At 41.6% G+C, this 134,232-nt stretch overlaps 14 protein-coding genes across 14 annotated transcripts; all 14 read left to right on the forward strand.

Annotated features, from left to right (window-relative positions):
* Positions 1 to 17,090: 17,090 nt before the first annotated feature.
* On the forward strand, positions 17,091 to 17,585 carry LOC107191533 (zinc finger protein 10-like). Its single transcript, XM_015580596.1, has one exon. The coding sequence runs from the start codon at positions 17,091 to 17,093 to the stop codon at positions 17,583 to 17,585; it is 495 nt and encodes a 164-aa protein (XP_015436082.1).
* Positions 17,586 to 23,388: 5,803 nt separating this feature from the next.
* LOC107191534 (zinc finger protein 548-like) lies at positions 23,389 to 24,319 on the forward strand. The gene is made up of 2 exons (XM_015580597.1): positions 23,389 to 23,392; positions 23,928 to 24,319. Exons 1-2 carry the CDS (start codon positions 23,389 to 23,391, stop codon positions 24,317 to 24,319), a joined length of 396 nt encoding a protein of 131 aa, XP_015436083.1.
* A 712-nt stretch (positions 24,320 to 25,031) lies between these two features.
* On the forward strand, positions 25,032 to 26,150 carry LOC107191536 (zinc finger protein 771-like). Its single transcript, XM_015580598.1, has 2 exons — positions 25,032 to 25,050; positions 25,774 to 26,150. The coding sequence occupies exons 1-2, from the start codon at positions 25,032 to 25,034 to the stop codon at positions 26,148 to 26,150; spliced, it is 396 nt and encodes a 131-aa protein (XP_015436084.1).
* A 21,282-nt stretch (positions 26,151 to 47,432) lies between these two features.
* On the forward strand, positions 47,433 to 57,125 carry LOC107191537 (zinc finger protein 2-like). Its single transcript, XM_015580599.1, has 5 exons — positions 47,433 to 47,472; positions 54,913 to 55,152; positions 56,296 to 56,566; positions 56,756 to 56,760; positions 56,917 to 57,125. The coding sequence occupies exons 1-5, from the start codon at positions 47,433 to 47,435 to the stop codon at positions 57,123 to 57,125; spliced, it is 765 nt and encodes a 254-aa protein (XP_015436085.1).
* A 4,417-nt stretch (positions 57,126 to 61,542) lies between these two features.
* On the forward strand, positions 61,543 to 65,107 carry LOC107191538 (zinc finger protein 595-like). Its single transcript, XM_015580600.1, has 4 exons — positions 61,543 to 61,579; positions 63,099 to 63,257; positions 64,105 to 64,347; positions 64,896 to 65,107. Exons 1-4 carry the CDS (start codon positions 61,543 to 61,545, stop codon positions 65,105 to 65,107), a joined length of 651 nt encoding a protein of 216 aa, XP_015436086.1.
* Positions 65,108 to 67,032: 1,925 nt separating this feature from the next.
* LOC107191539 (zinc finger protein CKR1-like) lies at positions 67,033 to 70,168 on the forward strand. The gene is made up of 4 exons (XM_015580602.1): positions 67,033 to 67,189; positions 68,384 to 68,624; positions 68,988 to 69,184; positions 69,897 to 70,168. Exons 1-4 carry the CDS (start codon positions 67,033 to 67,035, stop codon positions 70,166 to 70,168), a joined length of 867 nt encoding a protein of 288 aa, XP_015436088.1.
* Positions 70,169 to 75,164: 4,996 nt separating this feature from the next.
* Positions 75,165 to 77,502, forward strand: LOC107191540 (zinc finger protein 254-like). Its single transcript, XM_015580603.1, has 2 exons — positions 75,165 to 75,392; positions 77,128 to 77,502. The coding sequence occupies exons 1-2, from the start codon at positions 75,165 to 75,167 to the stop codon at positions 77,500 to 77,502; spliced, it is 603 nt and encodes a 200-aa protein (XP_015436089.1).
* A 1,285-nt stretch (positions 77,503 to 78,787) lies between these two features.
* Positions 78,788 to 80,335, forward strand: LOC107191541 (zinc finger protein 283-like). Its single transcript, XM_015580604.1, has 2 exons — positions 78,788 to 79,115; positions 80,001 to 80,335. Exons 1-2 carry the CDS (start codon positions 78,788 to 78,790, stop codon positions 80,333 to 80,335), a joined length of 663 nt encoding a protein of 220 aa, XP_015436090.1.
* A 1,109-nt stretch (positions 80,336 to 81,444) lies between these two features.
* LOC107191542 (zinc finger protein 227-like) lies at positions 81,445 to 81,917 on the forward strand. Its single transcript, XM_015580605.1, has 2 exons — positions 81,445 to 81,466; positions 81,535 to 81,917. Exons 1-2 carry the CDS (start codon positions 81,445 to 81,447, stop codon positions 81,915 to 81,917), a joined length of 405 nt encoding a protein of 134 aa, XP_015436091.1.
* A 701-nt stretch (positions 81,918 to 82,618) lies between these two features.
* On the forward strand, positions 82,619 to 84,374 carry LOC107191543 (zinc finger protein 227-like). Its single transcript, XM_015580606.1, has 3 exons — positions 82,619 to 82,634; positions 83,076 to 83,436; positions 83,942 to 84,374. Exons 1-3 carry the CDS (start codon positions 82,619 to 82,621, stop codon positions 84,372 to 84,374), a joined length of 810 nt encoding a protein of 269 aa, XP_015436092.1.
* Positions 84,375 to 84,924: 550 nt separating this feature from the next.
* On the forward strand, positions 84,925 to 85,372 carry LOC107191544 (zinc finger protein 155-like). Its single transcript, XM_015580607.1, has 2 exons — positions 84,925 to 84,937; positions 85,008 to 85,372. Exons 1-2 carry the CDS (start codon positions 84,925 to 84,927, stop codon positions 85,370 to 85,372), a joined length of 378 nt encoding a protein of 125 aa, XP_015436093.1.
* Positions 85,373 to 86,356: 984 nt separating this feature from the next.
* LOC107191545 (zinc finger protein 79-like) lies at positions 86,357 to 87,952 on the forward strand. The gene is made up of 3 exons (XM_015580608.1): positions 86,357 to 86,369; positions 86,779 to 86,964; positions 87,645 to 87,952. The coding sequence occupies exons 1-3, from the start codon at positions 86,357 to 86,359 to the stop codon at positions 87,950 to 87,952; spliced, it is 507 nt and encodes a 168-aa protein (XP_015436094.1).
* Positions 87,953 to 89,614: 1,662 nt separating this feature from the next.
* Positions 89,615 to 90,016, forward strand: LOC107191547 (longitudinals lacking protein, isoforms A/B/D/L-like). The gene has a single exon (XM_015580609.1). The coding sequence runs from the start codon at positions 89,615 to 89,617 to the stop codon at positions 90,014 to 90,016; it is 402 nt and encodes a 133-aa protein (XP_015436095.1).
* A 6,120-nt stretch (positions 90,017 to 96,136) lies between these two features.
* On the forward strand, positions 96,137 to 103,284 carry LOC107191614. Its single transcript, XM_015580690.1, has 2 exons — positions 96,137 to 96,965; positions 100,948 to 103,284. The coding sequence occupies exons 1-2, from the start codon at positions 96,858 to 96,860 to the stop codon at positions 101,239 to 101,241; spliced, it is 402 nt and encodes a 133-aa protein (XP_015436176.1). The 5' UTR covers positions 96,137 to 96,857; the 3' UTR covers positions 101,242 to 103,284.
* Positions 103,285 to 134,232: the final 30,948 nt, after the last annotated feature.

Raw genomic sequence — 134,232 nt, forward strand, 5'->3', positions numbered from 1 at the left:
TATAAATATATATATATACACACACTTAATATTTGTAAAAGAAACGATTACAAAATGGCACTGAAGCACTGGTGGAAGGAGCATTTTATCACGGTGTTAGCATCGGGACGGTTCTTGGGGAGTGATTATCAAAAATTTTACGGCGATTATGTGCCCTTTTCTTGGTAAAACAAAAGGAGAGAAAGTGTCTTATAGTTAGATCTCTGTACGTACGTCAACGGGACGTACACGAGTACAAGAAGAAGATACGCTTTGTTGCTCGTTTTTAACAAACAAAAAAAAAAAAGAAACTGAAAAAAGTCAGAAAGAAATGTTTTTTCACGACTCTAAGGCTGATTATTCGATATTGCGCGCGTTGGATTTTCGAAATAAGTTTTATTTCACGTTTCCTCCGCTATTTTGTAGGATTCGTTATATATATATATATATATATATATTTTTTTAGCTGTATACATTGCGTGCGTTCGCGGCATAGAAACGCGATCCCGAGCGCCTCTCTACTACGGATGAGTCTATGTTTGTAGTCCTCGGTTTTGCGTTTGCACTATTATAAAGAGTGGTTCGCGTCCCTCCACGGAATGTATTCCACGAGCTTTGGTATACTTCGATGGTGCTGAATGTTTCAAGCTATTTTCTCTCCTTGCTCCGTTTCACACGTTATCCTTCTTAATCTTTTCTTTTTTTATTATTATTATTGCTATTATTATTATTATTATTATTATTATTATTGTCGTATATAATCTGTTAAGACTGCGTTATTAAAGGGACTAGGATATAAATACTTGCAATGGTGCACTTAAGAACTTTTACAATCATCTGAACACTTGAATAGCATCGTTTCAGGGCAAGAGCGACGATCATTCAGGCCGACGTTTGTATCGCTGTAGCCGACAGATATATAATAACGGTACGCCGATTCCCCTCGTTAACTTTATTTCTCGCGGCTGGTTAGTGTTGTTTGGGCTGTGACAAAAATGAACAGAAAGAAAAGTGAAGATGAAAAAATATCAATTCGCTCTATTCGTTTCGGTTCGGTTCTGTTCTCTTTTCTCGTTCTACTCGTTGACTACGCCTCTAAAATTCGTTGTTATCGATGATATATAACGAGAGGAACGAAAAAGAAAAAAAAAAAGAAAAATGAAGAAGATGAAGGAAATTCCCCGACCAGAGAGTCGTGCGCGACGATCGATTTCCTTGCGTTTCGGTCTCTCGGTCGAGTCGCCGAGAGAGTCTGTATAATCGATCGATCGATTTTTCGTTAATCTTGGACTCGCGATACCGGCAGGATACTATCTAAAAAAGAAATCTTTGTTGTTGTGTAAGGTGTTACTTAAAAGAAAAAGAAATAATAAAATACACACGGTTTACGTATCTCGTGTGATGCTTTACCTCGATGCCACAGAATCACACACACAGGAGAGAATCATCGATAAAAAAAATCCTATTTCCCACATTCCCATTTTTTATTGCAGTGATGATTCTTCACAACGGGATCACTTATCGATCCCCCTCGTCGAACAATCCGTCTCACATTGCTGTGAATTTTATTTACTCGTTTCGAGAACACGTTTTTTCAGTGACATCGTTCGATGTCGCCCCTCTTTCCACGCATCGAAGTCACCGCGCGAAGACATCACCCCGTCTGCAGTTTCCATCGATAAAAAAGTGATCGATCGAAAATGTTAACGACAATTTATTCCAATGGTAAATATCGGTCTTCCTGTCCATAAAGGTACGATCGATGAAAGTGTCGACAGTGTGATGGTTTCGTAGCAGTGATTTCAACGACAAACCATTATCGGAGATGAACATATTATATAACACATTCCCAAATTCCTTCTGCCCCTTGATTGTTTGTTCGTTTCCTTTTCGTTCGTTCGTGTTCCGTTCACTCACGTGTTGTTCCAATCCTGTTTCAGTGAAACACCGGCTGTTTTGCGACCAGCTGCCCCGCGAGATATGGAGGCGTTGCAAGGACGAGCTGCTCTGTCTGAAGTGCGCGAAACGGTACAGCGACTGGAGGAGCCTGCGGAAGCACATGAATTTTTTCTGTCAGATGGAGCCCCTCTATCCGTGCCCGTTTTGCGCGCACAGAGCCAGGATACCGACGTTGCTGCGCTACCATGTGGCCCGTGAACACACGGCACCCGTGAAGACCGAGATCTTTTGATCCATCGTCGACCGTACATGGTGCTCGAATATCGCTTGTTAATCCACCGATCGACGACCTTCGTCGATCGTCTACCTCGCAAATGATACTATAGCGAGTGGACCAAAAAAAAAAAAACAAAAATTCAATTTTCGTGCGTTTTGTGAGTAAGTTGTAGTTGTTGGCGATGTCAGTTGCAATAAATATTGAGAGAGAAAACAAAAAGAAACTGTATTTTCCGTGGGCATTCTACGACTAAAGCCCTCTAAATATGTCCCGTAACGACCTGGTGCAGCGGAATTTTCAGATTCATTATATCGACAACCTTGGTAACTCCAGCGAATAATGATCATCCATGAATCAATAAAATATCACTCATTAGAATCGTACCGATCGTCTGTTGAATTTATTTCACGTTCAAATATCATCGGACAATGGTGTAATCATATTATATCCTTCGACGTCCAGAGTCGATTCACAGCGAGGATCGGAACTGATCTGGACTTGCGTCGGTACATTTTGAATCGAGCTTTTACATCCGTTGTGACGTTTCTTTCAGATCTGTCCGATAGGACCGTGAGAAGGGGACCGACGGTATCCTGTACTAACGAGTACGCTTTTGATTTTTAGGGGGAGACTTGAGCTATCTGTTGGAGGACCCGCCCGACCAGTCCGACAAACCGATGTTCGTGTGTCCCCGTTGCGGTAAGGGTTACACCTGGAAGGCGAGTCTTCATCGTCACCTGAGCACCGGCTGCGGTCTGCCGCCCATGTTTTCCTGCCAGATATGCGACTACAGGACCAGCCGAAAGGACATTCTGATCAGGCATATGAGACACGTGCACTCGCAGTTCCCCGTATAGCGATCACTTCGATTCAGGACCAGTCCCCGTTCGAAGCGTTCCTGTGATCGGAAAAGGACGTCGTTGAAGCTTTAACGTGATCTTCAGGAGTACAACCAGTGGACAATTCCAATAGATCCTCCCAATTTACCGCGCGCAAGATGTCCTTCTTTTGGTTCCTCGGAGTGTACCCCGTCCAAATGTCACCCTCTTTGGTGTTTCATTCCAAGACACTGTCTCTGTTGTTCACGATTAATAAAACGAAATGTTGTTTCAAGAGCACACGTCCCTCGATTTAATGGTACAGTATATAGTGAAACTTGAATTAGTATCTGGAAATTGGGACTGGAGCCCGGGTGATTAGTGAGCAGAGGAATCGATTCTGAATATGGAATCAACGCTGAACGTAGAAAAGGACAGCGAGTGGAAAAGAAAAAGCGTCGAGGCGACGATAAAGTTTACACGCTCTGCGTGTCGAGGACATAATAGTAACGCAACCATGAATTTTATATTTTTCAGTTTTCTTTCCATAAAACTTCTACTAACGTAGTTGTTAGATTTTGCTGATTAAAATGATACCAAACACGGTACAATTTGGACCGAATTTACTTATTTATGGCACTTAACAACAATAAGTAAATACACTTGAAATTGTATCGTGTTTGGTCTTGTTTTAATCAGAAAACTCTCACAAATACGTTAGTAAAAGTTTCATTTAAAAAAATAAAAATAAAAAATGTTCATCGTTGCATTAGTGTTCTCAACGATAAGGGGGGCATTTAATCTTTTTTGCGCTGTGGTGGGGACGACCACCCTTACGCTGTAGATCACGTTTCGGGTACTAATCCAAGTGTTACTGTAATCCGAAACTCCTGCCCGTCGAGCGTAGCTTTCGTTCCGTCCGTGAACGATGTCCCTCCCCGATTGGCGAACGTCGCTTCATCGGTTTCTCTTTCGATCTGTTTCAGGTATGTGGAACGTGCAACAGGGTTACGTGGACGGCTACAACCCCGTCGTCGATCTTCCACTTCCCATGGACCTCGAGAAGTTCAAGATCGGGCAGGGGGCGTCCCAGTCGATCCCTTCCAGCTATCCGATCGTTTACAAACGTCACATGTGCGGCTTCTGCAAGAAGGTGTTCCCGCTGAAGAATCTGCTCAGACGGCACGTGCAGTTCGGCTGCAAGATGAACCCCCGTAACTCGCAGTTCGCTTGCTCGTTCTGTCCGTACAAGAGCACCTACAAGGCGAACATGGAAAGGCACGTGAGGAACGTACACGAGACCGGGATGCTGAAGTTCCGTTGCGATTTGTGCAACTTCCGGAGCAATTACTCGTTCTGCGTTCGTAGACACATGAAGACGTTTCATCGCGCGGCTGACACGAACGAGACGAATCCAGGGAGCTTAGGCTAGAAGCTGTGCAAAAGACTTTCTTGCGATTCATTTTGTAACGGTGTGAATCACCGCTGAACTGTTTCGTTTCGCCCCCCGTTGTGTCATTAAGGGGTTACCCGTGTGAAAATCATTGGTACTTTCGTGAATTCTTTTTCTGGGATCAGAGTAAAGTGAATTGGAAATTAGAACATTTATCTAAAAGACAGTAAGAACTATTATCTAAAATAAGTTATCTATGGGTTGCCTCGAAAAATGTTTTAAATGCATCTAGATATTGCATTTAAAGGTACTTATCGAATGGATGCAATTTGAGCTCAGGTAACTTTGCGTTTTTTCAAGGTCAGTGAATTTTTGCCCCTAGAGTTTATTATAGGTCATTGAATTCGTTTTTTGTCGGCTACAACGGAGCTAACAGAAACATTAATTGACCTTGAAAGAATTCAAGGTTACCTTGATATCTCTGAAAATATGAGATATAAGAAAATCAAATTGTATCCGCATGATGAGTTCCTTCAAATGCAACGTCAGTTATGTGAAACGTTTTTTGATACAAGCAATAAGTAACGAGTTATTTTAGATAATAAAATACAAAAAAATATTTTTTTCGTACAAAATTTCGGCGTTGAAAATAAACAGGAATCTTTAATTTTCTAGAAGAAATTCGCTGGGGAAGTTCGTAGAATTTTGTTTAAAAATGTTTAGTTTTGTAAAAATGACGAGCAATAAAAAATAAAAAACATCGATTTTGACGGAAAAGTTTTCCAGAAAAACGTAGTTCCCGAGCAAATTTCTTTTAGAATACGAAAAATTCGTATTTTTTGTTTTAGTTTAGACCTAGCGACCGTGAACTCGACACCGCCGTGGAAACAGTCGAAAAGGTGCTCTACATAAGTGGCACTAGCACCGCCATTTTGTATAAAAAAAGTACTTTTGTATATTTGCACATATCTTTATTACAGGGTTCGCAACTAATTCCCAGTTTACTTTATTGTATTCTGAGAAAAATTCACGACAGTTCCTATGATTTTCAAGTGATCAGGGTGGACTAACCCCTTAACTCTGTATGGCTGTAAAATATGGGTATCGTGCAAATACGGAGCAAGTTATGACGCCTGGTTACCCGTAAAATGTCCTCTCGAAGAAGCTCGTATTTCAGGTTACTTGGAAAAGAAATGAAATATCGAATTAGAGTCTGTCGAAGGGGCTTTCGCGTCCTGGCGTCGTACAGTTGTTACTGTTCTGTGGTTCTTCGATGTGGGCCTTGTAATTTTCGCCAGATAGACGAACAAAGAGTCGAAGGAATAGATAGGAATTGTACATGTAAAATGTATTCGGAATTATTTGTAATTGTTCAGACCCATTAAAAGGTATACGTAGCTGAACGACTTTTGGATATCTTCTGCACGACAGGTATTATTATTTTTTAGTTTCGTGAACGCTATAATAGAGATGAGAAAGGATAAATTTTTTTTTCTTTCTCTTGTTCTCATGTTGTAACAGGAGATACTCGTGTGTCACGAGAGGGTAAACAGGGGGACGGACCGAAATGAGATTAATCGCCTAGATTAACCGTGTAGAGTGATGATTAATATCAGACCATTTGTATGTATTTTATAAGAAACTCATTCGTAGCGTATACTCGATCGTAGCAGACGATATTGTAGACACCGTGACGAATCCACGTAACTCAGGTTCGTTTCTTCTTTTTTGTAAATCGTTTGAGAAACGTAATAAAGCAAATTCGATATGTTTCACTAGGATATATCACGATCGTGTGTTTCCTTGATTTGCGATTTGGATAAACCGTAATTTACAACGTGTCGCCGTAATGGTAGCGCAACCGGATGTACGGTGACCCATGAACGAAGAAATAAATTACAAACGATTTAGCGAAATATTCGATTCGAGGCTTCGTTATCGAGAAAATACGGCTAACATTCTTCAATGACTTGGCCGGCGTGTCTGATCAGTGCTTCCTGATTCTACTTGTATTCACTACCCAAGACGGAAAAGTCGACTTTCTCTAAAACGAAATCTCGAAATACAGGAAACTACATTCTATGTTCTAAATTTATTCGAGAATCTGTCACACCGTGACAGCTTGGTACCATGATAGTTGCAAACCACGTTCTCTATACCTTGAATCCATTAAAAAGTACCAGTTCTTCCAGGTGACTTCCACTCGACAGGGATCGTGTCAACGTGGAAAAGGTAATGCCTGAATAATCCAGACTACCGTCAAAGAAAAAAAAAACCGTTGTTAGATGTGTCATTAAAGTGTGCTTTCTGTCCCATTGGAGCAAGACGTTAATCTCTGTTCTCGATACCCCCGGCTAATCCCATTCACCAATCTAAATGTTGCTGTTTCAGTGTTCTTGTGGCCTTACAAGTCGCTCTACCTGATCGCTCGAAGACACGAGCAACAACAACCGATCGAACAGCCATACGTAAGGACGGACGCGGTTCGGGAAAGGAGTTTCGTTTGCGTCGACTGCGGCAAGGCGTACGCGGTCCATAGATCGCTATGGCGGCACCGGAAGTTCGAGTGCGTCAACGCCAAGCCGAAAATCGCATGCGAGGAGTGCCCCTACAAAAGTCCGCACAAGTGGTGCATGGAGAGTCACAAAAGGAGACACCACAGATACGACTAAATTGATGTGTGAAAGTGGGGTGTGAAATGCCCTTTAAGGAGGGTATTCTGACTTGAAAAACGTGGGAGGAACTTGGTAACGAGGTGGGGTCAGGTCATCCTGTAGGTAATGCGATTTATGTATATATATTTCTAATTATTTGTTACGATGCTTGTCGAATTCGTCTCAGTATTCGCTCAAAGATGAATAAAAAAATTGTAGGTGTTTATCTATAAAAAAAAAACTGAAGGTGACCTTGAAAACTCTGGTAAAAAGAGTTAATAAAAAATGTGGTGCAATCACCTTGAAGGTCTTCTTGTATCATCATGAGCTGAACAAATTTCGTGGTCCACCCTGTATATAAAGGTAAAAGATTAATAGTTTTAATTACGGTTTTGTACTTCACTTTTTATAAACATCAAAGAAAACTCGCATTACTTATGGGATCACCTGATTGAAGCAATCGTTCCAACTATTCGATATTAGGAATATATGATGGACAATGAAATGACTTCTGATTCTTCAGGTGAGAATACCCGCTTAAGTGTTAGCGAAAGTAAATTTTGTTGGATACCAACGATTCATACGAATTTGATTTTTGTGGTGATAAGGAACGAACGAATTGAATTTATTCGGATTACGCCGTCTTCCTGTATCGATCACAAAATGTTTATTTCTTAGCGAAATACGTAAATGTGTACGGGAGCATTTTTTTGTTCCGACCACCACACAGCCATTCACACCCATTTTTCAGCTAACTCCGCGATAATTAAGTTATCGAAAGAGCAACAAGGCAGATCGCGAGTTTATCGCAAGGAAGCCGTGACATTTGTGTGAAAACCGCTAAGCTGACGTTTGAGACCACACGTTTCAAGTTGCCTTCCAAGTCTGTGACAAACACATCGATTTACTTTACCGAATTAAAGATTTTCATACTAGGTTTTTGTTTTTTAAGAAAGTAATTTTGTATCGTTCCTTTTTTTTACGAGCGATCGAGACATTCTTTCCGGAGCATTTACAGCTTCGATCCGATGAGTATTAATCCCATCTGCGGACTGACTGTTAGCATTCTCGATTATTGTATAATATACTTGTGGAAATAAAGAGCATTTACAATGGTAGTCAAATTTCTCATATCGAAATATGAACCAGCAGAGAAACCACTCAGAAGGATCTTGAGGTTCGAGAATCACCTAACGAACATAATTCCCCATTGTATCCCCCAGAAAAAGATTCCATGGAACTACTTTTTAACCCACCTTGTATCGACATTGATAAATCCTCCCCGATGTGAAACACATCGACTACACACAGTAGCGCTTTCTCTCCTCTAACCAAAAAGCGCGCCTGACCCCGAAATGTCTTTCCACTCGTGTATAGTCATCAGTCTCATCGAGTCTTCATCTCTAACTTGGTCCCTCTGTTTTCAGCCTACCGGAAGATGTACATGGGCGACCAGGTTCTCGGCTACACGTGCACAATGTGCAGCAAGTTCTACAAGATGTGGAGCAACTATCTGAAGCACAAATGCGAGCCGCCGCAGTTCAAATGCCCGTTGTGCCCGTTCGCGGCGTTCAAGGCGTTTATACTGCACGCCCATCAGGCCGAGCAACACTTCAAGGTCACCTCGCCGAACACGTGAACACCTGGTACCGCCACAGGCGAACCCACCATCGAATTGCCTTAACCCGCGTCGAAAGCACCCTCCTACCTGTGTTCTGTCTTCGGGGTCTGTTCGGAGCGACCAGACGAGGGGAACAAAACGACCCAAACGGAAAGATAGAATGTGGAATCTTTTAGACCTGCGTCCGTGATTCGCTGTTCTGTCCAAGGACACCTGAATTTTGGGGGGTCCGGTACAACACTCGCCGTTGGACAATAATCTGTATTTAGTTGTAAACGTTTTGTTTCGTATGATGAAACGCCTTATCATTTGCTAGATAGGAACGATTACAGGCGAGAGAGATCGATCCTTAACCCTTTGCACTCAGAATTTCCTAATTCCCTGTACATTTTGTCACGTGAGAGGTGATCTGAAAGTGCATGGTGTTAAATATTTCGACGAAGGTAGTCAGAGCGATACACCTCTGTGGTAGTTCGTCAGTTGGGACGGTTGACGAACGTTTTGTGAAGTGGGGTAGGGAATCCTATTGGTTTTGACTATTGTGTATTGGTCATTAAGGTCGGGATGGTCAGAGTTGATGTGCGAGTGGAGGGGAGCTGGTTTATTTAAAATTCAGTAACTACTACATATTGCACCCTTTCAACTTCCATAGTGTTCACTTTGATGCCCTGATATTGGTATTCACTGAGAAAACAAACTATAGTCTCGATAACTGCGCGGAGAAATCTCTACGCTAAATGTTTGCTGCTTCATCCCCCACTACCGGCGGATTTCTATGCTGGAGGCTCGGCCGAAATGCATTTCGTGAAGTGACAGACAATTAATGAAGTGCAGAAATCGCGTTTTTGCGTTTTCGTTTGGTTCTACTAATTCATGGAAAGGGAAGAAGGCGTGAACCAGCTGTCACCAATGGACGCCAGCAAGTAGAGGAATTTGCATATCAGCTCTCGCCGTCCCAACTATAATAGTGGAGATTAAACTTTTTATGGCGTTCATCAGTTTTTCTAATGTGACTCCAGGGTAATTGGATTATTAGGTTCTTTTTGGATTGATCCCTGTAACTGGCGCAGAGGTGTTGCTGTTCTCGAACATCGATCGGATAGATTGATTTAAGAATCTTTCTTAATTTTATGACAGGCAAGAATTTTTTTTTTTTTTAACAAACCTCGAACTTATATACTACGTTTCTCGACTGATTGAATTATCGATAACCATTACCGATCGTTAAACACTTATCACGCCATATAGGGCGACGATTACGTTGCCTAATGCTTTATTTCGTCGTTTCTATATTCAGTTTGGATGCCGGTCCCGACCAAAAGGCTACGGTTACCCTAAAATCGTGTATTCGCGTGATCGTAGAATCTTTGGTTGCTAGAATCGACTCGAATAATAATTCTCAATATACAGAGTGATCCGAGAGTCAATAATATTTTGTTCAAGCAACGAATTCTACAATTGTTACAACGACTTTAAAAAATTCATCAAGGTGAATTAATCGTAGCCTAACGAACATTGCACAATAAATGACGTCGCGTCGAACTGTGTCCGGGCGTATTGTAATCCAGCCAGAAGAATTAGTTCATCCGCCGTTTTAGAAACGCGTGACTGATTTTACCGCTTTAGTTTTTAAGAAGAGACGAGCAGAGGAAGCCGTCGACGGAAACTTAACACGTAATCCTTAGTACTCTGGTAAAATGCATGTATTTTCGTAATGCCAAAAATAAAGAAATTGTGCAAGAGCATTTGCAAACGAAACCGATGGGGACTGTCATTTTTGGGGCGAAAACGAAGAAGAGTATTCGACGATCGCCCTCAAAAATAAAAGGAAAAAAGAATACATAACTTTATCAGCTGTTCGAATACGCAGGGTGGTCTCGTCCAATTGAAGGAAGAAAGGACGGTTTATTCGACGTGATTATGAACCAACAACTAATAAATTTCACGTGTTTCAGGGAAAGTTTATTCTTCCAAAATTCAAGCAGTGGAATAATGGACAGCCCGATCCGCCATTTAAGGGACAAATACGACCAGGACTGTCGTATAGAACGCGTCCTTCCATCTGAGTCCCTAATGAAATAAAAAAAAAACGTACTGAAGAAACCTATCACAATGATTTTTCTTTATCATCATACATAAAAATGTATGAGTATCCAATAAAATCGAGGGGAATCCTCGAGCGTATACGAGGTCTTTTTAACAGATTCTCTAAATGTCTTCACGTGTCTGGTCTCGTGTATGTAAATGTTTCGTCGTGTGGAGGAAGGATTATACAGGGTGTCCCAAAATGATGGGACAATCCGCAACATGCATATTCCTCGTGTAAATACGAATCGAAAAGTCCTTTACCGTTTTGCAATCTGAAGCTCCGTTTAACAGTTAACAGTTAAACGAACTCTAATCAGCTGAGTAGTCGGCCACACGTAATCGCAGACTGCTCAACTCGGACTTTCCAATTGGACTCCCTGTATAATTCGGAACCATGGATTTTGTTATTGTATACTATTTCAGAGGATTCGGACCGATTCACGGGGACCATCGAGGTTCCCCTTTCGAAATTTCCACCTCGTGGATTCGGGGATGGAAGCGACGCATAGCGAAACGAAAGATGGCGAATAGTATGCTTTTGCTGATGCTTGTCTGGGGCGAAAGCTTCTTGTTCCGTGAATCCTCGCGATTGCGCGACGCGGAGCATTACGGTACTTATACGCCGTCTTTTCTTCCTCAAATTTCAGGTTTCCACGTGTGCTGCGAGTGCAAGAAACCGTACAGATCGAGAATGGCGCTGAACCGTCACGTACGCGAGGTGTGCGGCCGAGTCTTGTACACCTGTCCGTTCTGCCACAGTATCATGCCGATGAAGTTCAACCTGATGAACCATCTGAACAAGGAACACGGTTGCGTGACGAAGATCTAACTCGGGTCTGAAATTCGGGAAAGAAACTGTCTTTCGTTCGGACTCTAGCTTCGTCAACCCCGAGTTCCGTTCGGATTCCGAACGGTTTCACGATCGAGAACACACAGCTGGTGAACGTTTCGTCGCGTGGACGATCGGTGTGGAACGTGTGTTCGATGTGTGTACATACAACTTTAGCCAGTGATGGGACAGAGATCAGATTTTATTTTTCCAATGTCTGTCCGTAATGCCTGTTGCGTCTCTTCGACGGAATTGTCCGAAATTAATGTATATTACAGGCACGAACTTTTTTGAGGTGCCGCGATCAATAAAGTGAGATCGAAGCAACGCCTGTCAGAACCGACGTGTGTCTTCTTCCTCTCTGTTTGACGTGTCCGAGACTCGGGTAACGAAATGTGGTGTACTAATCAATATCAGTTGCTATACTGAGATACTTTTCTCTGCTTTTTTTGTTGGTAACATCATAATTCTGTCGTTCGATTGCTAGAATATTTGTCACAGAGGTATTCTATTAATCAAGCAGTCGCGACCTCGATAGTTGTTCTTGTGTGGAGACGTAGCATTAGTCGCTGTTGCATACACTGCTACAATGATTCTTACCGCTTGGAGCTAAATAACACGTATACCTCAGGCGGCAAGAATCATTATTGCGTATCCTGGTATCGTACCACCATTATATATCCATTTGTTGTCCATCTAGATTGATACACAACGGTGATACGATACGCTTCACTCTTCGTGATACGATTAAGCTTCATTTGTCATTTTTTGGTGTATCTAGTCCGTTGAACGATCTTACAAAAACAAGATATGTGATCGAAGCGGAGGAAAATTTATGTGCACATAGACAATCTTTGGTTCGTAGTATTTAAATCGATTTTTCGTTGATTTGTGTTTAATCGGACCCTTCCACGGCTAACTGAACAAAGTTAACCGTGCAACAGCGAAATGTCATAAGATCCTCTAACTGTCAATAGAGAGAGCCCTAGGCAATTCGACGAGACATTCTCCGAGACAGATCGAGGATGTTGACAGTTAGCTGGCGCCGCGATGTGTATCAGGTATTCAGCGAAGAGAAAACGTTTCGTCCAGACGCTTTCGTGATTCTACTAACCGATCCTTGTGATCTATTTTTGTTTACAGGTTGCCTGATCGGGAACCAATCGCACCATTGCAAGGCATGCGGGAACGTGTACATGTATTACAGCTCGTTGACCAGGCATATACGGGAAGAATGCGGCCAGCTACCGAAACATCAGTGCCCGTATTGCCCGAAGAGGAGCAAGTTACGGTGTAACCTATTGAAACACATCCGGAAAAAGCACGGCTGAGGTCGCGACGGGTCCACGAAGTCATGACAAACGACCGTAGCGGTCAATCACCCATCGGCGATCGACAGCCTCCTACCGTCATTGGAAAGTGTTTCACGAAACCGCCACCTGGATCGCGGATCGCCGTGAAATTTCCTTAAATCGATCGTCATCATCGATAGCCCAGAGAAAATATCGGTGTAGAGCTACTGGAAAATGGTTCCCAAGCAGAAAGAAAGAGAGAGAAAGAGATCCATACCACCCTGTTGTGTGATTTCCCTTCCATAAAACGTGAATTCTCTGTAAAATAGTGTACATTACTACCGCAAGCATGCCCAAAATATCGTCTTTGTAAATAAACCACTAAAGAAGCTACTGATCTGTCTCACGAGTGGTCCGGTCTAATACACGTGGGAGTTGGTCACTACGGAGAAACAGTTCTATTTCCAGGCTATTTCTCGAGGAAAATAACGGAGGACGGGCAAACTTCCTGTACACGAGCTCTTCTCACGGTATATTAAATGGATCGTTGTCGAGCGGGGAACCGACGTGCTTCGGAAGATTGCGAAAGATGATGGTAGTTTGTGTGTCCGTATAGTCTGAGACTGAACATGTTGATGATGGTCGAAGATATCAATAAAATAGATTGACGAAATGAATGAAAATATTTTGGGAAAACAATCTCTATATCGAGAGAGGCAGGCGTCTGATAAGAAAAAAGAAGACCATCATCTATGCAAAGCTCGAATACAGTAAATTATCGATAAGTGCTCGGAGGCTTCTCGGCACTGAGTGTCCAGACGTCATCCCCACCACTGAGCGCTTCATAGGTTCCACATATATATACCACAATTTACATTCGATTGTCGATCCCTCGGTTAAGCACCCTTTCTTGCCCGTTTTTGTTTAGAATGTACTTTTCTCGACAATCTTCCAAAGCCTTCGATCTCATCGATCATCCATCTCTTGCACTCTCGAAACATACACATATAAAACGCAGACTTTTGGCTTAGCGAATAAGATTAAAGGTTGAAAACACAGTGCACCGGCGAGAAGTAACACACATACACACACGCCCAATTCACGGCATTGCGGTCCACGATATCCAATCACTGACTAGACGAACGGGTTTCTTTTTCAGAATGGAACACCTGTTTGGCCTGCTCGAAGTCGTACAAATGGCGGAAGTCCCTCCATCGACATGTACGGGAGAGCCCGGAATGCTGGCCGATTCTGCTCACATCTGGCAACGACGAGTTCATCCGACAGATTCACTACAAAATGCTCTACAACGTGAACAATTGATACGCGGCGACGTTTTTTCTTGTTATTTAGGATACGTTTTTTATAGAAATAAACTGTTATTCTATTCTGATACAAGAGACTATTCGCAAAGAAAGAAAAGAAAAATTCGGGCCCGACAACGTCGTTTCGATCCCATTTTATCAGGCTGTGATTTTATCGAGGAACTAAAATCGCTCGATTTTCTCGTTTTATCTGCCCGAGTGAGTATGTCGTTCGAGACTCGATCGTGCAGGCGAATCATTATTTGAGTCTTGTTCATTCTACCAAAGTGGCTGACTCCACTTTTGAAATTTTTTCTAAAAATTCTTGTGCCAAAGAACTTGATCGGTGTTTAACTTTTCCTACTTGAAATGGAATTTCCTTGATCATTTTCGTGGACTTAACCACTTTGGCATACGAACGACTCAATTTTCTAACTGCATTCTTCATTTCGTTTTTTTTTTTTTTTTCGATACGCAAACGTAACCTACGACACCGCTACTACTGTGCCTCATACATTTCTCGAATTTCCCAATTTCATTCCGATCTGATTCCCATCTAACCGTTAAGTCGCAACCCTCGTTGTTCCCGTTGGTTCTCGGACACCTTCCACTGACGCCACGATTTTTCGCAGATTTCCGGCTGCACCATTTGGCCAGGATGTCAGGCAAGCCCAGGCGAATGTATCCGTGCGTCAAGTGTCAGAAGATCTACTCGAACGCGTCCTCCTTGTATCGTCACCTGAAGCTCGAGTGTGGCATGCTGCCGCAGTTCCACTGTCCCTATTGTCGCTTCAGCTCGAAGAGGAAATTCAATTTGGATTCGCACGTCGCCCACAAACACCGGAAATTTCTGCAGAGTTACATAAATAAATAGAACCGCGACACCGTGTGTCGGTTCTGATTGTCAATAAAATACGTCTTCACGATCGTGAAATCGGCCTCGGAGAGGCTGGCGATCGGATATTACGATGTGATCCCTCGTTACATGGTACGCTGGTAGGTTCCATTTTTGCTCGTGAGAGCAACAGAAAAATCGAAGACGTAGATCACAGGAACGGAAGCGATCCACGGTGGGTGACATGTATCGAGGCAGTACTGTAGTGGAGACGTACACAGACGATACAATCGTTTGTCGATCGTATTGTAAATGGCACAAGACTGTTTTAGACATTTTATAGGTGAAACTAGGGAAATGTATGTGTTCTACCAATAGGAAAGATTTTTATGCACTTCCAGGTATGGTGGATAAGTACATTTTGATCGTCAGTGAACAACGAACATGATGTGTGAATTGGGGGAACTAAAACGATCATCGATGGTCGGAAGAATCTCTCTGATTTCGAATTGGTAAAATATCAATAAGAAGTCAGAAAATGCGGTTGGAGTGACTGTGGTGGGACGAATAAATATTTTGATTGATGGTATACGGTGATATTGTAATTGATACGAATAAAGATGTATTCGAGTCTTCCCCTCCTGCTATGATCGATCCTCACGATTCTGGAACGATGAAAATAAATCACATACGATCTTTATCGCGACTGTATACTAATGAATCGTTTATTCCGCAGGAGAGAAATGGTCAAGAAGCACGTGAAATTCAGTTTGTTAAAACCACAGAATTTATCTAGATCCGTTTGTTTCAGGATTTCATTTGTCGCGGCCCGTTTCGATGGAAAACCTGTTCACTGTTACGAATTAAATTGTAATCACGAGAATGAACGTTCCCCATTCCCTGAAATGTCACGTCCAATATGTGTGTGTGTGCGTGTGTGTGTGTGAGAAAGAAAAAATAACGATCTGTCCTGTTTGCCAAAGAAGAACTCACTCGAAGATAGTTCGCACAAACACAAAAACGTGATGGAACCACACGGACACCGTGAATCGTTCGTATCACTCGACGTAAAATCGTTCCCGCGAGCATTTTTACCGTTTCTACATTTATATATATATACATGGCGACATTATCCCCACGGTTTTAGAACGAAGGAGAATACTTCGATCTGCCAACTGTGTCCATCGGGGCTAGCCTCTGAACTGTACAGAAAGTGTTACTAAAAAGAAACAAAAAATACAAACACCTGTGTATATTAAACAAACCACGTCGAATTCCACGATTTCACCGATACTTGTATACTGACGTGCAAACTCGGCTCCCACTAGGAAAAAAAGTGGTATAGAGAAGGAGCCTCCTACCACTTGGTCATTTTAATCCAAGTACTAAACTAAATTGTTAAATCGAATGGTAATTTTAATTAAAGTTCTAGTAACTCTCGACACCAACTGGTGGGTGGCCCTTCCCTTATGCCATTTTTTTCCCTAGCGAAAGCCAAGTTTGCTTATGAGGGTACATTCATTTCATTCTATCCGAATGTACCCACGGACTGAGACATCCTACGATCAATCACCGAAGCATCCTGTTTTTTTTCTTGGTTATATACTTTGTTGGAGGGGTTGGAAATTGGCATCCTTTTTTTCATTTACGACCCTGGGCAGGGAAGATGCGAAGACTAGCAGAAGATCTTACGAAAGAAAACAAAAGAACGTAAAACACTACATTCATCGAGTCACTTATGTACAATCCATATTGGTCTTTCCATCTTCCCTCGCGACCTGGTTCGGAACCTCACTGCCTCTTCACGTAAACACCGGCAAAATTTTTACCCTGGGCGCACCTATCTCTCGGGGCTATTGGCTGATTACGTTATGTGTTGGGTTGGTTACGGGTTTTTAATCTCACTGATCTCTCTCGCCAGTCGCATAACAACCATCGATCAGGATTACCACATCCACCCATCACCTTATCCACTCCCCTTCCCCAATTTTCGTTACCCACAACCCCCTTACCATTCAGTTTATTTTTCTTTTCATTTGATTAAAATAACCTATGTTGCCTCGATCTCGCGTCTCGCTTGGCGCCGGGACCTGTTGCAGGAATGGTCGCGTTGCTGTCGTTGTTGAGGTCCGACTGCAAGTACCAGCAGCAAACGGGGAAGAAGGCGGTTCGTTCATCGACATCGTCAGCCACCACGATGAGGCGCAACGTCGTGGTCGCTGGCAGACGGGCGAGCAGCAACGCAGGCGACAGCAACAGCTACGACAGCGGTATGGACAACAACAACGCGACGAGGGGCACGTCGACCCGCGAGGTGGTGTTCCCCGATTCGTTCGAGGTGTTGCCGCAGCCGCGTGATCTGAGCGTGATCTACATGGGCGTGCCGCACGAGCAACAACGGAAGTTCAGGTGTCGTTTCTGCGGCAAAGGTTACCGATGGAAAAGCACGATGCGCCGCCACGAGATGGTCGAATGTGGCGGCAAACCACCCGCGTTTCAATGCCCCGAGTGTCCGTACAAGGCGAGGCAAAGGGGCAACCTAACCGTTCATTATAAGCGACACCATCAGAAGATGGACTTCGACGAGGGCGCCTAATGATCTTTTTTTTTTCTGCTTTCGATCGATTCGCGACGCCTGGGCACGATCGTCCTGGAAATATCACGCGGATGTTTCTTCTCGAATAGTGGTCTCGTGCTGCTGCTTGGAATTTCAGGTTTTTGTCCGGTGACTTAGGTGGATTGGGAACATTTGTGGGCGCCGGTGCCAGAGGAAACTATGTGCCAGAACAGTAGCCGTTGTGACATTAATCCCGCTCTCACTGCATCTTTTTGGTATCTTGTAGAACAATTTTCTTTTTTTTTTCATAATAGAAGTTATAGTTATTTTATAGTAGTGCTCATTGACTCACCCTGTATATGCAGGAATTTTGCCACGTAATTATAAAGGTACCAGAATTAATAATAATCCCATTTTTCAACATTCTCTGGCATAGATCCCCCTTGGACTGGGCCCTAAATTTGATTGTGGGGGATGTAGGTTGTCCGGAATTCAGTTCAGTTATCTTGATTTAGAATATTGAAAAAGAACAACCGAGTTGAATCTTCGTTCTTATGGTGTATTGTAATGAAATTGGTCAGCCTTGTTTTGGACAACCTATTTCTTACGGGTTTAATTCAAGATCGAAGAATAGAATCGTTCGAGTAAGATTTTTAATGGCCACAGGTGGCCCACACAGCATGGGGACGTGTTGAATTCTTGGACCGTGGAAATGTAATATAGTTCGGGGAAGAATCGTTGTACATAAGAAAAGAAAGCACGAGAAACGTTAATTTTCCCCGATATGTGGAAAGTGTTTACAAATTTTTTTTTGTAGTTCGGGTATTCGTAGAGTTTTAGAGGAGTAAGCGTTCGTATATAAAGTCGTTGATTACGGACTATCGTGGGTGGTTTAGATTAATCTCAATTTATCTCGAGTTATTACCTCAGGCGTAAGAATTTATCGTGGTATTTCGGTTCTACGTGTACATAATCTCAATCTGTCTATTTTTATTTAAAGGTTCTTTTTTTGCTTTGTATTACCATAAGAGTTCTTTATGAGTTAATCACGATGTTACTCGTAATTTCTTATTTCTCGAATGTGGCTTCGAATCGAGCCAGATTGGAAGAGATGTTATAATTTCTATGACGATCGTACCAACGGGCAAACAAACATTCCAACGAATGATCGTTATATATTCTTTTTACTTTCGAGTCTCAGGATTTTATCGACTTAAAGCGAGTGCAAAGGAACAAATTAATAACGTACACACGTTGTAGGATCAGGGCAGTCCGGCTCTCTTCTTAATTGTATTAACGTCGGCACAAAATTGACGATCGTGTTACCACTGTTGCAAATTTTTTACCGTACAGTTCTCCCCCCTACCCCTATATTTTCTAGTACTTTTACACTTAAGGTATTTTTCTATCGTTAGATATTACGCAACTTTTGATCTTGCAAGACACGTTATGAGTTTTAAGGTGAAATGGAACTGAGATGGTAGTTGTACAAAAATTACCGATCATACTCCGAGCGTAAGAAAGATAAGGGTTTCAAAAAACGAAAAGTGCCTTGGCTCTGGAAACAGAACACGCGTAGGTAAATCTAATTACGTACATATATATATATATATATATATATATTGCTGGTGATTTCCGCGAAAGTATAATCTCCAGAGAATCGGTTACCTGAGAACACCTTATAGACTTATTACACATAGACAATAAATAATTGATGCGATCTTCCAATGATGTCGAACGGAAACACGGGGACCAACGATTCCTTCTCGTGCCGTTTCACGAGGAACCGTTCAATCTGTACTTCAATTATGCATTTAACGAGGGACCATTCGATATTCGCAGTTTTTTTTTTCAGTGACACTGGACGATTCGAATGCCTTATCGTATTTCTTAAACTATTTATCGCGATCGTATTTATGGTGTATGGTATTTTCAATCATCGTAGTCGCCCAGTATCGGAAACACTTAAACGATATATAGCATCGAGATCCCTTAATATAGCCGTGTAACGTTATCGTCAGGTAACGGGAGTGGGGCCGATCTTAGACAAACAAATCGGTCGTAATTAACCGCACACTCGGACAATCGACGCTACAAAAGGAAAGGTTAGAACTTGTTAAGGACCATTTTGTATTTTTAAGCGAACTTAACCAATCGCGGAGAAACTTATTCCCAATTTTATTATTCCAACAATGAAGGATCTAGTATATATGTTTGCTTGAGCGAACAAAAAAGCCGGTATATCTGATTTCGTCGGGTACGGAATATATTCGTTAGAACTTCGGGTGAAAATTACAATTAGGGGATGCAGCTCCGATAACCTTGACATATGTTAAGGATACTCTTTTAAATAATCCCCAAGTTCTACCCATAGCTCGTTTTTTATTAAAATGTTATTAGCAACAGAATTTAGTATCGTGCTTTAGTAGTATTGATAAGTAATGAAACTTTAGAAAGTTTCAGTTATCAAATTTTTATTAAAAAGTTATTAAGAGAACAATGATACCCTTTTTTTGAACTATCATCAACCAACTCTAAATGACCTTTTTTTTTCTTGACCTGTGTCTAATTGACTTTGAAGTATTATACTCATCGGAGTTGGTTAGAATAACTAGTATATGTTGTGAATTTTTTTACTAATAACTTTGTAATAAAAACCTAACTACGGCTATAACTTCTTGGATGTTCCTCAGAATAGAGTCCTTAACAATATACGTCAAGGTCAAAGTCATCGGAGTCGCACCCCCTAAAGGTAACTTTTACTAAATATCGAATTGAATCGCGCGTGTCTTCAATATTCAAGATTATCGGCCCTAGCAACAAATACTACGTCGCGAAACATACTCGAACATTCCAGATATTTCAGAATCATTCTCGTAGACTGTTAAGAAAACAAACAAACGGTTATCCATTTTTGTATGAACATTTACACGCGCGCACAAAGAGAGAGAGAGAGAGAGAGAGAGAGAGAGAGAGAGAAAGAGAGAGAGAGAGAGAAAATGTATATGTAAAGAAAGAGAAGAGAAAGGGACCCCGTCGAGGGACATTTGTCGCCCTCGATCGGCGCGTCTGGTATTTTTGATATCAGTATTTGCGGATACTCGCGTCGACCTGCCTGCGGTAAACGCAGGATATACTCGTTACACCGTTTCCCTGGTACCTCACTGGTTGTCAATCTCGTGTTACCGAACCATTAATCGTTTAATATTTAAGAAGATTTTCGAATTTCTTGTCGCCTTATATCGTCTCCCTCGTTTCGTCTTCGTTAAAAACGAAATCGATCGAGCGTTATTGGCGAGGAGAGATCGGAAATCGATCCATCTCCCCACCCCCTCCCCGCCCTTCCACCCCCTCCCTCGAATACTCGTTCCGGTATTTAGCACTTCGAACTCTCTTTTTTGGAAAGGTTTACCAAGCGAACTATGGAATATCTATCACGATTATTATTAGCGATTAATATTATTATTAACATTATTATTATTAATATTATTATTAATAAAAAGACAATCTTTGTTGCGGGTTATTTTCTAAAGACGGTGCGTGTCATTTTCTATTATCCCGACATTTCCTTCACCCCCCTCCCCTCCCACGTTCGTACGAAAATTACGTTTGACTAACATAGAAATCGAACGATTTGAAACAACAGGCCTGGACAGGTACACAAGGACGATACAAAAGTGTATGTGGTATTACATCCGTTTGTGAAAAACGATTTATCTGCGTATGGGGCGGTCGAAAGTGTAATTCTGCTAACCGTGAATTTTTGTTTTCAGCGTACTGGTGCCGGATGCCCATCAATTTCGAGACGTATCCGTGCGATACCTGCGGCAGACAGTACAGACGGATCATATCGTTGCAGCGTCACAAGAGGCTCGAGTGCGGGAAAGAGGCGCAGTTCGAGTGTGTACTGTGCCACGCGAAATTCAAGCACAAACACAGCCTGCTCAGGCATTATAATGTTCACGCGACCGATGTGAAAACGGCTATGTTCGAGAAGGAGGAGAGATCCGCCTGACAGGCGGACCACGTGACTTCGACGCCCAATAAGAAGATCTGTCGTTCGTGTAAAAATGAATCGGTTTGGGGACTTGATTTTCGTCCAGCGTTCGCGCACGCGACGGACTCAACGTCCACACGGGGGAAGCTACAGTAGACATTTGTTTATTGCAACTTTCGGGGCTGTGTAGAGGACCGAATTCCCAGGAACGATGCAATAAATGAGGGCCAATCACACACGTGCCGGGGTGAACCACGGTTGAAAAACGTTTATTCACTAAACACTTTCTCCCATATATATTTTCTTTAAAAACAACGGAGATATTTCAGGTGGAAATCCTCGGTGACTCACCCTGTATATAAAGCACACTTTCTGTGAAGAAAAATATGCGACTGAAACGCGACACCGCGTATGTATTCCGTATCTTCTAGGCGACAGAGTGGGGTGCGCGCACGTGTTTGGAGAAATAGAAGGGGCGTTCCTAAGGTGCGATAAACTAGCCTACATTAAACGAATGTCTGCTGTATCGTGTGCGTACGTTCGCGACACCGACAAGAGAAGGACCCAAACTGTCGACTTCGATTTTAACAGAGTTTTGTAATACGGTACATGTTCCTAGTAATGTGTGTGAAATGTTAGGTGTAGACACTCAATAATTTTAAAGATACAAATAATTAAAGTTACGTACGTTTTAGGTGTACTATGAATATAAGTCAAACTTATCTGATGTTCAAGGTTGTTTGCTTGGTACATCGGAGATCCTGAGTTCGATTCCTATTCACTGAAATATTTCTGTTTCACTTTGCCTACGCAACTTTGACAACTTTGATTTATATTCATGGTACATCTTGGAGGTCTTTAACTTTAATAGTTTATATCTTAAATATTATCTAGTAGTGTCTACACCTAATATTTTTATATATATCATTAGGAACTTGTATTCTATCAACTTACAAAACCCCGTTAAAATCGAAGTCTGACCAGTTGGGGGTCCTTTCCTTTTAAGGACCTCGTTGTCTTTCCTTGGAAAAGAAAGCTACTGCGTGTGCGCAACCACGGAGACTTCAACGCCAGAGCAGGAAGGTGCTTCCCGTAAATTATATGGACTATGCTGGAGATTTCAACGCCAGGAGAGCCAGTTTGCTTGCGCTCGCGCGCACCTTACGGAAACTTCAACGCCAAAAGGGTGATGAGCGTTTAATATGGGCTGCGTTGGAGACTTCAACGCTGCAAAAGGAAAGTTGCGCGTTAGCTTGGCCTTATGTTTTTAACGTTTCGCGGAGCAGTGAGTATGAAAGTTCTGTTCATGTTTAGTGGTACATCGTGGCAACTGTAATTGATGTTTCTCTATATTATTTGTGTATCCCCTGTTTCAAGTTGTAAGTGCCAATCGATTCTCCAACGTATACAGAAAAATGATTGTATATTACGCGTGAATTCCTGGTTTCAGAAGTCACTCGTTATTTTTGTAGGTACTGATCAGAGTACACAGAACTTTCGTACTTATTTAATAGAAAAATATTCGAATCCTGAAATTTCAGATGAAATTTTTTTTTCTTATGATATATATATTGTTATGAAATTTGCGTCTACTGCGTTTCTAAAATATTTTTTGGTTCGAAGCGATTTGGTCTTATTGATTTAACATATCGAATGTTATTTACATCAGAAATTTATTCCTTTAAGTTTGTATGAAAATTGAGGTTTGTCATCAGTGATTTTATGACATGATAAAAGTCGACACTTTTGAATCATTCGAAAAAATTTTTTTTTTTGGTCCGTATTATCGCCCGGCAAATATTGTATGGTACAGCGTGTCTTGTACGTACACTTTATCACGTTGATATGGGTAATGTCCTACACTGTAAGACCTACAGAGTAACCGTATCGTCCTATGACTTTCCCATTTGAATTAGTATTTCGAATTCTTGATATCTATTGTTACGAAAAAATAAAGGTTATATTTCCCAAATTATTTCCCATTTATTGCATGTCGCATACACATATACAGGTAACCGTATGTATTTCAGTCTGAAGTGTTACTAAATCCTTTCTATCCGTCATTAAATACCCTTACCATCCATCGTAGTAGCTTTTCAGTTAAGTAATTCCTAACAGAAACATTGTATATCGCATCGAACAAACGCAAATTCACTTGTAACTGTACCAATTAACTAACAAACTCTTTCGCCTACAGTTCTCAGCAACGAAGAAACAAGCGAATGTTTAAGACAGACCAGGTAATGGACGAGTGTTCGATGTGTGATTAATTAATCCGACATTCTCGAATATTTGGAAAAAAAAAATATTAACCTGTAAACGTGGTGGTTAACGGAGCATCCCGTCAATTGGAACGTTCTCTTCATCGTTTCTTTTCGTTTCAGGTTACTGGATACAGCTGCAACCGCAGCCGAGGAACACGATCAACGTTCAGCGAACGGAAATGACGTCGATCGAGTCGAGAAATCGGAATCTATTCGAACCAATTCACACGCCACTCGGCCCGTCGACCTACAAGTGTCCGAATTGCAGTCGTTTCTACTTGCGGATGTCGTGCTTGAAGCGTCATATGCGGGTCGAATGCGGCAAGGCGCCTAAGTATCAGTGCAGGATATGCCAGGGTTGGTTCAAGTACAAGCACAACATGACGGCGCATATGAAGCTTCACTTCGAGGAGCCCAAGTACCATTGCGATGTGTGCTTGAAGAAATTCTACAGGCGTGACCGTTTAGTGGAACATCAGAAGAGGTTACATAAGATATTCCCTGTCACATGACCGATAAATCACGATTTTCCAACGATTGCCAGAGCTTAGGTGCTCTGCTAACGTTAACGAGACTGATATCGAACTGTTGATTTGACTTACGTTCGGCAATGTGTGTCGAAAAGAACACGAAAAAAACATATGTATACCGTTCCCAGAATTTATTACAGTTTATACACGTACTCTTTTTTGATAATTAGCCCTACCGTACTGTGTTCCATTTTTAGAATAAACGATCATTTTTATGAATTCTCCGTAATGTTGATATTCTATCTTGTATAATAATTTCTATCTATTAAACGATACTTCGTTGCAGAAATTGTTTAAAGTCTCTTAAACAATGCATCTGATTACTTCACTCGTGCTACATTGTTAAATGAGGAAGGATATTCGAGCAGTAGTACATCCATGTCTGATTTTTTCAGGTGGTATCTCCGAAATCATGATGGGTCCATCGTAAAATGCAAAGTATAGACAAGAAGTTTCTGTCTTTGCAGTATCTATGGGAGAGTCGTCGAATCTGAAGCCGATCCGAGGACAAGTCTTATTCAACGGAAGCTGTTCGAAGCGAACAAACCTCGAAAGTTTCACGTTCCAATACAAAGTGACACAACGAGCGAAGAGTAAATCCAAAAAATCTGCCAAAAGACGCAGTGACAAGCGCGCCAGTGTTATTTTTATTTACCCCAAACGTTTTTCATTTAATTTCATTAAATTATCCCAAATGGTTGTGAAGCGTAGACGTAAGTACTCACCGAACAGGTACGTTTCCTTCGAAAACCGAGGACACACCGTACCGACAGAATTTCATCGAAATAAAATTATCATCCGTACCCTTATTCCACGTACAAAAAGAAAAACGAATTCCTAGTATACTTTACCACCCGAAACCCAAAATTCATGAGTGAGCAATATGGAAGTCCTTATTCGTGATAGTATCAAACCTCTAAAATCAACTTCCTCTATCATCGATTGGCAAATCGCGACCTATGCCAACACACATATCCCTACACACTGACTATTGTAAAACTTCTCCACCCCGCCAACGATACGCGAAGTGCGCCCCTGTTCTTCGTTAGAATCGACGAACTACAAAATCAACCAGATTTATCGTGTCAACCGGACCAGGTTGGGACGCCCTCGGATAAATTCTGCCCAGATAGCACATGTCGCCTAATGACGTCTTGAGGACGGCTTAAAAACGCCTTAAACGTAAAATAGCCATAAAATCGACGTCTTTAAGGCGTCATGTGGTATCTGGGCAACGGCGGGTTGGTCAGGTATTATATTCGTCCGTGTGTATATATACATATAATATATATATATATATATATATATATATATATATATACACAAGTATACAAGTAAACGAAGTGTGTGTGTGTGCTCAGTGAAAGTGCAAACAGAGAGGCGTCGATCGTCATCCGTGGACAAGCCTAAAGCTGTTCTTTTTTCGGGATTTCCAGATGACCCGACGGAGTACAAGACGACGACGGGACCGATGGAGAACGCGGATCTTCCGGTACAAGCGTGGAAGATACAGGAACAGGGGTTGCCGTTCGCGGAGCTGAAGATACCGAAGGCGTACAACTACGTCGGGAAGAAGCCGCCTGGACAGTTCGGTTGCAGCAGATGCGGAAGATCGTACATGAGGAAGGACTCGTTGCAACGGCACGTGCACTGGGAGTGCGGCAAGGAACCGCAGTTTCAGTGCCCGTTCTGTCCGCAGCGTTGCAAACGGAAGGCCCATTGGCTGAGGCACATACGCCGTCAGCACATCGACAAGATAGGGGACGTCGAGTCCTATCTGCTTGCCTACACGCCGAAACTTGAGATTCTCTGAGCGGAACACTTCGTTCCAGTAATATTTTCATTCGTTCGCAGAGTTGTCAGGGGTAGCTCGTTGAACTCTATACTATACTTGGAACGATAACTGTGAGTATTGGGGGTGGAGCTGGCCTGCTAGACAGAGAATAAAGTGAGGTATCCTTATTTCATTCTTACACACATCACTTATGAACGTACAATCGCATATACAGACTCGTCTTGATTATTGTCTGGCTTGTTCTACACGATTGTTGTCCACATATATGGGGGAGGGGGCGTGGAACCTGTCGGACTTTGTTGCCGAGGCTCGAGCTTCTGGCAATAAACGAATTTACGAGGGTCTGAAACATTTCTCCCTATGTGATTATTGTCCCAGCGCGGACCCGAGTTTGGGACGATAATCGAGAGGAGTCTGGGTTAGCTATCTAATAGTGTATATCTGTCTATACCCGAATTTGATACAGGATAGTAAGTAAATTTACTACAGGATAGTGTAATAAAGAATAGAGGTATCTACTGTACAATTGTCTCCCGTGGCTCGGCTCATCCAGGGTTCTCCGTACTCTGTTATCGTTCCAGGTATAGTATAGAGTTCAGTGGGACAGCTACTTTTGAACATGAAATTTTCGAAGTTTCGAAACGGTCAATAAATTTCAAATTGTTAATCGGTCCATTTGTCGATGAATTATAACGGAACATTCATGTTCGATCAAACTGTAACGTTTGTGATCGCAGAGTCAAGGGGGGTGGTGAGAGTTGTTATTGCGAGTTCCTGAAGCGGATTGCTCGAGTCTACCCCCGACATGATCTATTTTTTATAATTATACTAAAACATCACTCGAGTCTTCTGACGAAAAATCGTTACAGCGAAAGGAACATTGATTCGATCGAAGTATCTACGTATCTAAATCGATCATGGATATTATTTACAAAACGTCGAGTCGCTGAATATATCAGTCTTTTTCTTTTTATGTGCTTCAATCATGCGACTCCGTTCTACGTATATATTTTTTTATGTTTTTTTTTCTTTGATTATGTATATAATGCGATATTTATGGAAAGAAAACGATCGTGCGTGAGAAATACTCATTCCAAGTTAGCCGAACGTACAAAAAAGAGAAAAGAAACAACGAGTGTCATATATATCGTTTATTATAGAGGCGTGTATCGATTAATCGTAAGTCTTGTTTCGTTGATACAAGAAGCATCGACTGATATATATATATTTATTTACTGTACATCGAATTTACCATTAGTTTCTTGTAATCACGTTTGCGTTTTTCTCGTTTTGACTAGATAAGTTTTACTATACCGATTTTTTTTTTTCATTTTTTTTCCTTATGTATGATTCGAATACAATTATTTTTTGTCTTTTTTCTTTGATTGTTTAGAACACGTTACTAATCAAGTGCCTTAACGTAGATGGTAATCGATCGCCCAAGACAATAAGTGCGATTCTCCTAAAAGCTGGACGATCTGGCCTTAAACCAAGAAAAAAAAAAAGAAAACAAATTATAGCGTAGGAATAATACGAGCGTTTATTTTCTATTAAACCTGAAGAAGCACAGGTTCCATTGCGAGCTCTCGTTAAGACTGATCATGTCCGAACGCAAAATCCTTGCGACTAGTATTAACGAAAAAAAAAAAAAAAACAATATCTGCGACTCCTATCGTGTTTCGTACGTTTTCAATTGAATAAATGTGTCAAAAGACGAATACTCTGTACCAGAAATGCAAACCAGAAAAAGAAACATTCCACCTCACCGTCACGCGCCAATCACGTATTATTTCTATTAATTTTTTTTTTTATTTGATTTTCGCGTTGAATCAAGCGAAACTCTTTCCAGATAAAATCATTTTTTTTTGTTTGAAATTTCCTCCCCACCCAGCGACGAGAATTCATCTCGATGATCTTGCCGAGAGTGTTCTTCGCCTTCAGCATTTTTGATCTCTATCTCTCTGTCTTTATTTTTTTTATCTTTCTCTCTATCCCCACATTTCTGACAAAAAACAGGAACAACACTTTGTACATTGTCGCCGGAATTGTCGATGATCGCCCTCGGTGACACTCGCGTTTTCGCCGAATCGCGGTGGATACAGTCGGAAACGATAAGAAAGCATAAAACTGAAGATTCAAAATTGTCGGGCGATTTTTCGTTCACGAGTGTTCCCGTCTGTATTTCCCGTTGCTCGACGAACGACGATTTGGCCATCGATCGCGATCCTCCGCTGGATCGGTTGCGCTCTTTTCCGATTGCATTCTTTCTCTTTTGAATTATTACTTTTTTTTCATTATTATTTCTCTTTCTTCTCGTCGACATTTAGGGGAAGTAGCATGCGCACTAACTCTTCTCGAAACTTGTACATAGAAACACGACTTTTATCGCTTGTGCCGTCGAGGGAAACGGGGATCGTTCGAGTCGATGGAAGAATTCGAAAAAAAAACTTACGGTTGTGAAATGAGAATCGAAAGAATTTCAAAAACAATTTCACCATCGGCAAAGACGGTCCCCCGTTTCCGTCGCCACGCCACAGATACCGCTCCTTCTTCGTATGCGAAATTCATAGCTAGCTGCTTGGGGCTCAACAGTAGGGATTACAGAGAACGTGCATTATTCTTTCCTTCCTTGATAATAATCCATTTTGTACGCGTCGGTGTGTCCCGAGACGGAATCGAGATCATCGTATTCTTTTTCACTCGGTCGTGAAAATCGATTCCTTCTCGGTTACCCCGTTACAAGACGCCTATTTCCAGGATCATCGGCGAAAGGTGCCTTTTCACTTCGCCTACGTTAAATCTTACAAACCATATTGAATAGAAAATCGTCTACCATCATAGCGAGTCGAAAAGGGTACCTTTCGTTCCATTCAGGCGACTGTACAAACCCCACGGTGCCGAAAGTCGCCCAACGAAAATCACGCAGCAACGAAAACAAAATCTTTTAGCGTGTAAGCCTGTAAAACCATAAGTAATCTGGCCTCCTGTAGAACGAACACACACCCGGGGATCGGTACTGTCGACACCCGTGTTCTCCAACCAAAAAAAAAAGAAAGAAAGAAAGAAAGAAAAAGAAAACAGAAACCAAAAAACAAAAACCAAATGTACGAACAATACGAAACGAACACACACTCACACACACACACACGCATACGCGTGGAAACTAAAAAGACCGTCCGATCCTCTCTGTCTGGTAGCGTAGAGACCACCAAGTACTAATAAAGCCGTGAAATCCTCTGTTCCAGCCGAGGACTTGAGCATCACCGGGCTGAAATGGGCAGCCGCCTGGCAGAGATGGAGCGTGCCATCGATCATGTGGCGGTCCGGAGGGGGTCTTGGCAAGGGTATCGGTTCCGGCTCCTCGAATCCGGAAGGGTTCAACTGTCCCGCGTGCGGTAGGGTCTACAAGCTGAAGAGCAGCCTGAGGAATCATCAGAAATGGGAGTGCGGCAAGGAGCCACAGTTCCAGTGTCCCCATTGCGTCTACAGGGCGAAGCAGAAAATGCACATCGCGCGGCACATGGAACGGATGCACAAAGAGAAGATCTACAAACAGGAGCTCGTCTAGAATGGGGGGTGGTGGTGGCCGCGTGTGCGCAAAAAGCGGTGTGAGACTCGAGGGGGGACCGTCGACGTCGTCGTCCGGGCGCGAAAATGGTCACAATGGAATGGCGAAAGAGGAGAAGGAGGAGGAAGATCGTATGGGCGTCGTCGTCATCATCATTATCATCATCATCATCATCATCATCATCATTATCATCATCGACCTGTTTCGTGCTCCGATTAACGTTCCTCGAAACCGATCAATGGAACGAGGAGCGGAGTAAGAAACAGGAAATTGCAGAATCGGCGCGCAGAAGAGAAAGGGTTGGGGGGACAGGGGGAACAGTGACGATGAAGAGATCGAAGGTAACGGTAACGAAATGTAACGATCGATCAGGAACCGATCGGCTAACGGTGAGACGCAATGACGACGGGGGGAACGGGGCTGTATGGGAGCCGGGGGACGGCGAAACTGCCAATCCTCCTTACTCGATTTTGGATTCTATTTTTTTAACGTTTTTTTTAAGGTTTATTATTATTATTAATTAATTAATTGATTATTTTTATTTTTTTTTTTTCTCCGCGTAAACGAGATGTACCGCGTAAATGAACGAGGGAACGCGTCGATCTCCCGCTCGGGGCGCGAATTGTCTAGTTTTTCGGTGTAACCGAAACTAGCGTTCTACTCGAGATTCGCTTGTGTGTACAAGCGCCGCGAATCGCTTTCGTCTTAATGTTTTTCGTTTTTTTTTTTTTTTTTTTTGTTTTTTTTTTTTTGTCTTGTGCTTTCGTTCCTTTACAAACGACCATCCTCCGTGGACTCCGTTTTTAACGGGATCAGTTCCAAGAGCTTTGATAGTGTAATACACGAGGGATAGAGAGGGAAAATCAAAAAAGGATTTTTAATCAGCGTTCAGAAGGATCGTCGGCTATCGTTCGCGCGCAGGGGGGAGGACAGAGTCCACGATGCGAGGATGGTTCGCGCGGTCAAACAGAAACTTTGTTCCAATTGTGTTCGACGGATCCTTAGAGAAGCTATATTATTATTAAAGCCCGAAGCGCGGTTCCAAGCGCGGGAAACCGCGGAACGTGGCCCGATAAAACCCGAACAAGCAGCACCGTGTTGTATGATCACTCTTTAATAAAGAGTCGATTTTTCATTTCCAGCGCGGCCCGCCCCGAGTCGGATTAAGACCGTCCGGTAAACCGGAGCTCTTCCATAGCAACCATTCTGGTCACACTGGTTCCATATTTTTAAACGGGCCTGGCCGTGCGCGTGTGGCTCACTGGGGACATCAAAATCGCGAAGTGGGGGAGAGAAACTAATAAAATTTCCAGAGAGAGAGAACACTGGCTCTTTTATACGCGGCTGAGAATAACGTTCCTCGGCCCGGTTACACGTGCTTCCATGTCGCTAAGAGAGACACGAATATACACAAACACCTGTAACACGTACACACACATCCCTACCAAACTCGTCAAGTCGACACACGGGTGTCGGGAGGAGACAGTTCGTGACCTTGTTGAAAACAATTACACCAAGTGGATTATTGGTGAACTGTTGATAACCTGGTTCGAAAGCAATACACCAAAAGGATCTATCGGTGATCTGTGGATAACCTGGTTCTCGATCGTCTCCCACCCCCGCAGACCGTTTTCATCCCCCTTCACTTCTTTTTTTTTTTTTTGTTCGGCCTTCTCGATGAAAGGCAGCCATTTATTATTATTCCTTGCCGCTGACGTCAAGCGGCGAAAACCAGAGATAGAGAGAAAGAGAAAGAGTTAGAAAGAAAGAGAGAGAGGGTACAGTATTAAAAGCGGACACTGGCTCAGAAACTCGAGTCGCGCGTCTTTTGCTTCTCGCCTAAGAAATGCTTCCTTCCATTTCGCCGGACAACACCGAACGAACGGACAATTGACCGCGTCACAACAAGTCAGATATACGTACATATTTATACAATTACGGATACATTTAATACGTACTACCAACGGCTACCAACCACCTACTCTTAAATACCGATCGGGGTATTCCTATAGCATTGTGATCGTCAGACTGCCAGATACACGGACCTAGTAGATTCCTATATCGATGCATTTAAGTATATATATTTATATTATGTAATACGTATGATTAATGCTTTTTTTTTTTCGTTTGTAATTAAGCGTCCTCGATTTAAGATCCCTCGCGTTTCTCTTCACACGATGATATTATTATTCCCTCCTTCACTGCCGATATAATTATTGTCCACGGAAGCACGTGAAACGAAGCCGGATCGATGGAACCGATCGCAGCCGGAAAATATCGTGTGCCGAGCGCGGGCGTTGACACACACACACACACACACACACACACACACACATACACACAGTTTTTACGCACACATTTTTTCACCCAGCTCAAGATAACCCAGGATATGTTTCTCAAAGGACCGAATTTTTAGAGTGTACATTCTACTTGTCACGGTGATAGAAAAATTTTCTACGAACGATAGATCTACAAATTGATTTTTATACCAGAATCGTGTAGATTCTCAAGAGAGTTTCGAGGCAGCTGAAAATTCTACAAATGGCTTCCATATGCAGTTCAACTGTACCCAGGGATTACAGTAGTATCCTTATTGCAACGTTTAACCGCTATATTAGTCTTATTTATACACGCAACAAGCTTTAGAAGTATAAATAGTAGAATGTATCGCGTCAGTTTGGTCCTTGTTACGGGAACAGTTTTTCTCCATAGAATTCTTCCAGTATAGGAAACTGCAGTGTATGATCTCTTCTCTATAGGAAAGAAACTTTAGAGATTATTTCAGAGCAAAACCTATTCTCCAGCGTCAGAAAGTCCTCAAGGACTATTATTCCAATTTTCATTTCGTTATACAGTAGATCATCGATGAGTGTTCGGAGCCTCCTCTCGGCGGTGAGTGTTCAGGCGTCATCCCCACCACTGGTTGCCTGGTCCTCGCGAGGGACCGCCAGTGGTGGGGATGACGTCTGAACATTCATTGCCAAGAAGACCTCGAACACTCATCGATGATTTACTGCATTCGTCTAAACGTTTAGTATACTACAATTATACTAGAGACCATACACCTGCAGCGACCGTTTCCTACCAAGTTGAATAGAAACTGTCGGAAGAAACGACTAGAAGCTAAGATCGAAATAAAAACGCCCGTGCTCGGCTAGTACCTGGCACCAGGTCCCGTATTCCTACGCCAAATACGCGCGCCACGGCCGCCCGACTTTCCATACTGTAGACAATATTTATGAGACAAGCTAAACTAAACTAAACTACTCGTAATTCATATTATACAGTGTAAGTATGCGCAACGTCTGACGCAAAACGAAGCGGGGGTAGATTTATAATTTTCCTTTCATTCTCGTTGAGCGCGCCAAAGGCTCGCTCGCAACGCGTGCGCGTCCGAACACACGAGCGAGTTCTCGATCGACCACGAATCAATTCATCGTACAACCACCTGGAAAGGATCCGTGTGGATCTCCGTAGGAGGTCGCGGATTCTTCGTTAAAAAGAAAAAAAGTAAAGAAAAATATATTTATATATATCTATATATACATAGAACAGTCTCGACAGCAGCGATAAACACGCTTTAAGCGGAGAGGTCTCGATTATCCAAGCTGGACAACCTTTACGATCGTTGACTATACAGTAAATCTTCGATGAGTGTTCGAAGGGTCATTGAACATTATATATTTCATAAACTGATGGTCACATGCGGCTGAAACAAATATTATTGCCTTCAAAATTCCAAGCTTTGTGCTAAATTTCATTAACACTAGAACTACCGAAGCAGTCAAAAAGATGTCATAGTAATGTTTTTTCTCGGATCTTTTCCAACTTTTATTCCACTATGAAACTGAAGAAATTAGTTGATTTATAAATGTCTATATTATCAAAAAATCTACGTTACACCTGGGAACTTCTTGTCAGTTCCGAGGAGTTTTCGACCACTCATCGAGGATTCACTGTACATCGAACGACCACCAAATTCAAATTCGCGTACAATTCAGTCGAGATCGCGAAAGGTTGACAGCAGAGGAATAAAAAAAATGAAACAATTAATTCGTCGGATGATGTGATCGCCGAACGGAACAAAGTATTACGATCGACGCTTATCGATAAGCAGGCCAGGATCGATTCTCCTCCGTACGAGTGCAATAACCCAGTATACATCCGCCTCTTTACAGGCGTCCAACGTTTTTTCGATTCCGTTTTGTCAATTAAGGAAACACGTCTGTGTAATTATTAACCACACACCCAAATCGATCGAGAATTCGTTCGTCGACGTGTTTAATTTACGTATATATATATATATATATAGTGTAAGCGAACAAAATGGCTACTGTTCGGAGTGGAAGAGAAGCGAGAGAGAGAGAGAGAGAGAGAGAGAGAGAGAGAGCATGGTGATCGATGGTGTCTCCTTTTATTTTTATTTTTTTTTTTAAATGATAGTAATCGCGCAATATATTCGTAGTGTTGGATATTGTAAAATGAGAAAAAAAAATGTACGCAAACGCGGGTCACGGAGCATGGATGATGCGGATTAATGGTACCACGATGGAACGCATTTTTGTTTTGCGAGAGCGTAGAGACGGGTACAGAACGACGACGTACACAACAGACACACAAAACACTGAGGTTGGGGAAGGACGGTAGAGATGGTGATAAACGTATTACGGATATAGATACGTTTATGGAGCGACTTGATACATAGTTACTGAGAGTAATGTTAATTGATAAATATACTACTGCCTCACGAGGCCTTGATGCGTGGCGGCGGTCGTAACGAACACGGGTTAAGGGGGAACGGAGAGCTGGGTTTCGATGAGAAAGAAAAACGGAGAACAGTTGAAAACGCTGTTTTCGTAAAGTGGAGGGGGTCCAGGGCGACAAACAGGTGATCACGATGCCGACGAGCCAACCGACCGCCGCCATTGACGGAGATTATTAGATTATTAGGTATGTAAGAAGTACTATTAGGTAGGTCGTAGGTTTTAAGGACTCCTTCTATTATTATTTTTTTTTTTTGTATGTAAGTGAACAAGAGGGAAAGAAATGAAACAATAACGGATGGGGGAAGCGCCATTGGCGCGTCTTCCCTTTATCCGCACGCGAGAAAAAAGAGAATCTGTGGTCGGCCGAGCCGGACGGATATGCTATTGTAACAGACACACACACACACGTTTGGGAGGGATTTTGAGCTGTCTATAAACAGGGGGGGGGAGAAAATTTTGAAACGTGGGAGCGTGAGACAGAAATCGAGAGAAAGGGGAGGAATGAAAGGGTCAGAGAGCGTGTTTTGCGTTCGCGTGAAAGTAATACAATTCGATAGGCAATCGAGGGGATAAAAAGGTTTCGATGGATCGTCGTCCAGTACGATAGTGATAAATACCAGTCGTGATAAAAAAAAAAAGAAGAAACAAAACGTCAGGCCGTTCGGTACGGGGTAGAATATGAAATCATTGTGTGCACAGATCTTCCCCAGGGGGCGTTAAATGGCACGCGTGGATCGTTCGCGCCTGATTCGAGTTTTATACGTTTTAAATACTCAAAGTATTCAAGTAGAAAAGAAATTTATACGTACACTTAGGCTTCTTCGAAGTGATGTTGGAAAATCACGGTTTATTTTAATATTATTTTTATAAGAGAGGGGAGTTTTAACGGAGTTTAAAGATTTACTTTTTAGGGAAATGGGTGATTATAGAATGTCGAGGGGATTTAACCGATCCAGGCGTGTCATTTTTGTTTGTTTTTTTTCTCGTTTGGGTAAACATTTTCCATGGAGGCTCGCTCGTCAGGTTTCGATGTCCAGGGGAGAAACTTTTCTGGTTATCGTGTTTCTTTCTCTGATTTTGTTCGGTTATTGGCAGAACCAGCCGTTGCTCGTGTCGCTGTGCCAAGTTCTTCGAAGGTTCCTCCTGCGGTGCCGATCCACGTCCTTTCCTCGTCGATCGAAGATCCTGTCTGCTATTACACGGAAATTACCTCTTACCGTGGGGTCTAGAACGAAGATTTAGGGATCTCACAAACTAAACGTAGGATAATCTACTATTTTTAAATAAATTCACTATTTATCTGATAGGTAACGAAAAAAATCTCTGCTGCCTTAACAATGTTAGGAACTATATTCTCGTGAAATTAAAGAGGACTAGTACACCGAGTGTAAACATTGACCTTTAAGAAGCTGATTATATTATAGACGAGGGAGAAAACTATATAATAGTTGACAGAAGAGTATATTTTTTAGTAACGAATAATACATAGAATTCCTAATATAGAGAACAATATTTTCTTTCCAAAGGATCGAAAATTATTTTTCAATGTATATGTCCCGATAGCAAAGCTCGTTCTTCGATCTCGAGGAAAGGTTCGGGGAACAAACGGCGTCGCAGGATCGTCACGAAATTTTCCATCGAAGTTTAATCGTTTTAGTACGTATTTGCGATACGTGTTCGTTGCTTTTCACTGGTCTCTTCAGTCAACGGTTCTTTCGCTGTTCTTTTTAAGCGTAGGTCGGATTCGTTTCCTCTTCGTTCGATAGTTTCACGCACGTATCGACGGTTTTGCACGCTCTCGCTTGACTCACATTCTCCGAGAAAGAAAATCGGGATCGTTCGATCAACGACCACAAACTACAACGACGACGACGACGACGACTATGGTGAAAATTCGTTTCATGTATACAAAAAATGTGCCTTCGAGACGTGTAGAGAAAGAACAAAACGAACACGATTCTGAGAATCTTCGAACGAGTGTCGGACGATAACGATATTCCGTGGTTGCAACTCGCGGGGATCGTTTCGTGCGACCATGATTCAAAGTGAGGTAGAAAGTATATCACAAAGAAGAAGAAGAAAATAAAAAAAGCGACGAAGGAAAAAGAAATTTCAAAAAAAAAAAAAAAAAATTTATATATACGCGAAGCTACACGAAAAAACAAAACGTAGACGATGATGGATGTATCGCGTGAACCGTGAAATTCGTGCCCGCCGTCAGTTTCAAAATCGTTTAATTTTTATTTGTTTTTCGAAAAGAAAGTATATATATATATGAACGAATGAAATAAATATATATGATCGTGGCCAGGGGGGAGGGAGGAGTGTGACGAAGAAAAACAAAATTTCTGTCGAGGTTAGGTAAGCGAAAATATTATGTATGTATACATATTTACAATATATACATATGGAGATATATTATACACACTCACACACATATACACATACATACACACACGAGTAGGACAGGAGTGTGCTGTGTTACACACACGGGTTCGTCATCGTACTAATTAATACGGCTTTTTTTTTTAATCAGGTCTAACTCGAGTCTTGCGCATTTATTAATTGGGCTTATTAATCATTCTTTTTTATTATACATATATTTTTCTTTCTTTTGTTCTTTTTTTTTTGTAATTAGGTTTTTATTACGTTTACGATTTATCGGCGGCCGCGGCGGATCCGATTAGCGCCGCGCGTCCGCGCAACGAAGGAATTCCTTGAATTCACTTTATCTTTGGGTGTCGGTTTGGGATTGGGAACACTCTAACCGAAAACATATGGAAAAAAAAATTATACATATATATATATATATATATAGAAATATTAAAAGTAAAAAAAACCATCGCGGAGAGTACGATGCATTCGAAAGAGATATATCGGGACACGACAGCTTTGAGGGGCGGCGAGGCGAAACGCGATTACGACAGTTGGTTTTCTATTTTGATTTTTGTCTGTTTTAGTTTGCCTTTTACCCCGTGAGATATCGCCCAAGACGCGCGAATAGTCGCGCGTTTTTCGTTCTTTTATTGTTCAGTTTTTTTTTTCGTATTCGATCAGAACGAAGAGATCGTTCCACCGGTTCGATTTTTGTTGGAATTGGAGCATATACCTGGACCCCAGAGTCAGAGTGTATTGAGTCACAATTTTCAAAGTTTAGAGGAGAGTATATCAAAGGTGCACAAGCTTTGTAATTTTGGAACCATTTGGTAAGAACTCAACGAGAAACAATTGGTACCTTTGAACTATTGGACTTTGGACCCGTCTCGATATGTAGAAATTGTGAACATAGCATTAAGTCCCTTATGTGATGAACTTTACTAAGCTTGACTCGGAACAAGATACGGACTTAATAATATTTCTAGCCTATCATATTAAAAACTAAACAACTAAGAACGAAATAATTTCTACCATCGGAAAGAATGACAAAATTTGGTACAGGAAACATGTAAAATGTAATTTCTTGAAAAAAGGTGGACTTAATACACTCTGACTCTAAGGTCGAGATATTGATATATTACGTACAACTTTAAGTGTCTACTCGTGATTATTTCTTTAGCCAATACCACGTATTCGATTCTTGTAAAACTGAACTGTGAAATTGTTCCACCATGTCTTTCTAAAAGAATGGAACCTATTTAGGTGTGCAATTATAATGGATTAAATTTGGAATTTATCGTGGATATTAGATTCGAAACAACGTATATAAATTTTTAACAGTTAAAGAAATAATCACGCCTGTATACATTCGAATTGTACCGTAGATCTTGTCGAACGATGGACGGGAAATCGGCATTTTCCAGTGTTTCACATAGTACAGAGAGTATCGCGATCCTTACGCGGCTCCTTAATTTCTTTTTGTTTTTTTTTTGTTCACCCTTTATTTCTCTGTTTGCATTCGGTGGTATTCGGTGTTAGCCGAACAGTCGATATTATCGCGTTTCTCGTATCGAAAAGAACATTAAAAAAAAAAAAGAAAAAAAAAAGCTAAAATCGGCGGTTCACGTCGTTCGACTCGTGGCAGGAGAGGGAGCGCACGCGGGCGCGCACAGTGTGATATTTAGACGCTAAATTTTAAGGTGTTCAATCAGGCTCTCCGACGAGAAATTCCACGTGCTCGCGTTGATCGGTCTTTCATCGCAGTTTCTTTCAATGTTTCTTTATTTTTTAAATCGAGATTCAACTTTGGATCGACGTGTCGGGGAAGTTTCGTTTCCTCGAGAGAGAAGAGAATCTAAATATATTTATTGGACGGTTAGGTGAATCGTATCTATTTTGACAAAAAAAAAAAACAGAAATTTAATCGTGTATCTATTATTATTAGCGAGGATTATTCGAAATTTATGCTATTAGGAGAAAGAAAAAAACATGAAGAAACGCGGAAAAACGGGGAAAAAGAGAGAGAGAGAGAGAGAGAGAGAGAGAGAGAGAGAGAGAGAGAGAAATAAATTTATTATGTTGCTTCGCGATTTAGATTTCGAAATTTATCACGAAACGATAGTCTCGTTTCTTTTTTTTTTTTTTTTTTTATTTTATATATATTCACTCGTTAGGGCGTATTACGATTATTTTTAGGCTCGCGTGTGTGGTTTCTCAGATGGCCGATTTATATTCTATGTTTCGCGGCACCAGTTCGTTAGGGGTGTAATCGGATGTCGATCGGTTAGGATGGAAGAAAGGTGTATTAATAGGCGTTAGGGCAATTCGCAGGTGGTACAGAGCGTGACAGACATGCCATCCGGGAAATTTAGAAAGTTACAGCGCTTTATTTTTTTGTATCGCGTATTTCTCGATCATTGTACCGTGAACAGGGAGGTATCCAATCGAACGGAGAAAAGGATTTTTAAGTGGTATAGGCGGATTTTCCGAGTGACGGGTCGCCACGGAATTTCGAGGGAGAAAAAAAATCGTAAAATAATTTTGGGGTTGATGTGAAATAGTTTTTAGGCCGACGAAAGAGATGCTCGATGATAGGGGAAGACGACGGAAGAGGAGGCAGTTTCGATTCTCCACTCGAGCGAGTCAATCTGTCGAAATTCGTGGATGTACTCTTCGGCCGTGCACGAAATGTTTCGGTGAGTCTGTTGCTCTTGTTGCGTGTGCGAATGGGAATCGTGTGTGTGCACGGAACTGTGTCTGAACGAGAACGAATGAGAAGGGATGGGAGGGGAAGGGCTGAGACAGGCGGAAACAAAAAAAGGAACTTGGAAATTTGGAAGCCTCGATGCTTTATCCGAGGGCGATTTCTGTATTCCACGTTCTTTCGTTAGTTTTGGCTCGTGGGATTTTCCATGCTTGCAATTTCAACGAATATCTACGAATTAACCCGAACTAAACGTTTCTTTTCCATTTCCATGAAAAGTAACGTTTAATCGTTGTAACAAGACGAACAGAAACGTGGAACGCCGACGGATAAAATGTCGAGAGCTTTATGGAAAGGGAAGAAAGGACAGCATTTTCTTTCCATATTTTCGGCGTAGAAAACGGGGTTAAATATCCGAAAAAAAAGAAACAATTAACAGAGGCTCGTGGTCCAACGAAGAACGATCGAAGTGTCCCTTAGCGGAAACACGGCGAAGATATTTAGGTGATAAGGAGATTAAAACGAAGAAATTTATATAAGAGATACTTATAGACAAGCAACGTCGAAAACTTGCGCTCAATTCGTGTTCACGAGTTGAAAAAAAGAAAAGAACAGGCAACCACGAACGAATCGCGATCGAGACAACGGTTCTCTGTGTGACAGCAACTATCGTCGCGACATCGTTTTGTGGGAGCCAGCCTTTACGAAAAAGAGAACGAATTATCTTTAGGATTCTTTTGTATTACAACGAACCGTACTTCTAACGTTTTTAACCGCCCCCGGTGTTTATCGAGAATCTAATCGAACTCGAGAATGATTCGAGTGGAAAAGAAAGAAAAAAAAAAAGGCTACTTCGAATGGAACGCGATGGTAAAAATATAAAGGGTGTTGAAAAATTGTTTAAAGAATCGAGGAAACACGTCCGATTTCCTTTCTATTCGTGGAACGTCGTACTAATCGTATCGTACTATATATATTATCGTAACTATGAAAATTTCTCAGCGTGGAGAACAGCCGCAGTCAGGCACTGCGAGCGCAATTTTTTTTTATCGAAATTCGTTGATCGTTTGTTGACAAGTTGTTCGTGAAGATTTATCGGTTCCATTGTCGGAAGTTTCACAGAAAATATACTCGATAGGATTCTTCCCTTGGACCACGGTCTCTCGCGAGCATCGAAATAGTGAGGGAAACAAAAAGGATGTTAACGCGTGTTCGAGAGTTCTCGAAGATTGGGAATATCGAGACGAAGGGGAGTAGAAGAGCGAGAGAAATAGTCGCAGATTAACGTGGAAATGTGTTCGGCCCCCGAAAAAAAAAAAGACAAAGAACAATCGCAAAGTCGTTAGGCCGCAGTCGTTTTTTCGTGTATCGCTCTTTATTGCGCAGCGCGTGTTTAAGGTAGCGAATTGATTCGGGAGAGACCGTCTCTGAAAATGAGAAATCAAAAAAGAAAACGAATAAAAAAAAAATTAAGAAAGGAAGAAACGAACAGGGGGGAGGATTGACTAAAAAAAACCGAAGGAAAAGAAGTAGCTTTTTGTGAACCGAGAGAGCCTTGTGTTAAGTGCCTTCAAGTACGACTTAGATTTTAGGATAGATGAAACGAAACGAAAAGAAGAAAAAAGAAGAAGAAACCAAGAGGCGCTGGGCGCATTCCAGCTGTGAACGAATTTTTACGGTATTATTGGCCGGGTGTCGCGTGTAGAAAAGACAGAAGATAAAAAAAAAAACGATGGGTATTCGCGCGCGGCTGGATTCTCCCCGACCACACCCCCGTTCGAGCAATTTCTGGCCAAGGAAAAAATTCATATTGTTATTCAGGAATATCTGATCCAGTGGCTGAAACACGAGAATGATTGAACGGTCGATTGTTCGATCGTCTTAGCAGCCATTAAGTAGGTGGACGCAATATTTTATTAATTGAAAACACAAGGTCGGAGGGAGAATTCAACGGAAGTGATACCCGCCGCGTAAAGCGACGAATAATACCCGTCGACGCCCGGCGAGACACCTTGAGACCAGTGATATTTTTTTAGAAATTATTTATTTACGCCGAAGGAAGCAGAATTAAATCTCGATCACTCGCCTTTATACTGCCAATATTATAATATCCGCTAAGACGTACTACTCATCTTCGTTGTCGATCCATGATATTACATTACATAGCGACACACACACACACACACCAACCACCACCATCCCCTTAATCGCGTTAACAATATTTCTTCCTTTCCTTGTCCCTGACATCAGATTTAAACCTCAATGTGATTCCCCTCGCGTTTTTTTTTTTATTTTTTACTTCTTCGGTTTCTATTTATTCCTATACCTTTGTTCTTTTTCCCCCATTTTTTTTTTTTAAACGACGAGTACACCGGTGCTCGGGGTTCCTTTACACACACATTTCTTTCGTTCGTTCGTGTTTATTAATTAAAAAAGCAGTACAATTATCTGTAATAAATAATAGTGAATTTACCCGCGTGCCGCGAGGCTGCGTCGTACACGCGGTTCCAGAACCACCGGTGCAATTCCAGAGGGGCAGGGGGGCGGTGGTGATTTTCCCACCTCTTTCTTTTGTCTAGGAACAAAACAAGCTTTTTTGTTCGAATTCGTACAAACTTTCTCGGAACGATTGGATCGCTGGTTCTGGAGCAGCCTGTATGGTTTGATCGGTCCGCGAGGAGGATGCCTCTTCGATCCAGCGATGGTCTTCCCATGGATCCGAATGGCGCAAAAACGTCCATCACGTGCTGTGAACCGTTCACCAGCGACAAAGAGAAAAAGTATTAGCGGCGCCTCGCCCCTGACCGATATTCACCGCGCTCGAAGAGGATCCCCTCGCGGCCGAGCTTAAGTACGATATTCTTACGATTAGTACAAGCACAGTAACTCGACTGTACAGAGAGAAAGAGAGAAAGAGCGACAGGCTGAGAGAAAGAGAGCGAACAAGTTGGAAGAATGAGTGCAATGAACGAAATGTAAAGCGTGTCTGAGAATGTCGGATCGAAAGGATAGAATGTAAAAGAGAGAATGGATGAATGAACAAAATAAGAAAGAAAAAAACTGGTGAATCACAAAACAGTACGAGTGAACGGTTCGAATGAACGAGAGTGAACAGAGAGCACGTAAAAGAAGAAGAAAAATAAAAGGGTTAATGAAACTAACGCAACTACAACTTCCGCTCAGCGCCTCGAACGCAAAACATTTTACATTGTAATCGTAAAACTTCTTTTGTCGCCATGTATTTTGCCAACGAACGATGATTTATTAATTATTACACTCTTTTTCTTTTTGTCTCCATTTTATATTAATATTATTTAGAGAGCAATAATTATTAACGATGATACGCTACGATGATAACGTAACACTTTCTAGATAATTTGTTTTTGCTTTTATCTCTTTTATTCTTCTTGCGACGACGACAAATTCGTATTGCATGTAGGACACACCTACGACCACATGTATACATACATACACACGTACACATACGAAAGAGAAAGGTATATTATATATACATATATATACATATATATATATATATATATATATAAAGACACGTGAAAGAAAAAACATACACAGCACCACGGAAACGCAATCGAATCCAAGCGTAGCGGTTCGCCCAATCAATCCGAACAATCGGTCGCAAGAACGAACGTCGCAACACGTGATCGGGGCTGCTATTTACGCGACCCACACGGCAAAAAAAGATAGGCGTGAGAAAGAAAAGAACATATACAGCGACGCATCGCCGTTTTCTGTTTTTCTTTTCATTGGCTTTGTTGTATCGCGCGAGAGATAAAAGTCGCTTGCTTGTGAAAATTCTTTTTGTGGAACGATCGGTCGGTCCATCTCAGGCGCGCAGCATCGGCTTCCCGTCATTTCGTTGCGGCTCGTTACACGACAGAGAGACGCACGCCCTTACGAATGTGTTTTTTTTTTTTTTTTTTCGTGAAACATACCACGTGAAATCTCGACGGAAAGCTTTTGGTCGTGTCCCTTGTCGACGGGCCGGTCGTTCGCCCCCTCTATTTTCTACCACTGTGCTTCCTTTTCATTTTTCTTTGTACACACGTATCGTTTCGACTTTTCGAACATTCCAAAATGCTTGTTTCCCTCCTTTTTTTTTTGTCAATTTGTAGAGAGCCTTGTATTCGATTTAGAGCAAAATAAAGTCTAGAAAGGCAAGTACGCCGCGTTTGGTTGATCCTATTGACCCGGACGTATCACTCCTGTTCTCTCGTGGATTTTCAGGATGCGAGAAATACGCGTAGGAGGAAAAATAAGAAGACGATGACGCACGTGGAAGAAGATTCGTTTGGTATGAAAGGGTTACGTTTCCGTATACTGACTAGACTCGTTTTTCGCAGGTGGTTCCGGTCAGTCGACAGAGAAGATCGTCAAGGGGAAGACGAAACACCACGAAGAAGTTTTTCATCGGTGAAGATTATCGTTTAACCTCGCGACGAAGATGTATCATGGGGTATTAACTAGATTCACAATGGAAATCAAGTATTCCAGCGTCAGGGGGTTAACCGTGACCAGCGAAATCTCCACAGAAGATCAATCCTCCCCCAATTTTACTAACGCAAATATATCTTGAGTTCCAGGTCACCAGCATCTCCAAAAGCGACCATCAACCATCCACCAGAGGACCCCAAGGAACAGGCCAGGTACAGGAAAACGAAACTCCACCAATCAGTCCATCCGTGTCTTACAAGATCGCGTCATTAACGATCATCCCCGCAATCTCTCGATCCCGGGGATCCCCTCCGCCGCAAGGCAGCCATCGAGGAGATCCCCCCCAGCAATTAGAATCACCGACTAACCTCTCCACCCCCATTTGTTCAGAACGTAATCGTCTCCCCCAAAGTCGATCCTCATCATCCCCTCTTTTTGACATGCTCGATGTTGCTAAGCTTGAGAACTTGAATGTTTTTTCTTTTTTATCGCATGGCCCGCGCCGTTGTAAAGAGCAGTACCGTGTAAACTGAACAAAAAAAAACGAACGAACGAACCGTGTGTAGAGAAAGGCGGCAAGTGCCATAGCCACTAATCGATCCGTCGAAACCTCTGCTTCGATTGTTCCCAGGTTTCTTCGCGAGCCTAGGCTGGAATTCTGACGGGACCAGGCGGGTGTCACGCTCGTCAGCCAACGATGTCCCAGCGCCATTGACCCCCCAACGACGCGCCAGACTTCATTGCCCATCCAGACACACTGGTCGTAACGCTGGCAGCAATAACAACAACCGACCGATCGGAAGTATCTCCGGTTCGGGGCTGGATCGTCGTCACAATTGCTCCCGATGCGGTAAAAGCTACAAGAACGCGTACATACTGAAGCGACATTTGCTCTACGAGTGCGGCAAAGCGCCGTCGTTCAGCTGTCCCCATTGCGCGTTCAGCTCGAAGTACGAGAGGAACCTGAAGGCGCACATCAACCATCGCCACGTGGTCGCTCAGCCGCCTCAGTCGAACACAACCGTGAACCAGAGGGCCTGAAGGACGATGAACATCCCTACTGGCTCTGGGCAGAGGGGCAAACGAACGAGGCTCCGGGCGAGCAGGGAATCGGGGAAACGTTAGATCGCGGGTTTTTTTTTTGCTTTTCGGATTATTCGACCCTCGGCTGGTGTGGTCGTCACCGTTTGGTGTGTTTTATGTGCAGGTGGACTTTATATTTGAATTTGTTGGACGATTACTGGGGTGTTTTTCAGTGATTGTGGTTTCGGTTATGATTTTACCGTGCATGAATATTATTTGAGTACTTTTTCAGATTATTACGGTATGGAAATATGGTTGGATTGTAATTATATCTATGCAAAGATTAGAATAGAACGAGAGTACTTTGGATCGTATAGGTTAACACTTTGGGTATAGATTTATTTAAAAGAAATTTTGCATGTGGAACAGGTTTAATTATTTTTTTACAACTGATACAAAGGTGTTTTTCAGTGATTGTGGTTTCGGTTATGATTTTACCGTGCATGAATATTATTTGAGTACTTTTTCAGATTATTACGGTATGGAAATATGGTTGGATTGTAATTATATCTATGCAAAGATTAGAATAGAACGAGAGTACTTTGGATCGTATAGGTTAACACTTTGGGTACAGATTTATTTAAAAGAAATTTTGCATGTGGAACAGGTTTAATTATTTTTTTACAACTGATACAAGCTAATACAAGTAGTAGAGTTAGACTCGTTATCATGATTAGTCTGAATCGTCAAATGTACCCAAGGGGTTAATATTGTAAGGGAGTACGATTGTTGGTGTCGGAAAAGATGATTCTACGTATCGAAATACAACGAGAATCAAAAATGACGAAATTGTGTCCGAGGCTACGTTATCGAGCTAATGAGAATGAAAAATTAAGGTAAAAAACGCCTGGGACCAGGCAATCTGCGCACAAGCGGTAAACGCAGGGCACGATAGTGCAGACAAAAAGTCTTTCCCAGAAAAAAATTAATCTTTAACTTACGTGTTATACTTGCACTCCAGCTTGGACTATCTTCTTGTGATATTTCGTAAAAAAACACGCACGAAATGTTCCATGATATTAAACCCCGTCACTCGTTCAAATCCACATGAAAGACCGCAGTACACACACGGAATAAATACTAAATAAATTAATTTAAAACGATTTACAATTCACTACAATACATTAAATCGATACTATAAAGGAACACAGATGTTCGAGGAGTACTTCGCGACGACTAGATGTTTTCGTATAGACGAACGCTGTCGAACTAAGGAAACATTAACTCGAATCCTATGAAAAGGGCAGACAGGTAATAAAAATTTGTAAACAGCATCGCTTGTACGTAGGTTACCGATGTTTTTGACCTCGAATTTCGAAACAAATCCAACACAATGTCGTCATTCTTGATTTTCCTTTTGTTTTGATGTGAAGAAATATACCTTAAAGTTTCTGACTTCAATTGCCGAACACCCTGTAAATAGCATAGTAATGTTACTGTAGATTTACAAGAAACAATTTCTTAAATAGTTCGTCAGTTTCAGTAGAGTATGCATATGGATATGTTTTATATCCAACAGAAAACTTCGATAGAAAGATTTTAAATCTCGAAGAACAATGTAAATATCTTCTTGGGAAATTCCATAGCAGTCCATGCCAGCTGAGGGTTAAAAATAGGTAATTGGGTGAAATAACCCAGAAAGAAGTGGTTATGTGATTAATAGAATCCTCCATGGATTAATGCATAGACTTAAATATAATCGATTTATGATTAATAATCGAAAAAAACGTATATATTCGTTTATTTACATAAATTGAGCTGTAATATACATTTAGAAATATACAGAAATATTACTCGACACAATCATCCGTGGACAGAGCGTGCACTAATCCGTGGAGGACGATCTATTGTCATTTTCAGTGAGAAAACGACAGTTTCCGAGATACTTTGAATCGATACGCGGTGCGTACGATTGAACTTTCACAGAAGGTGAATTGTTACAAAATTCTGTTGACAATGTCTCTATCGTTAATTTTATTTTCATTTTTATTTTTTGTCCCCGTTTAAACTTGAGATTTCAATTAATTATCTAAAAAAGAACCGAAGAAAAAACGGTAAGAACCGTGTGTTCCTCGTTCACACGATACAAGACAGCCGCATTACATGTGACAATACATTTCCGTCATGCAGACACCCAGGTGTGAATCCACATTGCTTCTAGCTAAGCGTTGACAAACGCAGCAACGAGGATTAGAGAGTACTGAAAAAATACAAAAAAAAAAAACGTATACAATGTTCGAACAGTTGCGTCGTCGAGGCGCGAACCCGTTGTTGGATCCCGTTTAACCGTGTATAAAGGGGGAATGATATAAGACGTATTGTTGAATACTTTTGAAGGCTCGGGAAGAATGCCGGAAAAGCAAGGAACCGAGAAGATTAATTGTCGAGGTAGACGTCTTTAATATGCCAATTCTAATCGCCATAATATTTTTGTAATTGTTGATTATATTTAAAGAATACCTAAATCCAGAAACCATCTTGAACTAGTCGGGTTCTAAAGCTGTGACTTCATAAATGTGAGGTACAGGATATTGTCTAAATCCAATTTCAGACCTGAAGTTTTTAAAATTCTTTTAAAAGTACAAACATATTTGATTACAATTTTGTTTTTTTTATTATAACTCAAGTCGTACTTTGGTGAAGTGAGGTCGGAACTGACGGGTGAAAAGAAATGATTATCTTGAACTTGTATTTTTGTTTATTTCTATAATACGGAATAATAATTGCGTTATATAACACATAAGAATACAAGTATTAAACGTTTACTAAATAATAACAGAATATTTTGAAACGATAATCTAACAAAATAATAAAAAATAGAGTGGGATCAGGAAAAAGAACTACAACTTCGGTCAGATCCGACCCGGACCTTGCCGTTGAGGGTTAACAGTTACATTTTTTTTCGTGACTCCACTGGATAAATAACATTATCATCTGTAAAGATGTTTAATAAGGTGACGATGCTTTTCCGGATTTTTTTTCGAGTCCTCGGCCATATAACCAAATCGCCCAATTATTTTTGTACTAATTATAACCGGATGATGGACATTTCGCAAACAAAAACGCAGGAATTCCATCGCGGCGCCGTTGATCGAACCGATCGAGGACCAGACCGATGATCGTGGTCCAATGCAACGAAGATTGTTGAACGATTCGACGGACCACGGTGATCGGGCTGGATGGTTGCCAGGAATTGTCCTGGAACGATCTCGAGAAGGTGGAACGTCTCGATTCACACGGTGCGAGAGAAAAGGGTCGAAGTTCTCGGTGCAACGAAAAATCTCCGACAACCAGTAGCTATCCCGGTTCGAGCTCTCTAGTGTAGTAGATATTAAGTGACGTTCAGAGAATCTAGTCAGCCAAATGTCCCACGTTCCGTGACCGTATTTCTCCCGCGCGACGACTCGCGATAAACGAACAAACGATCGTTTGTGAACGATAACTTTCGAGTATCGTTGCCTTTTAAACTGTTTCGACGAGTGAAACAGGGCCGTTGGAGTTAGAAACGTTAGGATAACTTTATCTTAGTCAGGGGTAATTTTGTTCGAAAGTTGAAAAACGATCGTTTTCGATTTTGCAGCTCTGGAAATTGTGAAATTAACCCTTTGAACTCCACTGGCACCTCTGCGGCGCCATCACAGAATACAAGTAAGTTGTGTTTATTACAGTGCAGACTGAATACTGATGAATGTGATTGTGAAAATTGAAAATGATCATTTTCTGTTATTTTATGACAAAGTTACCTTTGTCTGAGACAAAGTTACCCCAACTTACGGTTCCCAGAAATGGTCGCCGATCGTTCCGCGCGGAAGCGGTAGTCACGGTTATTTTTGTCGGAGATTGTGCGTGTAGTGTTTGAGGATCGACGAAGTAGTCGAACGAATTCATGATTAGAGACAGCGATGTTAATTAACGCGACAACAAACGGAAGAATATCGACGATTGTTACGAAGAAAAGTGGTTCTCGTTGATTCGTTCGACAACTTCGATCTGGTTCCTTTCGTCTGAAGTAGAGTCGTCTAGTTTAGAGAAAGGCCTAAGTAGGCCGCTACCTAACATAGAATACCCAAGATAGAGAGTATATTTGAATAAAAAAAAAATATATATTATATATATATATAGATTATACATATACATAGACGTATACATATTGCATAGTAACTTTACAGTGATTGTAAATTGTAAATCGTATACAGCGCTGTTGAAACAGAAACATGTCTTTCCACGCGGCTTGGCCGGCCCAATGGATTCGTCTGGCTCGGATCTCTTGTCGCGCGTGGATCTTTGTGATAATGTTCGATCGTTCGTAACGGTGAAATGACGGTACTGTTGACGAGAACATTTTTTTTTTTTTTTAGTTAGTACAGAATAATAAGTATATAAGTCTGGTCGATGTAGAGGAGATATTATTAATATTAGATTCGTTGCACGTGAAATACGACTGATTGCACTTGAATGAAAATTATTAACAAATGTCACTTACTTGTGCGTTTAGAATGAATTCTTGGAATTCAGAAGTTCGTAAAATTTCGGAAGATTCTGGAAATTGTGTTAGAATAGTTTTAGAATCAGCGTTTGAGCTTATAATTTTAAATGAAATATAGAAGTACGTATATTAGAAATTTCATTTAAGATTCCGACGATGATTGTTGTTCAGCAAAGTGATAAGGTGTTTTCAATGAAGAATTGGAAATTCCAACGGTACATATGTGCAATAACCAGCATTTTCAGATGAAAAAACACCCATCGACCTCGCGATACTTCCTTTTACAGATCGAGGGGACAATACGAGTGACACATATTACGATCCTCGCGACAAATTTCTCTCTACCACGAGCTTCCTAACGAGACCCAACGAATTCGAGATGAACCTCGATTAAGGACCAAAGACTCGACGAAGAATCGCTCCGTAAAGGAATTCTAGTCGGAAACCCGAGCCTCGGCGACGATCCTTGCACCGGCCAAGCGCAAATCAAGCGAAGAAGCGTATCGATTGATTACCATAGAGGCGTTGAATCTCGTATTTATCCCCGTAGTAATTTAGGCGAATTTTACCAACAAAAACAGAAAAACGAACAAAAAAAAAAACACACTTTCCAGTTTCTCTATCTTCCACTCTTTTTCTCTGTCTCGCTCTGTCTCCCTCGGGGCGTTCCTCGTGTCCCACCTTTACCTTGAGGGTATTTTAAAACCCTTTTTACCCTTTAAGAGTTCTTCAATCTTTAATCTTGAGAGTTTGTTCGATCGAACCTTCATAAGCTAAATCTAGATGTTGCTACACACGACGATATCACCGCTTTTTCTTTCTTCGGTGATCGTCGGATAAATGGTTTATCTCTCTCTCTCTCTCTCTCTCTCTCTCTCTCTCTCTCTCTCTCTCTCTCACGGCTATTCTCTCACTCGAACTTATACACCTGTCTTTTTCGTGGTCAGAGATTACTCGATTGTCTTGACGATATGTTTCTCAGTGGACGATATCGATTGTACATTTGTCGATCACATTTTTCGGGGGATCGATAGACATGGAATCTGAACATTTTCGATATTTTCTTCGACAGGTCGATCATCGTTTCGTAGAAACAGGTCGATGTGATCTTCGTAACTAAACTGTGAACCTCTCAGCTTCTACGTGCTCGTCCTTGTTGATCTTGAATAATTTTAACACGTCGACAGCCATGTCTAACGAAAATTCTCAAACGGTAGAAACTTCTTCTTATAAAGAAGCAAACATCACCGTGGCGGTAGTTATTCCTTTAATTTAGTTAAGTTACATGAATCCTAGATAAACTTACGATACTCAATACTGTATACCCTATGAATTAATTTTAAGTTCTAGTCATCTCTGGTTATGGTAAAAGATCACATTTGTGTTTCTGTAAGTAAAGAATCAGAATTTATTAAGATAGACAGTTACCCTGTCGAAAAACATACAAGAAATCCTCGATGAGTGTTCGAACGCTCCTCGGCACTGAACATTAAATATTTCATAAACTAATGGCCATACGCGACTGAAACGAATATCATTGGCTTCAGAATTACAAGCTCTAACACTGTACTGAAGCTCATTAAAAAGTCAGCGTTACACCTAAAGGCCTCTTCTTGTAAGTCTCGAGGGGCCATCGAACACTCATCGAGGTTTTATTGTATCCTCCGTTCTGTCGCTTTCTCATCGCAGAAATGTGCACAGTGTGGGCGAAAAGTTCTGTCAGACAGACGATATACTATCGTTAACTTGCTCTCTATACATATAGACAATACGAGCGGTCGACGTGTTAAGAAACGAATCCCGTGATGAACATAGAACCGAATGGCGTATTCGGTGCCGAACGCCAGGCCTCTTCAGTTTCTTCGCGAGCTTCTTTGTGCCAAAGAATTCGATGCCATTTTTGTAAAGACGACTCCACCCCATCCCCCCTCCCCCAACGAGTCGACTCCATGTGCCTAAAATGTGATCCGAGTCGCTACTGTTATCAGTGTGAACTGAATGTTATTGTTATAATATCGATGTCGCGTTTTTCATATCCGTTTTTTCGACACGCAAAATTATTTTTAGAGCGCAAGAGACCTTTTAGCGTTGCCGAGCGACACGTACATACACACAGACACGCAGAATCGTTTGTCCGATCGGTCCCCGTGTGCTGGATCGCCCCGTTTTTAGGTCGATCCCCCTCCCACCCCTGCGAGAATCGCAAAAGGGGGGTAAGTTTGTCTTCCAACGAGGGAACTCGACGAACGATCGCGAATGAAAACATATGTAAACCGTATCTCGAGAGAGTGAGAGGGCTGCGTTCGCCCGGATCCAGTGGATCGATCGATCGATCTATCGTTTACGTTCACGGTCGAAGAAAGGTCACGATTTTAGCACGCGGATGATGAAGAATATACAGAAGCGCCAAAGACTGAACACAAACACTCGTACGAAGTGAGAGGTATACACTTATTTAATTAAAAAAAAAAAAAAAAAAAAAAGAAAAGTTAGTAGAGCGACCGGAAGTCGGTTTGTCTGTGACTTCCGTTCGCGACGTAGAATGTTACATTAAACTAAATTTGGGGTTTGAAGGAACATGTGGCGGTGCTGGAAAACGGTTTCGTTAGATTTATTCGGTGAAGTGATCGTAGATATTATACACTGCCTGGCATAACCAGAAAACTACCTTCAAATTTTTAATTCTTGTGTACTTGTGATTAAAATAAAAACGAAACATTTTTTTTTCTCTAGGGATTACAATCTATCCTTTTCTGGGGAAATATTATTTCTCAACGCGATTTCAGACATGTCATAGTATATATACAGGGCGTCCCGGAAAAATGAAACAATTCGCATCATGCATATCCCTCGTGCAAATAGAAATCGAAAAGTCATTTACCGTTTTGTAATCGGAAGCTCCGTTTCCGAGATATTAACAGTTAATCGAACTCCAATCAGCTGAATGGCCTGCGCTTACGGTAAGGACGTAAACGGTAAAAACGGTAAAGGACTTTTCGATTTGCATTTGCATGAGGACCATGCATGTTGTGGATTGTACCATTTTTCCGGGACACCGTGTATATATGATATACATAATTTGTTCGTATTTCTTTTATCCGCAATAAATAAGAATTGAACATTTTATGCTGGTTTTAAAGTTACGCCACGCGCTATAGATTCCTGTGTAATTGGAAATGGAGGTATTTTGTGTAAAAATTTCGGAGAACAGGAATTGTCTGTGGTAAATTCTTTCGCTTATGGGAATTTCAAGAATTAAAATGATCGTGGTTTAGATCGGAGATATTTTAAGGACTAAGAAAGTATTTCGGGAGTTGTTTTATTTAAAGGAGCATACATCGAATAGATCCAATTGAAATTTTTTTTTGGCGCGCTTCCGTTGTTTTTCGCAACCTTTGTGCCAATATAAGCGAGGCTGGCTAATGCAATACTCGAGTCGTCGTTCGCGACAGCGGATGGCTGCACACCAAATGCCTATAGAATTATTTTGAAGCCAATTTATACGTAAGACACACGCGTGTTCGTCTTGTACGCGTGTGTAGAGAATAATATACCGTGTGTACCCTCGTAACGATTCCATCAGAATCTTTTCAGCATCCCACAAATATTCCACTTTCGAGATATTCTCGAGGTTTCTTCCATCTGCAGAATGGAATATCGATATTCAATTTACGGATAAAAATCGAGACTTCCTTTCGGAGAAATTTTTTTTTTCTTTCATTAATTTCAAGATCTCAAGCAAGAAATGTATCTACGCACGCGTACACGCGAATACACAAGACGACACCCACGTAGAATCATGTATGTAAATAAAAATAACGGTTATATAGTTGCGTAACGTGACGTAGGAAAACCGACGATTCCTCGAATCGTTGCGAGAGAAATGGGAGACGAATGAAACCGAATGCTCGAACATCCAAGCCAAAAAGAAAGGAATACCTCTTGCTTTTAAGGAGATCGATGATAATAATTAGCACGTAAGCGTTTGTCACCTTTTCTTTTTGTCTCTCTCCTTTATAGAGATCCCCAGAGTGGTATACAGGTGACGATTGATAGTCCTGAGGATGGATCAATATCGTATTGGAGAGAGGCAGAGAGATAGAAGGGGGAAAAAATACTATAATTGCATAATATTTATTGTTCATCCAGGTAAACGCCGTGTGAGAAATGTACATTTAACAGGAAGGATCAGGGGGGCGATTTCAACGAGTTTCGCGTGTCCATTGCGACACGAGCGTTAATATAATATATTCTTTATGGGTTTATGATTTTTGTTTTTGCGAATTTCGAATTACGATTACCATTGTGAGTGTATCACTGATAACCATTGTGTTAGCGAGGATACTCGACGAATAATAAAGAATTGAATTTAATTATTCAGCAACGATCTGTTCACCTCGACCTTTGGTTTCTTTTTTTTTTCTTTTTCTTATCGTTTTCCGTGTATATGTACGAAATACTTTATGTAATCGTTTCATCGATAGCACGTTAAAGTAAATCATTTTCGGGGGCGTGTCCTTCGACTATTCAAGAGAAACTTTTACAACAACCGGCGTGCGTACGGAAAATTAGTTTAATCTCGTACTGACACCTCCTTCGTTTCTTCTTTTTCAGGTCGCTTCGTCTGCCACTGTGGGCGTCGTTTCAAGTACAAGTTCTCGATGATATGCCACCAGCGGGGCGAGTGCGGGATGGAGTATCACTGTCAGAAATGCACGTTCAGTACCAACAAATTGCATGTCTGGCTGAACCATGTTAAGAAACTGAACTGCACGCCTTAAGAAGAGGATTCTCGTTGGAACTACTTGTGAATCCACGTCAGCCAACTATTACTTTCTATACACATCGAACGCAACCACACGCCGAACGAAATGTTTATTTTTTCCACAGAAAACATTATATACGATGTTAAGTCTACAAACTTGTAATCGTGTTGAAATCGTCGTTGTTTCAAAATAACATGGTTGTAACGATAATAATTCCCTCGACTATAATTTACACACATCCGATTACAAATCTCCGTCCTCCAAATTGATAATTCTTCTACTTAAAGTATCGTCGGTAAACAAGACATTTTGATATTCCAAGTGCAACATGTTCCCCTTTGATTCAGTTGGCAAATACGAATTCGTATTGCGTTCGTCACGTTCCAGAGAACCATCGATGTACTTCGTAAACCGCAAAACTAACACACGAACGAAATAGTGCCAGCCACGATTCCAACCCTGTAAATATAAATAAATTCCTGTTCAAGAAGAAAGAAGAACATGTTAACTCGAGACCACGTGACAATGAACAACGTCGACAGCGTTTAACCGGGACCAACCGATTTCTGATTTCAGACGAGCTGGCCCTGTTCCACGCGAAAGACGAGAGATTTCTGTTGGACGGCTACGATCTTTCGACTGGCCTGTCCATTAACCTGAAGAAGCACGTATGCAGCTGCGGGAAAATCTACAGCCAGAAGAGCTCCTTGGATCGACATCTACGATACGAGTGCGGAAAGATGCCGAACGTGCCCTGTCCCCAATGCGGGAAAATGTTCAAGCACAAGCACCACGTGACCCAGCACTTGAAAAGCTGTCGACTGAAAGATCCACGGAACCCAGACTTTTCGAACTGTTGAACCCAGTGATCGAACAAAAAAAAAAAAGACTTTATTCCGGTTTTTTGTTAAAAACATTTAGGTCTCTCAAGGGAAGGACCCCAACTGTACCACTTCGATTTTATCGATCTTTTGTAGACTGATAGAATACATGTTTCTAATGATATGTGTGAAATATTAGCCGTAGTTACTTGATAGTTTTGAAGGTATAACTAATTAAATTTACATTTCTAGTTATACAATGGACTCTTACGATATTGCCACGGTCGGAGCTGTAGTGTCTCATGTGGCAATATGCCAAGTGGCAATATCGTTAGAGTTCACTGTACCTATATCTACTATCAATATAGGTGTCTGTTTTTTTTATGGCTTCCATACGTATGTAACTTTTAATTATACCTTCAAAACTATCAAGTAACTGTGGTTAATATTTCACACATGTTATTAGAAATATGTATCCTATCATCATACAAACAATCGATAAGATCGAAGTGGTACAATTGGGGTCCTCCCCTTGTCTGTGTAGCTTCATGGACCTAGGAACGTGTGTACGGTCTTCCCCATAAGCAATTCCACATTTTCTACCTTTCCACGCGATTTTCGGTTGTTGCTCAAGAAAGCTAATTCTCAGACCAACGTGAGTTCGAAAAGTTTTCAATCTTTCTTTTCACATTGATCTTGTCTCCGTCAGTTTCAGATACAATTCGCCTGGAAAGGTCTGCGTAGAAAACAGTCTTGTACACGCCGAAGCTCATAGATCGAAACAAAAAACGGTTTCTAAGACTGAACATTCCCTCACCTTGCGAAACCGCAGACAGAATCCCCTAATTTTCGATCATTTCACGACGAACGAAACGGAGTGTATTATTTTTGTAATTTATTGACTCGGACGGGTCAGCGTCTGTTTTACTCTAGATAGAAAAATAAATTCGTATGTATCGAGTATAAGCTGGACGAACAATCTTTTCGACACATCAGCTAAACTAGAGAAGAATCTGGTCGAACATGTTAGATCCTTCTTTCTAGACTAAAATCTTTCGTCTATGAACGTTAAAAGTATACGAATCCATGCGTGTAGTTCCAGTCTTCAAACCATGTTTCTGCTTCCACCGTTTTCCAGATCCAGCTGGTCGGCCATATTACCATCGATCCCAGCCGATACCCCGTCAAGAGGCCGATGATCAACGTGTCGCCGAGAGGCGATTCTACTGCGACAATTGCGGGAAATCGTACAAATGGAAGGAGTCGTTGTTCAAGCACAAACGGGTCGAGTGCGGAAAGTTGCCGCAATTCTCGTGCGAGGTCTGCGGATATCGATTCATGCACAAGCATCACTTGATCAAACACATGACCTCGATCCATCAATTGGCCCCGGCCACTGGGGCCGTAATGTTAGCGTATCAATGAAAACGTTGATTCGGCTGGAAGCTTTATACCCGGTCGAGATTAAATTGTCGATCGATCGTGTCTGACCCGAAACGTGTTGGCTGTAACATTCTCGAATAAAATTGTACCATCACACACACACACATCAGGTGAACGCGTTTCTGAGAAAACCGTCAATTCGTTGAACTCTTCAGATTCCGTAGACCAGTGAATGTTTTTCTTGGCACATTTTTCATTTGTTTTTTTTTTTCTGTTCGTTTTTCTTTCTTCCGTTCGATTCTCGGTTTCAGGCCTCGAGCAGAACAGTGAACCTTAGGGAAGAATGTTTCTAATTTAATACTCGTCTCGTTTTCAGGTTGCCTGAAGCACTTGCTGGCGAAGAGGACATTCGGGTGCACGAATTGCGGCAAGCAGTACGCCAGACGCGATTCCTTGTACAAGCACACGCATTACGAGTGCGGAACGGAACCGAGGTTCGGCTGCACCGTGTGCGGTAGAAGATTCAAGCGGAAACATCATCTGACGTACCATGTGACGAACATGCACAAGACCGCTCCGAAATGATCCGACTGAATAATCGACACTGTGCGAATCATGTATGCTTCTGTGACAATGTGTAGATGAGTAATTGTTTTCGGTAAGGATCTGTACAGACTGCAGACACATCGATGGATTCAGATCGACATCTGAATTTTCATGGACATGTTTCTGTACTGACCCCGAAGATGATCGATGATGTTCATGTTTTAATTCCGATGAAGGAATCTTCTGGTCCATCTGCACGTTAAAATTGTTGGGGTTAGTGTCGACGGGCTCCGGGTAACGCCACCCCTAGAGTCTTTTCGAAGGCCAGACACTAAATCGGAGGGGGATACCGAAATTCCCCTCCCCCGGGTGACAATGTGCTACTAATCACTAATCACTAGACTCGATGGGAATCATTATATACGACCGTTTACCTGGCTTCTTCTTCGTCTGTATTTGTTCGTCGTATCTTTTAAATCGTATGTGCCATAGGGGTGTGCGAGTACTCGAATTATTCGAGTAACTCGAAATTCGAATCAAATAATGATCGGTCGTTAGAGTTCTTCAAGCTACTTGAAATCGACGAACTATTCGAAAAAAGGGCGAGCTACTTGAAGACTCAAACGGTTCGAATATTCAAACGCTCGTAAGACTTTGATTTACTTGAATATGATTTTTCAGCTCGAAAATTGTTGAATTACTCGAATATTTAGCTATTTACTATCAAATACTCATCTAACTGTAAGGGAGAGAAATATAAGGGTCTAATTTAAAACTTGTGATTTATTTTCATGTCGAAAATTTTCGAGCTGAAAATTTATTTCCAAGTAAATCGAAATCTTTACGAGCACTCGGATATTCGAGCCTTTTGAGTTTCTCAAGTAGCTCGCATTTTTTTCAAACAGTTCGTTGATTTCAAGTACCTCGGAAAATTCAAACGCTCGACTCGACTCGAGCAATCGAACCGAGTTCGGCTCAGCTTGTAAATTACGAGTACTCGCACACCCCTAGTCTGCCATATTTACCTAATCTGACGTGCTTGGTATCTTCTGAAGCTATTCATCCCATTCGACAAATGGAAAATGCGTGGATATGTGCCTAAAATGAGTCAAGAGACCTTCCTCGGTAGATCCACTAACATATTCACCCATTTTTCATCCGAGTTTACACTGTTCCCATTTTGCAGAGGATGACCAAATACGTGAATGTGTACCAGATATCGGACATCGGTTTATTAAATATTTCATGTAAAGAAAACAATGGGTTCAGCATATCTAACACGATTAATAAATCGAGCGCCAAGTGTTTCACAGCCGATCCTCGAGCATCGAACGACACTGACGCAGCTTCCTTTCTCGGTGTTTTTTAGCCTATCGGAGGAAGAAGAACGTCCAGGTCGATTCGATCCGCCCGAAACCGTTCGTCTGTCACCTGTGCGGCAAGACTTACGCGTGGAAAGACTCTCTGACGCGACACCTGCGACTGGAGTGCGGAGTACCGCCTGGGTTCGTCTGCATACCTTGCGGGAGAACGTTCAAACAACGGTGTAACTTTCAGAGGCACTTGGCCAGCTTCCACGGACGAAATACTACATCGAGATTATAATATATTCTACAAGACAGGAAAGATCTATAGTTCGATCTGGAAATCGAACGATCTCTCGAAGAAACGAGGACCGTCTGCAGAATGCTGAGGAATCGCGAGAGAACGGAAAGGAAGACTGTAAAATAATTGTTGCAAAGGATTGGAAGAATCTGTACAATGATCTGAAATCCCAAAAACTTACGAAATAAATTCTATTCGAGCCTTTCAATATTCGATTCTAAATGTGGACTGAATTTCTTTTAGTGTAGTTTGCGTAGGAACCGATTCGAAAGACTTCTGTAAGAAGTATGTCTAGCGATGACAGGTAAAACGTTAAGTGTTATTTACCATTTCGAGTTTTCCTTAAGAAGATATTATCCTCGATTATTTGTATCGCGATGTACAGAATGATTTGTGTTTGCTCGTTTTAAGGAACCCTTAAAAGTAAACCTTTCTGCCAGATCCCTTTCTTCGATCCCTCCGTTTTGTTTCTTTTCTCGATAGTCGATCGACACGATGGAACCCTGACTGGCCGACTTCCGGCTTCTGTTTCCGTTACAGGGTTCGAGAGGCAGAGGAAGTTCGAGTACTACCATCGGAAGCCGTATTCGTGCCACTCGTGCTGGAGATCGTACACGCGGAAGGACACGCTGCGTCGGCACGTGCGGGTCGAGTGCGGGAAAAATCCTCAGTACATCTGTTACGTCTGCAAGAAAGGCTTCAAACAGAAATCGAACTTCCGACGGCACAGCGAGTGCGTCCATGGCGTGAAGATTTGAAAGCTCCACGACAAAAGTCGCCCTCCGAAACGTTCGAATTTATTATACGAATTCTTCGAGACAGACTCGCGGAGTTTCCTGTTTCTTTTTTCTTGCCATTCAGTGATCGTTAAAGGAAGTTCTTCGAACGAATTAGGCTATTAATTTTCGTGTTTTTTTTTTTCTTTTTTTTTTACAGAATGAATGAATCAATGGTACGAGAGACATCGCGAGTCCCTCGAAGAATCGAACACGAGCTAACGCTGTCCTTGAAAAAAAAAAGAACAAAATAATAAAATATCAGAAGTAACACGCAGATCGCTGTCGGCGACATTTTGTTATTTCTTTTTATACTCCCGATATCGTCACCCGAAGATCCAGCGTCATCACCTGAAGATTCGACCGAAAAAAAAAGCTTATCCAGCACCTCTTCGCTATTCAGGAGTATTACACAACCGTATTCGCTCCTCGAATCCGTCATTCTATCGTTCTGTAGAATATCTTCTTTCGAACACTGTCGCACATCTTAGACCACTATCTGTGTACCAAAAACGTTCACACCCGCGATTCGATGCGCTGTAGGGCCTCCGTTTATCCGAACGAAACTTCCACAAATGAGAAAATCAATAGTTCGTACTATTCTTAATAATTACCATTCACGAAATAACAATCGTTCTAGCCACTTAAACTTTTTCACTGTACTATCAATATACCAGGTGTTAATTTCAACTCGAGCACCTTAATGATTTCCGCTCTATTGAAAGTAAAAAAAAATTACTAAATAGGATGTACATGGTTTTTAAAGCGTGCATCTGATGGTGATAAAAAAATCCTGTAAAGGTCATTTTAACGGTTTTTTCAAGGTTATCGTATTTTTTTTTCATATTGACATGTATTTTTTTATAACGCGTTAAAGTTTAACATACTACACACCATGACCTTGAAGTGACCTTGAAAGCGAAAAAATCAGTTCCAGTTTGAAAAATGCAGAAGTAAATAAACGTAATAAGAAGTAAAAGAACATTTTATCACCGTCAGATGCTCGTCTTAAAACCGTGTACATCCAATTCAGTCATTTTTTCTTACTTTAAATAGTAGCGGAAATAATTTAGGTGCTCGAGTTAAAATGTACACCCTGTATATCCGAATCTTCTTGTTATTCCTAAGTGAAGATAAAAGAAGTTCTACTGCACGTTACACGTTAGATGGGATTTGGCGGACACACACGAAAACCGTCCTGATGGTTCCTGTCGTTACTAACGCAACCGATCACCTTAGCAGCAGCGATTACCAGCTGCCCAGGGAATATTCACGTGTCTAGTAACAACACGAATCATCAGGAGACAATGAACACATCGGGCATCATTGAAGATATCCGTTCTATGGATAAGCGTCTCTCCTCGTCACAAGTCAGCCGAGATTTTCCGTTTCGAGTAATCGAAGCCTTTCGTGCTCTTGAATTCCAGGTAACTGCTCGAGGAGCAGGTACTCGTCGTTGCGGGGCCAAGATTTCTTGCCGAAGCCGTTCCCGTGCCACAAATGCGGCCGATCCTACAGGAACAAGGGCAGTCTGAAGCGTCATCTCCACGACGAGTGCGGCAAATCGCCACAGTACATCTGCAGCATCTGCGACAAAGGATTCAAACAGAAGGCGAACTTCCAGCGTCACAACTCGACCATCCACAGACGCATCTTCGTGCTCGACGGGTGAAGATCGGCCATCTCGACCGGACGAAGAGCCTCTCATCGCCGGAAGACGACGTCTCCACGCGTGTACACGAAGCACCGTCTCGAGAAGAGAATCTGAATCTGACTTCTTACGCGAACTTTAAAGACTGATTCACGTTATCCGTTGGGCGTGTCGTTCGTGTGTATTTCGACAGGAAAAATATGTGTTCGTTCCGATGGTATTTTTTTGTAATATTATTGCCGCGAAGCATCGTTTCTGTGTGGGGCAATTTGTGTTAGGTTGTTGTCCGGTGACTGATAGACGATGCTTTGGGAAATTTTTATTTTTATTTTCTACCCTATCAAGGGTTTTGTTAGAGTTAACGAAAAGAAAGAGTTGATCGATTCTTCGGAAACGTTTTATTGACGCGTTATTCGTAGTAAAAATGTCTGAGACTGTTGAACGGGGATACTTAAATATCGGTAAGTGAAGACAGAGGAGAATGATCTAGAAATCTTTGAGACAGTTCTGGAAGAGAGGGATAGTTCAGACTTTTCTCTTCTGTACGGCAATACATTACTCGATCGGTTCCCGTTTGCTTATTAAATCGATGAAAGACAATCTTGGTCCGTTCGTCGTGATTCCATCCTGCGATAAATCGTTCTTCGATCGGATCGACGCGACGGAGGAGAAATGACAAGAGGGTTGCCTGACGGGCAGCGTGAATCAACACACCTTCTATTGCACCTTTTTCCGCTTTATTTACGTATACATAAATAGCCACACGCAGTATTTAGCCAGTTTTTTCCTTTTTACATAACAGCTGAGTATGCTACTTTTTATCGAAAGGCCCTTCACATAGATAAATAGTTAAGCGATTAAGCGATAAGGCTTGGCACTCGCAAGAATTTTGTCTCACGGAATCGACTCTGAATAGCAAAACGATCATTAATGTCTCTCTCCAACCATCCCTTTTGCCTACGGAGTTTTACGTTCTTGTTGCGCGATTAGCGGGATTCGTTCTTAACGAAAGAAGGAAATTATTGAGAAACGGTTTCACGGGGAGCTGAGAACGGGATAAACGATTTTTTCATTGTGATATTGTGCGACGACAAACAAACAAAAAGACGCTCGATCGAAGAGATAAAGACGGGGGGGGGGGGTTAGTGGGTGAAATGCGAAATTACGACGTTTAAATTGGTTTTAAGAAATTTCATTCTGTAAGCAATGTTCTGTGATAATACGTTGACTAATTGTTAACTTCGAAGAGGTAATGAAGGGAAGAAAAAGAAATACGATGTTCGCCGAGGCCTTGGTTATACGTAATCTAGTTTCGCAACGTGTAACTATAGTTTATTATAATTTTATTATAATTATCGAAATACGCGATAATAAAATTATAATTGAAAAAACAAAAGGGAAAAGCACTACGTGTCTGACAATTTCTCGAAACTCACACGCGCCCGTCGTGTTTGCACCTTTCTCAAGATGGCCGCCGGAAGCGTCCCCGAAGATGAAGAAGACCGACGACAACCTGGAAGAATTCTAGAAGATTTATACGTTACACCTTTAATTCAGTGGATTCGTAGCTTTCAATTCTCATTCACCGTTACGTAAATTTTTTCGTTCCCGCGATTTTATGGATAATCATTCTCTTTTTTAAGTCCGAACTTCTGCACCGTGAAAATCATCAATTAACTTTTGCATTCTTGCCAGCAAAGCTAGAAATATTTAACATTAGTCGAACATACATATAATTTTCTTCTTTCTTCATTTTCAATTGAATCTAGTAATATGCTCCAGTAGTCATTGTTCGAAGTGGATGAAATATTTTGCTCTTGAATACTTCCGACAATGATAACCGTAAAAGCTCCAACCGAAGACACACAATTCGTGGGGGTATTAACTCGCTCTCGGAGATCTTATCGAGCGTTGATCCGCGAAAGACGCGAGTTCCCCTCGATCCCGTCGAAATTAATCCTGTCACGATTTTGTTCTCAGGTCAGCCAAGATTGTCAAGAAACTCGGTCCGGGACGGTTCAGATTTCCAGAAGCCGTATCCCTGCTTCAAGTGCAGCCGTTCCTACACAAACAAGAGCACGCTGAACCGTCATCTACGGGAGGAATGCGGCAAGATGCCGCAGTATCTGTGCCGTTACTGTCAGAAGGCGTTCAAGCAACGGTCGAATTATCAACGACACGTGTGGACGGTTCACGGATACATCATGTGACCCGGCCCTTTGTGATTCTCACAGTGCAATCCTCCATGACACTTTCATCCCTGCGTCCATACTTCATACCGTCTTACGTTTAAGCGCATCCAGTCGTTCGAGGCCCACGTTGGATAGAGCGAAACAGATCTATTCGCGTGAGAATATCCTTTCATTGAACGTACAGCAAAACTTGTATTACGTTGTTTACTCCGTGCATTCGGTACACGCTATTATACGCAGTGCAGAATAAAGACACAATTTTCCATGGTCCGTTCCGGTTTCTCACCTTTCGTGCCTTCTTCCTGCAGTGATCATTGTTATTGCATCGAAATCACATCCTTTGGCGGATTAAGTTGAGCCTACGTGAAACAGTGTAGCGGGAATCGATTTGCCATCGATTTTGACACTTCTTTCTTTTCCCTAGGCTCCCGCAAAGGTACTGTCATCTTCTATTAACTAGTCAAAATTTCTTATCTAAATAGAACTTTAGGTCTATCTCCACAGCGCTACCACATCTATATTTCTACGTAGAACGATTGAGAGAAAGCAAGAAGGGGAATACAGTAAATTCTCGACGAGTGTTCGAAGGTTCCTCGGCACTAAACTCTTGTACTTATTAAAAAAAGTCAGCGTTACACCTGGTGAGCTCTCCTTAAGTCTTCGAACACTCATAAAGGATTTACTGTATCTTGATCCGTTACTGCTTCACCGTTCGCGATCAAACATTCCGTAATTACCAAGAAAACACTAACGTTCGCATTATGATGTGTCTGATACTCGAACCACGGTTTCAGGGTGGCAGCTCGCCGCGGGACAAGGCAAAGTGGCCAGCAGCGATCAGTACCAGTGCAAGTTGTGCGGTAAGAGCTACACCTGGAAGTCCTCTTACTATCGCCATGCACGGGAGGAATGCGGTGGCCAGCGACGGATGGCCAAATGCAACAACTGCGGAAACCAGTACAGATGGCGGGATTCTTTGTACAAACACTTGAAGTTCGAGTGCGGAGTAGAAGCGAGATACGTGTGCTCGGTGTGCGGCAAAACATTTCGGCACAAATACCACCTGGCTGCTCACTCGAAGAGCTGTCACAAATAGTTCGTCCGGTCGAGTGTGGAAAGAGACGAGTATAACGAAGCTTTAGTTGGAGATGATTGTAGAAATTATAAGTAGAAATGATTTTAAACGTGAAAATGATGAGTGTTTTTATTTTACAACTAGAAGTCTGTTGCTTAATGTACAAGTAGAAGATAGTAAGTTCATTTATTTCTGTCTAGGTAATACATTCGATCATCTCTGGGTACAGCTTTAACCCTGATGGTCTCTTCATTTTTCTTTACGTTTGTGTCACTTCGAATACAATTATTTCAATAAATTAAGAAAAAGTGGCGGTAAAATTCAGGTTTGTTGGGTACTGGAAATAAATATTTGAAAACATATGATACCTATTGAAATATGATCTACATTTCGGGTCACATTGACCGAACGGTAAAACTCCCTTTCTCGCATCGACGAGAAAAATGGATACAAAGCGAACGGGAATGTTCTCGTCGATCTCATCGTCGTTCTCTTTGCGGTCTGTTTCAGAATCGAAGAGGGACCACAATCGCGTGAATTACGACGCTCCGTTCACCTGTTACAAGTGCGGGAAACGATACACGTGGACGGACTCATTGACCAGACACCTGCGCGAGGGCTGCGGGAAGCTGCCCAGACACAAGTGCACCCTCTGCGGCAGAAAGTTCAAGCGTAGGGACTATTTGTTGCGACACGAGAGCAACGTTCACAAGTTGCTGTGAAGCGTTCCAAGGAACCGGAGAACATATTTTTCGTCCTCTGTTTTCGGGACGACCGAAGAGCTCATTCGCCCCCGACTGGTACCATTTGCGCTTGAGTGAGCGTGGACAGCTTTATCACACATGGATCTTTTTTGATTTTTCTGTTCTGTTCTTTATACATTCCAGTGCGTATACTTGCGATTTTCTACGTGAGTTTTATCCAAGTCGGAAGTACATTAACGACGTCTTGTGTGGTTGGTTTCTGTAATTCCTGACCAGTCGATGTCCGAACAAAAATTTAGGCTGTACAATATAGTGAAATGGATATCGATTACTAGAAGTAGCGCAACGTTCTGTTGACAAGTACGCCACTGACACGAGAATCAAAGACTTGCTCGTCTATAAGACTGATATCGACTCGATAACGTCAATGTTCTATTGGACGTGGACGTTTAGAGGAATTTTTTTTTTTTATTTTGGACGACGTTTAACTCAACATTTCGATTATTTTTGTAAGGTCTTGAGGGATGTAAGAGTATTATGTAAATATGTTATACTTTACTTAGCTTTGAGTTAAGTGGTGGATCCCTGGGTAATGCCCACCCCAGTCCTATTGCAGGGCTGGTGAGATGGCCACAGGCGCTCAAACTAAGCCACGGCCGGGCCTAGGGGGGGAGGATTTCAAACTCCCCGCTCCCAGGAGAACGATCAAAATCTAATCTAATCTAAGTGGTGGAAGTATAATATTGTACTTCTTTCAGTATCTCGCTGAAGAAACGACTGAAAATTTTCTCGTACTCTTAATGGTCGCTGGACGTTTTTACAAGTGTATACCGCAGATCGACTTTTAAACGTGTTGTACATGTCTCGAATAAGGTATCGATAACTGTACATACATGTTAGTATTCGCGGAATATCGTACTATTTCTTACTTAAATAGCGTTTATAAATTGAAAAGTTTGTAAATAAAGCGCTTCTTAGCAACTTCTGTCTGTAAATCCGTTGTAAAAGTCATTTATTAAACGCGCTTGCTCGTAATAAAAGATTCATAGGAACCGACAAAATGGGTTGTGTCACGTGAACGCGTTGAAGTCTCCGAAATAGTTCAGAATATCATCGAATACAATTATATATCACTTGCCGTAATTTTTGGGGACACTCTACACAGAAGACTTTATAAATTAATAATTTCGGCCACGAACAACAGTTCGACACAAAATCTACCCAATCTCAGGAAATTTGATATCAAAACGCGTCGACGCAGTGATGTCTCAGCTGGCAGATATTCGAACTCGAAGACCTCAGCATTGCCAATTCTTACCCCTCGATCTTTTAATAAAGTTAACGTATTCCTTCAAACGAAACACCTTTCGAGTGACTGTCACTATACAGGGTGAATCACGAATCGCGATCAGTAGAGATTACTCTGTTATTAGCAGTCCGATCGAAAATGTTTGTATCAGGTATAGCATGGTTTCAAGAGAGCTTCAACGTGAAATTCTATAACAGATAGACGTAAAAAAATTATAGGTGTATTTGTAAAAAATTGAAGGTGACCTTGAATAATCAGGAAAAAAAAAGAGTTGACAAAAACTTTGCTACAGTCACGTTAAAGCTCTCTTGAAACCATGCTACACCTGATAAAAATATTTTCGATCGGACTGCTAGTAACAGAGTAATCTCTACTGATCACGATTCGTAGTTCACCCTGTAGATGACGTGGCTGACAGATAATACCCCATTCCCCGTGTATTTATTTCGTTTTGCATCCCTAACAAGACAATAACGTGATAAATGGCGTACCTTCGGGCGCAATTACAGTAGCTTATTGTTCTTTCAGTCTACTTCAATCCAGACTATTACAAGAGACTCGGGAGGCACTTTTGCACGAGCTGTGGAAAGGAGTACAGGTGGATGCAGTCGTTGGTCAGACACGCGAGGGAAGAATGCGGAAAGGATCCGCAGCACAGTTGTCCCGTGTGCGGGGCAAAAATCCGGCACAAGTGGATGCTGAAGAAGCATCTGGTCACCGTTCACAACTGGATCATCACGAACGGGAAGACCAATTGAAAAATCCTGTCAGGGACAGAGATGGGCAAATTCGTTATTCAGATAAAAAATTTCGAATAACGAATAAAAGAAATTCGAAAAAAGTAATTCGCCATTTTTAACACTAGAACTACCGACGATGAGCGTATATTTATTTCTATCCGGTAGATAATCATGGCATAATCATTGTGAAAATATTCAAATTTTTATATCAATTAATGTCTTTATTTTCATACTGCAGCCCAAAGTTTTGAAAGATCGGAGAAAATGCGTTGTTGTAACATTTTAATAACTATTATAGGAGGGCATTAATCAGTCGTTTTGACGGCTTTGGTAGTTCTAGTGTTAATAGCATAACCGTGAAAATTTTAATTTTTGCAATAACACAATACTTCTTTCGAATGAGTAGACACTTGGCAAACAATTATTTCATTTCATTAACTGTTCAAAGGTCAGGATGACGATTCCATATACTGCTGTTTTTCACGAATAAAATTGTGCCCAACTCTGGTCAGGGAAAGAATCTAGCTCATAGTGTCTGAAAGCTCGTGGTAGTCGAAAAAGCTGTCTTAGCTACTCGTTCAATCATTCCCAGTGATAGTTGATGGAAAATAAATGACTATTCGTGATGTATATAAATTATTCCAATATCGTGTAATTGTTTTCATATAGACTAGACTTAAAAGAAAAAACGAAATAGATTACAAACTGGATGAAATTCTAGTCGGTGTATACGAAACGCATAGGAACAATATGAATGGCCATTTATTTTTCATCAGCCTTGTAATTTCTAATTGTGTCTGGTCACAATTGATGTAACCCAATGATTGTCTTATTCCGTAATACATACTGCTGATTAGAAATTTGGGATCTTGTTCGACCTTGTATCAGTTTATAAAAAACAAAATTTTCGAATTTATCAGAAATCCGTCGAACCGATCCCAAACTTTTCAGCCGCAGTGTACAGTCTTCGTGGCGTTAGAATAAGGAAACCTGATGATTGTATTCAATCTGAACTGATTTTTTGTTATCTTTTCCGTTCCCCTCGGCCTCGGGGGAAAGTAAAACTTCCGCGAATGAGGCTTGCGTATTTCTGTATATTATATGAAAGTTTTTCGGTAATAAAGAAGATAATAGAAGGAAGGGATGCGTGAGAAACCACGGCTACGATGGATGCTTTGAATTAGAATTGAAGAGAGCCGTCGTACCGTCAGAAACGCATCGGCTAATGCTTCTGTTTGTTTGCAGGCTATCCGAGATCCCCGTATCACGCACGTTATCGCGGGAGGTATTTCTGCGACGTCTGCGGGAAAGCGTACACGTGGAAGCCATCGTTGATGCGGCACAAACGCGAGGAGTGCGGCAAAGAGCCGCGTTACGCGTGTCCGGTGTGCCATCACAAGATCCGTCGAAGCGGTCAATTGAAGCTCCATCTGTTTCACGTGCACAATTGGCCGTCAACGTACGACGTGAACGAGTATCGAACGATGTCAGTGTACGACGAAATATGAACGAATCTCACTTGACCCGTTTCTTTGTCCTCCGATGTCAGCTGATCTCGCGCGACAAACGTGTCACGTTATTAAAAATAAACCGATTCCGATAGGCGAACAACACATTTGCGTATACAACGATCATCGTGGAATGGTCCATCTTCTTCCTCCTTTTCTGTCATTTTTCACGAGACGAATGCTCCATCTCGAATAAATATTATCCCGATAGTAGAAGAACCTTTTGCGTAAGACGCAAAAAATTAAATGATCGACGGCACGACTAAGTTAATCGATCGGAGGGATTCCTCGAGGCCGATAGTGTACCAATCTGTTGTCGTTGATTTTTTAGGCCTCCTTAGGAAGTTCGTCTGCGACAATTGCGGGAAAGCGTACAAATGGAGGGAGTCGTTGCAGCAGCATCGCCGGCTGGAGTGCGGGATCGAACCGCAATTCGGCTGCATCTTTTGCGGGCGGCGGTTCAAGCACAAACACCACTTGAAGGAGCACCTGAAGAGACGGCACAAGTGCGATCAGTCGAAGCTCCCCTGGATCAATAGTCGATAAACCGATCCGTTTTTTTTTTTTTCATGTTACTCGGTTCCTATTCTTCGATACTGTAATTTTTTGGAACGAAACATAGTTATAGTAGAGAGATCGGCGAATTAAGTAGTAAGTACGATTGGATCTACCAACGAGTAATTGAAGTTTCTTAGAATACTGCCATTGGAAAATGCAGACGTTTCAAATAATCATCGACATTCTCTTCGAAGTAAGTACTGAATTTCGAAGAAAACCGTGAATTTCAAGATTCCGTTGCTTTATACTCGTTGGTACGGCCAATAAAATCAGTATCAACCGTACGTGGCGTTAGATTTAGTAACCAAATGGTGGATCGGCAACGTTTAATCGAGCGACGTCCAAGTATTTCCACGCAGCGTCTTTCGTAGCCCACTTCGAGATGTAATCAATGTTCCTGTAACCCCGTATCAAACACGATTATCATCGAACATTCCTGTTGTATATACGTTTTTTAATTGCGACGACAAGACGACAGATTTGTCGAAGATGTGATGCGCAGTAATAAAAAGACACTTTGTTGACGAACTCTCGGACCCTTCCTTTTGCGAGCGACAAAACCAAATCCGTCGAATGGGAAATACGCTTTTCGTTTTAGTTCGAGAGAGAGGAGTGCTATTTGCGTGTTCATTGAGCCAATGAGAATATTTTTTCCACGTTGCTAATAAGAACGTTCCCGCTTGTGATTTCAGGTTTACCGTTCTTCGCGTATCGGCCTAGCTACCTGTGCAACACCTGCGGCAAGACGTACAAATGGAAGGAATCGTTGAATCTTCACAAGAGAATGGAATGCGGTATCTCGCCACGTTTCGCGTGCAAGATCTGCGGACGACGGTTCAAGCACAAGCATCATCTGACGAAACACCACAAGTCCATTCACAATTACGTGGACCAATGGCAGTCGATCGACGAGCCAACGAAGGAACTCGAGAGGCAGTCGTACGCGGACCCGACCGCGTTATGATTTTCTTTAACGATCCGCTGTAAACCAAAGCTCACCGTCGATGGTTTTTTTAACATGAATTTACAACTCGACAGAAAAATGGAAACACACGATTTAATTTCGATGCCCACCGGTAAAGTTTAGCTTGATGTGTCTATCACCTAAGATTACCGGTTAAATCTGAATTGAATGCGAAGGATGGGCATATAAACGATGGATGAAAAGGTGTTTCATGGACTCCATGTCGTTATTGTGCGTTTTTATGAATTATACAAATAAATATCGAATGAGAATACAAAGAGTACAAATAAAAGAGGATGGAAGGATTTTAATTCGGGAAGTTTTACATCGTTTAAATAAGCATAATCCTCTGGTTATTGCTTCGACACTTTTCTTCCGACATCCCCGATTCCCGATTCGAAGCTTCAACTCGTTGTTTATTTATCAATCAATGATGTTTTCCTCGAATATAAAAAGGTTCTGTAGCCGCTTGTAAGGGGTTATATACCTTTGAGCTGTTAAATAAAAGGTAAATTTAAAAAATTTTTTGTATATGAGGAATTATTGTTTATTAAAAATTTAACATATAGATCTTAATGTATGTTATTTCTTTAGAAATTTCTGAGTAATTGAGTTATAAATAGCTGCCATTTAATTATCATCCGTTTCACAAAAACACCATCTGCGGTACCAGATATATCTCTGTGGGCTCTTATCTTGAACAAGTTTATTCAATTTTATATTAAAGTAAACAAAAAGAACTAGTACTTATCAAAACTGATTTTGAAAATATCAATATTTTCACAAATTGACGAAAAAAAGAAACAATTCACTTTATCAAGTACTAGATTTTAGTTTTAATTCAAGTTCAATAGTCTTAAATATTTCTGGTACCGATTTTGAAAACTACATTCCAAGTGAAAGTCATTTTCTTCTGTCGATAGATATATAGCTCAGAAATTCCTAAAGAAATTACATATAATAAGATGTATACGTTGAATTTTTAATAAACAATAATTCTGCATATCCAACAGAAGTTTCTTAATTTTCCCTCTTATTTAACATCTCAAAGGTACGTAACCCTTTAATGTACGGTCGGAGAGAGACTTGATGTTTGATAAGATATAATCGCAAGCCATAATTGTCTTGTTCCGCATCCCATGCACGATTCATAATTTGTGTTTCAGGTGACACCGCCGGCCGGGAAACCGTTTTTCCGTGCAGAGTCTGCGGCAAGGTCTACTCGAGGAAATCCTCCATGTACACCCATCTCCGCCTCTGCGGGAAAGAACCCGCGTTCACCTGCATTCTATGCGGCAGGCGGTTCAAGTACAAACACAGACTGCAATCGCATCTCGCGTCGAACTTGCACACGCAACGTTTTCAGTAACGATCCGTCGGCGTCATTTATGCGCAATTGTTTCTCGATGAATCGTGTCCTTACAGCGATTAATGGATCTGAAAATTCTAAGTTAAGTAAATTGTGTGTGTTCTTTTTCTGTGTTTTATTATTAGTACATCAGAAATCGTAACGACAATATTCGTCGAGAGACATTGCATTCTTATGGGGCACATACACTTGGTGGGTTTGAAAAACAAGAAGAAAATCGGAATCGATAGAAGTTCGAAGGATTGTTCGTTAACTAAAAAGAATTTTGATGTGGGTGTAAATTTAGTAATTGGTATTGCCATTGAAGCTCTCAATATTACAACGTTAAGCAGATTGCATTGTCATGCGATAATTTTATCGTTTCAAGGGATTATAATATTTTTATGAGTCTTACGAATAATGAGCTTTTTCTTTCATTCCATCCAAGTGTACGAGGACTCTGTATAAAACGTGTTCAATCGATCGATCTGGAAACGATTAAGGATCCGCCAGTTGTCAATATAGAAACCCGTTAAACCGACAATTTTGGGGCTGCAGAAACGCACCGAAGACACGAAAGACTGATAGAATTCTTTATCTGTATTCGAAACACTAGAGAACAGATGCTACGAGATATTTTTACAGAATAATATTTTAGTCGAAGCGACTCTCGAATGATATAGATCATTAGAGGAAAGAGCACATTGTAGATAAATATTTTGTTATATATATATTTTCTACGTTTAGGGCTTCCAGCAATGTACACAAGGCTACCAAAACAAAAATAAAGATTCTATAATAACAATTCACAATATAAAACAGAAACCGTCTAATTTCCTCGTGAAGCTCGCAGAACTCGTGAAACCGTTAACGTAGCGCTGCGCAACTCGTCCGTTCGAACAAGATAATATGACAAATAAATACTTGTTTCTTAAACTAACAAATATAAATAACTAAATCTGATTCATATACGAAACTTAGGAATGTCAACTCCTGAATTGAAAATCTTGACTTCGAATCCCAATGTTGATTTTCGACTTGATAGATCTCTTTCATTACGAGATCCTCAATGCTACAGTTCATCTCAATCATTAGTTATGAAAAAATCTGCAACTGAACAGTTGCGCAGCGCTGCGTTGACGACAGATCGCGGCGGAAGGTATACTGAAAAAAATTCGTCGTGAAAACAGTGTGAACCGGTGTTCCTAACCATCGTGAAACGCTTCTTGTTTTTTGCAGCCAGCTCGCAGAAGGTGTGGATCTGCTTTCGATGCGGCAAACGTTATCTGTGGCGGAGCTCCCTGAAGAACCATGTCCGTGTGGAATGCGGAAAAGGGCCGGCATTCACGTGTCCGATATGTGGACGGATGTTCAAGCACAAGCACCGCTGGCAGTCGCACATGAAATCCGTGCACCGTATTAACATACAACACTGAAACTCACGTTCGACAGTAATTTCCAAACGCGAGCGATCGATAAAAAAGGAAGAGAAGTTAGCAATGGGAATCTGCGTGACGCGAGATAGTTCAAGCTTTAACGTAATATCTTCTGTCTTCCGAGAATATGGTCTCAAGAAAAATACTTGTATACCTCCGTTCGTTCCGAAAGACGCCATTTTGGTACCAGTCCAAGCAACATTCCCTGTTTCCTTTAACGAACAGTTGAGGTCTATATCAGTTCAAACATGAGAAATCGATTTTTCTATTGTTTCAATCTTGAATGAAATAAAAGTTCGATACTCCAAACTGGTATTTTGTGCTTATATATTTAGTAGCGGTTTCGAATTCTAGCCCCAACAGTGTTTCATTCCCTGATAGACCTGACTGTTAACGTGAAACTGTGATTTCAGGCGAAGATACTTCACCAAGATGGACGATCGAATCGCTGGGAACAGGACTCGCGCAAGGTGACAGGTTTGCTTGTAATTTTTCACAAACACAATTGTACCATCAAGCCAGATTCACACTAGCGGTCGAATAATAGCAAATGAAAAAGACATAACAAATAAAATTGAATTTTTCATTTTCATTCGCTAATTTTTTATTTGCTATTCTATGCAGTTTTCTTCAATGTCTGCCGACTTGCTTGTTCGTGGTACAAGCGCAGCGCGTACCCATCGCTACCGCAGGAACTCGGCCGGTAGACCCGCGCTCTGATTGGTCGAGTTTTTTCGTTAATATCTCGTTAACAAAGCCTCGGAGAACTTTTTCGCTAAGAAAAAACTTATTTCAAATCACTCCAGGAATCACCCCATTCAAGGAGTTACAACATTTTTGGGACATCCTGTATCTCTTCTTATCCACGTCGAATCGGGTGTCATCTTTTGCTAGCACGTCTGCTCCTCACTTTACTCGTTACACTGGAGTAACCTTGTCCAACGGGGTCTTTCGTTTTCGCTACAGACCGTTTACACTCTGTGTTTCCTTTTGTCTTGCAGTGCCGCGGCTCACGGTGATGAGCATCGAGAATCTGGGCTACAAGAGGAGACCGTTGATTCACAAGTGCGCCAGATGTGGCAAGTGTTACCAGCTGGAGACATCGTTGAAGAGACATCAGAGGCTCGAGTGCGGCGTGGAGCCGCGACAGGGCTGTCCGATCTGCGGGAAAAAGTTCAAGCACAGATTCAAGCTGACCCATCATTTAGCCGCGTGCAGAAGATAACGGGAATAATAGGATCTTTAAAGTCCTGAAAGTTCATCTCAGTGATCAAAAATCTGCGACTGAACAGTTCTGGTCGAGCCGAGGAAATTTCACATGTTGAAAGAGTCCGAAGAAACGATCAATGTGCAATCTCGAGATGAAATATCATCGATGGAAGTTTCGGTGAATGTGATATGTAACAGAAAGTATTTTCCGCAAAGGAATTGATGTTCGTATACTTGGTATCTCTGCTCGACAGGGAATCAAGCAAGCTTTACGGTTGATTCATCGTTGTGTAAAGAATTGTAATTTTATAATGATCCAGAAGGTGCTGCCGAGAATCAAAAAGTTCGTTGCTTCTAAAGGACGAACACAGCGTACACAGAATCGATACAATCGACGCGTGTGTGTGATTTAGTCAAAAGGGGAATCGAACGATTTCGCTGTACAAATTTTACACTTTTCAATAAAGACACGTTTTCCATTTACGAAACGAGTGTCTGTCCCACCCCATGATTGACGAAATGATGATCGCATTTGAATTCATACTTCTCGCCTAGTACTGTCACTATGAATAACAAAATTTACTCTATCGCTTGCCCTTCTGCTCTTGATCTGCTCTTTAACCTATCCTCCGTCTAACTGTTCGCGTCCTTTCCCCCGTGACGCTACATGCCCACCTGAGAAACGAAATTTCATCAGGTAGGAAATTCACGTAGTTAATTTGATACGAACAGAATCCTGAGAGTTCTCAGTGAGTTCCTCTGAATCCTCTAATTCAGAGGACTAGCGTCTCTCGTGTGGACATGTAGCCGAAGCCTGCACAATGTTACGAACCCAGAAAGAGGCGTAATCTTTTCAGGAATCTGATAGTTGTCTCGTTGTGAGCAAAACGTTTTTCGTTACCGATCTCTCCCCGTCGCCGTGGAATGGCGAAATCGAGAGAGGCCCCGGGAACGCAGGCGCGTCTAACGGCGTAATCCTCTCGTTTCAGGGCTACTGGTGACCATGCTACTCTCGCAAGACATTCATCAGCCCCAGAACAACAGCAACACACTGTGGAACCAGTTGTGCTACAACGAGACCCAGCAGAAACAGACGCGAAGCCAGCAACGTGGAAAGGAGTCCAGGGAGACCGAGGCGAAGTACCCGTGCCACAGGTGCGGTAAGACGTACAAGGCGACCACCTCGCTCAGCCGTCACAGACGACTCGAGTGCGGCGTGATCCCGTGCGAGGTCTGCCCGATATGCGATCGGCGATTCAAACACAGATTCGTGTTGAACTCGCACATCGTCGGATGCCAGAAGAAGCTGCGTCACATCATGCAGAAAGGCCGCGACTCACCCGTGTCGGCCGACGAACGGGAGCAGCGTTAGCTTCCACGAGATCCTCTTCCTTCATTTCTGACCGAAGCGCGCACGACTAATCGCGCGTGAATTCCGTTTTGCCGGTTTTACTAATGCTGCTAGTCCACGCTAGGAACGTTGTCGAGAATGAGCCTCGAGCGACAGTGTGACTTCAGTGTTCATTTCAGAGTGAACTCTTGTGACGTTACAGAGTGTCCCAAGATAATGGGACATTCTGCGATATTCATATTGCTCGTGCAAATAAAAATCGAAAAGTTCTTTACCGTTTTGTAATCTGAAATCCCGTTTCCGAGATATTAACAGTTGAACCAACTCCAATCAGCTGAGCGGTTGGTCACACGAAAGCGCAGACCGCTCAGCTGATTGGGGTTCGTTTAATTTCTAATATCTCGGAAACGGAGCTTCCGTATTTGCACGGGGAATATGCGTGTTGCGAAATGTCCTATCGTTTTAGAGCACCCTGTATATTCGCGAGAATAAAGGCTGTTAATCATTCTGTTCGTTCACTTTGATATCCACTTCAGGGTTACTGTCACGAGTGAAGCTCTCAGATCGAAACACGGAGCATTCATTTTGTGGACTCGAATTTTGTGGATGTTGAACGAAAAGGAGTTTTAATACTGAAAAGTGTACAGGGTGTTCAAGTGTATTTTGTAGTCGTATTTTTGTTATTCATTCAAAGTGAATAGTTTGAAATTCCGTTATGTAGACACACGTTGTGCCGATTTTCGATTGGACGGAAGTGTCGCCATGACATTCTAGGCATTTTCTTTAATATTAGGAAAAATGATGACGTGCAGCATTTATGTATACAGCAGTATGTTATTATATGATTTTGTTACTTTTAGGTTTTCGATTATTTTCAAGTTATACACAGGTCGTAGAATTTTGAAAAGACACTTGCGTTGACACACCCTGTATGAATTGGAATACGTATGGAACTCTTTTTTTGAACACCTTGTATAATTTAGATTTTGTATAATTTTCAATTGTATACGCTTTGAAACAGCGCTGTCCACTACTGAAGTTCTTTATACACGACTTTCTTCCTTTCTACGTAGCATGTAATATATATCCAGTCGGACGATGTCAACAAGAACGGATGGTCTCCAGTCTCTCTAAAACGTTGGACAGCACAGTTTCAAAAGCTCTTGCCGCGTATCTTCCAAACCCAACAAGATTTCTTATAATTTAGACAAGCATACATACATTCGTAGCGTCGAAACTGATCGTGTACCCTTGCGAATTGTATTAATTTCCGAGGAGTATTCACGATCAGTTGTTTGCTTACATTTTAAAAAGGCGTGGAGTTCCTTTGTTTGCGTTCGAGGTGAACGTGTACCGGGAATCTCTCGACGATTGTGTTTTATATGTAACTGACAAATAAATGACTCTGAACGAGCGATGTATAATATTCAATAAACACTGACATGTCGGCCATTGTTACGTTAACTGGATCCGATCGAGGATCATCTCTCCTTCAATTAACTCACGTCACTCACACACTGTAATGAATATCCAAGAATTCGTGTCGTGTTTTTCGAACTCGTCGAATCCTCTCTGTCCTCTGTGTAAAATTTTCGAAACCGACGCTTGCCATCAGGTACACTCGCCATCGAATCTTTCTTTTCTGTTCGTTCACGTGTTTCTTCGTTCGACAGGTCTACTGCCGAAGAGTGCATGGAGCACGTTGAACAATTACCAAAACGTACCGATGGACGATCTGATGCTGAAAGAAGGGGCCACCTATCACGACCCGTACTATTACCAGGGGATGGTGAACGATCCGAGCAAGAAACAGCTATTCACCTGCTCGCTCTGCGGAAGGGCGTACACCTGGATGTACAGTCTGCGTCGACACAAGCTTCAATGCGGCGACCAGGAGGCGAGGAACGAGTGCCAGTTCTGCTCGAAGAAGTTCTTCAGACGCGACAGACTAAAGGAACACATGTTGGCTCATCACTCGAACATGATCTAAGGGACACAATTTAGAAATCGCCTCGGAATTTAACCCTTTAACTGTGACCATTGCAAATATTTCGTGCGAAACTTTGCGACAGCGAGACAGAGCGAACTCCAATGGCAATTAATACGAATTAAACCATTTATTTTATTGGATCTTTAAGAATTCAAAATTCATAATTTTAGCCATTAATTTATTAATATGAAAATGAGATAAAAATTTATTTCCTGCACTGGATGGTGTTATTACGTTGATAATAATACATAAATGTAATTAAGTTTTATTGAAGTCTTTATTTTACTGAATTTTGTGTATTAAAATTCACTACAAATGCATAAATTTAATTATATGTGATTCAGGTACTTCAACTTAATTCGATATCGTTCGATTTAGGTGGTTTCTGGCAAATGTTTATCGTAGGTAGTGATCTGCCCCAAGTCTTGCTTACATAGAGAATGCATATTATTAATTATTTCGATTCAGGCGTTTCACAGTTAAGGGGTTAATCGTTTCTGTCTTGTTTCCCAGGGGAACGTTCTATGTTCGTTCCTCAAGGATCCGCGTGTTTTTTTAACGTTACCACCGATTTTCGTTTCATAATGTCCGTACCGATGGATCTCGCGACTAAATCCCATGAAATTGTATTTTTCCCAAAGCTCATCGATTTAATAAAGTTATTGATGATAAACGCCTTTGTAAATTATGTCAGTTACTGCGTCATGACATATATGTATAAACCCTTGAGAATTTAATAAGACCATTTGCATTGTTAAGAAAACCGTGCGTCCAGATCATATCCCTTGACCCACTGACGATCGCCCTTGCTCCACATTCATTGGTCCCCAACGTGTATTTCAATAACATAATTATAACTAGACTATTCCTGAACGCAATAACGAAAATTTTTCACCCAATGAAGTCAAATTATTATTTTTCCTAAGCAACCTATACAACCGAGACAAAATTAACACTTCAAGAGAAAATGGCAGATAAATCATCACGAACCAATACTCTTACGGTCCTCAGTGGGTTAATAATTACGACTCATATTCTTGAATCAGTATCCAAAATCATCTGGACATAAATTCATGAAACAGTCCACAGAATACCTATTCGACCTCTTACAGTCCACTTTCTACGATTATCATTATTATAATTTCCACCTCTATCTATGAGTATCTGCTATGTACCAAGAGTATTTTCCCATCTTCTCGAATACCTTTCTACCTTTTCTTAAATCCACCCACCCACGATTGTCGCAGTAACCGATTTCTGTCGCGTTCCAGACGGCGCGACCATGATGAACAGCTTATGCCCGATGGAGTTCGTCGACACGAAGAATTTCATGCCCTCGCCGGTGATTTTCCGACCGCGTGTGCCACGAATCCGTTCCCAAACGTTGCAGAACTACATGTGCGGCGAATGTGGCAAAGGGTACAAGTGGATGGCCAATCTGCGCAGACACCAGAGGCTCGAGTGCGGAAAGCTGCCGAAGCATCGCTGTCGACTATGCCGAAAGGAGTTCTACCGAAGATACGAGCTGACGAATCACTATAACACGAAGCACACAGCCGCCAACGAGTACGAGAACACGGAACAAAAAGATCCATCCACGGGCTGGACCGATCGTTTGACTTAATTCGTCACAGATACTGTCGATCGTTCCTATCTTACCAATAGTACAGTATTACGTCGATCATTGTCTGACTGATTCTACAGGATTTTTGTCAGGGCGCTAACCCAGTTCTTGACAATGATCGATGGAACACTGTACTTTGTAAATTGAGGATCGTGACCCTGAACGAAGGGCGAAATCTTGATAAAACTTTATAAACCTATCTACCCATTATCGTAAGAAATAATTAAACGTCAATTATCGATTCTGATAGTTCTCGACGTTTCTACTTAGACTGTGAGCGAATCGTGATATAATTTATTGTACCATTATGTTCTTAAGTTATTTTCAACAACGACTGTATTCGAGGTATTTGTAACTAGCCTCTCCAAGAATCCATTCATCATTCTCGTATGCCCAGATATATCTTTATACCCATTATTTATACGATACGATTGATATCATAACTTATTTATATACGGTGTTAGCTGTAGCGTGTGTGATTTAGAAAGAACTGCATTAAAGGAACTTACTTCGTAAAACACAACCACAACGCATTTTTCACTATCTTCGTTCACAACATCGATCGTGATCGAACAAACATACAGAAAGGTATAAGAGAAGTATATATGTCTTTCGATAAATTTACGATCGAATAAAAAGTGTCGCTTTGTATTCTTTCTCAACATGTAAGTTCGATATCTGCGAAGACGATACAAGAAGACTGCGTTTTAATGCCGAACAAATTTCATACCACGAACATTAAATGTATCAGCGACGTCATTTTGCCCCCCCCCCCCACACCCCACGTTGCATGTTCATCCCCGTTCAACGAGCTTACGCCATTTTTTCGTTGTTTTTCGATATACATTAACGCGAAGTGTTCGTTTCTTCGCAGGGAATCACGGGGAGGCGATCGATTGGTACCTGAAGTCCGAATACGAGACGTCGCAGACCCTGTTCGAGTTCGTGGCCAGCAGCTACGACTCGCCGGAAGTGGAGGAACGGAAGAAAACCACGAAGACGGTGATCTGCGAGGAATGCGGCAAGAGCTTCTCGAGGCTGGACAGCCTGCGACGTCACGAGAAGAATTATTGCAAAGTGAAAGGGGAGAGACTGTTCTGTCGTTTCTGCGGCAAGACGTTCGTGAAACCGTTGGCGTTTATCACGCACGTGAAATCGATGCACTCGGCCCTACTCGCGATCTCAAATCCGCAATCGATGATGCAGTGAATCTCGTCGTGATACCAGAAATCTCAAAGATTTTCTTCGATTAGCCTATTGTTCGAAGCCTGATATACACTTGGATTGCAAAATGTTGAAAAGAAAGTTTGCAAAACAGTCGACATTGTCTGTTTCGCATTGCATTGAACATTTGTCTTTTTATAATTTTGTTTTCATGCTGTTCGCAAACAGCACACGAAGAATTACAATGTTTCCGAGTATGGATATTGAACTTTAATTACTGTTCCAGGGAATCTTCTCTTTTCATTATTAAGGTGCGTATCCACTTGTTGCGTGTATCGTGATATATCGTATCACCATTGTGTATCAATTTGACGGGTGGGGGGCAAGTATTGCATCGTTGCGTATGAAAATATGATACAATACGATACGATACGATGATACACAAACGGTGATACGATACCAGGATACGCAACAAATGGATACGCACATTTAGACTGCGAATGTTTACGTATTTTTGATATGTACCATGTGCACAAGATACAATGAAACAGAATCGAATCTCTTATTACACTTTTGTCAATTCGTCTGTGACGAATATTTGAGTTTCCATAAACATTCACAGTCCATTATTCACTTAGCCACACGTAGGAGAGAGCGTTCTCGTGGACAATTTCTTTTTTCACTTTGTAAATCATTTGTACGAAGAGAATCAAACGCGACGGAATAGTGTAACAATGATCTATATATACGTATTAATAAATCTCTTTGTAACGTGCGTGTCGTATTGTAATTTTCACGACAAGAGACTTCCAGGATCTCCTTGATCGAACTGTACCCGTTAACTGCTGCCGTAATCGCTGTACCTTCGCAGCAACACGTGCCAGGATGTATTTCACGAAACTATTAACGGAACTAAATAAAATAACGACACATACACCGACTCTTTCATAAGTAGAATGGAATTCCCTGTGAAATCATCCCTCTGCTTCAGCCGCTAGAACGTAGCCCTCCTCAGTAAATAACGTCGATCGTTAATCCAAACTAACAATGTCTCGTGTCCATCTCCCACGTAAAAAAAAAAAAACACGTAACCAGCTAGACAGTGCCTCGACTTTTCTGCCCTGAAAGCAACGCAAGGTAACTCGGCCGAATGCATGCTTCTCGCTGTTGGCAAGAGTGACGTTCCTTTGTTAACCATGGTGATGTTCCATCAGAGATTTTAACAGAAACACGCTACTTTGCAGGCGAGAACACGGAGAGCAACGGCGATAAGGAGCAGCAAGACGACGACGTGTGCGAGATCTCGTTCCACGGACAGCTACCGATGAGCTACCTGCTGTGCGACTCCTCGATCCTGACCGTCGAGGCGAACACATCCCAGAAAACTGGGAGGACCGGCCAGCAGTTCCGTTGCGACGGTTGCGGCCGTGGTTACACGCGTATGGACAGCCTGAAACGGCATCAGACCAAGTGCGACGCGTCATTAGAGAAGCTGCAAGAAGAGGTCGAGTGGTTGCATCGGCAGAAATTCTATTGCACTCAGTGCGGCAAGGGTTACAAGAGACTGGACACGCTGAGGAGGCATCAGAGGCTCGTTTGCGGGGACAAGGAGACAACTAGCTCCTGAATTCCTCGATCTTACGGAGTTTACCGACGAATTTCAGATAGCGTTTAACCTTTTAGCTATGGCGAGACTAAACACGGATTGCGCAGAAACGACATTAGTACAGAAATTGGTGTTCGATGGTTTTCAGTTTACATTTCATCACACTTGCTTTGAAATCAAATTAGAATTGAATAAGTTTCAACATTTTAATATATTTTCATTTGAAAAATGTTAATAATACAATATGAATACACATAGCACATGACGCCTTAAAGACGCCCTTTTTATGACTAGTTTAGGTTCAGGAGCCTTTAAGCCGCCTTCAAGGCGTTATTGGGCGTCATTTGCTATATGGGAAATGATATATATATATATATATATATAATGGCGTACCGTTCAAAAAAATTACAGGAAAGCCACTATAGTGGCGTACCATAGCTAAAAGGTGAAGAGTGTGGTAGAGAAAGTAATTTTGTAAATTTAGTCTCTAATGCATTCTAGATGCATTATCCTGGACGTGTATGGTATTTTTTAACGCTGTAACGATAGAACCAGCGTCAATATTTTCAAACCAATCCAGTTCGATTACCCTGACTCATTTTACTGTCGTCCACATACACATACACACACACACATATAGGCAACGAAACATTCGGGCCTAACGTTAATTCCTAAGATGATATATTGAATAAAATAGATTTCTACGAGAGTCATGAGAATTGATGAGACGGAGAGGAAGTAAGCGTCCATGATAAATCTTTATCTAACGTTAGTCCGATAGTATAGTTGGCCTGATCAAGATTGAGACCAGTAGATAGGGTGAATAATAGTCAGCCTAGAAAAAAGGAGATTCTTAGGAGACTGATCATTTAATTCTGCTCGAAGACCAAGAGGACGCTAATTGTGCTTCCTTGATCGCGTGATTTCTTACAACCGGGGCATTGTAGGTCCCCAATCTAGATCGACCAAACTATACGAGCTCGTTTTTATCACAACATTTGTACCTGTGCGTGTACGTTCATTAAGAAATATAAACAAACCGAAAGTTAATACTACACGGTGCCTGTTTTCCCACATTCTTGACTCTCCTTTAGATACGATCGTTTTCCATAGCTAATGTATCTGTTTTGGTACAATTTCGCTGGCCCATTATCGTTACTGTTTCTCCTTTTCCCGCAGGTGAAGAAGAACCGCTTGAATATGACGCGTTGTGGATGCTGGAGAAGAAGGCGAGAAGCATAGGCGACGAGGCCATGTTCCAGGACAGACCGTATAGGCGTAGACGACAGCTGACAGACTTGGGACAACCAGAGAAACGAAGTTACAAACGGGACCCGTTGTTTGTGGCCGTGGAACAGTCATATGCGACGCATTACGTGTGCACCGATTGCGGGAAGGGTTACAGACGGATGGACAGCCTGAAGAGGCACAAAAGGGTCGATTGCGGGAACAAAGAGAAACAATTCTCGTGCGATCTATGCGACAAGAAGTTCAAGTATCGATACTCACTGAAACATCACGTTACCATGCATCATGCAATGTGAACATTAAGCTTCATCGGTATCGCTTTATGATTCTTCGTGATCCGTATCCGCCATCTTGGAATTCGGAAGAATTCCCATGTGACATTTTATTATATCGAATATTATCGTATGATATTTGACTGTAGTACATAAAATAACTACAAGTAAATTTGGACTAGCACCCGAAAATTGGGACTGAAGTCCCGGGTGCTTGTAAAGCAGAGAATTTGATTTTAAATATGGAATCAAACCCGGTGACTGATCATCGAATCATTTAGTTCTGTTCGAATACCAAGAGGACGCTAGTTGTGCTTCTTCGATCACGTGATTTCTTGCAACCGGGGGCATTGTAGGTCCCCAAACTAGATCGACCAAACTATACAAGCTCGTTTTTGTGAAAACATTTGTACCTGTGCGTGTACGTTTATTAAAATACGTAATGAAACCAAAAGTTAACACTACACGTTGCGTGTCTTTTAACATTCTTGACCCTCCTTTAGATATGATTTTTTCTGTAACTAGTGTATATATTCTGGTACCGTTTCACTGGCCCATTATCGTGACCGTTTCTGCTTCTCCCGCAGATGTCGAAGGGACGCCTAAATACGACCCGTTGTGGATGCTGGAGAAGAAGACGCAAGGCATTGGCAACGAGCCCACATTCCAGGAGAGACCGTACAGGTCTACGACTATACGACACTCGACGGAATCGAGACAACCGGAGGAATACAGTTACAGAGTGGAGCCGTTGTTTGTGGCCGTGGAACAAACATATGCGACGCATTACGTGTGCACCGATTGCGGGAGAGGTTACAAATGGCTGGACAGCCTGAAAAGGCACCAAAGGGTCGAGTGCGGGAACAAAGAAAAAAAGTTCTCGTGCGATCTATGCGACAAGAAGTACAAGTATCGATATTTACTGAAACATCACATTACTGTGCATCACGCAACGTAAACATTGAGTTTCATCAATATGGCGCATGATTGGTCGCGATGAGTATCCGCCATCTTGGAATTCGAAAGAATTCCCTCGTTACATTTTGTTATATCGAATGTTGTCGTGTAATATTTGACTGTAGTACATAAAATAACGTTTGATTCAGGGCTGAAAATAGTCTGCGGGTGCTCTTATGACAATTTGTACAGTAAAAAATTTGGTTTAGAACCCGAAAATTGGGACTGAAGTCCCGGGTGCTTACAAAGCAGAGGAATCGATTTTAAACATGGAATCAATGTCGGATGTAGAAAAGGAGACTGATCATGGAATCATTTAGTTCTGTTCGCACACCTAGGACCTAGGGGACGCTAATTGTGCTTCGTCGATCGCGTGATTTCTTTCAACCGGGGCATTGTAGGTCCCCAATCTAGATCGACCAAACTATACAAGCTCGTTTTTATCAAAACATTTGTACCTGTGCGTTTACGTTCATTAAAAAAGCATAAAAAAACCGAAAGTTAACACTACACGTTGCCTGTTTTCTAACATTCTTGACCCTCCTTTAGATATGATAGTTTTCCGTAGCTAATGTGTCTGTCTTGGTACCATTTTGCTGGCCCATTATCGTTACCGTTTCTGCTTCTCCCGCAGGTGTCGAAGAGGCGCCTGAATACGACGCGTTGTGGATGCTGGAGAAGAAGGCGCGAAGCATTGGCGACGAGGCCACGTTCCAGGACAGACCGTACAGGCGTAGACGACTGTCGACGGACTCGAGACAACCGGAGGAACAGGGTTACAGAGTGGAACCGTTGTTTGTGGCCGTAGAACAAACATATGCGACGCATTACGTGTGCACAGATTGCGGAAGAGGATACAAATGGCTGGACAGCCTGAAGAGGCACAAAAGGGTCGACTGCGGGAACAAAGAGAAACAATTCTCGTGCGATGTATGCGACAAGAAGTTCAAATATCGTTACGAACTGAAAAATCACGTCACCGCGCATCACTCAACGTGAACATTGAGTTTCGTGTGTTGTACAGTATGGCGTATGATTCTTCGCGACGAGTGTCCGCCATCTTGGAATTCGGAAGAATTCCCTTGTGATATTTTGTTATATCGAATATTGCCGTATAATATTTGACTGTAGTACATAAAGTAACGTTCGATTCAGGACTGAAAATAGTGTGCGGGTACTCTTGTGACCATTTGCACAGTAAAAAAATTGGATTTACACCCGAGAATTGAGACTGAAGCCCCGGGTGCTTACAAGTCAAAGGAATCGATTTTAAATATGCTCTGCTTTTCGGGAAGGAAATACTAATGCAACAGCGGAGATTTTTTATTTTTTATTTTGATTCGATAAAACTTTTACTGGTGTGTTTGTTGGAGTTTTCTGATTCAAATGACACCAAACACGGCATAACTTGGATCATATTTACTTACTGATCGTTTATGGCATTTAATTAATATTAGTAAATAAATATAATTCAAGTTATATCGTGTTTGGTGTTGTTTTAATCAGAAAAATCTCACCAATACATTAGTAAAGGTTTAATTGCAGAAAAAGATAAACAATTTTCATCGTTGTGTTAGTATTCTTTCACTGATACGCGGGCATTTAATCTTTTTTAGGCTGTCGTTCGGAATGTCACCGATGTGTGACATTCTATAATTGACTGGTTCCATGGGGCTAGCCCCCTAATGGTGGGGATGAACGCCATGTGCTTACACTGTACAGTAAATCCTCGATGAATATTCGAAGGCTCCTCAGCACTGAGCAGGAGAGGTCCCAAGGTGTGACGCTGACTTTTTTTCATGAGATTTGGCACAGTGATAGAGCTTGGAATTCTGAATAAAATATTTAATGTTCAGTGCCAAGGAGCCTTCGAACACTCGCCGATGATTTACTGAATATTGTTTCGGGTACTAATCCAAGTCTTACTGTGATTAGTAGTTAAAGTTAATTGTCCGGCAATGGAATGGTCTGCTGGACGTCCAAATGCCGGAGCTGGGTTATTTTTCACCCGAAATAAAAGGGTAATGCCCAATTATTTGCTGGTGGTTTTACTTTTGATTAGATACCTTGAGGACTCGGATGGAAAATGATCCAGCTCTGTCATGGTCGATATTCGTTTAGAATAATTCGTTAATGAATTACAGTTGTACAGAATTAATCACCACTGATTTCGAAGTTCTCGAGCGATTATATGTATATATAACTTGATGAATGTTGTTGATAAATATCGATGAACGTGAATGACCCTTTTTCTTCTGTATTTTATTATCCTTCAGTAATAGTTCCAATAAATCTCAATTGTGACTAACGCCCATTTTTAATGCGTAATTCGTGCACGAAGCGATCAGCAGCTTCATCACTCCTGAATGGTTCGTTTTTAGTTATGGAGACGTAATTTTTTTCAGGAAAGCACTGGTTGGCTAAGGATCCGCCCTCGTTGTCGTGTGAAAACGTGTCGAAACGACGACCGAAGGAGAGCTATCGATGCCAGTGCGGGCTGACTTACAAGTACACTGGCAGTCTGCGAAGTCATCAGTCGACCTATTGCGGCCAATACAGGAAACGACACGTGTGCCATCAGTGCGGCATGCGTTACAATCAATACTACGAGTTACAACGCCATTTTGTCATTAATCACAAGAAACGATAAAATGAATTTCTCTTTTGTTCGTTTTTTTTTTTGTTACAAACATACACGATTTTTAAACAAATTTAGATTGACCTGATATACATATTTTGTACAAATGATTAGAGATTACTCGAATTATTTCAAAGACATCCCGTTTCTTTTCATTCGATTTGTAATCTAATTATTTCTTACTTTGAATCTTTCATTTCCGTGCCTTATATTCGGCGATTGATACTCACACATTATTTTCTATTCTATTAGATTAGTGTTATTCAATTGTTTATAACTGAACCCACTGGAAACCCCCCAAAAAACTCGGAGAAGATGAGAAGAAATTAATACCGTATCTCTCTGGTTTGACGCTTGTTTCCGTTTCCATTCTAATAAAATTTATTCGATAGTTTGGTATACATTATTATTCCTGTTTAACCGACGGTTCAATAGGGGAACCCAAAAAGATTGTAAATTCCAAGGAAAAGAAAATAAAGGTGTACATTTCGATGTTTATTCTCTCTCTCTCGAAATGTGTATTATTCCGAACAACAGCACCGTGTAATTCCGTTTCGTTTGGTATTTTGAATATTCGGGTAGACAGTCGATGGAATAATCACTAAATGTTGCCTTTCTTTCTTTCGATTTCAGATACGTTGTCCATATTGCAGCTGCCGTACGCGATGTCCGTGGATTTTAAACCGTACGCTTCCGCCACGAGCCAGTCCCAGCATCAAGGGGATGGAAAATGTTCAAGGAAGGACGGTGGCGCGACGAACGTTTGTTTCGGTTGCGGGAAAAGGTACAAATGGCGGGACAGCCTGCTGAGGCACCAGAGGGTCGAGTGCGGCAACAAGGAAAAGAAATTCTGTTGCGCACTCTGCCCGAAAAAGTTCTACCATCAGTACAAATTGAACGAGCACTACCAGGGCCGTCATAAGTTACCTAAAATCCGTTGAAGACGAACCCGTTTGAAGGGATTTCTTCGTGTTATTCGGAAATTTCGTAATGCCTGAAAATGTTCTCGGTGGACCGAAAAAAAATATGGCGTGGATGGGTCATCGTGTTCGAACCTCTTGTGATATACGCGTATTTTAATTAAAGTAATCTATACGGCGGAGAACGATCGAAACGTCTGAAGTCAAGAAAAAAAAAGAAGTGTCCTTCGGATTGTGTAATTTGAATTGTAATACTCTGCAAAAAGTTTCGGATGATCCATGTTTGCTGTTCTGGCGTTGGAAAGCCTTTGAACGTTAAGGAATGTTCCTTGAGGATAGGCTATTAATTGAAACACTCGCTGCGATTCCTCGATGCTTTATGTTTTTAAGTAGCGAACTAACAGTCAAGTTCGTCGAAAATGAGATCGTAATAAGACTGCATTGATTGTATGTAAATATAAAAACATTTTCGTTAGTTTGATTAGAACACGCTATCGCTCAAAATTCTGGGACCATTATTCGAGGAGAAGCGAACTTTCATTATTTTTTATTAAAAATATTTAGTTGGACTTCCTCTACTTTTTCTTTAGAAGACTGTAAATATTACAAGTGACTCCCAAGTTTTTGAGCAATAGTGTTCCATTAGAAAGTTTCTTTGCGATCCTATTTTTCTTTTCTTCTCAATTAGAATAAGCATTCTGAGTAATGAACAAATTGTAAATTTTTCTAATCGATTTATACGTACACTGTAAGTTCCGATACCTGAATCTCAGAGGAGAGAGTTTGTAAATCGCGGTTTCATCGTTGTACTTATCTAACAAATATGTGGATTCTATTTTCACTAGTTTCTGTTACTAGTTAATCGAACCCACGACGTTTCATTCCTTGTCATCGTTATCGATACACTTTACCGAACATTGTATCCGAACTGACGACCTCGCTCTCCTGTTTCTGGAATAAAACGAATTAATTGAAACTGTATTTCGGTTTAATGATTCGAGCGCTGCGATTAAAACGAGCCACGGCGCCACGGAGAATTCTGATTGTGTTACGAAACGTGTTATGGTTAATCGTAACTCGACGATTCCCATGAGAATTCCATCTACGTAATCCGTTCCACGAGTCTCATGTTCATTTAACATCCAATCATCGACAGAATGAAAAATCTAACATTTATCGAGGGTTTTGGTGACTTACACTGACACTCAATAGATTCAGCTCGAATACTATCAATCGCTACTTCAATTTGCTTCGACTCCAATGGCTTCTAATAATTTCTGCCTCGAAGCCACTTTGTCATTGATGATTAAATATTAATAATACGATTGTACCATCTAGTCCTGAACTCGAAACAAGTGCTCGGTTCACCAAAAGCCTCGAACTCACGTTCATCGTAGCCTGACACCCTGGAGGAGAGCTGTTGCTAGTCCGATCATCCATGTGATTGCTTTCATTGTAAACCGGTTGAGTGTAGCCCGACCTGTGCTTTGTGTAAGTTGTCACGGGACACGTTTGTTCTACGGCTAACATCCGTGTGTAACCATCGTCACAGAATCGTTGGATACGAGCGCGTGGACCGGACGGAATGATACTGATCCTCTTATCTTGTTTCTAGACCGGACCTACTCGCCAGGTGCGGCGATCGAGTGGTACTACCAATACCAGACCCTGTACCTGCGCATGATGGCGAAGAAACAAATGGCGGAGAACGCAGCCACGGAGCTGGAGAGTAACGAGAACGATCAGGACATCGATGGCTGCGCGATCGAGCCATTCCTGGATGAGAAGATGTCGGAGAAAACGTCGGAGAAGGCGTCGGAGAAGACATCGGAGAAGATGTCGGAGAAGACGTCGGAGAAGAAGATGGCCGACGCTAGTGGAAACCAAACGGCCCTAGGAACTCGCGATTCCTCGGAGTACTCTTGTCCACGGTGTGGAAACGCTTATTTGAGGCTTCATTCGTTAAACAGGCATATTAAGTTCGAGTGTGGCGTCGAACCACGATTCGAGTGTCCTGTGTGCCACAAGAAGTCGAAGCACAAACACAACTTGATCTTGCACATGAGGACGCATCAGAAGCCTTAATTCGATAGATGGAAATCGAATGTTATGACTATGGTGGTTGATACAGGGTGAGAGACACCTAGACGAATACACCTGGATACCTCTGTTACTATTAAAGTTAAGATGAAAGGTACTGTTGAGACTTAAGGTTGTTTTGAGATGATACTATAATTCGTTGGATTCATTTTCTTATGCATTTTAGTGTAAATTAAAAATATTCTATTGACATGAAATTTTTGTTTAAGGAATATACTCTTTTTATCTTCGAAAGTTATGAAGATATTGGGGTATATATGTATAGTTTTAGATATGTCCTGTGTGTATCAGGATATCGTTGTGTTTGTGTAAAATATTTTTCGATTGCCCTGACAGATCGGTGCAAATATTGTCGACCACGAAAGCCCTACCGTTGACCGTAAGAGAGATACAGTAGGTATCTGTATAAATAGGCAGTTCATGATTTAGAAACAATCTTGAATCTAGTTAATTTTAAGAGAATATACAGTACATGGTGCTCCAAAATGATATGATCAGGATTTATTAATGTATTTCGTACGTAGAGCTGAAAGGAAAGTGTATAAATATTTAACCAATAACTGTTTTCCAAAGAATCATTGAACCGATAATGATCGATTAACAAGCAGATACCTTGTATATAAATCGATTTCACAGAGTACATAGTAACTCGAAGAACTTCAATTTGATTTTTGTTTTCTTCTGATTTTTTGCGAGTGATGCCTTCCAAAGAAGTAAGTTTAAAGTGCAATATGAGTCTGAAACTGCTATGAAGAATATTATTTTTATTAGTACCAATTATATTTACATTTCTCGTTAAATGAATCTAGACATTCATATTTTGTCAATTAATGCTTAGAAAGGTGCTTCCACTTTTTTGTTTTTCTACAATAATCAAATTATCATTTTGATTTTCTTAAAAGACATGTTCTTGACGAACATAATTCATAGTATAAGTCTCGTTTTCGCGTAGAAAAATGTTGAGTTTGTACTTAAAGTTTAATCATCAGTTAACAATATCGTTTTTACGTTATGTTTATATCTGTTACATATTTCTCTTTACAACCCCGAAGCAGAGATCTTGAAAATTTCCAGAGCTAGGCACAATTTTTGATCGATGAATAATTCCAATGATATGTTCGTAAAAAAAATGTCTCGAATAATCAATTATTCGAATGAAAATTCTGCTAATCTCGGAAATTTATTTACCACTTTTGTTACCGTATATAGACTGACTCACTGCCATTTGTTATTTCGCGTTTACCGATTACGATTTTCGATTTCCCATTCGAGATCGCATTTGTTGGATGTTCTATAATGTTAACAATTAAATCGATCCTCACTTTTGCGTACACTTGTTAACTTAAAGAAGTGTGCAGCAGAAATTAAGATTCCTGTGAATACGTGCAATGTGGCCGATCGTGAGTGCGCAAAGCTTACACGTATTCATAATACGCTTACACCGAACACGTTTCTAGTGCCAGTAATACAGAGAGTCTGAGAGGGAAGAAGTACGTTAACAAAGTATACGATTACATTTTACAAATAAAAGAATATTACGTGTTTATGTAAATTATAACAACCTCATATAGATATAAAGCAACTGTAAAACAGTGGAAATAAATATTTTGTACTTTACAAGACAACATTCAACATCGATCAACCTAATGTATAAAACTCCCAAATCGTATCATGCCCCCCCTAAATCTTTCGTTACGATCTTATTGACTTCATTTATACAGAATCCCCCAGGAAACATAATACAGTAATACAAATTTATATTTCGTAGAAGTATGTTGGTAACTGCATGTTAGCGATGATTCTTGACCATGAGGGACAGTTCGAAGGAAATCAAACGGCGTTCGCCATTCGATCTCGATTTTCCAGCTAGTAATAAACAACAATGTATTCATTTTTTTCGTATCACAAATAGCATGGCTCGATGTAAGGTCCTCGAACGTTCCCGTCTTATTTTCTCGTTTTTTTTTTTTTGTTTCAATGTTACGTTGCCGCCAAATACGCTTCTTCCGTCGCCGTCATCCCCATATTTTGTCCGTCACAGTCGAACACGTTTTACCGATTTCTCGAAATGATGTTACAGTGTGGAAGATGCTGAAGGATCTGGAGGACGGACCACCGTTCCTCTGTCCCAAATGCGGCCGCACGTACTCTCACAAGTGCAACTTGACGAGGCATTTGCGGCTCGAGTGCGGCGTCGGGCCGAGATTTCAATGCGCTTGGTGCAAGAAGCGGTTCAAGCATCGGCATCATCTGCGGGACCACCAGAGGATCCATCTTGACATGAACTGCACGTTCGAGTTGCGACACTGAAACGTTCTATCACTATAGTTTCAACTGTTCGCCGATATTTATTTATCGTATTCGATTACTTATTTATATATTTACTTATTCGTACTCGGTGACGTTTCGGCATTGATCTTGTAACGAGGAGACACTTGTTATAAATGGGGAAGAATAGTTTATTTTTATTGACCGAAATATTTTAGATTCAACATTGAACAGGGAAGAATTCATTAAGTTGTCGCGGCACTTTTCAATTTTATTGTGTACATATATATAATTACATGTAAAACGATTCGTGTTTACCTGATAAGTCTGTTCTACATCGTTCGTACTTAGTTTAGGTTTATGCGAGTCGCGATGGTGGTCGGAGGAATGTTCGAACGTGATATTTCTGCAAAGTAGTAGGTACGTTGGTAGGAATTATTTTACAAGACTACAAAGAACGACTCGATGTGTACTTTTTATTCTGACTCTGTTGCTGCGTTTCTTTCATTAGAACTTTATCCTGGTCATCACTGTGAATCGCGAGTATCCTTGAATGAAAGGGTAATTTTGGTGAAACTACAAAGTATATTGGGCATATTAAGACGTTGACTGCCGAATGATTCTCCGTAAAAGATTTGAAGAACATTGGTACGTTTATTGTACTTAATATTTTATCGTAGACTCTAATAATTCTCATTTTAAACACCGGACTCCTGTCAACTGTACGTAAATCACGCGACAGACAACGTGTTAAGACACCAGTGGCCGCTCCGAAAGAGTATTCGTCGCGAGAATACATTATTTTTCTGCTCACCCTGTACATAACGTAACAGAAGTACTTAAATCTGTAACTCGAAGGAGACCAGCGAATCGGATTATTATACGATGTGTCTAAGGGATAAGGATTCGGGGGCTAAAGTATTTTCGATGTTTGTGATCAGTGTGATTGTCGCGTTTGTGCCAAAGAAAAGGTATTATTGAACTATCTATTAGCGTGTAAGTCGGAATTGTACACCGAGCGTAGCAACGATATAAGTATACATATATACGGAATATGTACGTGGAGACTGGAAATTGATACGCGTGTACAGAAAATGCCAGGTGACAGTAAACGAATCCGTCTCAACTTTCTTTGTAGTCCGGTGCTGAACTTTGTAGTCCCTCGATAAGTGCTCGTGTTTGGGGAAAAAAGATATTTCCGAAAGTTGGAATACATATACTCCAAAAATACAAGATTTTTGTTGATGAAATATCAAAATCGATGTGGATTTCAATGATTTCGTCTCGATGGTTCTAAAACGAGCAGTTATCCAGGTACTATCTGTATACAGAGGAGGGTGTCTCAAAAGAAAAGAAAGCTGATTTGAGATTTGATATGCAGAATTGTTTTTGCTATCGTAATCCTTTCTTTTTGAGACAGCCTGTACAATAGAAGAGCCAACGAATCAACGGCTTGGTAGCATAGATCATCGAACGAAAAGACGTTTCAGAATTGCAAATACCTCTTAATTGTGCCAAAGATATGCCCTAGTTTTTACGTTCGAGAGATCAACGCAATAACGAGGAATACATACTATATTACACGGATAATAGTGCAATACAAGCGACACACTAGATGAACCAGAGTTCCTATCTGTTTTGAATACAGTATATATTAAAACGCCAATTGTTCGTTTAGAGATTCGAATTGTAATCAAAACTAACATCTAAATCTCAAGAAGCTCGAGGACAGAGACAAGAAAGAAGGAATTAATTTTAATTCATCTGGTCATTCTAGTATTAAGTTCGCTTCTAAAGTTCCCCTATAAAAAGAACTACTGCTTCAATTATGACGAAGATAATGAAATGTTAACGCAAAATTATATTTCGCATCGATCTTACCTACAGACGCTTATCTTACTATATACGGACGAAAAAAGAGAGTATTTTATTCTAGTTTGCCTACATTGTTAAGAAACACCAGCGTTTAATAAAAATGAAAGAAAGGAAAAGCTTCCGAATGTTTACTCACGGTAACACTGTCGCAAGTACAAGTTTATATATACGAATCTGAGTGTCCGTTCGGAATCTGTAAATCGTAACATCGACCGGCGAAATCAACGAATCACAGTTTAGAGCGAAACATTAGTTATGATCATTAGAAGCTTAGGTGTCCGCGATGATAGAATGCAGCGTGTTGGTTAAGTAGTTGATCGATTAAGTTCCGGCTATTGTACGCCAAGCTTTACAAGTTCCTTTAATGTCCGTAGCACGAATAATCACTGTGTACAGAGTTTAGAGTTTCACGAGAATAGCGCAAAAGGTGGTCTTTCATAGAGACAGAGTAAAAAATGACACAGCTTCCGGCTGTGTCGCAGGCCTGCTGTTTATTTCGATCGTTCGACGGGATATCGATGCAAGATGAGTGAGTTGCGTTTACTTGACAAAAGACATGTACCTTCGCAGAAGAAAAATAAATTTACTTTTTACGAAAGAAATTTATCTCATATCGTTTCTCAGGTCCAAGACAGATAGATGGAATCACAAGTTCTGCATCTATTCACCTTTCACAATAAACATTATAAATAACTTAAATCTTAATTATCTAATACTATCGGTATTAAAATCCCTCGGCGGATGAATTCGTACTTCAGCTTAGAACTATTATCTTAACCCTTTCAGACCTGGTGGTCATATTTATGAACATAAACTTGATGATCTTTTATCTATGAACTTTGATATCTTTTAAAATAATGGAGATATGTAATTAAGATAATCAATAAGTTGCGTACATCTAGCCCACCCTATATGGTGCTGCGTCGTGCATATAAACGGAAAGCGTGTAGGTAATTGGCTCGTTAATTGATTAGTTCCTAGAAATTTGGTCATCTAAATATATGTATTTCGTCTGTGCTTCGACATCGAATTGGTGGACGATACAATATCGACCGCCAGTAAAACCGGACTCTACCCTCAGTCGGTAAACTAACCAGCGGACGTTAAGCCCACCGAAGCGCGTAACTGAGATTCCCAGTGGCCCACCAATATTCAAGGACGAATATATTTTTCATTATTCAATGTCACATACCGTAATGAAACCACACGCAATGTAATCCCACCTCCAAGAACCACCGACGAAGCAATTGCGAATTCCAATTCGACGCGTATCTCCGATAACGGAACACTTGCTTCGACCAATTGCGTCACAAGATGATAACACGCACAAAGAAGTGTTTCGCAATTAAAGTCGATTTTGGTACGAATTGCATCATATCATCATCTGACCTGCCACTGGAAATCCAAACACATAGAATAAGATCCACATTTCCACCTGAAGATGGTCCCATCGTAGGCGCGTGGCGTCAACGTGGAACGCACGTGCACCCTATCTATCCTCTATGAGGCCCCATTGCAATTTATCGGTCGACCTTGAGTGAAGATCCAGACGATTTTCGCGAGTTAGGTTTTTGAAAGAGTCGAGGACAAGTCGTGGATAAAGAGGATCAAGGAAGCCCAGGACGATCTCCTGTGATCCTTTTTTTTTCGATGATGACCGCTACCACGCTGACGTCTATTGTCCAGGATTGGATCTTTACCTGTGTGTATGTGTGTACCTGTGTGTGTATGTATATACGCCGACGTGCGATCCAGCAGGAACCGCCGCGCGGGACCAGAAAATCAATCCCGGAACGTCATGCCGTCGTGTGTATCAACATTGGAAAATCAATGGGCAACTCGTGACGTAGGAGTCCCGCCTCAGGACGGGCCAATCGGACGGCCGTCTCTGTCCCCCACCGTCGCAAGCTTTTACACCTAACCACACGGCCGCCGGCGTGCTCATTCCGTAGCAGACAGCTGCCCAGACCGGACGCGCGTGTATTCGAACGTCGTTCAATTGTTTGTTTCTTTTTTTTTCCTCTTGAAAAGGCAAGCCACACGCCAAAGAGGCGCGCTATCCGTGTGAAAGCGACACGACCACACTGTGTATGCAGTTTTCCAGTCGACACCTAGGAGATCAACACACCGACCGCGCGTCACAACGTGTTTACCTTTGGACTTGAAGGGAAAATCCTGATTGAGGCTGCACGAAATTCCGAGCGTCGTCGAAACTTGTAACGAAATATAAAGATTCCAGAGAAAAGAAACACACACGTACACGCACATTATATACAGAGCACACAACGAAAGGCACGATCGATACGAATCATAACAAACAACGCTTTAAGGCGGAAGAACACATCGTTGTCAGGACATCCCGCACGCTGTATTTCCGGATAGAGGGAAAATTCGCGCACGTGTTTGTTTGTTGTTGATCGAGAGATACCGCTGCTGCTTGGACCTTCGGTGATAAGAGAAGAACCCAGGGTGTGCACCATTGAAGCTGAGCGCGGTGCGTACGAATTGTCCCGTGGGGGGAAAACCGTCCGAGGTTTGAACTTTCTAGAAGAACCGAGAGAGACAGACGGCGGCGGCGGCGGCCAGAAGTGTAGACCGTGAGAAAGGGATAATACGGGCCATCGAGAGGGATAGAGAGAAAGAGAGTGCGCGTTGCTGACGAGAGTGTGCCCTGACTATCGAGATGGCGTTTATGATGCCTGTGGTGAAAAACGAGTGGGACATTTACAAGACTAACCGCAACCGGCGATCCTCGGAGTGTTCCAATCCCCAGGCCTGTCGCAGCAGGAAGGTGAGTCTCTTTTAACTGTAAAAAAACATTCGGCTGTCAATAGTTTTATTGTGAAGCTGACAGCGCTTCGTTAGAACGGTTTTGGAGTAACTGTTTCGGGTCATTCGAAGATCTTTAGTCTGAATGGTCTGTGGGCTCTTTGTATGTTGCTAAAAGACTCAGAAAGTAAATAGAACTTAGTTCCGGTACTAGGTTCGAATGAAAGTCTCAAGGATCTTCCTATTTTGAGGACTGAGACGAATGTTTCTTGTAGGACTCATTTTTAGAGATACTGTCGATGTAATTTTAGTAGTTTTACTTGAATAAGATCTTCCAATTGTAATATGTAGAAGATGACAGTTCCAGTAGTGTGTGCACTTTGACACGTAGCGCGTGGAGGCCGAAGATGTAGTAAATAATCAAAGGGGCTAACCGTTGATAAAACAACACGCGACGTAGAAATTCCATTGTGCATAAAATCTTTTCAACTTTCATTAGCTACTTTATCACGTAGTTATGTTATTTGTATTATTTTTTATATAAATCAGGTGAAAAGAGTATTCAGCTCGGGCAAACAGTTCTGGCCAAGAATTCGGTCAATTTGCGTTTCCGTTCGGTCGCTGCGAAAGTTCGAGCAATAGGAATTCGATCGTCCGGATGTTCGTGGCTTCAGGAACAGCTAATAAGTACGTGATATCATAGAGGGACAAGTGAACGGAACCGGTTCCCGGTTTTGCCGAAACGTTGAAGCGTGCGTCCTCGCACAGCCGGGAGGAGAAGAATCGTCAACGATTGTTTGGCATTCTGGCTCGCTCGCGCGAACGGCGCGACGCGTCGAGCGGATTTAAACTGCCACGGATATTTCGGCCGTGCCATATAGGATCGAGGGAATGTCGATCACAAAGAATTTCACGCTTAATCAGACGGTTAATTACGCGCGACGAAAAGCTGTCGCGTCCCCCGTGTCGAACGGGACCGACAGAGAAGACATCGAATTTAGTTTCGTCTGGCGCGCGCCAGATGAAGTAATCCATGTTGACAATCTTACGTCGCTGACGAAGGTAAACAGGGGAAGAAAAGAAAACAGTGCAAGTTTAGGTTAGATCCTCGTGAAATGAGTCCTCCTTTGATTCCATTTGGGTTAGCTGGAATTTAACCGGCTGGACTTTGATACTCTCGCGGGGGAAAAAAAGGAAAAGTCATCGTTTTCATTGTTTCAATGGAGGACGGTGGGAGGGATCGAGGCCAATGGAGGAAAACGATAATTATGGAACAACAGACGATAATTTGACGGTTGATTATTGCAGATATGACTGATTAAAGAAAGTATAAATTGATACATTGCCTCGAATCGGAAATACACAGTGCACACATTGTGTAGGAAGTAATTTTGTGAAATGAGTGGTTGCTTAGGGGACCCTGAACACTTGACAGCTGGTCTTTATGCTAATGGATGCGTGAGGTCAGTTTCGTTGAAATCGATGGAATTTCTATATCCACTGTGCGATAATAATAACTACTGACTTAATAGCCTCGAAGAGCTAATAGAATCGTTGAATATTATCGTTGAATGTTAAGTTATTATTATCGTTAAATGCATCCCGGACAGGTCGGAATAGGTCGTTTTTGCACCTGACGGTTGAACGAAATCTCGTCGGGCGAACGCCTCCTCAATGGCGTGTGACGTACGATTGCACAACTTTGATTCGCAATTTCGTAATGCGCCGCATGATTTCTTGTTACGTGGTCTCTTCTTATCTGACACACGGTTTATTCATGCTATAATCCGATATGTCACCGATAACGCAAGCCAGGTTTCTCCAAGTGTCAGTGTGGTATTCGAGAATTTCAAGTAAATTGATCCGGATCCATTGGTTGTAAAATATCTGTTACCGTTAGGGAGACGATTTTTCCAGCAAAAAACGGAGACCAGATGATAACGAACGGGTACAAAGTGCCCTTGCGAGACGCAGATGGAAAAGGATCCTGTGCGCTTGATTCTGCGTCGCATTCTTGCCCAGCTACTTTCTTTCACTTCGTGTACTGTATCGTGAATGGGGAGCGATGATCGTGAGTAAACAGTTGGTATGTTTTCCTTGTGAGAGAGAATTTAGTACAATTTTTTATTAGATTATATAAAAATTAACTTTTACTGTGTAAACGTATGTACGCTACTCTTAACCCTCCATACGCAAACATATTTTTTGCACTCCGTAGACAAACTGGGTGTCGTTTATTTCCATTTGTTATTTATGCAGGGTAGGGCGGCGAAGGTTCGCTACCTGCTAGTTTTCGAAAAACCCAGACCTCTCTGAACTATGGTGTTGAACATTAAGGGTTAAATTAATTCTCATTACAATTACATTTATATTTTATATTTATGAATTTGATATGTGTATAACACAGTTAAAGTGTTAACTTATGTCAGCTGATAGTGGACCATTATTTACCCATTTTGGAATATATGTACTTATACTTAAAGACTATCGACATTTTCATCAATTAATCTCGATTGAAGTTCCCCCCATTTCAATTCCACTGTATTTCGAAACTTCCTAGAGAATGTTCGTAAGCCCTGACGGAGTCCTATTTCGTCGACGGGTGTGCTTATAGACAGAGACGGAGAAACGCCGCGAATTGCGTGGAGCTACAAATCGTGTTAATCGATAACTACCGGCTTGAGAGAGATAGTTATCGGTCTGTGAATTGCTCGGCGCGAAAATTGCTGGTCTGGCAGTGTTCTGCCGTTGCTCTTTCAATTATGAGCACAGACTCCTGTCCCCCTTCCCCCCTTTCTCTCGACGCTCTAACGACCAGCAGACCGCTACCCCCTACATTATTCTATCATCAGGGTATCATAGTAAATCCCCGATAAATGTTCGAAGACCCCTCGGCACTGAACATTAACCCCTTGCACATTAAACCTCGTTAAATGTATCTGCTTATTAATGCAAGGAGTCTTTGAACGCTCATCGAACATTTACTGTATTTTCATTTTGGTGTTGAAGTCCACGTGTCACGATTCGCTTGTGTGTCAGTCGGATTACGGAATCGGCGCGTAACCAGAGGGAACGGGAATCCTGCGGCGAGAAATTCGCAGTGTCCGTGGTCATGGCGTGCACGTGCACACGTGTGTGCGGCTTTGATTGCTCCGATGCAGTCGTTCGTCAACCGACTTGATCCTCTCTAGTCGTTCCACCGATGATCGAGGTCTTCTGGGGTGAACATTGGAGCAACCCCTTTAACGATGTCGTTCGATTATTCCACTCTAACGCGTTCCCCCCGTTTTTTCGTCCTTCAAACGTTTAGAGAAAATTCGAAAGTCCGACGAAGTTTCGCGGAATCGTGGAATCTTTATCGTCGAATATATGACTCGTAGAATTCAAAGTGAAAGTAGCCCAGGACTTGGTGTTTCGTCTATCGACATTCACGAGGTTTATAGAAGACAAATTGTGTAATCCGTGTTGTACGACACGACGAATTTTACACAATTACGGTAATGTTTCTTGTTTGAAATTAATGGACCAGGTGTGTCAATTTTTGATGGAATTTTATGCTTCGAAAACGATCGAAGAGACAGTGGATTGCGAGAATTTATTACGAGTAAGTTTCAGAGACGTATTGAGTTCATCGCAATTTCTTCTTCCATTTTGTTTCGATAATAAGCTGAGAAATTGAATTATTCAATTTACTCAATGTACATAATGCGTCACGCATCGTTGAACTTGGGATGGGCAGCTCACAGTCGAGTCTTCTACACTGCGTGGCATAACTATAAAACCATCCTAAACTTTTCAATCCACTGTATTGTGGTTAAAATAAAAACGATCCAATATTACGTGTCTCCCTCGAATATATATTTTCATACTTCCGGGGGAGACTCTGGGTAGACACAGGTATTAAAACCAAAGGAAGCGTTCTGCAATCTTTTGACAAGTATCGTCAAAAGACGGTCAGTTCAATACTGAAATTCTAACAAGAAAATCTATGTTTCTGATTACAGGTGTCAGAATGCTCAAAATCAGAGGGACCGTCGTTGTCAACGTCTCCCGGCTCGGACTTCTTGACGTCCCCGGCCCATCGTTCGGTGCCGCTCACCTCCCGTCATTTCTCGAGAACGTCCTCGAGGGCGTCTCAGTCCTCGTTGCAGAGCCCGAGCAAAAGTACCGGCTCCTCGCCGCCGAAAACGGGGAGCTCGAGCTCGCTGAACAAGTTCCACAATCGTCTGGTGGACAAGCTGAAGCGATCGTTGAGGAAGGCTGAGGAGTGCGGCGAGGATCAACGAAACTTGTCGTGAAACAGCCAGGGGGTTTTGGGCCGGCCACCAATCCCCGGCTCGAAACCGATCGAGATCCGACGCACCTCAGCACCCGTGACCGCGACCGAGGCGAGCAAAGACGGGGTGGCACGATCGTGCCCGGATCCGCCGGCGTCGGCATGGTAGAAGAACACCTGGCTAACCGGAAGAAGATGAAGAAGAAGAAGAAGAAGAAGGTGATGATGATGAAGAAGAAAGAAGGAGGGAGGAAGTCCCTGCGTGTCGTTCACCGATGACGAGGATCGGCCCTGTGATAACCACACGCTTGGTGAGGAACGGTCCTCGCTCGAGGATCTAACCGTGGGCATGACGTGATGTTGTGTTCGATTACGACCTGTCTGGAAGAGAAGACAGGAAAGGAAGACAGAAGATAACGAAGGATAGAAGCTTGAAAACCAAGGATTCAGAAGACACAGGACTGACGTGAAAGAGATCTCCTTGGAGACGAAGATCCGAAGTACCAACGGGGATTGAATTGAAGATCAAGAAACACAGCGCCCTCGAGAATATTCCCTCCGGTCTGCTTGGACCGCGAGCGAGATGAGGATGGTCTCTCGTTCGAGAGACGTTCCATCATCGTTGGCGTGCTGACGGTGGTCGCCGTTCTCTAGGCAGCCGAATATAACGTAACCAGTAGGTTGCCGTGTGCTCTCTTCTCTACGTTTCTTCTCCACAGCGACACACGTCTCGCGAGATAAAAAAAAAAACTTGCATTCTTTTCATTCGATGAAATATATAGTCCCCACCCCTCCCCATTTTGGACTCCGTTGCTCAACGGAGAGAATCTCGGACGAACGGGTGACCAAAAAAAAAAAGGGCCAGTTGCACTGAGGACGGAATCGGATTGGGGGCAAGATCGATCGGTTGTCCGTTTGTTTATAGTTTATAACACGAGCGAGAGAGTCGATGCACGCCCGCGGCTTCCCTTCCCAATCCGTCGAGATCTATACAAAAAAAAAAAAAAACAAATCCGCGAGAATTCAGAAAACCCGTGCTGATGATTCCTTTGGATAACTGTGAGAATCTGTTTAGGATGACGGAGAGAAGAGATTTATTAAGAGAGAGAGCGGCGGAGGGCGATGGTTCTCTGCCATGAAGAAGAAGAAGATGATGAAGAGGTTGTGCTGGAGCTCTTTTCTTACGAACTCGCTGGAGCTCCTTTCTTATGACTTGCTGGAGCTCCTTTCGCGAGCGAAGAACAATTTACGAGCTTGGGAACATAACTGAACCAACGGAGAAGAGAGACGAGTGGAAGAAACCAACGAAAGAGGTATAATAATCGTGACAACGGGAATATGGTCGTCGTTGGGGTGCACGTGTCAGAGGTGTATATAATAGAGGCGTAGAATCGCGTACGGGTTCGTGGCCAGCTCTCGGGATCGATATAATAGAGGATCTCGGGGAGTCCAGACCTAAATGAAAAAGATTGCTAGTTCCTTCGTTGTACATTTATCGCGCGTGTATAGAGTTTTAACTGACGAGGTTTCTTGTAATCGTTGCTACTACCGCGCACGAACACACACACACACAGCTTTTTTCCGCTGATTCGAGGACTCGAAAAAACGCGGGAATCGATCGTGTGCACGGATAGATACAAGTCTACATTTTTCTGATTCGAGTATCTAAGCTCCGGAGCTTCTGTTGAACAAACCTACTACACTAGATTTCTACTAGTAACTATGTACTATTCTACCCGATAGAATTCCTTCTCTCGCTTGAGTACACACTTTGTTGTCAGTTTTATGCAGGGTGACGCAAAAAGATAGGACAATCCGCAACATGTAAATTCTCCTTGCAAATACAAATCAATCAGATCTGCACATACGTGTGGCCGACTGCTCAGCTGATTGGAGTTCGTTCAACTGCGAATATCTCGGAAACGGAGCTTCGGATTACAAAACGATAAAGGACTTTTTGATTTTTATTTGCAAGGAGAATTTACATGTTGTGGATTCTCCCATCTTTTTTAAACACCCTCTATACGTACTTACTCTTTATCGTTTGTCCGACTGTTAACTCGAACAACACAAAAAAAAAATAACGTCTTGCCTTTAATCGTACAAATGGTGATCATGATAAATGTGTGTGTTTTTGAAGCATTAGGACACGCAGAGATACCGAAAGAGCGGTATTACGCTAGCTGCCTACCGATGGGGATAGTGTGCGCGTGTGTACGAAAAAAAATTGCGTACAGGATATTACACTAGTACGTGAATATTACGTGTTATAAGTAGGTACACGATTCACAACGGACGCGTGTCACACGAATCCTCCGGATGAGCCAGAGAACGGAAGCCTAAGAAAAAGACTTAAACTTTTACCGCGTAAACCACGTTCAAGGCGAGATTAGCTGTACTTATAACGCGTAAATATTTATTCGAAGGTTTCTTTTTTTTTTTCTTTTCGTTAACTCGTTCGAGATCCACGAAACGATATATCGTTCGAGCTAATATTACTTAAAATTAGAGCAGAGTCGCGATTGGGAAATTCTAGTAACTGTGTATACCCTTTTATGAATTTGTTTACAAAGAGTATATTTTCGATACCGACTATCTTTTGAAGACTTTGTTTACATTATTAATAATGTTTCCTTTTTGATTAGCTCTAAATTAGTTTGGACCCTCCGACGGTACAAAATTGTCGAAAAAAAATTATGCTTCGTAGTAGTATTAAATACGTCGCCCGCCATGCTAAAATTCACCAACGGAGGCCACTAGAGAGGGTTAAAAACAAAAAAGAGTGTTCTTCTATTCGAATCTGTAATTGTTTCGACGCGAACCGAAAGTGTGTTCACGGAAGACTAGCTTAGACGACAGCTCCGCCGCCGTCGAAGAGAATATTTTCTTAATGGACGACGATCCCTCGCGACGTGGTGTGTAAAATTCGTTATTAGGCGTTTTTCCCTCTGTCCCGAGGTATATTCGATTTCCGATGTTTCGATTAATCGTTATACGGGAAGCATTTGTTGAATTCTTACATAGTATAACACTATTACTATAACGAACGGCCGAAGTATCTGAAAGATGATCCGGAAACGCGATGAAAGAAGTGTGTTCTCTTGAAAATTCGGACGCAGAACGACGTCTTTCGAAGGCAAAATCGAGTGTGTCAAAGTCACAGAGATGATAATACCTTGCCTGCGAATCTAAAAGATCGGAAAGAAAAAGAAAAGAAAAATTGTTTCCTTTTGCACCAAATTCTAGCGCGCTACGAAGAAAATTCGAAACCAAAGAGGAGCCTCTGGTTTCCATTCCTTTTCTTGATCAAATTAATCGTTTATTTTTTTGTTATGTATCCATTGTTTTTCGATTCGACAGTATTAAATGAAACCGCGCGTAGGATAGAAGATTCTAGTGTCTAGAATCTAGAATTCTAGACGGACCAGCCGACCAGAGCGACATCTTCTGCGTCCCACGTTTGCTGTGTATCCCATTTTGTTCTCTATCTCGCGTTCGCGCGTCGCGCCCTTCTTATCGTTTACGAAAATTCACGAACGAGGGAGCAATTAACAAACGATACCGCGTGTAACTCTGTGATACCGTAAGCTATAAGGTAGAATTATTTTGCAACGATCAAAGAAAACAAAACGACAAAAAAAGTAATGTTGTGAAAGGGGTGAAGAGAAGATCGAGGAGGAGGGTATAGGGGGAGATGTTATTGTTACGACGAAGGTTTCTCGTACGGGAACGCTTTGATTCTCTGTCGATCGTCGCGTGTTTTCTTTTTCTTTTTTGTTTTTTTTTTTTTCATTTTTTTTTTGGCGAGAAGTTCCTTCCTCGCTCCAAAGCGGTGAGAACAACGGAGAATCAAGGGGTTGAACGACTTTTCTGCTCGACTTCCAGTCGAGAATAGCCTCGGAGTGAAGAAGATACATATATTTCCGGTCCTATTCGAGTAAATTGGCACGAATTCGGGAGAAAATCGAAAGCCGGTTCGAAGACACGTTTTTGCCTCGGCGCAAGTATATTTCAATGCAATCAACTCGATATCATGTAACAGAGTCTGATACAAATTTAGCGGAAAAAGAAAAAGAAACGAATTTGAACGAGCGAGGTGACGGGATGGAGAAAACGAGAAACGAACTCGCGGGGAAGAAGGCTTAAATACGTCGCGCGATGGACTAATAACTGCGAAAAAAGTTGCCGTTACAAGTAAGACTGCTTTAGGAACACTTAAAAAATATATATTAAAAAAAAAAAAAAGTAAAGCGAAAACGTAAAAAAAATATATATATATTATATATGTAGGATTCTCGAGGAATGGGGTGATTGATTTTAGACGCTTTACTTATTATATTAGTGTATTTTACTTAGTAGGTTAATAGGTTAACAGGTTTAAACGCTCGCTCTCCCAAAACGCACCGTGATGCACTTTCTTTCCAACCGGCCGCGACTGACTGCCCCGTCGAACTTCCACGCCTCATATACATACTCTTTCACCCCCTTGCATTCGTCTCGCTTGCACTCTGTATCTCGCATCCATAGCTTACATTCGTAAAAACATACACTTCCCTATCGCTCAATTCTAAACACTCTTCGTTCACATCTTCCCAGTCACTCGAGTTTCCCAAACATACCGGCGCCGGTCCGTCGCAACATGATCCGGTCGCCTGCACGCACGCACGCACGCACAACGAACCATTCATCCCACATATAGAATTACCGATCGGATGCGTTACACTTGTGGTGCTTGGACGGGATACGGTTGAGACTCGCGGAGGATCGAGGGATCCGATCGTTTCTGGCGAACCTCCGCGATGCGTTGTCTCGATTGTTGTCTCGTCGGATGATTTGTACTGACCGAAACGAAAAAAAAAAAAAATTAAAAAATGGTGTTACTAGAGTTTAGTGATTGACGAGATAATACGATCTATTTATTACGGCGGCCTCGGACTGCGGAGTAAACGTGGATCGGACGGGCAACACTGGTCACCTGGTTTTTTTGCATACGTTCGTGTTTTATCTTGTTAAAACGATTATAGATTGTTTGTTATGTTTTCGAGCATCGTGAACGATTAAAGAAAGAAAAAAGAAGCTTCGAAATAGACGGTGTTTTTTTTATAGTTGGTTACTTTCCAGGCCCGGTCCGCGTTCACTATACGGTTGCAATGTTCGCGCGATTACAAAGCTATATAAATATATGAAATATATTATATATATACACTTAAACGCATATACATACATATATGTGTATATTTATTATTCGACGACTTGACTATTTTTTGTATTACTATTTCAAGTACTTTATAATTATTCGTTATACCTCACTCGGGACATTTTGAGCGGATTTTTAGCGTTTGGCTGAGGGGCGAGAGGTTGACAAAATTTCATCGCTAGTGAGAAATTTTCGTGACTGTTAATTGTTAGTGCTTCAAACGGCACCGATTCGACTCAGTTCTCGATTGATAGATGTCTTTTCAGCTGGCCTCCTTTTTCTATATTGTCGATGATCACATCACGTGATCGAGCAAAAAACCATTGTGTGTCAGTAACTGCCTTCATCGATTCCGCTAGTGAATTTGCTGATTTTAGAGCCTCTTCTCCTCATCCATGACGATTGAATATCACTGCCAAAATCCCCCCTCCCAGGATTACGCGAAACGAAATGAAAAGTAAAAAAAATGTGGCGTAAATACGTGGCTGCTGCCATTTTTTTCGGCAGCCCCGTGTTTTTTCATTTTGTCGCCACCAAATTCTCTGTCATCTCCCGTGTTTTTTTGTATTTCGATCCGTTTGCGTAGGTATTTATTTCTCCCGTTCCATTTTAACTGTTTTCTTTTTTTTTTCACGGATCGCGGCGATCTTCGTTCGCCGAAATGGAAACCCGTGTCCTGCTCGCTTTTTTCCGTCGATTACGAAGTTATTATTATTTTCTTAATTCTTCTGTAAAGAAGCTATCGAGACAGGACGTAGAGAAACGAGGAGTATCCGCGGGGCCTTCGTTTCGGAAAATCGCCGCGATTTATTTTGAATTCGAGAAACGAGAATTTGTTTTCGTTGAATGGAAACGTTCGCTGCTGTGTAAAACCGAAACGAGATGGCGGGTGCACATTCCATGAGAATCGTAAAACTTATACGTACTTGTAATAAGAAAAAAAAAAACGTAAAATAAATCTGTTAGCGTTTGATAAGACATTCACGTAAGATATTACACGCGAAGATAATAAATGAATAATATATCTAAAGTTTGGAAGCTTACAATAGACTCGGTTTATCCATTATTATGTATCGTGATTTTTATGTCATGTTCAATAAATGAGTTTTAAAGTAATATATCTTCCAGGTACACTAGTTAACCTTCCTTGAATCGTTCCTCGATCGGAGGTGAGTAAAAAATGTCGCCCCAGATATGAAGTACTCGTGAGATTCTTCGTGATTCTACTTTGATCAGTCTCATGCAGTTTTCATTTCGTTAAGGAGTTAGAGACCTTTAAGCTATTGAATAAGAGGGGCAAATTAAAAAATTGTTTGGTGTGTGCAGAATTATTATTTGGCAGCCATTTTCTTCTGTTGATAGATATAAATTCAATGGTTCAGAAATTACTAAAGAAATAACATATAATAAGATCTATATATTAAATTTTTAATAAACAATAATACTTCGTATACAAAAAAAATTTTTATTTAACAGCTCAAAGGTATGTAACCCCTTAAAAAAGCCTTTCAACGTTCTGGAAATTTCACCAAGTACTTGCCCAATAGTGGAAACAGCCTTTCAGTTTTAGACGAACGAAAGCCACACTAAAGAACACTGCTTCCCCATCTTCGTCCTTAACTTACTTTCGGTAGTGGCGCACTGTCTCAAGGCTCGGCTGGGCAGAATATTCAAATACTAATTCCCCTCCCAAGTAATGAGTCACGCGAACAGTTCTAAAATTACAGCGGATGATCGTTAAAACTGACGAGTGTCACGCGAAAATCAGTATACATACGTCTGTGACTCGAGAGACGCGAATTCATTATGAATCACGATTAAAGCATTCCTCGACCATGATTCGTTGATAATATCGTCGATTCCTGTCGCGATTACCGAGACACAATGTATACGTCGCGTAATCATCAATCGACGAGGGAAATTTTCAATGAATAAACGCGTACGAGAGCAAAGTCGCCGCCATGAACCCGCGTAGGATGCTTTGCAAGCTCTGAGGAGTAGACTAGCGCTGATCGATATCCCCCCCCCCCGACTACGTGAAAAATAAAAAACCGACGGCAGCTAGAGTTCATTAAACCAGGACTACGACATCGACCAACGTTCATAGTGTCTATAAAAAAATCGCGTGAACCACACATGTGATCTGATCACGAGTTCATTTATTTTTCTCGACCCGTGGGAGCGGAAAAGCATCTTGTTGATAATTACGAGCATCGCTTATCTTCCCTGAATGTTACGTTAATTGTGTGATAATGTGCGACATTTGTAAATATACAATAGTACGACTATTTGCCATATACAAATGCAAAGACTTCTTAATACGATGTTATCAACGCGTAACACATCAAATTCAGTAGTTTTTGTGTCGAGGAAATCATAGACTCATGATCTCTTGGTAATACTTGCCACTGATCTTCAGCAGCAAGTGCCATTTATATCGAACATAAGGACAGGAAGATATAGAAAATGGAAATTATATATAAGTTGATTATTTCCGCCTTCGGACACCAAGTTGCCAAATTTTCATAACGTATCTGTGCATTTTAAAAAAAAATCCTAAATATGACCTATTTTTCGGGTCGCTAAGTGGGAATGGGGCCTTAATCCACGAGCTAAAAGGCTAATACGGATTATCGATCAGAGGAATGGCATCGTATACATGTAGACGATGCAACGAAAGGTATGCAAGAGTCATCCACGGGAAACGCGAACCACCTGAGAGCTCTTCGCGCCGCGGGCCTTCCAGAACTTTCGACGTATCGAATCGTGACTTGTATTCTCTGCACGGCGGCTCTTCTCGTAACATAAAAAAAACGACTAGAATACCGGTAAACGTGACTCGTGTCACGCTCGTCGAACGTCATCAAGACGGAGGGAGGGGTCATCAGACTCGTAATCATTGGTCTCGTGGGCACACGTGCGACCGACTAAACTATAATTTCCCAATATTTTTTCGTTACCTCTCACTGCCCCCTTTTCATCAATTTTTTTATTCGACACTCTCTTCGGGTAAACTATCTCTATTATATAGTAATTGTGCGTGTAATCTTTTAAGACGTTCGCTACCAGCGTCGCATATGTGTGACGCTCCGATTTCTATATCAGCATACTTTCTTAGATGAAAGTGGAATGGGTTTTGCAATATTCACCTGTATGTTGTGCCAGTCGTTATCTCTGCTTTGTGCATTTTTAATTTCTGTTGAAAAAGATAAGGGTATTCCATTGAATAAATTGCTGAAAATGTAGCGAAGTCTGTGACGAATATTCTCGGAATAATGTGCTGGTGACGAACGTGTTAATTTTAAAAAGTTAAATTGAAAATAAGAAAATAAAATAACAAGAACGCCCAGTCAGATCTCCTCAGCGTACACCGATAGGCGATAGCGTCTATTTTGGGAACTTATGGGCTAAAGGAATCCGCGGGCGTCCACGAAAAATCTTGTTCCCTTGCATTGCGAAACAGCGGTCACGCCCTTATCAGTAACGTTCCACGACGATAAGACGGGTCTATATACAGGTTGCGTAACGTAGATCGGAAAGTACAAGCGTCGTTTTATCTAGACCTCGGGTATATACGAGACCAATCACAGGAAAATGCAGTCTTATCTGGACCCTGATTAAACGACCAAAAAAAAAAAGAAAAACGGAATCGTCGTTGTGTCGTAAGAATAGCTAAAAAAGAATAGAAAATTCAGAAGCGTATCTGGTTGGTGGGAGTTGCGATCAGGGAGGAGGAACGTTGGAACGCAACGTACGCCACAGACGTCGCGACTTAGACGCGATTACGAGTGTGATCGCGAAAGAATTTCATAATTTATCGCCACGTGGTTCGACTCGAAATCGCTGCACGCTAAATCAGGACTGATTAACCAACCGCTTGTGTATAGATAAAAGCATATAATCGTTGTTCCATTATCCGGGAAGCTATTTCATCGGCGCGGAGAGGATAAAGAGAAGGAATTGAAAATTCCAGGTGCGCTCTGTTCATGGACCTGAGGTATCGGAATCGATTAGTTGGTAACAACTGGTGGTAATATCAAATGATTTTCAACAATTGTCCTTTGCTGGTTATAGAAGCAATATACGGAACGGGAATTAATTGATCGTGACGAGCGCGGAACTTCGCCGTCGGTTACGCCAATGGTTTTCGCGAATGGAAATTTCCGCGGCGCCTGGAGGCCTCGCAGCCGACCGCGATGGTATGTGTCACTGGCTGACTTATTAGCGCGAAAATCGCACCGGCAAAAATACCAGCGCCGCGGAAGAAAGAAACTGAAACGAGATCGCGCGCGAACTACTAACTCCGATCTTTCTGATTCATTCGTGATCCAGCGTTCCGATCTCTCTCTTTGTCCCTGTCTCTCTCTCTCTCTCTCTCTCTCTTCGAGACGACATCGATATTCTGTGGTGTTGGGATGAAATATCGCACCTGGGACTCAGTCAGCTTCGTTCGGATTTCCTATCTTCATTGTTATTACCTGTAACTACGCGTGATTCATCCAATCTTTGTAACCCTAAGACATCACGTTACAGCGAAACTGTGCTTCGTCTCTAATATTCTATCTGGCTGGATAATGGTCTGAAATTTTTATGATTTAATAAATTAGTATAAAAAATTAGTACCGTTATTTATTAAAATAAAATAATAACACTTTTAAAAATGTGTTAAATTGTCTTAGATTGACTATTGTTTCTTGATTCGATGAAAATCAAAAGTTTTCTACAACATACCAAAAAGCTGCAGTGAGCGGGTTAAATGCTTCCGTCCGTTCGACACAAATAACGCTTCGAATCGCTCCTTTCCAATAGCGAAAAAACACCTTCGAGTGCAAAGGGTTAAGTATGAAAATTAGCCGCAGGTGGGGAGCCAGAGACAGGAAAGAAGCCAGAGACACCCACGACATCTTATCGCGTCTCTTAAATGCGTGGCTGCTCTCCCATTCATCCGGTGGCTTCGCATCTGGCGTATATCGGTCGCTGCGGACTGCCTACGCTTCAGCGATGGCGTCAAGTCCAGTATGTTATTTGTGATCCAACGCGAATAACGAACGTGTCCCGCAAAGCCTCTTTCGGTTATGTTTGTTAGAGACATTTAAGACGTTTTCCAAGGCGTCTCGAAATAGATTTCGTGACGCTCATGGTAAACTCTCGGAAAGGAATAAAAGACAGACGTCGCGATGACGTCCAAACGTTACAAGACAGATTTATTTAAAGACGTGTTAATCAGACACTTGCTCACGAACCAGTAGTCTCTGGATGATGGTTCAATAAGATTTCTCGATTACGATTAGATCGTGATAGATCATTCATAGTAAAGCATCGATGAGTGTTCCAACGTTCTTGGTACAAATGACGCCTGAACACTCATCAATAATTTACTGTATTTGGCACTGACAAGGAGTTATGATTTTATGTTTATGAGATTCAGCACAATGATAGAGTTTGGAATTCTGAAGTGAATTCTATTTATTTCAGCCGCATACGGCCATTAATTTATGAAATATTTAATATTCAGTGCCAGAGGAGACTTCGAATACTCATCGAGGATTTACTGTATAGATTCTCCATTAACGTCAGACTCAAGGATCTTCCAAGATCATCGTTTCATTTTTTAACGGACAGTCTACATTTCTGACTTAATACTGAAGCATATTGATATAAAAAATGTCCCACTTTGTAGAATTTGAACTTTCATGGTAGGACGTTATGCATACCAGCTTTAAATCGTGAAATTATTAAGAATAAGCAATAATTAAAAAAGAAAAACAATTTCCATGCAACTACGTAATTTTCTGTTGTAAAATCACGTGCTTCAAAGAGTTAACAGTGTCGTAACAGATACTGCACCTGAAACGCTACAAATTCTCTGAGCCTAGACACGTAGGCAATAGTCCCAGTTTCATTATATTCAATGTTCAGTGCCAAGGAGCCTTCGAACATTCATCGAAGATTTACTGTATGTAGGTTACGAGGTTGAAATGTGTCTAGGGTACACGTACAAGGTTGTAATACACGTCATTCGGTCCCGACACGTCGTCTGCGACGTGTTTGGTCCCATCGCTAGCTACCCATGAACCACGTTCCATTGCACTCCGCTTCGCCTCTCTCTCTCTCTCTTGGTCGACTCCTCTCGATTCGCTCGTTACAGTGCTTCGTACAGTCCAACTAACGATTTCTCGCGACCTTAAAGTTACGACACGGTTTAGAATGGACAGGGTCGGCCTTGAAATGGGGAGCACCCCTGTCCTTGGCCGCGGAGAACACGTCGACCCCACGATATCTACCGGCGTAATTGCAATCAGGAGGCACGACGGGTCAGCACGTGAACGGGTCTCTCGATGGAACGGTACTACTCAGCCGCGAACGGCTTTGCATATAAACGATTTTGCATTAAATCCCCAACGGAAGCTAGTGCGTGGGCTCGTTACGTTGAAATCGGCAGGGAAACTGTAATCCACACATTCGAATGTAAGAATGTTGTGATAACTATGAAAATTATTTTTTGTTTCTTAGTATATTTTTGTTTGGATATATTTTTGTTTCTTTTTAGAAAATCTTTGGTACGACCTAATGTAAACCTTTCATTTCCTTCGAAACGAATACCGAATGTATGTCAAACACGGTAGGGGAGTGTTAGCGATGGAAGGGTGCCTAGGATGAAAGAGATTTTCCACAGTCGTTTCAATGACTCGGGAATGATTTGGAAGTGGTTACCAAAGTGACGACAGAGATCTGCAGTAGGACCGTAAGATGCAGTTGGATGCAGTCGATGAGCCGTCGAAGTATGTACTGGTTAACCCGGGGGGTAGAACGCGCGCGGCCCGGAAAAGAATTCAGGTCGATGGACTTTCTGGCTGGTGCAGAATAGGGCCGGCCGATCAATACGTTCGTACGACGATACTATTTCTAACTTGCAGCGAATTATTCTTAGAACGTAACTTTGCCCTCGGCGTTCCGTTCGATTAAGACACGACAAGGCTGGGGAAATTTATGTTGCGCTTCTCTGTTTACCACTCGAGACGCGCACGAGACCCGACGAAAGGGTTGACGATGCAAGAAAATTAATCGGAGAGTGCACCGAGAGCGATTCTTCCTCGCGTATTAGCACGATCGTGTTTTCGTATGATTCTGGGAAAGGAATTCCAAGTAACGAATGGAATCGAATAAGTGATGTTTCGACCAAGAAATCATAATACTCAAAATGAAGTCTAATTACAAGATCGAAATTATAATTGCAATTTAAATGGTAAGATAATTACAAATTGCTTTCTGTAATTGTAATTGTCACTAACTGTTCAATGCAATCGCAAAGTCATTATAATTGCAATGTAATTGCCAGATGTAATTGCAGATCAACTGCAATTAAAATGTAATTATATTGTAATTGCAATTGTCTTGCAATTACATTGTAATTGTGAATTGTGATTGTACTTTGTAATTACATTCTAATTGTAATTACCTCGTAATTAAAATTACAATGTAATGGCAACAAAAGTAATTGATTACGTAATCAAAATAATTATAATTACAAATGTAATGATTACGCCCAACTCTGGAAATCGAAATGAAAATAGGAACAGTTACAGCAACGCAGTATACAGTAAGGAATTAATCGTAGAGAATTTTTAATTAATCATTAACTTAAATTAAAAGTTCTTAGTGCCCTATCTAAGGATTTCTTGAAGTATCCAATAGAACAACTGAAAAAATATTGCGTTCGAATGATGTATTTGATATGCGCTAACAATGGTGAGATAGTAATATTTATTATCAACATAACCGATTAAAAGAATACGTTTTGTTCTTCTTCCAAGATCTTACGTACACCTACGATCAATAGAATCGGAAGGTGCAATTGGCTTTCAAGACGTTCAATCGAATTACGCAAAATCATGGCGTACGATCGTTCAAGCAACGCACGATGATTAATCGACTATAGACTATAGAGAATCGAGATAAGGATGTTGTATCATTTGAACCTAGTCGTGGAAAATTGCATTAATCAGCGCTGAATTGCAGGATTGTATTACATTTACCGTGTATCAACTCCGCGGTTTAAGGAAGTTCTCTCGTCTGCGACAGGCTAAACCTCGGGCTTGAAAGGTACATGTTAAAGCAACTGGATGACAACTTACGACAATTGTTCCATGTTAGAACAAAGTCTTAATTCTTGAGTAGTATAATTATTCTAGACGGCAATGATTTGATCACGATAATTTTTTTAGTCTCCATTTCTTTACACGAATCTTGAACAAAAATATAAATCCTTGTACCTTGATTCCTTTTTTACAGTAATACAGTTTCTTCACAGTTTACATTTAGAAGTTATTATATATTTGTGCTTCTGTTTATCTACTTAAACATTACTGCATTTACTCCAGTTCAGAGTGCTCTCACATTAGCACAAACTGCGCCACACTTGTATTTATTACGACTCCAAATGCTATAAAATCGCTGCTACACATCCTCAGTTGCGCCTAACTCCGATTTCACGGTTCGAAAAATTATCCAATCGGTGACTAAAGTACGCAGAAGAACAAAGGATCGTCGGAAAAAACAAGGGCGATTGCGAATTCTCAGCGTCAATTTCCTTCGACGTTTTACGATATTCGCGAGAAAACAATCCTATCGGTATCGAAACAGACGTAGCATACCATGGTTGGGCAAGCATTTTATTTGAAATAAAATAACAAATAATACTTCGAAAATAATTGATTATCTGAAATACTTTATCATTTTTATTTTACAAATAACATAAGAAAACTAATTTTATTTTCTGTTTAGTTGACATAAATGATTTTCAAATAATGTTCCTCTTTCCGTCACTTCACTCAAGTAAAACAACAAATAATTTGACATAAGAGGTTATCGAACTAAATTAACTATTAATACGGGAATTTTTATAGTTTAACCACATTTGCTCTAAAAATTCGCGAGTATTCAAGAAAATATATTTGAATAAATGCTTGATGGAATTCAAAATAAAATGAAAAATCATTTCATTTGATATCCAAATAACGAAATAATCTAAAAAGATTATTATTTGTATCTTCAAATAAACTGACACAACGATTATTTCTAATTAGCCAGACAACATAATAATACATTCTCTTAACGATTGTTTTTCAACTATTTTATTTGAATAATGCCCGAGTCTGATACATACACAATAAAAAGCAACGTTGAAAAATCCTTCGAAAATTTTCCACTCCGACCGCCACGGTTGACCAGTCGGAGATAATTTATTGTCGCGCCGATTTTTCCTCGCTCCTCGCCTCGTTCGTTATTATCGTTGTTTTCTAATACGCGTAATGTTATTACCGTTCAATTATTATGCACGATGACCCCCAGAGGTTATCAGCAGTCTGCTCTATTCCTCGATCACGCTATTTATTGCGGGACCGAGGAAGCGTCGTCCACCGATCGAGCTGGACTTATTTCTGTTCCTTATCTCCGCGAGTCGTTAATAATAACGAGCGACCATTGGCGAGCGTCGTTGAACGATAATACGCTGGCTGTATATAATAGAGCGCTGTGTCGAATGAGAAAATTTGCAACTCGCAATAACATGTTTGTCACCGCGTGGTCGGTCGGCCGCAGTGTTGGCGCCTAGTTTAGCGTGGCCGGATTGATTTCTCTATGTACGACGACGACCCGTGTACCCCCACATAATACATGTAGGTACGTGTGTACTATTTTCCGCGTGATCGTAACCGCGAACACAACGATCGTCGCGATTAGTCATCGTAAATCGGCATTCTATTCTCGTCGATAAGACACGGGCTAATTCATTATCCACAGAGTTTGAAATCACGAATGAAAAAGTACTTTCTAATTTCTCAGTCTTTGAACCACAGGATTTTACAATTGTAGTGTGTTGCGTGTAGGATAGGGTAATTTTGTTTTTACGATGTGCATGCAGTTTCTGAGGACAGAGACTAATGTAGGATGGCCAAATGTAGGGTTTATATATATACTATATATATGTGATATTGGTCGTTTTGTATTGATTGTGAACCCTGTGTCGTTTTGTAGTCATTGCCGCCGTGAAGAGTTGAGTTGTTTATAAGAAGAGGTAGTTTGTTGCATGTGTGAGAGAGAGTGAGAGAGGATAATTTGTTTGTGAGTGCGAGAGAGAAGAGAATGGATTATGTTAATGCCGATCGTATTTTTAGTAGTGTTTTTCTAGCAACGACATGTTTTTGTATGAACTTTGTCAAAAGAGATTTATTTCAGTTATGTTCTATTTTCAATAATAGTTCCAACTAAACTATACGACAAATTGTGAACCTTGTCTTGTTCGTCGCCAATAATCCCCAATAAGCGATTGATACGACGCAGAAACAGAAAAAAGAAGGCACCTTCACGCATCGATTGGCCAATTGACCTATTGATTCTGATTGGAGGATTCAAAGGACCGGTAACGACAGAGAGACTGTACCGTGTTACTAGATCTCCATTCAGCGTGGGTGGGAACCAGGCATTTGAATAATTGAACACACGAGAAGGGAGAAGTTTCCATCTCGTGCTCCCTTGTTCCGTGCTCGTATCGACGTTAATTCGTGCCCACGCGTGTATCGGTACGTAGGCTGAAAAGAGAGCAGTTCAGACTACAGGCGTTTGCAAACAAGCACACACACACAAACGACACATGGACGTTCCCGTTTACATTGACAGTCGGACACGATCTTACCTTAGTCCACTTCCGTTGTTCTCTTCCCTGCTTTTGCAAACATTTATGCTTGTGTGTGTGTTATGTGTTGTATATTGATCCTCCATGTATCGTTGGCGCATGCTATTGTGCTTGATCCCGGTTCAACAAACGTGTTGTGTCGTTATCGTAGCTTCTTCGCCGTGTTACAAGAATAAAAACGTTCTTCCTTATACCGATGCCAACCACGTCACGTTCTCCTGTCTATTTGACGCGTCCCGTCCAAGAACAAGTTTTCAGATGGTGGCTCCGATTGCAGAGGATCCACGCGCTCCTCGTCGCACTCTCGATATTCCGGTGAGAACCGGAAATGATTAGCGACTAGAGTCGACCGTACGGTTTATTCTCGGCGAGTGTCGTTGGAAGAGGTGGGCCCGCTGATGAACAGGATGGACAGGAATGTTTCCATTTATAGGCTTAGGTGCTAATGAATGCTAATTCTCCGAGACCAGCCATAATCAAACTTGAGGATACTGGACAGCTGTAACTCCCAAACTATCTTTTATCCGATTTAAGGAAAATGTCAAGGAGGAAAATTGTACAGTGAATCTTCGATGAATGTTCAGGTATAACGCTGACTATTTAATTGATGTTTAGCACAGTGATAGTGCTCGGAATTCTGAAGTCAATGATATTTGTTTCAACCGCACACGGCCATTAATATATGAAATATTTAATGTTCAGTGCCAGAGGAGCCTTCTAACACACATAGAGGATTTACTGTATAGATTCTCCATTAACGTGAGACTCAAGGTGCTTCCAAGATCGTCGCTTCTTTTTTAAACAGACAGTCCATATTTCTGCCTGACCAGTGTCGTAACAGCAACTGCATGTGACACGCTACAAATTTCCCGAGCGTCCCAATAAGACGCACTTAGCCACGCAAGCAGTAGTCCCAATACTCCCAGTTTCGTCACGATTGTAGAAACAAATCAAATGGCCCCATCGTACAAGCACCACTGCCAAACATTGTATAGTTGGCAGTAGGTACTCTATCCCAGAGATTCTACAAAAACGACACGGATTTCCACGAATCACCCAGGCGCCCGCTCCCAAAAGAGGCACAATTACCCGCGAACTTTAACGAGCAACCGGACGATGATGGAGGAGCAAAATCGTCACGGAGTATCGAGGATTTATTGGCCAATCGCCCGAGAGTTGTTTCGCGATGTCACGCGTGTGGAACGTGAATCTGCCTCTCGATCGCACGTACTCGCATAATGGCCTGCTTGGTCTGTACTTATAAGTCACATCGGCGTCTACCTTGTTATTTTCGGCGTAATAGCGACGCAGGTCGTCGCAGGCGACGAGCGGCGCCTACGGCGTCGTGACGCGCCGTCTCGACACCCACGTGCCGCATTTTTCCGAGCGTGGCAGCGGGACACTGTCACGACCGCTGCCAAATTGTTCAGTTCATCGGCAGTCCGGCCTGGGGCAACGCGCGCGCAAAGTGCATAACGGATGCATCGTTGTTCACGTAGGCGTGTAGAGAAGACGATTATGCAGAAAGAGAGAGAGAAAGAGAGAGAGAGATGGAGTAGGCAAGGCCGTGTGCCGTTCAGAATTAGACGCAACCTGCCCGATTTTCGACCGGTATTTCCGTCGTTTCGTTCACACCATTCTTCGCCGTTTCGAGCCTTTAAACAACAAGCGAGCGCACGCGGCGACACCATGCATTGTCGCCACCGCGACGCGACATCCGTATATTCTTAGATTTTCCCAAGGACAAATGTAGCCCAGTTTCCATTTTGCTCTGAAATCGAGCGGTACATACTCGTGGCGCCATTTTGGTACCCATTTGAAACACAAATATTCGTCAACTAGACTCGTTGTATGCCATGAATTTTCATCTTCACGAGATGACGCCAGTATATTCTTCGATTTGCCATAGAACAAATGTAGCAAGGTTTCCATTTTGCTCTGAAATCGAGAGGCGCATCCTCGGTGGCGCCATTTTGGTACCGATTTCAAGCGCGAGTACGCGTGAACTGGACTTAGAAACACCATGAATTTTGTTCTCGACGCGACATCAGTCGTATTCCTAGATGTGCCCGAGGACCGAGGCATCTTACTCGGTAAACAAAAACGCAAAATACATCCGTGGGGAAGATTCATGAGCAACCACGCGGAGAATGCAACGGCGACGTTCCGAGTCCCGCGCGCGCCAAGGGCGCGGTTACGGCCTTGCGGAATAACCCGGCTGGCCGCCGTTAACAAGGGTGTGGACGGATCGTGTATCCCGTCCTGATTAGATTACACGGCAGACAGATGGTAATACTATTACCCGCACTGTCAACAATCATCGGAAAGTCTCATAGTTGGTAATGGGACTGAGACCAATAATATACCTTCGCGTGATCGATCATTTTGTGAGCTTCCTTTTCGTTACATTTAATCGATGCACTTTGCAAATGAATACTTTCGACCTAGTATTCTCTATCCAGATTCGATCAGGGTCTTATAAAATTTCATTACACTTCTTTATTTTCAGAGTAACCGCTCATACAGGATACGAACACGCATCGTCGGATCACGAACTGTTTATAGAGCGCTTAATCGTCCCTTGATCTACCCTCGCAAACAGAAGATATCTGATTGTTACGATTGCTTTGGAACATCGTTTACCGGGAAGAGTATCGTAGCTTATCACGTGGATGTTTGCCAGTGACGGCTATCACGGGAATAAACTCGTAAGCCCCTCTGCTTCCCTCCCCGGGGAGCTGCAGAGAGGTTCTTACGTCTTCGAGTTTTGTAAATTACGTTCCGACCGACAATGACCCTGTCGTCCCGTTTCGAAGAAAATTATGCCATTGACGTAGTCGTCGTTGTGCCGTTCGTATTTAGCGCGTCAACCGCAAAGTATCACACGGCACGAAAATAGATTAAACGCGTAGCAAGATAAGACGATCGAAATGTAATAAATACATATAAGTGCTCGCTGTTGTGTTACGCGAATTGGCTTGCAACCCACTCTTTGACGCCACTGCTGGCCGTCTGGTTGGTTCGACGGGGTTTACAGCTTTCCTGGATCGGCATAGGTTGTGTGGTACGCCAGTGCCCACTGACCTAGGCCAATCCAACATCGTCCATATGCACGAGATGAGTCACGCGATTCGGGACGGCTCTCGTATCTCTTTCGTATAAGAATAGAAACCGGTGATAGAGGGATAGGTAAATGGTATCGAGGCACTTGTTGGCGATCATGTCGCAGAAGAATCAGCCAATATTCTGTAGCCGTGTGCATTATACATATAAATGGCACTTTCGACCATTTACTGCAGGTAATGTACCCATATACAGGTATTATACCGGTATTTTCGGTTGTATCTTCGCCCTATATAACCCCTATGTAAACCCTACCGTTATAGAAATCGAAAAAATACCAGTATTTATATCGGTTTCGATATAGCTTTGATATTTTATGTTTTCGGTGTTATTATGACTTCAGCAATGATTAAACATACCCTATCTTTTGTTTTCTTCACCCATTTGCATCATAAGCTCATATATGCGCGGAATTTTCCTGGCCATTATCACCGAAGCGCAGATTAACGTTTTCTTTCCTTTTTTATGCATTTTGCAATATTTTTATCTTTGTACAATACAAAAAAATTTTTGTGATATGGGCCAATTTTCCTTTTTTCCTATTAATGCAAATGGGTTAATTTATACAGATACACAATTTAACTATATTTTGGTATGTTCAGTAATGAGTATACAGTAAGACACATATTTGGACACACAGTATTGGAAAGTATATTGTTGCAGACGATATATTCTGTGGATGGATGAAAAGAGAAGATCCTCTTCGTGAGCGCATTGACGACTTTCCCCAGTTAATCTTTTTTACCTTTTTTTTCAGTCGAATGGAGAATGCTCCATTTCCATCAGCCAGTTCACGGGATTTGCACTCTCCGAGCGATGTGTTAAAACCTGTGCGTATCAATCAGCGCTGCGAGCACGATACGCATGCGTGATACAGGTATGAACGAAATGGGCACCTCAATGGGGAATGCCCTCCACGGCTGGGTACGCTTTACGCACGTCGGAGAAAGTTCGTGGGGGCTAGACATCTGTTGGTGACTTGATTGACAATCGGCTGACATCACAGGATTATGCTAACTATTCAAGCAACAAACTTATCAGAATCAGTCTCCTGTAATAGCTGATGTTCTCCCATGAATTTCAATTCTTTTTTATCGAGGACCAGTTTACGTGTTCGTGAGAAAAAGTGAGTAAATAAATGCTTTATTGAGTGTAGTTAAAGCATAAACGGCGTAAACTGCAGGCCACAGGAAACTCCGCTGACCAAACTGAATTTACTAGACGTTTGCTTTTTTTTTAATATTTACTTCGATTATTACTTGACGATCAAGGCAAATGTTCTCTGTACATTACAATCCGAAATCGTACACACATTCCAGTCGCACATACAGGGTGAGTCATTAAAAAAAGTGTATTGATCTTGAAGAAACTCAAGATCATCTTGATATCTAAAAAGAGGATATAAACAAAATCAAATTTATCCATCCGATGGGTCCCTTAAAATGCTATATAATTCATTAAAATGTTTTCTGATACAACCATAGGTAACGAGTTATTTTACATAGTAGTTCTCATCGGCTCACTCTGTATTTATCGATTAACGATTTTCAATCTTCTAGCGAATGTAAATAAGATTACGAGAAACCTCAAGTAATTTCAATAACGTGGCCGGCGTTAATCGACGCGTCATTTGTCCCATTAGTGCTAAACGAACATACATGTGCGTACCCCTTTCACGCACCTGCGAGCCTGATAATCATCGAGACGTGCGCAGTTGGCGTGACAATTTCGTCCGTTTCGTCCGTTTCGTACGTATACGTTTTCCCCAATTGGATTCGCGCGCGCTACGCGAGAAGTTGGCATCCGACACCACGATTGGCGCGCACGCGATCCGCCGCCACAGCCGGCTCTGAATTGTTGCGAATATCCTCGGTAATTGATTCAGGCTCGTAATCGTGTAAAGCGAATAACTTTCGATGTCACGATCGCTAATAGACGGGCCTGGATCGGTCCCGATCATTCAATTATAAATATCGATCGATCCGTCGAATCTGCGTCGGAAACGTCCACGATGGAACATTTTCACGAATGCTTTTTGCGCGTGGACGTTGTTCTGTTATTGAAACTTAAGGGGTTTTAATAACAATTTAATTAAAAACAATTTAAAAACTTAAACCAATCGAGAAAATATTTTAGTATTAGGACTGTCTCTATGTTTCACCTGGACAATCGTCTGAAAATAATTTACCATCTATTGTTACACCTCAATAGAAGACTAAATTCTTCTACCATAGTTTGATATTAATCATTTTTGATTTACTATTATATTGGAAGCAGTGTTAATAATTAAAGGAAGCGGACAGATCGTCTAATACTTGCTTTTTCTTACTTGATTATCAATTTGCGACAAATATCTCAATGTCGACGATTGGCGTTAGAATATTCGATATTATTTATGCAGTTGATATCGGTTACTACGCAATGACGAATTTCTTCGCAGATTCCCCACCGATCACGCACGCGTGGCACGGCGCAGCGCCGCGGGATCGAGCGTGAATTGGTCCCTCCGAAGATTATCACGACTGCCGATTGTGACCAGGCTGGCACGGTTTTAGTCGCAATAAATACGTGACGGGAGCCACGCTTCTTGCCAAATGCCTGTGTCCCAGACGCGCAGACGCGCGCCAATCTTTAGGGGAAACTGTTCTGGCCAATGGTACCGGGTTTACTCTGGGAGGCTATTCTGGCAACATAGTTCGATTACCATTCAAAAAACAGATGGAAACGTGTACATGTGAGAACAGAATACCTTTTCTCATCCTTAAATATATGTTACTTAACGATTCGATTCGATCCCTAGAAACGAAATTCTTCTTCGATCCGCCATATTGGTTTGTTCAAAAGAATATCACGAACGACCTTACGTTAGGGGATGTTCGATTCCGATTCGATTCTTGAGAAGATCGATTCCTTTAGGTAACACATCACTGGCATGTATAACATATAATCTACCAGCCAAAACTATGAGACCAGAATTCATGATTGATAGAACAGTGTATATATATATATCACATTCCATGTTTTACTACGTTACACCTTCATTAACCCTTTGTAGAATAATATTTTCTTCTTTCTTGAATTATCAGACCTAGTCCCATACTTTTGGCCGTCAGTTGTATGTCTTATACATGTCAGTGACGAGTTTGCCCAAGGGAATCGATCCTCCGAAGAATCAAATCAGAATCGAACATCCCTTACATCCAAAAAGGTCTCATTCTACCCAATAGTTGATTTATATCTAAAACGTAACCAAACATTTAGCAATTTCAGGATACCGTAACACTTGCGAATACTGGAGCCAAAATGTATATCGAGGCTTTTGATCGCAGGAACGTGTTCCGGTAGTTTGATAATCGGATCAGATCGTCCAGCGAAGCGGGGCCAGGCCAACATAATCGCGTCCATGCTCGAACTCGACCTTGGTACGAGATCTTGCGTTGATTTCCCAACAAGGACGATATCATCTGACTGGGAAACACTCTCCGGTACTGTCTGCCGAGTACCGATTCCATTTGTTTTCTTTCGTTCTTCTTCTTTTTCTTTGCAAAGGGAAACCAGTATTAACCGGCTCCACGCTGACGTCGGTTTTCTGCCCTCCGTACAGATGTCGGTGTAAGGTTCTGCCGTCAACCGGTTACCGACGAGTTATGCGGAGAGAGGCCCGTTTAAAAGTCCCCGCGCGATCGCGGGCCGCCGCCACGCAGCACGAGCCAGCGTTTTGTTCGCGGCGGGACATCTTGCGAACCGGTTTCCGTTATGAATTGTTGCATCAGGAAGGCACGCGTTGATAGTCGCGCTCCTTAGATAATTCCACGAGGAATGTCCATTTCGATCGATCGAGAACCGTTTTCCGAGAGCAGTATATAGGATCAAACGAATGCAGACTTTGGATTTGTAATTACGAATTAATTCTAAGTCTGCGTTTAAATGGAGGACGTTCTTGGTAATTTAATCTACGATGTTATTTAATACAGGTATTGATATTTGATTTTAAATTGATGTAGGGGAGAGTGGATAGGTGTGGGTCAGTTTTCAATTAATTTGTAGTAGTGATTAAAATGAAAGAGAAACACGTTTCGAATCTGAAGAATTATAATTAGTAAGGTCTTTATGTATCGATGTTCCATTATGATTGCATTTTATCATTCCAAAGGAATTTCAAAAATATAATAGTTCTAAAACTGTTTTGGCCCGTACCTTAGTTACGAGGGGATGTTTAATAGGTCCGAAATAGTGTTCTCGATCATTGTAGATTGTTCTTACTCTGAAGACTACTACGTAGTTTACGTTTCGACTCGGGCATACACAATGAATTCGCTGTAAGCGATGATGCAAATATTTGAGTTACACACGTCACTACTGATTCAACGCTTTCACCGCGTAAAAAACAACCAGTTACAGATTTATCTTAGTTTTTCTACCTTAGACGAAAATTGAATTTTCTTTTCTTTATTCGGTAAGTCTGTGTACGGAGTCTTTGAAATGTAACCGTAAAATTTTATTTAGCAGTTTGTACTGTCGATGAAGTTTCAAGCCTTCGTATGATTCGACCGCGCCGTGCATATAAAAAGACGCCATTTTGTGTCAAGTAGGCGCACGGCTACCTCGAAAAGCACTGGAGCAGTTCACTTCTTTTTTCAATATTTCTCTCAGATGACATTATTACATCTTGATTCATTACTTTTTCTTCCTAAAATAAAATTCGGTCCACCAAGAAATTCATATTAATTACAACCCCACTAATGAACTAGTAGCTTCAACTTATTTCGTCGAAAAACGTACATTATAGAACCGTGTCACTTTTAAAATGCATGAAAATGAAAACAAACTTCATAAAAATGACCTACATTTCATCACAGTTAATACAAACAAAAATCGTGAATTCCATTCTTCAACCCTCACCCCTGAAACCGATGTTCGCCAGGATTCACCATCGATCCCTGGATGAGTCTTACTTTTCAGACCTCAATGTTTATTTCATTTGCCTGTGTGCTGCATTGTGCCCGTAAATTAAGCATGACGCAATCCTCCCCCACACACATGTCAGGGAACAAATACGTCCCAGTTCCAGGGCGAATTTCAGGAAACGAAATGAACCCGTTGTTTCCATCGCTCGGGCCTGGCGATCGCGCGTGACCCCACGGTGTTTCCATCATTTTCATTCGAATATACGCAGAACGGAGTTTTCCTGAATGAGGAACGACCCGCCAGATGCCTCCCCTCCGTGAACCACCTTTCTACCGTATCTACGCCGTACTCAAATGACACTGAAAGCGCGCGGATGCAGAGAGCTCCGACCGACCGAAATCAATACCCACGTTGGCCTACTACGCCGTGGCCTTCTTTTCACCTAAATCTACACCGTCGTGTGTGACAGAGACAATAGAACTATAATACACGTGGATCCCGGTTAATTACGAGAGGAATTATTAAGTCTATAATTAATCATTCTTCTCTTTAGCTTTGTACCTATGTAGATTGAATTCATCGATGAAGAGTATAGAATGTATTGAAACAATATTATCTCAGATGGAAATCTGTATTCTTGTATACACCTGACTTACATGATTCTACATGACACCTATACTTCATTTTAAAAATTGTACATTATACGTCATTGGTTGCTTGGAATTTATGTAGAGCGCCAGTGAATTAAATAATCACTGAATGCTTATTAGTCAGTTAGAATAATAGGTTTCTTATACTAATGTATAATGTTAAGAGTTTAATTCTCACAAACACAAATAAAGAAACGGTAAGTAGATTGACTGCTTAGACCCATTAGGGTTTCCTTAGGGGAGAACAGTTAAGACCTCACGGGAGGTCCAACTGGAGCGGAGAAACGTGAAAAACTTTCCATTGCTGGGAAGATCCAGCGGCCTTGTAGGATACAGTCGTAAGTAATTTGTTAATCGATATACTAATTTGTGGTTTTGTTATGATCCACACATAGAAACTGAAAAAATATTCCGTTTAGAGATCTAATGAAAATGACAATTCAATCGTTTAATAATTAGTGCAATAACACGAGCGCAAAGTGGCTGCTGATGAAGTGTTAATCAGGAAATGCTCCGGACGGTTAAGGAAGCACGTAGACGTAACATATGTATGGACGCGAGCGGTTATTATCCTTTTCCGTGCTATCGATCTTGGTCGAAGAGTTGGACAAGAACGACGCAATAGCAGGAACGTTGTCGCGATGTCCTGGCGCCCGCGACAACTTCGGATACGGAGCCATTTCACGAGCTCCGGATTCACGGTCCGTCTGGTATTCATCTTCTTTTTCTTTCGACGGTAAATATAACGTAATTCAGACGTTAATTGGATTCTTGGATCAGTCTTGTACCCCGAACAAACTACGACGTTTCGTTAAATATTGATCCGGTCTACGATTGGCAATAAACGTCCTTTGGAATTGGATCCCTCTACTCCCATCATTTCTCTTCTCGTTTTATTACTTTTGTAATTAATTACATCGTGACCTTGCTGCCTTAAATCGATTACACTCGTAATAATACGAAAGAAATATTTCAAATGGAAAAGTACTTTTACATGTACAAGTCACTAAAATATTTGCCTTTGTTCGGACTTGAACCATTTTAATTTCTGATTTCTAATTTGTATTGAATGGATTTAAGTATTAATGGAAAATTAAGGAATTAATGTTTTTTTTTAATTTATATGTTACATGGACACTATGGCAAATATTTTTAAATCAGCTGTAAGTGTATAATTGTCTTGGGTCATTCGAAGAAATCGAAACGATGATTGATTACTGGATCGTATACATAATATCCCGTTTTCATTGCCTGGAAAAGTTTTATTAATATTCGATGCGCCCTTATGTACGATCGCATAACTCGTCGAATAAATAGCAGCATCCCCGTTACAACCGAGATAACCTATTAGATAAGGAGGGAGTAAGAACTTTTTGTCGGTTAGATCATAACGTCTTCCTTTCCGTCCGGTTTTATTCCATGCCACCGGGGCGTTTATTATTAGAATCGTTTGAATAATTTCGCAGACTATAAATTTGCACGTTCATTAACTGTTAATTATCAGGATCCATTCGGGATACGCGTAGTTACGGACACGTTCGTGCTGTCCTCGTAATTAAAAGACACGTTCGCTTGACGATATTAATAATACTAATTTGATGGCCAAGCTGGATCGTAGATCGATCGTTCGACGCACTATAATCTTCACTAATGGAACACTGTTGATAGATCCAAAATATTTACATGATTATGTGAACCTAGTAAATCATTGTGACTAAATGTATAATTGATCTTTATGTACAAGTTACTAAATTATTTGCCTTTTCTCGGACTTGCACCATTTTAATTACTGATTTCTAATTTGTCTTGGATGGATTTAAGATTGTATGTTACGTGAAAACTATAGCAAATATTTTTAAACTTAAATTAAAATTCTTGATCGCACTAATCACTATCGTTGAATCAAAAATGTAATCCATGAACTGAACGTAAAATAGTTTCAGTAATTCAAAGACAGGATAAAACGTAGTATTGATCGTATTACATTAAATCTATGAATGCTTCCTACAATTTCGAGAAATTTAGAAAGTTCCTTCATTTTTCATAAATTGCAACGAGAACTTTCATTGATTCAGAATATGAAATATAATTATTAAAAAAGGTACTTTCAACAGTTTACAAACTAGACTGGAAGTATCGTGTATTTTATATTCATTCGAAATCAATTAGATTGATGACATCTGTGGATGATTTCGAGCTCTTCGAGAAATTTGAAGTGTTCCTCGATTACCGACCGAGTCGTACGGCGGCAGGGTGTCGCTCGAACGATAAAGCGCTGGCGTGCTGGAAAGAAAGCCCTTATGCACGTTTTATCGTGCAGACTCGCGCTTTCGAGTTCTTCCCGCGCTCGTTCACGGGAGTCGTGCTTCGGTTCGATCACGTGGATCCCTTTGACAGGTTTGTATACAAACACGCCACGTGACGTAGATGGTTGCAATTCGTGGAATCAGATAAACGCGCATCCTGACATTTGAAAAGGATTACAGAGATGAAACACATAATTCATCAATTACTAGACACTTACAAGTCATCCTCGAGTAATGTTTTTCATGCTCGTCGATATTGTATTCACGTGCATAAACTACGCGACACTATTCATTTAAACAAAGAAGTACACAAATATACCAACAAGAATACGTAACGACCGCGAAACACGGACGAAAACAAAAGCATTAGAAATTTAAAAATAACGCGATATGCGATATTATCGCGAAGTCAGACTTTAAATTTATTGAAAAATTCTTTTCCAACGTCTCGATACTCGTCGAACGCGGTGGTTTCCATCCGACCGGCTCTTCTGTATCATTGAACCAGGGACAATAGCGTAATTCACGTAGATACATTTTTCAGGAAGTGTCATTAGTTTTCATCGGAATCGCCCGTTTTATGCAACGCCCACGGTGTCAGTAATTACGGGTATCCTTGGTAATTACATTGCAATTGTTTGACGGTAAGAAGACGAAAAAATGATTAAACCGTTCGTTAAACCACCGGGGGGAAAGGAATTTCGGGGAAAAATATGTCGCGCGAATGGTGACGCGAACGAATTGTCTGAATCGAATCAATTGACGCGTTTCTATGCGCGTGATATTACTACTGATTACCACGTTTGATTGCGACTATCGGCTCGCGTCTGTATCTTGTACCAACTGAAATATCGTCATTCGTGCATACGTCGAAAACGAAACTCGCATCATTTACGTAATTGCACGACAAAGTGTCACACGGCAAGAATTATCGCGTTTGAATATTTTTTAATTTACCGTGATATTGTTAATCTGCGTAATAGAAGGCGATAAAAGATATCATTTTTCAGGGATATTAATTCTTTCGGTTTCCTGTTTAATTTCTATATGTTCCTTTTTACAAACGACATACGAACGACAAATATTGTTCATTTGTAAGGAATCTTCAATTAAGTTCAAAGCGACGGGACTTCTGATTTGATATTCTAGAAGCGAACATTGTTAATAATTTCCATCTCGTAGGTTATAAATAAATGCACCGGTCCGTGAAATGTGCTACGTGAGCCGCAACAATCCGAACGGAACGCCCGAAATACACGAGATAGCCTCGCGAAATAACTCAACGTTATTGTAGGCGTTTCGTGTGGCATGAGACATCGTGTACCGCCGTATCTAAGCGTGCACACGGTGGTCACAGTGGAAAGGACGGGTATCCTCCCTGCATTCCACCGGGACGCGGAGACAGGCCTGGAGGAACCGAGCATTTGCGCGCAGACGGTTATTTAAAGATTCTCTGCTGCATTCAAATTGTGTCACGTGACCGTTGGCTAGCTGCCGTTTCTTTGCCCGCCGTGTATGTACCTCTACGTCTCTGCACACAGGCTGAATGCCGCGGGGAAAAAGAGAAATCCCGCGTCTACAGGTCAGTTCACGGGAGTAGAACCTGTCTGCTTCGTTCGATCCGAGTTCCTTGCCAATTTACAGCCACAAAAGCTCGATCAAATCTTCAGGCGAGACTGTGTGACATAAGCACCCGCCATCTTTGTTCCGTTTTCTGCTCCCGGACCGTGTTCTATATATACCATAGTCGTGTCCAACTTTTGAGATACTTTTGGAAACCGCTCTGGCCAGAATCAACGCCTGGTTCCTGACTTTTTCGAATCCGAAGACGCCTGCAAGTTATTTCAACTGTGTGTAAAGTGGGTATATTGTATAAATACGATGACTGATTACATCGATTAGTAGATCGAGAGTAGCCTGGCGCCTGCTTGTCCGTTTGTTAACCCACGAGACCTGTATGCCGCAATTAACAACGCGGCACTTTCCATTCGGTAATGTTTCGAATTTATTTCTTTCGATCGATCTTGAGTGTTTCATTCTCACAGTTCTTTTTATTTATGGGAGTGTGCATCGAGTATCAGTATTTTTCGTTTAAACGCCCACCATTTATAGAAAGGAAGACGATAAAGAGGAGTATTCGGCACATCGATCGACGGTTGGTCGTATCAGCTGCCAAAAATCATGCTTCGGTAGGATAACGCGACACCACGAAAAAATGCCTGTTTAGGTCGGTCACGTTCGTCCCCGCAATTATCGGACAGTTTCTCCGTGAGAAACTCACCAATGACTCGTCAAATTTACCGATCTCGGCTCGCCTCCGACTCGAGGCGCCTCGTCGAGATGGTGCTACTGTCCATTGGAAATTCGTGTCTAGAGTTCTCTATTGACGATATAAAGTATTATAAAGTAATAGTAGCTGGCACTGGAGGCAATAGAATAAACTGATGAACGGTATTTTAATAAATACACCGGGATATTTTTCTTTCACCCTGTTGATAAATGAAATATTTTCCAAAACGTAACATTTCTTGATGCATTAGTTTCCATTTTTTAAATTCACCACAGTCCTGTGGATCCACAAAACCAAGAATTCCTATATTTCCCCATAGAAAAGGCACGTATTTTATATTCCAAACAATATAAAATACATTTTGCACTATTTGTTCGATCAACAAGTTCATGAAAAACTGCAGTTAATGTTTTAGCTTGGATGTTTGAGCCAGGTTCTATTACATTTCCGATAGGTTTCCTAACCTGCCATTCAAATCTGTCTCTGTCCCATAGTTCTATACGGCCTTAAAACCAGGAATACCAAAATGGTACCGAATAAAAGGGACATGTTCGAAGTTGGAAATCGCACGACAGACGATTTCGCATTCTTTGTTCGACCCAGCAAGTTCATTACGCGCAAGTGCAGTCAATATCTTCGGGTAGAATCCGCAGGCTCTTATATCATTGTGAGTAGACGCGTATTCAGAGCGAAGACAGTCTTGTTCACATGTAGCGATCGTTTTGCGACCAAGTTCACCCACCATTTAAAACCCATGTCGCACCTGTAATTATTTAAACAGGATCACACCGCAATAGATAGATTAGACGTCCAACTCCTCGTTCAGACGATCAGCTAATGTTGAAAGTGTTTCGGTGGTACGCAGACGCGTGACGGATCGCGCGTTTTCGCTCTTCTCAATTGGAACTCCCTGTAAACCGGGTGGTCCTCGTGTAGCACACGTTACGGCACGGAGAGAGTATTGACCGTCTCAGCAGGCACAGTGGAAATTTCCACTGCCCTACCCCAAGACTCTCTTGGTGACTACCACATACACTTTCTGGTCGCCGCGGTTGTGTGTCGTGCATGTATCCGAGCCCTAAAGTCTACCATCCAATGTTAAAGACCGTCTTTCGAGGTGTGTGATGCTTTTACGTATATCTCTGGTAGACGGCAATTCGATACGTCCGTTGTAAAAATCAATAGCGGCAATTAGTGGGAGACGTTCGAAACCTGTATACACATTCCTCTGTACTTCAAAGGGAACGTATTGACAGTAGTCTTCAAGATGCATCCGAAACTATTAAACGGCATGGTTTCTTTTACAATTTAGCTCAGCACTTTTATAGGAGATTCGATGTAATCTTAAAAAATACCTAAGCAGTGGCTTTCGTCGATGGAATTTATAAATTTCTGAAACTATGATATTGCAGAGCTTTGCCAAGGGCATCTGTTTCGTGTAAACAGTTATTATATTATTAGTTATTATATTATTCGTGTATTTGTAGTGGTACTTACGGACAATGCATGTTTTTACGGTTTAATGCCTCTTAATGGCGGACGCGTATCGATTTATATTGGCATCCGGCGCCGATGAGAACCACTGGCAGGTATGCAGGACTTCCCCGGTTTGAAAAGGTGTATCGAGGAGTTAGCTCTCCGGTAGAATTGTTGATGGGGTCTCCGTGACCTTGTCTGGAAAACTGCAGAAAGCGCAGTTGGACGGGAGTTTCGTCTTTTCCGTCGCATTCTTATTTTCTTTTTTTTTGTCGAGACGAAGAAAAGGGAAACTGTCGGACTGGCGCTGATTCAGCGTGCTTGGCTAGAGAAACACGAGATAGCGGTTCGTGTTCGACTATTTTTAGCTAGACGCCGTCCTTCGGTTTTACGCAACTACATAAAAAGAATGTATTTGTTGCACTCCGTGCATTGTTGCGGATACGGTTGCGAAACGTTATGTAAAATTGTCGTTTCAGCGTTGACCACCGTCGAACGTTAATAGTCCAAGGCACGCCTGCATCTTCGCTTTCTTTGGAATTCCAAGCCTGAAAGGGATTCTAGTTCATGTTCGCTGTCTGGACGTGCGCACCTAATTGAGAACGAAAATTGATCTAGGCTTCGTTTTTACCGATTTACAACGCGTATGCCATCTGTAGTAAAAGAATGATCACAAAAATTGAATTCATTCATTCGCATTTGCAGATAGTCGGTACATTACTGGTTGTTAATCCTACACACCTCTATGCAATCGATAATCGATAATCGACACTTTTCATACCGATAGATAGTAAAGTAGGTTCCTTCTTAAAAGCAGACGATGCAGGATTTGATATGAGGAGTCACCCATCGAAAAATAACAAAGCAAACATTTGTTGTTTGTAAAACAGATAGTAAATGGGCTTTTTACACAAATGTTATGGTACCAAAAAATTACTCCTGATCTGTTTTATAACAATCAATAGTTAGATATCTCAATAAGAACTTATTAACGAGGAGCTATTGAAATAATGTTGTTGCATACAGGTTAGGTGTTACCACCAACTAGGTATAGAACAGACCTATCATCGAATGCTTTTTTCTGTCCCACGTTCATAGGGCTACGTAACCCTGTTACCATTTTAATATCAATACCCGACATTACCGATAAAGCATCAATTCTGAGTATTATTAGCACAAATGAAGTGTTATATATTCCATTCATATTGCGTCTATCTATATGATTTGACGGGAATAAAAATAGAGGCCTGTCCAACTTCTGGCCCGCGGGCCAAAATCGATAATCGCCCCTACCGGCTTGCTCTTTCAGCCGAGGGAAATGACCCCCCTCCATATCCACAAGAAGCCCGACGTATAGAGAAAAGAAAGCGTGTGTACATGCTCTGACTGTCCCCACTTCTGACGCTCCAGAAATTCCTACCCGCACGTACCTCTTGCCCAACGATCGCATCGCAGCGCAAGCGAGTAGTGGGGTATGGACTGAGTGATGGTGGGGATCGCGTCGTCTGGCGAAAGGACCCGCGGGCCAGAAGTTGGACAGGGGGATAAATATGACAATCATGAAACATGAAACGGAATAGTATATATTTTTTCACTTAACTACAAGACAATTTATTCTAAATGCATCGTTAATGGACATTTTATTAATGTTACTTTTTACATGTTCTTGTCTTATTCGTTTTTATATCTTGCCTTACATTTGTATATTTGTAACAGATAAATTGAGAATAGATGTAGTTTCATAAATAGTTTATCAAATCTACCTTTTGGCCGGCGGCTTACAATTTCCCTTGCGGGAATGTCTTACCGTAATGAGCCATCTCGTAGCCGCGGGATTCCGGGAATCGGGTGAGACGTCACGGCGTGCGAGCGAGAGTGGTAGAGCGAGCCGCGGTATCGGTGCTCTCCGTCGGTGTTGACGCGTACCGAAGAATTTCGGCGGCTATGGGAGGAGGTGTGCGAGCGAGAGAGTACGGTAGAGCGTGCCGCGGTATCGGTGCTCTCCGTCGGTCCAACGCGCTAGTGACGTGCGTACCTGGCCGTACCATCTGGTGTTTGGGTCGTTCAAGGAGGAAGGTCGTTCAAGCCGGCAAAAACAATTCAACACGAACAAACCTGCGTTCGCCCAATACATAACGGCGTTAGCTTCCTCATTTTCTCGTGAGCCGTCGCGGAGGGTGGTCGCGCGTCTCATACTCATCCTTTCTCTTGTTACTAACCCATTGTTTGTTGCAGGCATTCGACAACCATCAATTTATTTACTGTGCATATTGTTGTGTCCCCTCTCTTGTTACTAATCCCTTATATGTTACAGATGTTCGAGAACCATTGGCTTCGATATTTATCTTCTTATGTACTGTGATTCATTTA

The sequence above is a fragment of the Dufourea novaeangliae genome, unplaced genomic scaffold (assembly GCF_001272555.1).
Source record: "Dufourea novaeangliae isolate 0120121106 unplaced genomic scaffold, ASM127255v1 scaffold228, whole genome shotgun sequence".
Classification (NCBI taxonomy): Eukaryota; Metazoa; Arthropoda; class Insecta; order Hymenoptera; family Halictidae; genus Dufourea; species Dufourea novaeangliae.

Bases quoted from the DNA above. Each gene is read 5' to 3' on its own strand.
- LOC107191533 (XM_015580596.1), top strand. From the start codon at position 17,091: ATGGTCGCGTTGCTGTCGTTGTTGAGGTCCGACTGCAAGTACCAGCAG.
- LOC107191537 (XM_015580599.1), top strand. From the start codon at position 47,433: ATGCCGGAAAAGCAAGGAACCGAGAAGATTAATTGTCGAG. The intron at 47,473-54,912 runs GTAGACGTCTTT...TTCTGATTTCAG, and splicing joins CGAGAAGATTAATTGTCGAG to ACGAGCTGGCCCTGTTCCAC. The intron at 55,153-56,295 runs GTCGACTGAAAG...ACCGTTTTCCAG, and splicing joins GACCCAGCACTTGAAAAGCT to ATCCAGCTGGTCGGCCATAT.
- LOC107191538 (XM_015580600.1), top strand. From the start codon at position 61,543: ATGTCTGAGACTGTTGAACGGGGATACTTAAATATCG. The intron at 63,258-64,104 runs GTCAGAAGGCGT...CCACGGTTTCAG, and splicing joins GCAGTATCTGTGCCGTTACT to GGTGGCAGCTCGCCGCGGGA. The intron at 64,348-64,895 runs GCAAAACATTTC...GGTCTGTTTCAG, and splicing joins ATACGTGTGCTCGGTGTGCG to AATCGAAGAGGGACCACAAT.
- LOC107191539 (XM_015580602.1), top strand. From the start codon at position 67,033: ATGCGGAAAGGATCCGCAGCACAGTTGTCCCGTGTGCGGGGCAAAAAT. The intron at 68,625-68,987 runs GTCAGTGTACGA...AGGCCTCCTTAG, and splicing joins GTGAACGAGTATCGAACGAT to GAAGTTCGTCTGCGACAATT. The intron at 69,185-69,896 runs GTCGATAAACCG...TTGTGATTTCAG, and splicing joins GAAGCTCCCCTGGATCAATA to GTTTACCGTTCTTCGCGTAT.
- LOC107191540 (XM_015580603.1), top strand. From the start codon at position 75,165: ATGCTACTCTCGCAAGACATTCATCAGCCCCAGAACAACAGCAACACA. The intron at 75,393-77,127 runs GTCTGCCCGATA...GCTTGCCATCAG, and splicing joins GCGGCGTGATCCCGTGCGAG to GTACACTCGCCATCGAATCT.
- LOC107191541 (XM_015580604.1), top strand. From the start codon at position 78,788: ATGAACAGCTTATGCCCGATGGAGTTCGTCGACACGAAGAATTTCATG. The intron at 79,116-80,000 runs GTTTGACTTAAT...GTTTCTTCGCAG, and splicing joins ATCCACGGGCTGGACCGATC to GGAATCACGGGGAGGCGATC.
- LOC107191542 (XM_015580605.1), top strand. From the start codon at position 81,445: ATGCTTCTCGCTGTTGGCAAGA. The intron at 81,467-81,534 runs GTGACGTTCCTT...GCTACTTTGCAG, and splicing joins GCTTCTCGCTGTTGGCAAGA to GCGAGAACACGGAGAGCAAC.
- LOC107191543 (XM_015580606.1), top strand. The intron at 83,437-83,941 runs GTGAACATTAAG...TTCTGTAACTAG, and splicing joins GTTACCATGCATCATGCAAT to TGTATATATTCTGGTACCGT.
- LOC107191545 (XM_015580608.1), top strand. The intron at 86,965-87,644 runs GTTACAATCAAT...TTTCGATTTCAG, and splicing joins GTGCCATCAGTGCGGCATGC to ATACGTTGTCCATATTGCAG.
- LOC107191547 (XM_015580609.1), top strand. From the start codon at position 89,615: ATGGCGAAGAAACAAATGGCGGAGAACGCAGCCACGGAGCTGGAGAGT.
- LOC107191614 (XM_015580690.1), top strand. From the start codon at position 96,858: ATGGCGTTTATGATGCCTGTGGTGAAAAACGAGTGGGACATTTACAAG. The intron at 96,966-100,947 runs GTGAGTCTCTTT...TTCTGATTACAG, and splicing joins AGGCCTGTCGCAGCAGGAAG to GTGTCAGAATGCTCAAAATC.